This window comes from Peromyscus eremicus, chromosome 8a, assembly GCF_949786415.1.
Source record: "Peromyscus eremicus chromosome 8a, PerEre_H2_v1, whole genome shotgun sequence".
NCBI classification, from domain to species: Eukaryota; Metazoa; Chordata; class Mammalia; order Rodentia; family Cricetidae; genus Peromyscus; species Peromyscus eremicus.
In genome coordinates this window covers 81,300,112-81,426,892 of record NC_081423.1, presented here as the reverse complement: position 1 = coordinate 81,426,892, position 126,781 = coordinate 81,300,112, and the positions used below count along the sequence as shown (strand labels likewise).

At 50.7% G+C, this 126,781-nt stretch overlaps 6 protein-coding genes and 1 non-coding gene across 10 annotated transcripts in view; 3 read left to right on the top strand and 4 right to left on the bottom strand.

Annotated features, from left to right (window-relative positions):
- The first annotated feature begins 18,284 nt into the window (after positions 1–18,284).
- Positions 18,285–25,564, top strand: Nr1d1 (nuclear receptor subfamily 1 group D member 1). The gene is made up of 8 exons (XM_059271706.1): positions 18,285–18,861; positions 21,470–21,823; positions 22,113–22,201; positions 22,313–22,457; positions 22,795–23,441; positions 23,755–23,940; positions 24,391–24,601; positions 25,234–25,564. The coding sequence occupies exons 1-8, from the start codon at positions 18,831–18,833 to the stop codon at positions 25,431–25,433; spliced, it is 1,863 nt and encodes a 620-aa protein (XP_059127689.1). The 5' UTR covers positions 18,285–18,830; the 3' UTR covers positions 25,434–25,564.
- A 3,006-nt stretch (positions 25,565–28,570) lies between these two features.
- Positions 28,571–51,753, bottom strand: Thra (thyroid hormone receptor alpha). The gene is given in 10 exon segments (XM_059271707.1): positions 28,571–29,399; positions 30,120–30,378; positions 30,857–31,003; positions 31,800–32,005; positions 32,581–32,728; positions 35,915–35,971; positions 35,973–36,016; positions 36,751–36,818; positions 39,406–39,759; positions 51,602–51,753. Coding segments are annotated over 9 exon segments (1,233 nt in total). The 5' UTR covers positions 39,459–39,759; positions 51,602–51,753; the 3' UTR covers positions 28,571–29,148.
- An 11,874-nt stretch (positions 51,754–63,627) lies between these two features.
- On the top strand, positions 63,628–92,835 carry Med24 (mediator complex subunit 24). Of its 2 annotated transcripts, none has more exons than XM_059271705.1 (26): positions 63,628–63,708; positions 64,195–64,397; positions 64,485–64,567; positions 78,310–78,348; positions 78,667–78,740; positions 79,078–79,310; positions 80,809–80,920; positions 81,022–81,172; positions 81,473–81,586; positions 82,044–82,091; positions 82,674–82,756; positions 83,013–83,099; positions 83,875–83,980; positions 84,427–84,569; positions 85,539–85,576; positions 85,956–86,038; positions 86,390–86,568; positions 86,682–86,781; positions 87,086–87,261; positions 89,373–89,637; positions 89,851–90,032; positions 90,249–90,339; positions 90,672–90,771; positions 91,752–91,832; positions 92,112–92,260; positions 92,365–92,835. In XM_059271705.1, exons 2-26 carry the CDS (start codon positions 64,268–64,270, stop codon positions 92,479–92,481), a joined length of 2,964 nt encoding a protein of 987 aa, XP_059127688.1. In that variant the 5' UTR covers positions 63,628–63,708; positions 64,195–64,267; the 3' UTR covers positions 92,482–92,835. The 2 variants fall into 2 exon arrangements, with proteins under 2 accessions (XP_059127688.1, XP_059127687.1); XM_059271704.1 differs by lacking the exon at positions 63,628–63,708 and adding an exon at positions 63,797–63,905.
- LOC131918163 (small nucleolar RNA SNORD124) lies at positions 85,722–85,825 on the top strand. The gene has a single exon (XR_009380898.1). It is a non-coding gene; the product is annotated as a small nucleolar RNA SNORD124 (small nucleolar RNA).
- Positions 92,836–94,402: 1,567 nt separating the features above from the next.
- Positions 94,403–95,830, bottom strand: Csf3 (colony stimulating factor 3). The gene is made up of 5 exons (XM_059269670.1): positions 95,791–95,830; positions 95,532–95,704; positions 95,082–95,189; positions 94,812–94,958; positions 94,403–94,561 (listed from the first exon to the last, which is right to left on the bottom strand). Exons 1-5 carry the CDS (start codon positions 95,828–95,830, stop codon positions 94,403–94,405), a joined length of 627 nt encoding a protein of 208 aa, XP_059125653.1.
- A 7,077-nt stretch (positions 95,831–102,907) lies between these two features.
- Positions 102,908–121,874, bottom strand: Psmd3 (proteasome 26S subunit, non-ATPase 3). The gene is made up of 12 exons (XM_059271703.1): positions 121,495–121,874; positions 118,423–118,613; positions 118,007–118,144; positions 115,591–115,727; positions 113,401–113,591; positions 112,596–112,699; positions 105,298–105,412; positions 105,096–105,215; positions 104,873–104,976; positions 104,468–104,623; positions 103,469–103,519; positions 102,908–103,365 (listed from the first exon to the last, which is right to left on the bottom strand). The coding sequence occupies exons 1-12, from the start codon at positions 121,700–121,702 to the stop codon at positions 103,288–103,290; spliced, it is 1,593 nt and encodes a 530-aa protein (XP_059127686.1). The 5' UTR covers positions 121,703–121,874; the 3' UTR covers positions 102,908–103,287.
- A 4,758-nt stretch (positions 121,875–126,632) lies between these two features.
- The window catches only part of Gsdma (gasdermin A), a 10,128-nt gene continuing 9,979 nt past the window's right edge, over positions 126,633–126,781 (bottom strand). For all 3 annotated transcript variants that reach the window (XM_059269667.1, XM_059269668.1, XM_059269669.1), the window contains one exon: positions 126,633–126,781. This exon is cut by the window's right edge and continues 137 nt beyond it. In XM_059269667.1, the coding sequence (XP_059125650.1) occupies positions 126,676–126,781 (106 nt within the window). In that variant the 3' untranslated portion in view covers positions 126,633–126,675.

Genomic DNA, 126,781 nt, shown 5'->3' with positions numbered 1-126,781 from the left:
TTTTACCGATTGTTTTAATTATAGAATGCTTGTAATTAGTCTCTCAGCTTCCACCTTTGCCTAAGTCTGCCCTGGGCATCTACAGTGATCCTGATAGGTCATAGTCATTCACTGTTCTAAAGTCTCGTGGCTTCCTGTCTCACTTGGAGTAAAAGCAGTCTTGGAATGGCCTGAAGAATCTGGCCCTTCACATGTGGACTTGAGAGCTCCTGCTGCTGCCCTTCACTCCTGCGCAGTCGCCTCCTGTCTGTCTGCTCAGGTCCCTGCATTTGCTGCTCCCTCTGCATGGACTCTTCATCAGCCGTCCACGTGACTTCCTCACTTCCTTTGGCTCTTGACTAAATGCCATCTTTTAATGCTTTTTTTTTTTTTTTTTGCTGACCTTCATTTCTTCTGCAGAATTTCTCACCACCCACTACGTCATTTTTCCTGCATTATCCTCAACTACTAACATGTGAATTCCATAGATTGTTAGCTACGTGTATCTAGACATATACCTGCTAAGAGTAGGCTCTTAATGTGAGCCAGCTTGAAAACTGTTAGTTCAGGTGTGAGATGGTGAGTAATTCATCTAGGGTTCCAGAGGTATAGGGATATGTAGAGAAACTACCAGTAGAGTGTGAGCAGAGTGCCAGGCCTGTCTCAAAGGCCAGTGATCCCAGCTAGTTCGTGAGACTTAGGACTATCCCAAGTTCAAGACTTCCGAGGTCACGGAGTGACAGGTCTGTGCTGTGGTTCAGTGGCAGAGTGCTCTTTGCTTACCTAGCATCCACAGAGTACTAGCTTCAGCCTTCAGTGTCATATAAGAAGAGCAGGACTAGTGAGGAGGCTCACAGGGTCAAGGGAATTGCCACCAAGCCTGAGGATCCCGGGGACTCAAACAATGGAAGGAGATAAACAAGTTGTCTTCTGACCTCCACTTTCACAGTGAGGGGACCCATGCCAAAAACACAAATAAATGTAAAAGAGAAGACGCCAAGGCTGTAGCATGAAACTACAGAAATCTCAGGGCTGGCGAGCTGGTTCAGCAGGCACAGCCTGGCCCCCTGAGGTAAATTCCAGGATGTGTAAAGGTGAGAGGGAAGCGACTCCACAAAGTTATCCCGACTTCCACAGAATGCTGTGACATTCCTCCACGTGCAAACACAATAAACCCAAGCCAGCCTCCTCATTGAAACCGTGGATGTGCAAATGACCTAGTCCCGCCCTACACCTGATGATTCAGAAGCTCTGGTTTGGGGTTTTGTTTGAGACAGGGTCTTTAGACCAAACTGGCTTCCTGCTGCCACGTCCGTCCGGGTGCTGGGATTACAGGCACACACCATCCTGCTAGGCTAACCCTACTTACCTACTCTTTTTTTTTTCCTTTTTTTCTTTTTTGGTTTTTCGAGACAGGGTTTCTCTGTGCAGCTTTGCGCCTTTCCTGGAACTCACTTGGTAGTCCAGGCTGGCCTCGAACTCACAGAGATCCGCCTGGCTCTGCCTCCCGAGTGCTGGGATTAAAGGCGTGCACCACCACCGCCCGGCTACTTAACCTACTCTTAAAGGGCCAGACAGTAACTATTTTAGGCTTGGCTGACTATAAGGCTTTTTTTTTTAACCTTCAGTTCTACTATTGTAGTGCAAAAGCAGCCCCAATTCATGATATGAATGTGGTCATTTTCCAATATAACTTTATTACATGATATTTGTATTCCTGATAATTTTGCTTGGAATATATATATATATATATATATATATATATATATATATATATATATATATGTATATATATACTATGTGTATATATATATATGGATATATATACATATATATCCATCCCAAGTAGCCTCTAATTACTGTGTAACTGACAAGGACCTTGAACTTTTTATTGTCCTGCCTCTACCTACTGAGTGCTGGATTATAGGCATTGACTATTGTATGCATTCACCACAGGCCAAGTGTATTCAGTACTGGAGGTTTTACCCGGGGCTTCACATTGCTGGGCAAGTACTCTACCAACTGAGCTAGACCCCTAGCCTTATTTCTAATCATCTTAATTTACAATCTCATTTTAAAATTTGTAACTATGCTGGGCAGTGGTGGCACACATCTTTAATCCCACCACTTGGGAGGCAGAGCCAGGCGGATCTCTGTGAGTTTGAGGCCAGCCGGGTCTACAGAGCAAGATCCAGGACAGGCACCAAAGCTACACAGAGAAACCTTGTCTCGAAGAGAGAGAAAAAAAAAAATGCAACTATTACACATTCTTGGTTTGGTTGGTTTGTGGTAGGGTCTCACTATATAGCCCAGGCTGGCCTGGAACTCATGTTGATGGGCCTGCCTCTGCCTCCAGAGTACTGGAAACAATTCTTAGTGTGTGAGGCATACCAAATGGTGTTAGGTCGCCAGGCCTGAAAGTACTTACCTGTAATCCTAACTACTAACATGAGATATGGAAGCAAGAAGATATAAGTTAGAGGCCAGCTAGGGTACCTACAAGAGCCTGTTCATATAAAAAAAAAATTCAAGTGCTGAGTTGGTTCTCTTCTGGCTGCCCACCCCTGATCTGGGGGCACACAGACCGAACTGGAGTCAGTCTAGGATGAATTGTGGGTGGGAGCACTGTCTAGTGCCCAGGTGCCAGGTATGTGGGAGCAGTTTCTAATGGAGATCAGCTCTTTGGTGTTTGCTAAGAAGTACCAGACAGTGAGTCTAGGACTTCATGAGTGCTTGGCAAGCGGTCTACTACCGAGCTGTATGTCCAGCCTGATTTTAACTCATTGAGACAGGCTCACCAAATTACCCAGGCTGACCTTGAACTGTGAACTTCAATCCACCGGCCTAAAATATACTTTCTTTTGTGAAATGAACGATGTCAGTAAACTAATCGATGGTAGTACTTTTAAAATATCTTTACCAGCAGACAAATTATCAGCTGGTAATCCTACATCAGTCCTCAACTTTATTTTTCCTGGAAGCTTCTCAGCTCTAAAGTCCAAAGTCTACAATTTCACTGCATCAAATTAGGTAAACACACTTTTTCCCCAAAGGCAAGACTGGAATCTTTGGATTGGCGGTCTGATTGTAGCTTAACTCCAAGGAATAAACCACCAGAAACCTAGAAAGGTCTTTCTGGACTTTTTTTTTTTTTTTCCCTTTTTTGAGGCGGGGTGTCATTCTGTAGCCCAGACTGACCTCCAACTCTTTATGACCTTCCACTAACCCCCACCAAAGTGCTGAGATTCCTACAGGTGTGAGCCTCCAGGCCAGGCAGAGAATTACTTTCATTAGAAATCTTGCTTCTAAACCATTAAGCCTTAAGCTTCGGTGACCCCTGATTAAACACATAAGGAAGTGGGGTTTCATAGTGTAAAGGCCAGGAGAGGTGTGGTGGGGCGCACCTGTAATCCCAGCCCTGCAAGGAGGAGGCTGAGGCCAGAGGATTTTGAGTTCAGCTTGTACATAATGAATTCCAGGCCAGCCTGGGCTACAATATGAGAGAAACCCTGTCCTGAAACTAAAAGCGGAGTCAGCTGCGAGGGAACCCAAGAGAAGCAGTGCTTAATACCCACAAATCAGTCCCTCAACTATTTTATCTCCCGTGGGATCACAACCACTTTGCCTAGTGGCTGCAAGTCTGGAGAGAGTTCCTAGCAAGTCTTTCACCCTCCTACTCAGGTTTAAGGAACTGCAGAGTTCCAGTCCTATGATCTCCATTCTTTGGAGGGCATCCCTGTGGTGTGAAGAGCATTGGCAAGCCATTTGACCTGTCCGGGTCTTGGTTTTCCCAGACACCACACCGACCTCCACCACAGCCCCTAAAGAAGGAAGACTGGAGTAGCTCATCTTGCCAGTCTCTTCCATTTTTGACAATGAGGCTGCTGACAGGGGGCAGAACTTGCTAGTGAGAAAGCGAACGTTTGTCTTGGCTTCTCTCCAGGGAGAGGATTCTCCTGGGCGGCTTTCCGAGGCGCTCAGGAAGGTAAATAAAAACTGGAGTTGCGTGGCTGACATTAGCTCAGTCCCCCACGACTCGGGGGGAGACCACGGCCCCGATCGCCACCTCTCCCGTCTCGATGCAGGCTAGGAAACCAAGCAGCCGGGACGGAGCCAGAAGCTTCCCTGGACGGTCTGCAGGGCTCAGGGCGCTCGCTGCCAGCAGCCCTGCCCTGCGTTCCAGCGGGCCTGCGGGTGGGTGTGCCCCGTCCCTGGGTCCTCCCCAAGGACGGGGTGCACCCGCCCGCTTCTTCAATTCCCTTCCCAATCAGACCAGAACTCGAATTTGGGTGGTTTTTTTGTTTGTTTGTTTGTTTCCCCCTATCGGCCAGCCCCGCCAAAACTTCCAGAGTGTCCCGCCCACTCCACGTGGACCTCCCTTCCCTGTCCCAGCAACCCCTGCGAGAACCACCCCTAACACGTGGTCAATTGTTATGTTTCCTTCCTCAGGCTCCCTTAGAGCTGGCATTAGCCAGCCACTGAACAAAAGTGCCCTCTTCAGGGTGACTTTGGGGCGGCAGCCTGGGCTAGGGCTAGTTATGGCGAGGTCACTGACTATAGGGTAATGTGGCTGCTTCAGCCGAAGATGACTTTATTTATACCCACATAGTTCTCTGGTTGAAGACGAAGGGTTGGGGCCCGACGTTGTGGAGCAGGCAGGGGATCTTTGAGTTCGAGACCAGCCTGGTGTGCATAGCGAGTTCCAGACCAGCCAAAACTACACAGTGAGACTCTGTCAAACAAAACCAAAAATAACTTGAAGGGTACACAGAAGATGTAATCCGGGCTTATGGGGAGGTTGAAGAGAGTAGCCACATACAGACCAGTCTGGGCTATTTTAGCCACACCCTGTTTCCAAATAGTAAAAGGGTTGAGAATGTAGCTCAGTGGTAACATTGCAGAATGGTAGGGTGCAGGAGCTGGAGCCTCTACATTCAACCCCCCAGTGCCCTCTTTAGAGACAAGAGAGAGTTACCATCAATGAAATTGTCTTGGTGTGGAGTTAGTAAAGTTTGGTTACCTTTATTCCAACACCTTCAGACTTCATAGCGTTGATGAAGAGCTGAGAGAGGAGCATTCCCTGATTATGAACTGGGTTATGGGTGCAGTGCCTCTCTGAACTGGGTGGACGGTTCCTAAAGGTCTTCCCCAACAACACTCTAAGTAGTTCTCTATACGAGCTCAGTCAGACTGGTCAAGCTAACAGGTTTCTAAAACAGTATCTCCCTGTCAGCATTAGGAGCACTAGCTTTGAAAGGAAAGAGCCCCAGGAGATGGTGCTGGAAGGAGGAGGAGGAGGAGGAGGCACGCAGTGAACACCCCTCCCCCATGGTGGCCCATGCTTTTAATCATAGTACTGAAGAGACAGCCAGATCTCTGTGAGTTTGAGGCCAGCCTAGTCTACATAGCAAGTTCCAGGACTACACAGAGAGAACCTGTCTCCAATAAATATAAATAAATAAATAAATAAATAAATAAATAAATAAATAAATAAATAAACAACCAAATAAATAAATAAATAATAATAAAGAGGTGGATGGGATTCTTGTGCTCATTTATCCTGATTTGAGGTCTCTGTCTTCTCAACACTCTGGTTCTCAACTTATTTGGGGGAAAATACCTTGAGCAAAATACAACAGCAAGAATCTCCCCTTTCCTGTTCTGGAAATAAAAGAGTTGGATGGGGAATTGGGGTTGCAGAATTGGGGAGGGGGTGGATCGTGGACAACGTTCACAAAAAGATGGGGCTGAGTGGTGTGGGAAAGAAAGGGTAAATTTAATAGGCTGGCATGGTGGTGCGAGCCTGTGGTCCCAGCACTAGAGAGGCCAAGGCAGGCAGACTGGGGCCAGAGGGGATGGAGAGATGGCTCATTGGTCTTCCAGAGGAAGAGTCCCAGCACACAGGGCTGCTCACAACCACCTGTGACTCCAGCTCCAGGGGATCCAGTGCCCTCTTCTGGCCTCTGCAGGTATCAGCAAGCTGTCTCCACAGCCCCAGTTTAAAAACAGAAGAAATAAATAAAAATAAAATGGGAATCATGGTGGGCCTATCTGTGGTTCCAAGGTCACAGAAGTCATAGCCCAAGAGCTACAAGCCTGGAAGCCCAAGGAAAGGGACCCTATTGTGGCCAAGAAACACATACGACAGGGACACGTTAAGGAATGAAGTGAGGAAATGTGGGGAAAAACGGGTTGAGTCCCGAGACCCCACCATACCCGACCACAACCCTCCCCTTTTCCTCGTGTCACTATTAGCTCAGACCAGCCTTGAACTCGCAGTCTTCCTGCCCTGACCACTCAAGTGCTGGGAGTATAGGTATGGACTGTCACGCTTGGCCTGGAGCACCTACTTTTAAGGGAAAGAGTCCCAAAGTCAGAAGACTGGCTGGGCCATTTGCTCTCCTATAACTCAGCATCTGTCAACGCTCCCATTACCAGGTGCTATTTCCAGAGTCCCGGGCTTAGGCTGAGGAAAAGGGAGGGGCAGAGACATCTAGGCAAAGGGAGACCCACAGAGCGCCTCCCCCAACCCCTGTCCAGCTGCAGTTCCCGCTTTTAGCCACTCGGGGGCGCCCAAGCTCAACCAGAGTAAGTGGGAGAGAAAACACGGGAACTGAAGTAGCTTGCAGAGGACAACTTGGGACGTCAGGGATGACCCTGAGCGGAGAGCTGACACAAGGACCCTCTGCTCTGAGGCTGCAGACCCCTGGCATAGCCGCCGGAAAGCATCCAATCTCACCTTCGCTAAAAGGGGCTCGTGACGCTGCAGGTTATATCTCCACCTTTCACCCTCACCTTGCACACTACGGGGGGTCACTTCTTCACTGCCTTGTTTCCTTCCCCTCCCCCCTCCTCCTGTGGGAACCGTCCCACACAGCCGGTCAGAAGGTTGAGGAATGCTCTGCCTTGGCTAGGTGCCAAGCTGTGGACTTCCTGGGCTTTGGGGTGGGGCTTGGCAAGGGGAAGCCCTTTGGACACAGAGCCACTCAGTCTTGCAAGCCTGTCTCCCCTCCCCCCACCCCCTCTCTCCGCTAAGTGAAAGGCTCTGAAGTCACTCTTTGTGACCACAGTCTGATTTCCTTCCCCCACCCCAGTAGGATTTCCTAGCCCGTGCAAAAACATCCACAGTCTGGGAGCGGGTGGTCACCCTGAGCACTGTGGCTCACAATAGGGCGGGGAGGCACCTATTTCAGGGTCTGCTTTCCCTGTCTGGAAGGAGGGATTCGGTTGTCAGGGTCTTGGGCCATCGGTTATTAATGGCAATTCACCCTCTCCAGTTCCTTCGCAGAACCTTGGGTCTAAAGTCTCTATATGATTAAACCTAGGAGTAAGCTGATTTCTGAGTACCTGACCTTGACTCAGCCTCCATTTTCCCTGAAACAAATCAGCTGAAATCTGAACTGCAGCTCAAGACCAAGGAAATCTTTGCAGCCCGATGCAGCTGACTGGGATGCGTTTATCGAGAACAAAGAGACTCAAAACAAAACAAAACAACAACAACAAAAAACAACCCACTTTCAGATCCCTGACAGGGACCTCTCTGTCCTACTGAAGGGGCTCACTGCTCAAAACTTCTTTGGCATTTGTGGGAGGAGAATCTTCTGATCTGCCCACCAAGGCCCTGATAGGAAAAAGGAGAATTCAGTCTGGTGGCCGCCCCCTGCCTCACAGATCCCCAGTGCCACTTTTGCTACCCGTCTGCCTGCCGTCAACATCTACAGACCTGTGCCAGATTCCCAAGCTGCTATCTGGAAACTTCAGCCCCCACAGCCCAGGCCTAGGGGAGAGCCGATGTAGGTCACTGCAGCTGAGCCTGCAGGGCTCTCTGCTCGGGGCCCAGAGCCTTTCAGGCCCAGAGGAAGTCTTGCAGAGAAGCAAAAGGAAAGAGCTCCATGAGATTCAGACAAAAATCTATTGCTCAGAACAGAAATCAGGGAGAGTGAAGGAGTCCGTCACTGGGGCCTGAGCCTGCAACCAGGCCCCCACCCCCACCCCCCCGTGCTGGAGGGAAAGCCCGAGAGGCCTGGGCACGCTCCCGGTCCTGATGCCCCCCTTCTTGCTTTCTTTGCCTATGTAAGGAGACTCCGCTTCTGGTGGCTATCCTCCACTCTCCAGTCACATTCCAGGCTCAGCTTTCATTCTCGGGAACCTTTGTGATTTACCTTTGAGACCCTCTGGCCACAGCTTTGGGGTCTTGGAATAGGCCAGTGACATCCCCTCCCTCTCCTATTGAAAACCTTTTCCTGCCCGTTATCTGCTAAACTCATTTGACCCGGGGAACTTCCAACCCTCTCATCCCTTCTCCTGGCTCTTCCTACCCTTACCCTGCAGAGATCTAAGCAATATGAGTTCGGGCAAATGTGTGCTCATGCATTAGCTTCACACAGAGCAGTCAAGGGGCTAAACCTAGCTCAAGATCCCCAGGCCCGACCAAAACAGGACCCATCATCCACAATCATCTGTAACTCAGTTTTAGGAGACCCAATGCTCTCCTGGCCTCTACAGACACCAGCCATGCACGCAGTACACAGACAGGCCAAACCCTCCTACACATAAAATAAAATAATAAAAAGAAACGAGAGAGGGTGATGGCGCACACCTTTAATCCCAGCAGAGGCAGAGGCAGGCAGATCTCTGTGAATTCAAGGTGAGCCTGGTCTACAGAGTGAGTTCCAGAACGGCCAGAAATACTCAGAGAAATCTTCTCTCTAAAAAAAAACAAAACAAAACAAAACAGCTAGGTGATGGTGGCCCACGCCTTTAATCCCAGAGTTCGAGGCCAGCCTGGTCTACAGAGCGAGATCCAGGACAGGCACCAAAACAGAGAAACTCTGTCTCACAAAACAAAACAAAAACCAACAACAACAACAACAAAAACCAACACTACCATAAAAATAAATAAGGGGAAAAAGTCTACCTCTAGCCTCAAAAAAAAAGAAAAGAAAAAGAAAAATTACAAATTACAATAATGGGCTTTCTTTTTGTGGGAGGGGGCACTGACTTGTTCTTCGTTAGCTTGCTTTTGAGAAAGGGTCCCACTGTGTAGAGTAGGCTGGGATCCACCTGCCCTTGCAAACTCCGAGTGCAGGGACTAAAGGTGCGAAGGTCCGGGGTCTGCCGCCTCATGGTCTCAGTGCTGGGAAGTGAAGCCAGAGCTGCGGCTTCAGCCTTCTAATCAGTTGTTTCAACAGGAAACTCGGAACGCAGGTGTGGGGGGGAAGGGAGGGAAAATGGAGGATCTGCTCTTCTGGTTGCTGCGTTCTTCCTCCAGTACATTCTCCCCCCCTTTGAGAACCCAGCAACTCACTACCCCGCTACTGTTGTGCCATTTGCCCTCATTACCAGAATCCTGGCACACAGGAGGCACTCGATAAATGGGTTTTGTACAGAGTCAAACTAAATCTGACTATGCTTTCTGGCTGAACTCTGAGATGTTGCCCCACATTGGAGAAAGGTAAAAATATCCCCAGATCATGGCTGTATCTCCTGGAGAGAACTCAGACCTAGAGCTGTGTTTCCCTCTGACAATAAATCCCCTGGTGGGCGTCCTAAACCAGATTCCTGAGCTGTCCCCAGCGTTTCAGAGTCAGCGAGCCTCTGGTGGACCTAAGAATGTGCATTTCTCACAGGGTTCCAGGTAAGGCTAATAATCTCCACATTACTGATCTGAGAATCATTGCCTCGGTGAATCCCAGCCCCTCACCTCAATATTCACCACAAAGACCTGGTCGGTCCCAATTTTATATAGGAGGAGGGAAGCGGGGAGCATCGTGAGCACCTCACTTTTGCACAGACCCCCCCCCACACACACCCGACGCGGTAAGGGCAGGCATGCCAATCTAGAACTTGATCGTCCGTGCTCTTTTTATTTAGTCCGTTGACTCTATCCTTATTGAAAGTCACTTCCCCCAAAACATGTTTTGCTACAGCGAGGGAGCACTAGGAATTTCCTGTGGCTAGGCAGCCCAGTGTCTGCAGGGGTGGAGGCAGCGCCGAGCAATCCAGTCCTTCCCTTGGCTCGGGCAGGGCCACGTGCCCCACCCCCTCGCTCGCACATGTCTCCGCCGCCACCGCCGCAGCAGCCAGGCTGTTTATGAGCGAGTTGTTGTGGTAGAAATGGAGCAGGCTGCACATGCCCGGGCCATGTGACCCGGGCAGCCCGCGTGAGCTTCAAGACGGCACAAACACACTCGGCCCTGTCCTCCAGTGGCCGGGGAAGCAGGAGGGATAGACCGGGGAAGGAGTGAAAGGCCACTGGGCCGCCTTGTTGTCTGCTGCCCTGTATTCTGCTCGCTCGTGTCCTTTTTTTCCTCTCTCTCTTCTGAGCCACGGGGAGCGCAGTCATCAGCGAGGCAGCTTGGTCACCTCCCCAACAGCCCCTCGGCATTTACAGTCCTCAGAGCCCAGATTCCCCCAAATAACACAGGGCCTCTCCAGGTCAAGAGCCCAGCATCTCTCACCCCAGCCTCCTTATGATGTGGGGTCCTGGCCTCCAAGCTGAGATCTGCTTTCCCGGCAGCCTGGGCTCCCCAAAACAGGCTTCCCTGTCCCCTCTTTCTAGGAAGGCGGATGTCACACATTCGTGTGGCTAGTGTTCACTCCAGGATTAGAACAAGGAGAATCAGGGATTTGTGAGTCGGGAACTGGAAGCTAAGAACATGTCTGCAGCACGGGTCTATGGAGACCGTGGATTGGAAGGGGAAGTCCCTTTGGTAGTCCGTGGTTAGGAGGAGCTGGAGACCTAGAAAGGCTGTCACACCGACTCCTGTCCAGAACAAGCAACCGGGCAAAAGACGAGTTGAGCTTTCATCCTCACTGAAGCGTCCCCTCCCCCGCTCGCAGGCCTTGTAACCCCAGAGCCCCTACTTCCAGCCCACGGCTTCTGCCCCAGCCCACTGGTGACCCTGTTTCTGCACCGCAGTGCCTCTTGCTGCGAGGTGAGGCTGTGCTGGAGTCAGGCGGACAGTAGGTTAGCAGGAACAAGCAAATGAAATGAGAACGACCCACATTTCCTCGCACACCCAAAACTTTGCAGATCCTGCATTGCAGAGCTGGCGCTTTTTATTTTTTTTTTTAATCTCTCCTCTGGGCCCCTTACACACGTCTGCATTTTTGCAACCAGCACAGATTTTTTTTTTTCTTCCAAGGGTGCAAACTGCGCATTCTAATGAGCCAAAGCTCCTTCCTGCCGCATTGAAAATCCCATCAAATTGCCAGCGCTCCCCCCCCTCCATTTAGAAGAGGGGGAAGGATCCTAAATTTGTGAAGTAGCATCTTCTCCCTCCTTCCCCTGCCTCCCCCCCCCCCCCATCATCCTGCAGCCCTTCCAACCAACAGCTGCAGCCAGTGGAGAAGGGCGGGGGGGAGGGACAGAACGTGAGCCCTTATTCCTTCTTTCCACACAGGCTGAGCTGGCGGGGCGGGGGTTGCTTGCTTTCTTTTTCTGGAAAGCCTATGCACCCTCCTTTCCCTCCTCAGCCCAGCCAGTGTTTATGTAAGCCTCCCAGAAGCTACACAGGGCCCCCGATGCCTGCCCAGGCCCCAGTTCCTCCCAAGTCCATCCTTCTCACGAGGACGGTCATGAGCCTCTGGCTTCCCTAGACAGCTGCACTGAGATCCGCAAAGGCCCAAAGAATAGGAGAAGCTGCTGGATCAGGAGAGGGTTTGACATGCAGCTTAGAGGAGATACAGCAGGCACAGAAGCACCCTGCCTTCTCTCACACACGCACACCCTACACTTCTCTGCAGCTCCGTCCTCAGAGGCTCAACTCGAGGACAGCCAGTGTGCAGGTACAGGAGCCCGGAAGATGGTTTTCACCAGTGGCCTACAGCAGTGGTACAGCAAAGAATGGACGGGAGACATCAACACGACATGTTGGATACTATTGTCCCCCTTGCTAGGAAGGTGGACTCTTTACCAGATAAAGGGTCACCTTGGGCTTATCTTGTACTGCTAAGGACAGTCCATGCCACCTCTAGGATCCTGTGATGTGACTAAGATCCTGAGCTCAGAGAAGGGGACTCTCCTCTGAGTTCCCAAAGCATTGAAGTATCATTGATCTTGGATGGTGGCTTTAAAGGTACACATATCTCAGGCAGATAAATAGGAAAGCCAGATTGTCTTTCCTTAGGGTCATGTCACAACTTACATCTGTCCTTGATGGCCTTCCAGACTTTCAGCAAACCCAGCTCATTCATTCATTCATTCATTCATTCATTCATTGAGACAGAGTCTCACTGGCTGACCTAGAACTCACTGTACAGACCAGGATAGCCTGGAACTCACAGAACTCTGCCTACCTCTACCTCCCAAGCTAGGAGCAAAGGTGTAAGGCACCACCACGCTTGGATGAACCCAGTTTTAATACATCCCTTGAAGGAAGCACCAAGGGGCTCTGAGGGCCCTGGCCTATCAGCCCTTCCCTATCCATCCATCACCAGCTGGGGACTTGAGTGGAGACCTGAGCTCAGATGTCTGCTTGAGTCCCTCACCTCCGCAGGAGCCCATGTGGAAGTTTGGTGGGTTTTTTTTTGTTTTGTTTTGTTTTTTGTTTTTTTTTTTTCTTTAATTGGCTGGTTGGTTTGGTTTTTGCATCCTGTTCTGATTTGTTCCTACCCTGTACAACCAGACAACGGGAATGTAGGATGGAGAAAGAGTTTAGGGGAAGAGGAAATGCTGGAGTTGAAGGAGAGGTTCTGGGAACCTGAGGTTCTTATGTGGGAGGGATCAGAAGCTTCTCTCCTTGATGCTACACCGCCCTTCCCAGTACCGCCATTGCTTGGGAAACAGGGCTCAGAGGCACCCCCTGCAGGACCCATTTTCTCTGGGAGGGGAAGTCTTGCTAGTTGAATTTCTTCTTCAGGTCTGGCACTGAAGCCCCAACATTGCCATGCTTATTGACAGTGACATATAGTGGCTGTTCCAAGAACAGATAGGGAGCTTTACGCTTCCAGTAATCTCTATGACCTATCATTCTTTGATAGTTTTCTGTAAACACAGCTTCAAGACAAATCCTAGTCCCTTCTGGCATCCTGGCCAGGTTAACAAACATCTTTAAGCCTCAGTTTCCTGATCTCCAAAATATAAAATGCGATCTACAGCCGGGTAGTGGCCCACGCCTTTAATCCCAGCACTTGGGAGACGGAGGCAGGTGGATTTCTGTGAGTTCGAGGCCAGCCTGGTCTACAAAGCGAGTTCCAGGATAGCCAGAGCTGTTACACAGAGAAACTCCATCTCAGAAAAACAAAACAAAACAGCCAAAACACCTGATCTACAGCACTGAATTGCTATGAAAACCAAAGGAAATAATGTTTATAAGGTCCTTAGCACAGTGCCTGGTATACAGCTGGTAGTTAATATGAAATTTGTTGTCTGGTTTCTGTTGAAAGAATTGTAGTGGGAAAAGGGTGGAAAAACAGAACCACTGAACCCCGTCAGCCCTGGCTCCTGCCTTATCTTTTCTCAAGTTTTCATAATAAATTAACTCAGACTTTGTCCCTCTGGTCTCGAGGTCCCCCACGAATGGTAGGATTTTGGATGGGGTAGAGAAAACTAGCTGGCCTTTTAGAAACCAGGAAAATGATCCAGGAAGGCAGGGAATGAACCTCTTTCAGGTAAATGTCTGGTTCCCTGATTCAGGGGCATCCCTGAGTTTCTATTCCAGGTTTGCATCACCAGGGCCAACAGGTTCTTACCCTGGACAATGGGTCCCTGGTGAGAAAGGAGGGGGATGGGAAGGCACCTAACTAAAGTCTGACCTATTTTCAGTAGGGACCCACCCTCAGTCAGTCAGTCAGTCTGCCCAAGATTTAGGCCACTCAAGATTTGCATAGGGCGTTGCCCTGTTACCCAGAACAACCAACTGTTAAGGAGACTAGATCAAACCCCCACCCACTTCTGTACTCACTGCACACATGTACACATGTAAAGGTGCTGTTTACATTCCTAATCATGGCCCCCAGCCCCCTAAGAGCATTCCAAGGAGCGCTGACCAGAGCTTACAGCCCTTGATCTCTCTCTCTCCTTTTTCTATTTCTTTCTTTTCAAAGATTTTTAAAAAATGTTTTTATTTTGTGTATGTGTGTTTTGTCTGCATGTACGGATGTGTACTAAAGGCATGTCTGGTGCGTGAGGAGAACAGAAGACATCAGATCCCCAGGACCTGCAGTTACACCCAGTTGGGAGCCACCACGAGTGCTGGGAACTGAACCCAGGTCCTTTGCAAGAGCAGCTAGTGTTCTTTTTTTTTTTTTTTTTTTTTTTTGGTTTTTCGAGACAGGGTTTCCCTGTGTAGCTTTGCGCCTTTCCTGGATCTCGCTCTGTAGACCAGGCTGGCCTCAAGCTCACAGAGATCTACCTGCCTCTGCCTCCCGAGTGCTGGGATTAAAGGCGTGCGCCACCACCACCTGGCATCAGCTAGTGTTCTTAATTGTTGAGCCATCTCTCCATCCTGTTTTTCTATTTCTGATGTCGTCCCCCGTTCCAAGAATCCTGGGAAAACTAAAGACATAGTTGAAAACACAAACACAGAGGATCTAACAAAGCCTCCAAATAGTGAGGTTACACCTCAGAATCCCAGACTTCAAAGAAGACAAGTGGAAGTGCATACCATATGGATCCAGGGCTGTACTTTATTGAGTGCTCTTCATTGAGTCTGGCTCTAGGGAGCTAAAATTAGCTCTATATGTATTATGTGAGTGCGTGGTGTGTGTGTGTGTGTGTGTGTGTGTGTGTGTGTAGTAAGCTAGAATGTCTGGCTGGTGGGAGCTTGAAGGGTATTGTGGTTGTTTTGTTTTGGTAAGGTTTTTTTTTTTTTAAAGATTTATTTATTTATTATGAATACAATGTTCTCTTTGCATGTATCCCTGCAGGCCAGAAGAGGGAGCCAGATCTCATTACAGATGATTGTGAGCCACCATGTGGGTGCTGGGAATCAAACTCAGGACCTCTGGAAGAACAGCCAGTGTTCTTAACCTCAGAGCCATCTCTCCAGCCCTTGGTAAGGTTTTTTTTTATTGATTGATTGATTGAGATAGGTGTTCTATTGTAGTCAAGAATCAGTGGCCTGAAACTCTAAGTAGCCCAGGCTCACTTTGAACTCACAGTAATCCTCCTGCCTTAGCTTCTAAACTCCTTGGATTATAGGCATGATCAGCCACCGTACAATAGATTGTATTGAACGATATCTGTTGTCTTTTTTCCTAAACTTAATTTCTATTTTATCGATATGGGTATTTTGCCTGCATGTATTTGTTGTGTGCCTGGAACCCATTGAGGCCAGAAGAGTATGCTAGATTCTCTGTAGCTGGAGTTACAGGTGGTTGGGAGCTGCCATGTTGGGCGTTGGGAATTGAACCCTTGTCCTTTGAAAGAGCAGCAATTGCTCTTAACCACTAAACCATCGCTCTCTAGCCCCTACACCTGTTGTCCTAAGCCAAGGTTTAGGTCAAAGAGAGGCCACCCGTCTACTCTAGTCCCCCGTTGAGTGAGATAGCACGTTCCATTGGTGGCCCTGGTTCCTTGGTTCCTCTGCCCTTCTTCCAGAAGCTCCTGATAAACAGAAAGAGCACAGTTTATATATTAGAATTTTCTAGAACCAAGCAAAAGCCCTACCTTTCATTTTATTACCTTGAATCTAACAAAAGAGATAGAGAGTGGAAAGTGGGCTTATATCCTCAAACCCACTGCAAGGACTCTTCAGAGTCACTTCTCTGACTTGGGGGTATGAGTAACATCTGTAACCCCCAGCACGTGGAAGGCAGAAGCAGGAAGATTAAAAATGTAAGGCCATCCTACAGAACTAGACTCTGTCTCAAAAAAAAAAAAAAAGAAAAAAAAAAGAAAAGAAAAAGCTCTTTGTCAGGGAGAAAAGTGTAGAGGAAACAGGGTCAGAGGTAATGGGCCTCCTTCCCTTCCTCCCAGCCTCTGCCTTCATACCTCACACACACTGCAAAACAACCTTGCTTCTTGCCAAGAGCAGGGATAGGCTGACTGAATTGCAGCTCTGGTTCCCTCTGCCTTCTCACTGGCTGCAAACTCCAGGAGAGAGTCTTGATCTCTGGCCCTTCCTTGATATGGAAACATGCTCATCAAGAGGATGTGGGCAGGACCACCACAGCTATAAACAGAGCAGAGGGCCTTGGGGCGACCCAGAGCAACTAAGGGGAGTGTGCTGTGTGGGGTGGGGTGGAGGGTCTAAGAGCGCCACGGGTCCCATTTGGGATTTGGAGCAGCCCTGGCAGATACCTGGGTGGGGTCCCTGGGCTCGGACCCAGTCAGGAAGGTCACAAAGAGCAGGCAGCCAGGGACAGAGCAGCTCACCTCCCAGCTCTCCTTCCACACAGTCTAGGAGGAGGAGGGAGAGGGAGTGGAGGGTGAGTTCAAAACCAAGTTTTCCTGGAAAGTCTCTTTCCTTGTTTGACCTAGCTCCTCCCAGTTCCTCCCATGGTGCTCTGCAGCAGCTTCCTAGCTCTGGGCCCAAGGGACAGGGCGTGCCAGAGAAAAGACTGCTTCCCCGTCTGTCCCACTGTTGTTAGGTGTGAGGGAACAAAGCTGAAGCCTAGCCTTCAGATGAGCCGTGGCCGAGCCTGCTGCCCAGTCAACATCACTGGCCTTAACTCTCGGCTTACTTTTCCCTCGGTGCCCTCACTCTAATTTTGAGGGGGTGGGGGTGGGGGTCTCATATTGTTTAAGTCTCAAACCCCTGGGCTCAAGTGGTCCTCCTGGCTCAGTTTCCCAAGTAGCCTAGGGCAAACCACCATGCTGCCTATATGCTTTTCTCTGCTACCTAGGTGGCTGCCCTGAGTCCCAGGATTCCATTATTTCTTTCTCTGGAGCTGCCTAAAAGCAAGTGGAAAAAAGGCTTCAGGTAAAAAAAAAAAAAGAAAGAAAGAAAGAAAACCATCCCGGAAGCACTTCAGGGGACTTGGAGAGAGAAGCAGGTGGCTTAGCTCACGTGGCTGCTTGTGGATGCTTCTCTCTGTCCAACCCAAGCCCTTCTCCAGACCCGTGTTCGACTCCTGACTCAACTGCTGCTCTGAAAGAGAGATGCTAATTGTTTCTTAAGTCCCGTTCAGTGTTTCTTCTGCCCATCTACCCACGATCTCTGTGATGTTCATAAATGAGCATGGCCGAGTGGTGATGGCACACATCTTTAATCCCAGCATTCGGGAGGCACAGACAGACGGATCTCTGTGGGTGTGAGACCAGCCTGGTCTATAGAATGAGTTCCAGGACTGGTAGGGTAGTTACACTGAGAAACTCGGGTGTCAAAACAAAACACGCAAAAACAAGCAGTGGATGTTTGACCTTGGGCCAGTCCCTTCTTTTCTTTAGTAAGAGGAGGGAAGATCCCCCCACCCCCACCCCACCAGCGTCCTGCCTCAGCCTCTCAAGTATGATTACAGGCATGAGCCACCACACTCTGCCAATGGAAGGGGGGATTAAAATGATCCTCATGTCCTCTCGGGTAACCTGTGAACTCCTTCTGCTCCCGTGAAGCACTGCAGGGAGCAGACCCCTCCACATTAGCACTTCAAAGCTCTTTCACCATGCTGTCCTTTTTATTTCCCAGATAAAGGGAAATGACTCACCCCAAAGTCAGTTGAGTGGGCAGTGTGGTGTCGTAAAAACAAACAGGGAGTCCCCAGGGATATCCCCACCGTATCTATGTCGTTCCTTTCCCGTGGGTATTCTTCCTAGGGGCGTGGGGGTGAGGGGGGACATAAGGGAAAGGGGATCACACTGTCTATCCGGCCTTGTCGCCATAGCAAAAACCAGCTTAAATTCTTGACTCCAGGGAAATCTCCTTCCCCAGCTTGGTGTCCCGTGTCCCATGTCCCATGCTCCCCCATTCCTCCCCACTCCAATAACCTCAGGGTGAGGTCAGTTCTGCAATCACGTGAAGGTCTCACGTTTGCTAGGTTTGCAAAAAGGGCCTTTTAGCTTTGATCTTCCACGGAGCAGTAAAGCTTGCCAGGCCCTCCCCAGGAATTCACATGCCCTTGCCATACAAGGCTTTCCAAACACGCCACCCTGACTCTTCAGAAAACTCCACCCCAGTCCACTTTCAGCTCCTCCCCGCTGCCAGCAAGCACTTTTGCTTAGCAGAAAAGGGGACTGGACGCACTCCGCCTACTTTGTCAGTAGACTACAAATCCCAACCATCTTGGCGGTGCGCAGACGCATAGAGCTCAACGTGCCGGCGGCTGGAAAAGTGTGTCACTGGGGCACGAGGCGCTCCCTGGAATCACATGGTACCTGCTCCAGTGCCGCGTGCGGCCCGGGAACCCTAGGCTGCTGGCGCCTGCGCAGAGCCTTCTGTCCCAGGGAAAGGCTCGGGCAAAAGGCGGTTGAGATTGGCAGAGTGAAATATTACTGCTGAGGGATCGTAGCAGGGCACACGTCTCTCTTTGCGTCTGGGTGCCTCGTTTCTCCATCACCTACTTACTTCCTGGTTGCAGCTTCTCTCCCTTTGGGACTTTTGCACCCGGAGCTCCAGATTCGCTACCCTGCAGCGCTGCGGAGCCTTCAGGAGTGGCATCCGGTGTACTGCAGAGACCCGACCCTCCTTGCTACCTAACAGCCAGATCTGCTGCAGGCTGATTCCTCACACACATTCTCTCTGCTCTTCCCATGCAAATCAGACCTCGGTTGCCTCAGCGTCCTACCCTTCTGCAGGGCTGCAGTCCGGCCACCCCAGAACCTTACTGCTCGGTGCCTGGAATCCTGATTTTGAGCCGCGGGCTCCACTTGTCTCCCTCAGCCATTGCCCAGGGGGCGAGAGAGACCATCGCAACCTCCAGTTTGTGTCAAGGTCCAGTTTGAATGACCGCTCTCAGCTGGTGAAGACATGACGACTCTGGACTCCAACAACAACACAGGTACTGAGATTCTTATCATCCTCCTTGCTCTGTCACTGTCTCCATTTCCATCCACGGCTTATGAGAGGAACTTTGTAAGGGATTGGGGATTCCCTCTGGCCGGTGTTTGCTACTGTGCTGAGAGGGTCACTAGGTAGGATTTCCAGAGCCTGTTACTCTGGCTGGGAATGCGCCTAAAGCATATCATTACTACTACCCCTCTGAATTCCCCTGAGCCCGAGGAACTTGAATCTTGGGCAGGTGAAATGGAAGGTGGATCCTAGTGGCGAGTGGAAGAGTTTAGGGAGACTGAGCACTCTGAAGCAGTGTCTGGAAAGGTCCCCATCTGTTCACCCTTTGCAGCTGTAGGTATACCTGTCACTTTTCCCTTTCCTCCAGTTCTAGCCTACTTCCAAGGAGTCTGGGAAGCTGTGGGATTGGAGGGTCTGAAGGAATGGGTCAGATCTTGCAGGGGAATCCTCAGTGGCAGTAGGGAGCTCCACTTGAGGAGTCGGGTGCTCGGGGCTCATCTCCAGGCAGGGCACCCACAGCGCCTGAGCCTGGGGAGGGCTCACATGGCTGCAGAGCCGGGCCCACGTGCTGCATTTGTTTTCATTCAGTAGAAGCCGTGGCCACCATCCCATTGGTCATTGCTTCCCGGCCTCGTTACATAATGAGCTCCGCCCCTCAAGTTGCCTGAGCAACGCGTGTTCCCTTCTCTCCTCCCTTCTGATGTCCCGGCCCAGCTTGGTTTTAGGGCCCAGCCTTCGACCCAGGACGCCGCCGGAGGGGCGGGGCGAGGGCGGGTTTCTGCTTTCGACAGTAGGGAAGAGAAGAAGGCGGTGCTTCGAGTTCCGGGGTTCCTCGTTGGGGAGCCACGTGCGAGGGGCACACGTGGAGCGGGGACGTGAGGCCAGCTGAGGGCCAGGCTCCCGCCCCGCCCTTCTCCACCTAGATCTGGGTGAAGCTGGGCTGACTCACCGCCCCCGCCTGCCTGCCTTTCCTCTCCGCTGCCTGGCCCTCTTACCCTCCATGACCGAGACTTGAGTAAGATGGGGCCACCCCGGTGACTTCTTCTGGCCTCGAGTTTATGCGTCCCAGCGAGACCTCACACTGGATCATCCTTACTCCCCTTAATCCGAATCGTACCAACATCATTTTATTGCTTTTAGACCCAGCTTTTCCATATTCGTTCCCAAAGTCTTACTGTTCCCCACGTAGCTCTTTGCCTGCCGTGAATGTCTTCTCCGCCAAAACATGAACATCTTAGAATCAAAGCAGAAATCCTCCTTCTTTTCATCATAGTGTTTTTGTCCTCACAGAGAGGAAAACAGACCAAAAGAGAAAGAGTTGATTTCTTCTAGGTTGGAAAGCAAATTGGTAGTGATACAGCTCTAGATTTAGAACTATGGTGTTTTAAGCAGCGCCCCTCAGTTCAAAGTTGGAAGACGTTTTGAATGACTTTCTCATGCCCTCTTTCAGGATGGGTAAACTAGGTCAAGTTCATTTGGGTCCACGTAAATATCCCATCCCCCACCCCAGCCGTGAAACTGTAGCCGCTTAGCCATTCTGCGACTATTTTACGGGCAGCTGGGTTCACCCTGACCAACCTTGAGCTATTTTAAGGCTGCCCTGCCTAGTTTAGTGTGTGTCAGTGGGTGAGCAAGACATGTGCTTCTGCAGACACGGTGGCATGGCATGTGTCAGCACACACACGTGTCTGGGGATCCTCCCTTTCCCCACTCCACCCATGGCAGGCCAAGCAGAGTGCCTGGCAGAGGTGTGGCGGGCACGTCACCCTTCTCTTCTGCAGATACACAGGAGCAGGGCCACCTGGTTGGCCATGTAACCAGAGAGACAAAGTCCTTGAGTGGCCCTAGAGCCAAAGTCATCATCTGCCTGAGACCCGAAAGCGGGACCACCTAAATCCCCAAGCTGGACAATTTATACCTCCCTTCCATCTCCTGCAGCTCGTATCTCTTAAGTCTCTCTGGGACTCAGAGTCATTGTGACTCATCGACTGGAGGCCAGGGGAACCAGGCTGAACAGAGTCCTTCCCTGCAGTACTCTTTGAGACTGGGTCTTTGGGTTTGAAGCGAAGATGACTGTCTTACCTTTGTATGACCTCTATCCTGTTAACTCTTGGCTAGCCGCCATCACGGTCCATCACTGGATAGGTCGTAGCGTAGAACTGGCAGCTTGGTTTGTGAATGGCTGTCAGCTACCCATCCTGTCCCCAAGTCTGCCCCTTATAACTAAGTTACTAGCTACAGTTGCTATGTCCCCCAAGAAAATATCTAGGGCAGGGGTTCCCATGTATGAGATGCCCAGTGGGGTTATGCCTCACAGTCAAAGCAGAAGTTGAATGTATTGTGCAAATAAGTGGCCATGGGTGTTTCCTGTGACTAGGTCGACTAATCTATGTAGCATGTGATGGAGACTTTCTTAGAGTGACTAGGTTGACCTCGTCACGCCTAGTGTGTGTGGGAGAATTGCTTATTACTTCAAGGTTAGGGGTTCTACATGAATAACTCCTAAGAGGAACAGTATTTTGGTGATGGATCAGGTGGTGCCCTTGACCCACAGACACGATGCTTGATACCCTCCTCTTGCATTCTCTTATTATTAGGTGGTGTTATCACCTACATTGGCTCCAGTGGCTCGTCTCCCAGCCGGACCAGCCCGGAGTCCCTCTACAGTGACAGTTCCAATGGCAGCTTCCAGTCCCTGACTCAAGGGTGTCCCACATACTTCCCACCATCACCCACCGGCTCCCTCACCCAGGACCCTGCCCGCTCTTTTGGAAGTGTACCACCCAGCCTCAGTGATGATAGCTCCCCTTCTTCGGCATCCTCCTCCTCCTCCTCCTCCTCCTCCTCCTCCTCCTCCTCCTTCTATAATGGGAGCCCCCCAGGAAGTCTACAAGTGGCCATGGAAGACAGCAGCCGAGTGTCTCCCAGCAAGGGCACCAGCAACATTACCAGTGAGTAAATGCCCAACTGATTTAGGGGAAAGGAAGTGAGCCAGGATTTGGTTGATAGTTGGTTTCCATCCATCTGGAGACAGTTACTCTCCGGGTCTATGTCTGGGCCTTTGGGATTTCTCTTAGAGTTGTACGAGCTCCTGTCCAGTCCAGTCCAGTCCAGTCTGGTCACCTGAGTGTTCCTAGACATGGGAGCTCCTCCTTAGCTTTTCCCTCCTAGAATCTTCAACCCGGAAAGCCTCTATATCTCAGGCCTCTCTGCTTACCCTCTGCCTGTCTCTTCCTACAGAGCTGAATGGCATGGTGCTACTGTGTAAAGTATGTGGGGACGTGGCCTCAGGCTTCCACTACGGCGTGCATGCCTGTGAGGGCTGCAAGGTGAGGCGGGTTGGGGTTGAGGACCCAGGCAGGTGATTGCGCACCCCCCCCCCCCAAGATGCACAGCCTCAGCTTAGATGAAGATGTTCACTAGTCGCCCCTGCCTTCCAGGGCTTTTTCCGTCGGAGCATCCAACAGAATATCCAGTACAAACGGTGTCTGAAAAACGAGAACTGCTCCATCGTCCGCATCAATCGGAACCGCTGCCAGCAATGTCGCTTCAAGAAGTGTCTCTCCGTTGGCATGTCCAGAGATGGTAAGGCGGCATCCCCATGCCACCTCCTTGCCCCATTTCCTTCCGCCTTATTTCTGCCTTAATCCTTCCGTTTAAAAAAGAGCCTTAAGTTGAGACGTGGTACTGTGAGTGTCATCTGCATGGAGGACGCTCATGTGTTAACCTCTTGGGCAAGCACACTCGTCTCCCAGTCATCCCCCCCTGGTCACCTACTATCAGACCCTTGGGTGTGGCCTTGCTGGTTTCAGTTCTGAAGTGGAACCCCAGCTCTCAGGGTCTTGCCCTTTCAGGAGGAAGGAAGGAAGAGGGGCACATGAGTATGTGAGAACTTCCTGACACTGCTCTCGTCCTGTTGCAGCTGTGCGTTTTGGGCGCATCCCCAAGAGAGAGAAGCAGCGGATGCTCGCTGAGATGCAGAGCGCCATGAACTTGGCCAACAACCAACTGAGCAGCCTGTGCCCTCTGGAGACCTCACCTACCCCGCACCCCACCTCAGGCTCCGTAGGCCCCTCGACACCTCCTGCGCCAGCCCCCACGCCTTTGGTGGGCTTCTCTCAGTTCCCACAACAGTTGACACCGCCCAGATCCCCTAGCCCTGAGCCCACCGTGGAGGATGTGATATCCCAGGTGGCTCGGGCCCATCGAGAAATCTTCACCTACGCCCATGACAAGTTAGGCACCTCACCTGGCAACTTCAATGCCAATCATGCATCATCAAGTAGCCCTTCAGCTACTACCCCACACCGCTGGGAGAGTCAGGGATGCCCACCTACCCCTAATGACAATAACATCTTGGCGGCTCAGCGTCATAATGAAGCACTGAATGGTCTATGCCAAGGCCCCTCCTCCTACCCTCCTACCTGGCCCTCTGGCTCTGCCCACCACAGCTGCCACCAACCCAACAGCAATGGGCACCGTCTATGCCCCACCCACGTCTACTCGGCCTCAGAAGGCGAGGCACCTGCCAACAGTCTACGGCAAGGCAACACCAAGAATGTTCTGCTGGTGAGGGCACGGAGCCAGTGTGGGGAGAGGGGGAGGGGGGCTCAAAGGTTGGACCCAGAGTGAGGCAGCTAGTGTTCCTGGAGGCTGACAGTGGGGATACCCTCTGCCCAGGAAATGACATTCTACCCTGAAGCCTGGGTTCTGCCTGGAAACTCTTAAATCATCAATTGGCACCTGAATGCTATTTTAGGTGAGAGACCCATCCTCAGGGGCCGTAGCTCTGAACCCAGGCAGAATGTGGAAAAAAGAGTCCAGCTGAGGGAGCCCAGCCCCCCTGGCTGACATCTCCTCCTCAACTCCGTTTTCCCCATAGGCATGTCCCATGAACATGTATCCCCACGGACGCAGTGGCCGGACCGTGCAAGAGATTTGGGAAGACTTCTCGATGAGCTTCACGCCTGCTGTGCGGGAAGTGGTAGAATTTGCCAAGCACATCCCCGGCTTCCGTGACCTTTCTCAGCACGACCAGGTGACCCTGCTTAAGGCTGGCACCTTTGAGGTGAGCAATACTTTCTGTTGCCTGCTCTTGACTATGGGAAGGACCCAGTTAGAATAGCTTGGGGACTAGGGTGGGAAGGGGTTCACAGAGACCTTGGAACGGTATTATCTCTGACGGAGGAGGGGAACCCCCACCACTGTCGCCCACCTCTGGGTATGAGGGACTTCCATCCTCTAAGCCGGTGTGTACTCCAATCTCCTGTATCAGAGTAACACCTAGGGCACATTGCTCCCCTCTCTAGACAGGAGCCGACGGATGGTCTTTGGTTAAATGTGCATTCCAGAACTGATGGGTGCTTCCACTTGGGTCCCCCCCTATTGATCACTCCGAGGTCTTCCCCCTTACTGGCAATCTAAGGCAACAAAGGCAACCCCCATGACGTTTTGGGCAAACTGTAGGGGTCAAAGGCTTCTCCTCCCACCTCCCTCAAGATGACTGTCCTCACTTCAGGTGTTGATGGTGCGTTTTGCATCATTGTTCAACGTGAAGGACCAGACAGTGATGTTCCTGAGCCGCACAACCTACAGTCTGCAGGAGCTCGGTGCCATGGGCATGGGCGACCTGCTCAATGCCATGTTTGACTTCAGCGAGAAGCTCAACTCCCTGGCGCTTACGGAGGAGGAGCTGGGCCTTTTCACCGCTGTGGTGCTTGTCTCTGCAGGTAGGCCAAGCTCTCGCCTGACCCTGGAGGAGGCACACGCAGTTCAGTTTAACATACCTTTTATGGAGTACCTACTCTAGGCCAGGCCCTGCACTGGGCACTGGGGTACAGACATGATTTCAGACACAGTCTAGCTTGGGAAACAAGACTCATGCCCGACTAATTATAAAACAGTGAGATAAGTGTCACAGTAGAAGCATGAACTGGGGGAAAGCACAGACAACTATTTCTGCCTGGGAGAGCTGGGGAAGGAGGTGACACTTGAGTAGCCTCAAAGGGACGAGATATTGCCAGGCATTGACGGGGAAGGGCATCCCAGGCAGGGGGAACTACAGAGCACATAGCGAGGGAGCTTGGCCATGTGTGGCCTGCTCAGGGTAGGAAGGTGGTCTGGAGGAGTGGGAGGTGGCCAGCCTGTGGCCTTGCTCCCAGCGTGGTGTGGGCATGCCCTGCTCTGGGGCAGAGGCCGGGGGGAGGAGGAGCACCCTCCTTTTCCTCCCCCATCACCCTCCAAGGGGCCTCAGGGCGAGGCTGCCTTGCCTGCCAGATCCTCGGGGACCTCCGGGTCCTCGTCGGAGGAGGAGGAGGAGCAGCTCGGGGAGCCTGCCTCACCGCTGTCTTCTTCCCCACAGACCGCTCGGGAATGGAGAATTCCGCTTCGGTGGAGCAGCTCCAGGAGACGCTGCTGCGGGCTCTGCGGGCTCTGGTGCTGAAGAACCGGCCCTCGGAGACGTCCCGCTTCACCAAGCTGCTGCTCAAGCTGCCGGACCTGCGGACCCTGAACAACATGCATTCCGAGAAGCTGCTGTCCTTCCGGGTGGACGCCCAGTGACCCGCCCGGCCGGCCTTCTGCCGCTGCCCCCTTGTACAGAATCGAACTCTGCACTTCTCTCTCCTTTACGAGACGAAAAGGAAAAGCAAACCAGAATCTTATTTATATTGTTATAAAATATTCCAAGATGAGCCTCTGGCCCCCTGAGCCTTCTTGTAAATAACTTCCCCCACCCCCATCACCAATGCCTCCCGTCCTCCCCTATTTAAACCATTCTTGCTCCCCCGCCCTCCTCTGGCCCCCCCCCCCCCCGACTTGTTCTGTTCCTGTCTCAAATCCAATAGTTCACAGCTGAGTTGGCTTCTGTGGTGTGTGCTCGTTTGGGGGCTGGGGGTGGAGGGAACTACTGCCAAGGCTGGGGGGGGGGGCGGGCACCTCTCCATCTGGTCAGCTTGTGGGGTGGGTACTCTGCCAGCAGATGGGAGAATATGGGGAAACAGCACACAAGTCTAAAGGGGGGGGTGCCCACGGGGGTTATTTTCATCATATATTTATTACATAAATATGTAGTAAAATAGACGAGCAACAATTACCATAAAAATATCTTTCTTTAAAATCCTGACCCAAAACACAATGGGGTGAAAAATCGCACATAACAGACATACTGATTGTCAACTGTGGGGCAGGAGTAGGAACCCCTCAAGTCACCCCTACCGGTCCCACCCGTCTCTGGGGAAGGGACCTATCTCCTTCCCTGTTTTCTAGCCATAAACCCCCTCCCCCCACCCCAGCACCAGCTTCTCATACATTCAGTAGCGCCTCTGGGTAGTGTCCCCCCCCCTCCTCCACCCAGGAGTTCCTAGGGCAGGAAGTACATTTCCCCCTAATGGACGGTGTCTATGTCACACCCCCTGCCCTGCCCTCTCCCAGCCCTGCAGACCCACCACCCGGGGAAGGGGTAGGGGCTCCTCCTCCCCCACCCTCCCCAAGTCTGAGCAGGGAGGAGGCTGGATGAGGTATGTGTGTTATAAGTGATGGGAGGGGGGAATACTGAGATGGAGAGGCAGTGGTAGGGGCAGGTAGTGGTCATGGCTCTGGCACCCCCCTTGTCCTGGCCTGGCCCCCCCAACCTTCTCCCAGCAACCCATTCTCCCATCAATACTGCACCCCGCTGCCCCACCCGGCCTGCCCTAGTGCCCCGGGCCAACACTGGGGGAAGGCATGCTAAGCACCCATGCCAAGTCCATCCCCCCCATTAGCACCAATGGCCCCCAGGAGAGGGCCCTGTCCCCCCACTTCCACAGCAGGGACTGGGACAGCTGCCTCTCTAGAGCAGGTGCGTGGCACTCCTGAGTCTCTCTGGCTCCTTCCCACAACGTGTACTCACTCATACATTCACACACAGGAACACACACATACACTCCACGTCACTGAGGGGGAGGGGGAGGGCTGAGGGGGAAGGGGCTCACAGCTCATACGATTTGGGGGAGGGGAGGGGATTCCCAAGTGCCTGTAAGAGGCCGTGCCCATGGCTGAGACTGGGAATGGACAGGGAAGAGTGGAGCCAGGGGAAGGCGGGAGACAGCAGGCAGGGTCAGGAACTCCACTGGGCCCCCAGGTCACGGGGGAAGGTATGAGAAGGTTTACCCATGGGACTGGAGGAATACGGAAAGCAGTACCCCAGGAGAGAGAAAGAGGGTAGAGACAAAAGAGAGCACAAGGCGGGCCCGGAGGCCCCAAGGGGTGGGGCAGGCACATGCACAGGTGACTGGAGATGTTCCTCCAGGCCCTCTGCCCAGTTGGAACACCTGGACAGTGGCGGAGGACACTGCCCTGGGGACAGTGAAGCATTGCCTTCCTCTGTGTGCGTGTGTGTGCGCGTGTGTGTGTGTGTGTGTGTGTGTGTGTGTGTGTGTGTGTGTAGAGGGGCTGTGGCAGGCTGAGGGTCAGAGTGGGGTGGCAGGTTCCCCACCGCTTAAGACATTTTTGCCCCAATAGTGCAAAGCGCAGGAAGCCCTGGCACCCCGCCCCCGCCCCCCCTGCCCCATTCCCCATGGCTTCCGGGGGGCATCTATGTCCACCCATCCATCCCTGCCGACATGCAGCCCTGAGCCCAGGGCCACTGGTCTGCTCTGTTTCTCCCTCTCCTCCCTTCCCTCCCACTCAGGGGAGGGCCGCCGCCTCCTCCCTCCCTCTCTGCAGAGGAGTGGGCTGTAGTCAAAGGGAGGAGGAGGAGGAGGTGGAGGAGGGGGAGGGAGGACTGGGAGGGCAGCTCACCCAAGTGCAGACCAACAGAGCACACTCCTCACCAGAGGGTGGGAGCTGGCTCAAGCCAAAGTCCCTGAATTAGAAAAGGAGAGGGGAGAAGGGGTCCCAGGGGCGGAGGGGTGGCTGGCCTAAAGAGCGAGCGAGCGAGCCTCAAAGAAAACAGGAGGAGTGCCAACTGCCTCCTCCCCGGGGCCCCTAAGTGCCACTGATAGAAACACTCCCACTGCATGCCAGCCTGCCCTACGTCTGGGTTAGCGCATCAAGTGGGAGTCAGTAAGGAGGGCCAAGGGAGCCCAGAAAACAGACAGGAAACAAGAGTCCCACAGGGGCGGAGGTTCTGGGAGACACACATGTCCACCCCGCCCCCCCATGCAGCAGCATCTGGATTGTAGCTAATACTGCAGGATATGAGGAGGGAAGGAGTCTGGGCCGCAGTTTTTCCTGTGTGTGGGTGCCAAGGTATAGGAGGAGGGGGAACAGGAGGCCCCTGGGGCTGGGCACTTGAAAGGGGAGCTGTGTGGGCAACAGGGCAGGCTGGTGAGGGGCCAGCTGGCATCCAGCGTGAGAGGTAGATGGAACTCAGCGGGCACGAGTGGCAGAGAGCAGAGGAAGTACTGGGGTGCGGTGCCAAAGGGGCACGGGGGGGGGGAAGGGGCAAGGCAAGGGGGGGCGCCAGGACCCTGTTGTGTTAGCTCACAGCTCTAATCAGCAGCCCTACCCTTGTAGGTCTGCTGGGGGCATCTCTCTCTGGGGGTCAGAAGGGCAGTTCTCAAAGTGCATGGGGGTGGGAAGGGGGGGGGTCCTTCCCCTTGGACCAGCCTCAGCTAATAACTTAATATCATCTCTCTCTCTCTCTCTCTCTCTCTCTCTAACGCTCTCTTTTTTTTTTGTTTTGTTTTTTTTTTGTTTGTTTTTTTTTGTGTTTTGTTTTTTGTCTGTCTAGGTTTTCTTCATTTATAGTCTCCCCTTACTTGCTTTCCAAAGTGCAGTTAGGATGACTGCCATTTTTAGCCTCCAGGGGAGGATCTAAGCCAAGCCAAGCTGTCCTTTACAGCCAGGACCCAGGTTTTTGGGGAAGTAGAGACCTGTGGCCTGAAGGGGAATCCAGGCCAAGGAACTTGGCAGGGCTCTCCTGTGTGTATAGGGATGAGTGAGGGCATCTGCCCCTATTCCTCATTCCTCCTGACCCTACAATCAGGATGGCTTGCCCCTCTTAGTTCTTCCTCCCTTTCCCTACTTTCTTAGAGGTTGGGGGTTCCCGGGAACTCTAGGACTTAGGTCCCCGCCTCCCATACTGTCTTTCATAGCAAGTTCATTTGTTGCCCTGTGTGAGGGCTGGAGGTTCTGAGGGGGACTGGGCAGTGCAGGGGTATATGGGAGCTGCATCTATCCAAGCATGGGAGGAAGGAGAGAAGAGGTGGGGGGGTTCTCCCTCAGCCCCCAGCTCTGTCCCTTCTCTCCAGGCTCCTCCCCACCAGCTCCGCACACCCTCTGGCCGCCTGAGGCTTTAGACTTCCTGATCCTCAAAGACCTCCAGGAAGAGAGGGGGAAAGAGTTCGGTGGGGCACTCGACTTTCATGTGGAGGAAGCGGCTGGCGTGGCAGGCCCCGATCATGCGGAGGTCAGTCACCTTCATCAGCAGCTTGGGCCAGAAGTGTGGAATGTTGTGTTTGCGGTGGTTGACGTAGTGCTCAAAGGCCAGCAGGTACGCCTCCTGACTCTTCTCAATCTTGTCCACACACAGCAGGCCGGAGCGGTCTGCAGGGAGGAGGGAATGAGTGCTGAGGGCTGAGAACAATACAGGAGAAAACATGCGGGAGGGCATGGAGGGACACTGAGGCAGAGAGCCCAGGAGAGACCAGGGGAAGAAAATAGCACTGAGAGGCTGGGTGGTGGTAGTGCACGCCTTTAATCCCAGTGCTCAGGAGGCAGACACAGGCGGATGTCTGTGAGTTTGAGGCCAGCCTGGTCCATGGAGGGAGTTCTAGGACAGCCAGGACCACAAAACCCTGTCTCAAAAAACCAAAACAAACAAACAAACAAACAAACAAAAAGCACCGAGGGGCATGGGTAGGAGCAGCACCCTAGCAGGACTAGGTGACTGGGGCTCAGGGAGATGCATGGAGAGCCAGGGGATATGAAGCCATCCATCAGGAGGAGAAACAGAGAGATGGCGTTAAGAGAGGAAAAGCTGGAGACAGAGGAGGAACAGAGGCAGAGAGAAGGTTGGGGGTCAAAGGCAATAAAAAGTCTGGAGACCAAACGTGAGGAGGAAAAATTCATTAAAAAATAAAATAATAGAGCATGGTCTAGGGGACAGAGGCTGGACTGGGTTACAGAGAAGGAGCTGGGGAGTGAAAGCAGAGTGCCTATGTAAGACTAACCTAAGGAAGAGGGCAAGCAGGAAGCCTAGGGTGGGGATAAACGCTAGAGCCCCTGAGAGCTTCTGGGACCCCTCAGCCACATGTGGCCAGATACCTGTTGACATTAGCAGCACAGCCTGCAGCAGAGCCACTTCTGTGTCGTCCAGGTTAAAGGCAGAGAGTGACTTGCCCAGTTCAAAGATGGCGTCAGAGACTACACCCAGGCCGCCATTCTTGAGCTGCTCCCGCTTCACCGCCATCTCCCCACTCAGCGTCAGGGTATCGCTCTCAGGGTCATAGCGGACAGCTGCCCGCAGGGACATGATCTCCATGCAGCACCCCTTCAGGAGGATGATCTGGTCTTCGCAAGGCAGCTGTGGAACAGTAGGGCCACAGACCACTCAGTACATCCTCCCCATGCCCCACGATCTCCCCGATCTCTTTGCTGGGCCATGCCCACCTATGCACTACTGCACTTAAACCTCACAGTTATGCCCAAGAGTGAGGTCCCCTCACTCTTCCAGTCCTCTTCAAAAAACTGTAGTGCAGGGCACTTAGGTAACTTGGCCAAGGTTCCACAGCTAGTGCAGCAGCCTATTTCCAGTCAGTGCTACGCAGAATGAAGAGATGAGTCATGCTGCCTGGAGGTACAATGGTCACTCTAGGACCGTGCGTGCGTGTGTGTGTGTGTGTGTGTGTGTGTGTGTGTGTACACACGTGTGTATACACTCATGTGCTAAATATCTGCTGGTCTACAAGAATCATTCCCTCTGTCCAGAGAACATCGGAGGACTACCCAGTGAGGCTGTGTGACCCAGTGGGGAGTGACCCAAGGTTCCATTTGCTACTCACCTCGGAGAACATGGGCAGTTTTTTGGCAAAGTCCACCACACGGGTGATGGCCGGGGTGATGATCTTGGTAAACTCGCTGAAGGCCTCTAGGTCTACCTTGTCTCCATCCGGCATGGAGACAATGGGTGACTGGCCAATGTCATCCGGCTAGAGGGAGAGATTGAGGGTCAGCTGGGGCTGCAGACCCCTTTCAACCACTCACTGAGACTCCCTGCCCACCAGGGGGAGCTCCAAGGCAGCTTGGGGAAAAGTCCCAGACCTGACTGTTCCAGCCTCAAGGTTTCAACTTTGGGAGAGCCCAGGGAGAGCATTTGAAATTTGCTAATACTGATAGTAGTGAGAATAGTAGTTAATAAATTGTACTAAAAATGCGGCCATCATGACTGAAAACATGACACTCGGCTGTAGGCTGGCCACCTGTTCTACACAGCTCCTTTTAGCCCTTACCACAAGTCTGTACGGAAGGCAGAGTCACCAGCACTTCAGAGACAGAAGCCTAGCACAACTAATTAGGACGAGCAGAGTCACAGGACCAGACCATTACAAAAACATCTGCCTGGCACTGGGGAAATTCTCCTAGTGCATTTTCCATTCCCTGGCAAACTCAATCAGGGAGCCAGGCCCCAGTGGTCCATCTCCTTCCAATCTGACCACCCACTTGGCAGTCAGTTCTGTGAGGGTTCAGCACAACACCTGGATCCCTGCAGGTGCCCCCAAACACTGTTATGTTGACTATGTCCTCAGTCGCTGTGGGGACTGCCTTGGAATTCAGAGGAAGAGAAGGCCCGGTTCTCACAGAGCATCCCATTGGATGGAACAGACAGGCTCCAGAAAGCACAGGCATGTGGATACAGGTACAGAGCACCAGCTTTGGGTTGGGTTAAATCAAGAAGGGTTCCAGGGGAGGCAAGCCTTTGTGCTCTCAACGGGCATGCTTTCTTACCAGGAATTTTCGCCTCTGCTTCCAATGGCTGCCCTGGGCATTGGTGCTGCGGTGGGCCTCCGTGGCAACGTGGATCAGATCCCACTCTTCAGGAGTGGGCTCTGGTCGCTGCTGTAACGATCGGATCATCTCTTCCTTTCGTCTCCGCTCCCGGTTCTGCTCGATCAGCTTGCGTTTGGCCACCCGCTTCGAATCGTCTAGAACCACTGTTGACAGACAAAAGACATTTTGCATGGCAACCCCCCCCCCCCACACACACACACACAATGCTCAGAAATTTCTGGTCCTAGTACAAAGGTTAAGTGACTTCCCAAATCACTTAGTAATAGGGTGGCACAATAAGAACCATGTTTAATCACTGGAACCAAGTCAACTCTAGGCAGGCTGGCCCGAGGAATAATGTTCTGGTTTGAGCTGTTTGAGGAGTTCTAGCTGACCCTGCTACCTAACCCACAGTTGAGGAAAGAGCTCCTCTTCATTTAGATGTGCCTTCCTGGGGAACAGGAACCCTGCTAGGTTGGGGACACCCAACACCCAAGTTTTTACTCAACAACTCCCTCCCTAAGGTCCTCAAATGGCAAGAAGCATCAAGCCTACCCAGGAATTCCACTTCCTTTGGGATGAGGGCACCAGACCCCAAATCTGAGATCAAGACTTTACAATCAGCCTGACCTGCACTGGCTACCACTCTGCCCTGAGGGGACTCAGGAAGGAATCTGCTACCCTTGTACTCAGCCCCACCACAGCTGCCTGACTCCACTGCCCCATGGGTGCCCCTTACAGTCCATGGCCATGCCCACGGCGATGCACTTCTTAAAGCGGCACAGCTGGCACTGATTCCGGGTGATCTTGTCAATGACGCAGCAGCTGTCATATTTGCAGGAATAGGTGGGATGGAGGTTCTTCTGGATTGTGCGGCGGAAGAAGCCCTAGGGTGGGGGGCACAGGGAGCAGGTTTTCACCCTTACGACTTTCTCTCCTGAGCCAACCAGAGAGTTCACCAAGTAGGGGCGGGGCAAGGGGAGCAAGTGTCACCTGGTACCCACATGCCACTGTAGGCCCAGGATTTCTGGATCCTACCCAGCCAAAGGATCTGAGAAACACATGCCCTTACCACCAGGCTGCCGAGGGATGAGGGGTGTCTGTGGTGGCAGAACAGTGAGTGTCGTTGGCAGCACTGGGCCTTGGTCTGGTGTGGGTGCTCTAAGGGCCTTGGAAATCTACTTTAAATAATTTTTAAGACAGAGTCTCATGTAGCCTAGGCTGGTCTCAAACTCACTATGTAGCCAAGCATGACCTTGAACTTCTGGCCTCTGGAGTGCTAGGATTACAGGCACGTGCCATCACAGCTGGCTTCTGTGGTGCTAGGATGGAACCCAGGGATTCTGCATACTAAGCAAGCACTCAACCAAAAGAGTTCCATTGCCAGCCCTAGAAAGTCCAATTAATATCTTGCCTGGCAGCCGGGCGGTGGTGGCGCACACCTTTAATCCCAGCACTCGGGAGGCAGAGCCAGGTGAATTTCTGTGAGTTCGAGGCCAGCCTGGGCTACCAAGTGAGTTCCAGGAAAGGTGCAAAGCTACACAGAGAAACCCTGTCTCGAAAAACCAAAAAAAAGAAAAGAAATATCTTGCCTGGCTTGCTGAATGACTCTAAAAGCAACACTGACCCCCAAAGCATTCCCATATACAATATATTGCCTATTATCTGTGCAGACAGGATTTATAAAATAGGAAGGTCAATATTCGAGAACATGCACTGAGTGTGAACATTAATAGCTTGTAAATTTTTAAAAACTTGTTGCTTTAGTCTTTGGTTTAAAGGAAAAACCTGAAGAATCGGGATGATAGCAACATGAAGTGTTGATTCCTGATGAACTCACTATGTGATGTGCACTTGGCATGTGCCTTTCATGCATGTTACTTTTAACCTCGAAGCCAGAACTGGGCCTTCTCTAGAAGACACTAAGATCTGAGAGTCCAGACCTAGAGTGAATTAAAATTACCGCACCAAGATACAGACTCCTGGGCCTCATTCTAGACCTACAAAACCAAACTCTAGAAGTGGAGACAAGGTACCTCTGTCTTTGGGGGATGTTCCCCTGGGACTCAGATGTCCTTGGAGCTAAGGACCCTTTCTCTTGGCTTTGTTGTTACTATTATTTCCAGGAACACTGCTTTGAAACGTGGAATCTCAACTGGTTTTGGTCTGGCTGACAGTAAGAGAGAGAAACTTCAAGCTTCTGCATTGTGTATGTATATACCTTTGTGTGTTAGTTTGAGAGAGGGTCTTGTTTTGTTTGGTTTTTCAAGACAGGATTTTTCTGTGTAGCTCTTGCTATCCTGGAACTCACTCTGTAGACCAGGCTGGCCTCGAACTCAGAGATCCACCTGCCTCTGCCTCCCGAGTGCTGGGATTAAAGGCGTGAACCACCACCACCACCACCACCACCACCACCACCACCACCACCCAGCTTGAGAGAGGGTCTTATGCAGCCCAGGCTAGCCTCAAACTCACTATTTGGCTAAGGATGACCTTGAACTTGACTCTTTTACTTCTGTCTCCTGAATATGGGACTGTAGGCATGCACCACCATGCCTGGCCTCACTTACTTCTAAATGATCTCTTTCTGGAAAGACCCGCATTTGCAGGAGGTGGTGGTCCTGGAAAAGCCATACAGGTTGAAACTGGTTGAATTTAACAGGCTTTTCCAAGTCTGTGGCCTTTGACCCTCTGCTAGAAAGAATGTTTGGTCATCTTTTCTTCTATGTTCCCATCATGACCCTTCAGCATGGGTTCTCACCTTTTCAGGTACATTGGGATCACCTGGGGCACTTGTTAAAAGCAGATTCCTGGAATCCATCACAATAAGGTTTGGACTAAGTAGGAGGCATATGTAGTCTGGGAATCTGCATTACAGTTAGTGTTGTAGGTCACCCAGGAATCATACTGCGCCCCCGCCCCCGTGTGTGTGTGTGTGTGTGTGTGTGTGTGTGTGTGTGTGTACATGTGGTGGACAGAGCTCAACATCTAGTGTGCTCTTCAATCACTCCTCACCCTTTCGGTCTCGTGTTGTATTTGACACAGGGTCTCACTATGGAGTTTACCGACCAGCTATACTGGCTAGCCAGCAGGCCCCAAAGACCTTCCTGTCTTTGCCTCACAGTTCTGGAGTACAGACAGATATGCGGCCATCCCTGGCTTTTTATGTGGGAGCTGGGGATCTGAACTCACACCCTCAGGCTCTTGCGGCAAAGCGCTTTTCCCACAGGGCCATCTCGCCAAACCTCTATGAGCCAGATTTTGAAAGACACTGATTTCTGTTTGCAGATTGCTTCTTGGGTAGACTGCAAGTAGCTTCAGGGTAGGACACATACTGTATCCCTCCTGCTTTTTGTTTTTTTGACACAGGGTCTCACTGTGTAGCCCTGGCTGCTCTGGTATTCACTAGGTAGATCAGACTGGCTTCAACTCATAGGCATCAGGTAGCCTGTGCCTCCAGGGCGCTGGGGTTATGGGCATGCACTACTGTGCAACAAATTCTTTTTTTTGAGACAGGGTCTTCCTATGTAGCTGAGGCTGGCCTAGAACTTTATATATATCCCAGGGTGGCCTTGAACTCATGATCTTCATGCCTCAGTTTCCCAAGTGCTGGAATTACAGGTGTACACTACCACTCTTGGCTTCTCAGCCCCTTATTCCTAACACACTGCAAGGATGGATGATGCCTGGCCTTTACTAAATGTTTGTATGTGCTTGGCGTTATTTTAAAGACTATCACAGTCCTAATTCTTACGTCTGCCATACTCTTTTTTCCACCCCTCTGCAGTTACTTAAAGCAGCGCCAGGTAAATGATCTAGTTTAATTTGCTTATTAACTCTATGATAAAGGTAGCATAATTTCCCCCATTTTATAAATGAAGAAACTGAGGCTCACAGAAGTCAGGCAAATGGCATGTGAGAGGATTATGAACAAACAAGTGAATAAATGAGAAGAAAATGACATAACAGGCAGGCTTTAGGTCACACGTTTACAGAGACTGACTGTCATGCCGGGTATGGGGACTCGAAGGGGTCGGGCTCTGGGGAAGGGACAGGAGACGGCTCGTCCATACCTTGCAGCCCTCACAAGTGATACAGCGGTAGTGATAACCGGTTGCCTTGTCCCCACACAACGACACACTGCTCGTCTTTGTCCAGGTAACTAGGGATATACCCTGGGAAGGGGGAAAGGGTGGAGGCAGTGGGCATGGTGTGGAGCCCGGCAGAGGAGCTCCTAGACGGTGCCCACCCAACTCTGCCTTTCTCATTCTTCTCCCAGCTCAGCCTCACTGAAAGGTTCTTTATCTCAAAGTAGAAAGAAGTCCTGGGACGTAGAGGGGGTGAGGGGATTGCTCACCCTTTTCCCTTCAAATATATGGACCCTTCATTCTTCCGACTGCCCATTCAGTGGCCCTCCCCCACCCCCTCCTTCCATGCCTTTATTTATTCTTAAGGCTGGGTCTTACTATGTTGCCCAGGCTGGTCTTGAACCCTGGGTTCAGGTGACCCTTCTATGTCAGTATCCTAAAGGGCTATAACTGCAGGTAGGTGCCATTACACTTGGCCTGGCTAGGGCTTTTTTTTTTTTAAATGTTACATCTAAGTGACAGAATAGCACAGGGAATTGGGAGAAGAAACACCCCACCTTAGGAGAACAGACACCCCGAGGCTGGTGGATCCTTCAATGAGGAGGTTCTGGGAGGGTGAAAGAGACCCTTCCTGACCTAGTTCCTCCTTAAAGGCCAAGATAGGTTTTAAATCACCAGTCTCACCCCCATACAGATCCCACCCGTGTGCTGTAGGCTGTTCCCTCTAGAGACATAGGAGCTCCAGGCCCAGCCTTCCAGGAGCCTGTGTGCTCTGGAGGGGTGAGGTAGGGAGAGGGGCATGCATGCGGAGCTAGGCTCACCTGACATGCTGGTTTTCAGGGAACATTGGCCGTTCTTTCTTTTTCGCTTTCCATCTGGTGACCTGGTACTGCAGGGTCAAAGTGGGAAGAATCACAGAGCAGCCTCTGGCCAGTCCCTTCTCACCTAAGAGGCTTCCCGAACCCCCGACGCCTGGCTCCCCCCCACGCCTGGCTCCCTCCCACGCCTGGCTCCCCCCCACGCCTGGCTCCCCCCCACACCTGGCTCCCCCCCCACACCTGGCTCCCCCCCCCACGCCTGGCTCCCCCCCCCCCACGCCTGGCTCCCTCCGTCTTAGGTCCCTAGTCCACCTCCCACCTACATCAGCTGACAAAGCTGAAGAGGGTCTGTCTATCTGGTAGCTGCATGGGAGAGATAAGGGGCTTACTTGGGACCAAAACCATGTTTAGGGCCCCAACACATTCACACAGACAAGTATGGCTATGAGACTCCAAAATGCATACATGTCTCACACATAAGCAGTGTTCCAAAGTCCCCCACCACACACACATACATACATACACACACACACACACACATTTCACCCACAATCTATAGAACATTCACATAGTTAAGCCTTCAGTGTATGCCAAAAGGAGCTGAAATGCTCCTTGGAATATTCTTAAAGCTATGTAACCTTTAGAATGTGTGTGTATGTGTGTGTGTGTGTGTGTGTGTGTGTGTATATATATGCAATATGACACCTACGCATGTGAATAACTATGCAGCCTTCAGTATAAACCCAAGTATGGTAATAAGCTTTAGGATCTACAAATTCGTTCAATCTTCAGGGCATTCTCAAATGTATTAAACGACTTCTAGGATGTGTCCATGTGTTGTAGAACCCCCTGGGCAGGCACCCATTAGTGCCATCCTCCCTCCCATGTGAACATGTTGATTAATTTCTAGGTCATGCACACATGCTAAATAACCCATGCGGACTGAAAATATTAGGGCCACCCTGTTCATGGCCTCCATATAACAAATCAGAAACTTAAGGTGCCATTTGGGCACTGTGACACCAAGCACTGGAACCGGCCAGGAAAAGGACTCTGAGCTGCTCCATGCAAGGTATTATTAGCAACTGTCAGCCACAGCACATATATGTTGCCAGGTTTTCCACATATGTGTTACGTAACCTCAGCACACGCAGGTTACATAAGCCTCTACGCATGCAGGGATTGTATAACCTTCCACACCCACCCTGTGTGTGACATGTTGCAGAGCCCCTCCTACAGCCTGGTGCAGCTCCCAACACACTGACACAGTGACCTTGGACAGGGTCACGGTCACAGACAGCCTTGTGCTTCACACACCCTGGGGATTACCCCTGTCTGGTTTCTACAAGGCTGGAAGGTCAGGCTTGCCTCCAGCCTTCTGTGTGTGTGTGAGTGTGCGAGTGCAGGCGAACTCAGGCCACCTAGGTCCCAGCTGAACAGACAGACGGCTTCGGAGATCACCAGGCTCAGAGCCTCTGGGTGCAGTTCCACACACAGCCACAAGGTGGTACATATGCATGGGGGAGGGGAGGGGGAGGAAGAGAGGTGTCTCAATTCTGAGGGACTAGGAACCTTTATACATTTCTACCTCTATCCAAGACCTTAGAGCAGGCTCCCCCAGAAGCCTTGGCAGGGAAATACTGGAGATGCCAGGGATAGCTACATGGTGACAGTCTGTCTCAGAGTCTAAGCATGGGACTTTGGGGGAAGGGGCTTACCCAGTGCCCTACCTACACGATCACAAACTCCATCCACTATTTCTGCCCCTCCAAAGAACCAGTCTTGAACACAAGGGCTTTGCCTGGCCAAACTTCCGGCCTTCTGGCTCAGGACCTGATCTCCTAGACAACAGCTAGCTACACTGCTCCCCAGAGCACCCCACCCCCACTATTTCCCTGGCCATAGGCACAGGCTGTACCCAGCTCCTGGGACACCATGCCAAATGGGACAGAGCTCTGTGCCACTTGGAGCGCCCGAGAAGGCAGGGACCCTCTGAACTGATCTAGGGCAGGCAGATGAGAGGCGGCCCCTCCCTAGTTGTGCGTACAGGGTGACGCCTCATCCATGTCTAAGTAAAACCTTCATAGTTGATGCACACTTCCACTTCCTGGGAGGAGCACCATCGCAGTGCCCGCCTTTGACCATGAACAACGGAGAGTGTGTGGGCTTTCCAACAGATTCCAAAAAGAAGTGTGGGCTCTGACCGACAGTTGTTGGTGCCTGTACCCGGAAATGTTATGTTATATGCACGGCTTGTGGACGAACATGCTTGTTTGTGGTCAGATGGTCAGATGGTGAACAGATTGGTAGGAGAAGAAACTGGTAAGGCCACTGGGATCACAGACGCTCAAGTGAGGGGAACAATGGGAGAGGGGACAATGGGGGCATTTGAGACTGCCAGCACTACCAAGGAAGGGGCCACATGTCTGTTGCCTGTGACGACTCTGTTTCCTATCACTTTCCCCTTCAAAGTAAGCATCTCTCAAGCTTAGTGCCTAATTCTCTGAGACATAGGAACATGCCCTCAGCCCCTGGCCTGCTGGCTTCATGTCCATCTTCAGGGGTACTTAAAAGAGACCAGCTCTCTTAAGCCCAGAGAGCTATCCATGTCTGTTGCTATGAGTAGGTACTACCAGGCTTGCTAGACCCATTCATTACCTGTTCTCCTCTGGGTCCGACCCACACTCCACCTTGCTTGGCTTCTGTTCCATTCACTTCAATTCCATCCAGGATGCCCTCCAGCACGCCAAGAGACTGGGGTGGGCACACTGCCCCCCCCCCACGCCCACAGGCCACCCACCCCCCACCACCCAGGCCCTAGGGCACAGCACCCATGGTACCCGTCTCAGTATTCAGCCTTTCACACCATGCCCTGCGCCCCAAAGGGGTGAGGGCGGGTGGTGGGAGGGGCCAGGGAGCGGCAGGTGGGAGAGCTAGGGGCAAGCTGGGCTGGTGAATGGTACTGGGTTAGGGGCTGGGAGGTCTTCAGAGGCGTGTCCTGTCGGGAGATATCTGTGGAGAGAAGAGAGAGGCAGGGGTAAGAAGGTGCCATAGGGTGGGTCAGTGAGCAGGAGTTAGTAGAAATATTTAGTAGCTTCCTGGGGCCTGTAGCAAAATGGCAGTGGGCATGGCGGGAAGGTACAGGAATAGGACCAGAATAACCTTCTGTCACAGGTACAGTTGGAGAGCTAAACACAGGCCCCAGACACAGGGAGGGATGAGGGGGAAGAATGAGGTCATCTATGCAGCAGGTAACTAGTCTCAATGCTCACATTCAAACAGACGCCTGGCCTTTTATGAGTGCCTATTAAATATTAGCTATTGTTACCACCCTTTACCCAAGATTTTTTTTTTAGGATTTATCAGTGTTATAAGGCAAGAGGGGATCAGAGATAAGTAGTTTGAAGCACAGGCATGGGGCTGGGGTCCCCCCACAAAGGCAGGGTGGGGCAGAAGGATAGCATATAGGGATTATGAATGTCCCAGGGCCTTGTGTATGCTGAGTACTCTACCGCTGGCTTATGTTCCTAGCCCACGCCACCCCCACCCCCACCCCGAGACAGGGTTTCTCTGTGTAGTTTTGGTGCCTGTCCTGGATCTCACTCTGTAGACCAGGCTGGCCTCGAACTCACAGAGATCTGCCTGGCTCTGCCTGCCGAGTGCTGGGATTAAAGGTGTGCACCACCACTGCCCGGCCCTAGCCCACTCTTAAAGGAGAGAGAGACAACAAAAACAAAGGAGAATGGACTCTCTCAGCTTCCAGTGCATTAGCGAAACTTCAACTCTTGCCCCTCAAGGATATTCTTTTTCTTTTTCTGAGACCAGAACTCACTATGTACACCAGGCTGTCTTAGAACTTGCAGAAATCCATCTGTCTCTGCTCTGGACTGCTGGGAGTAAGAGTATGCCCTACCATGCCTGGCCCCTTTAAGGGTTTCTAAATCCCTCACACCAAGTCCCAAACCCCAGTGTCCAGTGTAAGGATGAGAATTAGCTGATTTAGCTGACTGGCTGCCATCCATCAGGGCGGGAAAAGGAAGGAAGCGAACATGTGTTGATGTCCACTGAACAGATAGGATGCGCCTTCTGAAGGGGGCTCGAGAACTTTGCAGATGGAAGAGGCCGGCGTGTATGTCATCCCAGCACTTGGGAGCTAGAGGCAGGAGAATTAGACATTCAAGGTTGGCTGGGTGGTGGTGGCACATGCCTTTAATTCTAGCACTCAAGAGGCAGAGGCAGGTGGATCTTTGTGAGTTTGAGAGGCCAGCCTGGTCTACAGAGTGAGTTTCAGGAAGTTCCAGGATAGTCAGGGCTACACATAGAAAAATTCTGTCTCAAAAAAAAAAAAAAAAAAAAAAAAAGAAGAAGAAGTTGTTCAAGGTTATCTTCAGTCACAGAGTGAGTTTAAGACCAGTCTGTGCTAGAGACCCTGTCTTAAAAAAAAGAAAAAAAAAATTTCCCAGATGTATTGATGATGTATGCCTATAGTTCAAGTACTCAGGAGGCTGAGGCAGAAGGATTGTCACAAATCTAAGGAAAGCCTGGGCTATACAGTGAACTCTATATCAAAAACAAAAGAGTATAACATTAAAAAATAAAATAAAATAAAATGAACTTTCCAGGTGGGGAAACCAAGTCTCAGAAAGCTTGGTGAGTCCCTCAAGTTCATGCAGCTAGGAAGCTGGTAGCTCAGGGGTTACAGCGTCACAGCCTGGCTCTAGTGCTAGCCTTACTCTGCTACTTGGAGGAAAGAGAGTGCTAGACCAGACTTCCACCTCCAGTTCCTCTGAGCTGCCCACTGTGACCCTGGCTGCAGGCCTACGGTGTCCTGTCTGCATGCACAAGCAGGTGTGGGCATATGGGAGGGGCAAAGGGTGCAGCTCCCCACATACGACTCCATCACGTGGCTGCTGCAGCAGAGACCTTGCTTAGGCCCCCTGCTCCACCCCCATGAGCTGATAAAGAGTCAGGGTGAGAGGAGGGGGCAGAGATAAAGCAGGGCATTGGGCAGGGGCAGGGCAGCAGGACAGGGCCTCTGGACTCATGCAAGCCCCTGGGGTGGGAAAAACAGGAGTTACCCAGAAAAGGGGCTCAGTCTGTCTCTGACACCCCCAGGCCAGGACTGGGCACTGGGGGCTGGACAGGAGTCTGGGGGGGCAGTGAGTGGGGAGACTTAGCCCAGGGAGCCATCAAGAAAGTAGGTCAAGTTTTTCTTGGCTTGTGGAGAAATTCCTGTTATAAATTTATAATGGCGTAGCCAGCCCTAAGGGGTGGAGGTGGGGGAGGAGGAGAAGTGGGTGGGGATGCCCAGGGCTGGGCACTGGGGCCTACTGCTCTCTTAGCTAGAATAGGGGGGCAGCAGTGAGGAGCATGATGGGTGCTGGACAATAGAGACCATTCTGTCCCCACTGCTGGCTGTGCCCAGCAAGGCTTCAGTCAGTCAGTCTGTCTGTCTGTCGGTCTGAATCTCTCTTTCTCTTTCTTTCTCTCTCTCTTTGGGTCTGGGTGTCTCCCTCCCCGTCCCCCCCCCCCGTTCCCCTGTCGTCCCCCCCCCCCACCGCCCCGACTAGGCCTCGGTGCTTGGCACACCCTGGCTGCGGTGTTGCCCCCGCCTGTCTCCTGCCCGCCTGGCACACTGCCACCACTTGTTTACAGAAGCTGGAAAAATCCACTCGCCAGCCGGAGGCCCAAGCGCCCCCAGGGAAGGGAGGAGGCAGACCCAGGAGTGGGCAAGCAGAGAGGGGCAGCCCTGGGGAACAGGCCTTGGGGGCAGGCAAAGAAGGCCAGGGTGTGTAGGAATGGGTATTAGCAGCTGTGGGCAGGGCCTGGCAGGGAACCTCAGCAGGAGCCAGTGGCATAGGAAGCTCCTGCCTCAGGCCAGAGCTCTGGAGGTGCCCTTCCCCCCAGCATCCCACCACTACCAGTTGCTACAAGGCAGACGTGGGACAGTGCCAATCTAAGCTACCCTGTTTATTTCCCCTCTCTCCTCCCTGGCCCAGCCTTAACTCCAAATGTGTCTGGGCACTGCCAAAGGCTTGCACGTGCCCACAGCGGGAGGGGCACGGTCCTTGTCTGCCTTACCTCTGTGCTGAGCTGAATGTGCCCTGGTGCCAGGTGGTGTAGCCCAAGTTACCGTTATCCCCTAGCAGTGGAAGAGGGTCAAGGTGCTAGCCTCACTTCTTAGAGCATTTTTGCCTGGCGCCTAGCAAGAGTCTGGAACCCCTGGGGACACCTGAAAACCTCTCCAAGGACATATATGGGCCTACACAGAACCCAGACAGAGGCCCAGCATGCAGGAAGGCACAAACCATGTGAGCCCATGTCAGCTCCAGGCAGGAAAAGGTCAGTGGGGAAGGGGTATTACGTCAAGGATAACCACCCTGAAGGGCAGCCTCTCTCCTCTCTTCTTGGAGTTGGCTTAATAGTCCCCAGCTCCTTCCTAGCACAGCCTTTGTGGCGGGGAAGGGGGCTCAGACCCAAAGAGACAAAAGAGGGTGGAGCTATGGGGTCCAGGCTCTCATTTGGACAGCAGGACTGCAAGACCCACCTGTCCAACGGCCTGGCCACCCACTCCTTCTTTGTCAGACAAGAGCTGTTGGGTAGCAGCATGGGCAAGTTGCCCATAGAGGGGGAAGCATTTCATTAAGCTTAAGTGATTCTGCAATGGGGGACAGGGACACGAAGCCGATGCGGCATCCATGGGCACCATGCCAGGTTCCCACTGCTGCCTGTCCTACTCTGCAGTTCCGTGGATCCCTGGGATACGCCCAAAGGACTCCTGAGGCTGCCGGCAGGGACTCTGCCCCTAACCATCTAGTAGCAAGTAGTGTGCACGCTTCTGAGGCTCTGCACCGGGCTATGGCTCTACCTTTCCGGGGCCCCTGAACTTTGTCCTTAAATGCTTTGAAGAAAGCCTAGCCATCCTTCACACACACACACACACACACACACACACACACACACACACATGCACATAAACTGGGGAGCTGTAAAGAGGGGAGAAAAAGAAGGAAGAGACAGGTAAAGGGAATGATGGGAAAAGAGGGAAAGAAAAATATAGAGGGAAGGACAAAGAGATGAGGTAGAGATGTGGGCAGAGCTAGCTAGGGGTGTCAAGGAAGTGGGGGGAAAGGAAGAAGGGAGCGATGGGAAAGAGGATGGGAGAGGAAAGGGTGAGATGGGAAGGACAGATAAAGGGAGGAGAGGCAGATGAAAGAGAGAGACAAAGGGAGAGAGGGAAGTAACAAAGCAAGATGGGGGGGTGCTTCTGCCCTGCCTAAGTCCCACCCCATGGAGGCTGGGGGAGGGGGAGTAGAAATGGTTTCCACGGTGACAGCTGGTTCTTGGTGGCCTGGCATGTGGGCTATTAATAGTGCTGTGGGTAGGTTCACACCTCCCTCTCCCCTTCCCCTCTGCTTGCTACTAGGATGGGGGGAAGAGTCCCCCACCCCAACTCCCAGTCATCCTGCATAGATGTCCTGATTCCACACTATGGAAACATCAAGGGTAATGTGGAGAGGCCAGGGCAGCCACTGTAGCCCAAACACACACGGGCATGCACAGGCAAACAGGCATCTATGTGCAGGCGTGCCCGGTGCCAACGTGGGTTCCCACAAGTAGCACCGACCCAACTGTGGCTAGGTAGGGGGCATCTATGGCCATTGAGGACCTGTGGTAGCAACACATACTCTATGTTTCGGGACAGAAGCCTCCCCCAGGACTGGGGCTTCTCCCTCCTTCCCCAGACCCATACCCTGTTCTGTTCTCAGGTGTGGATTGGGCAGGATTGCCCCACCCAATTCTCTGCTATCCCAGTGCCAGGAAAGAGAGAAGGCGGGAAGGCAGGGACTATTTGGCAGGTGTGATGTGGCAGAGAAGTACACACACAGAGACTTAGGTGCAGTTTATAGGTGCGGGGGTGGGGACCGAGAGGCGCAGCACCTCTGGGTGGGATCTTGCTTGAGCACTCTGGAACTTAAGAGCAGTGACCCAGAAGTCAGATTTCCTAGCTATGGTAGGCCTTAAAACTAGGGAATGGGAGATTCGGTGGGGGAATGTGCACTACAGGGAGACTGGTTGCTTAAACAAAGGATCCTCCCTGTCCGCCCCCCTCCCTCCAACCACCACAAAGACTATAACAGGAAATCCCCCCCCCCCTGCAGGTCAAAGACAGAAAGACATAAACAGTAGCTCTGTCTTGGGCCACATGCCCAGTATTAACATCAAAGACTGTGTTCCCAACCCACTCCCCCATAGCCTTACCCACCTGCTTCTTCTTCTCCCTTCCCCTAGTCCAGGCTAATTCCATAAAGCATCGAGGGTGCTAGGTCTAGAGGTCACCACCTCCCTGGTCATGCCCAGCCTCCACACTTAGTGATGGATGGCTGTCCACCCATCCCTCACAGAATTTCAGGTCCCCTTTCCCAATTCCCTTCAGAAAAACCAGCAAGAAATCTAAGTCGCCAAGAAGTCAGAATTAGGCGCATCCCCCCCCCCTTCAAAAAAAAAAAAAACCTGGGCATAGTGTATTCTCCCCACCCCACCCCCAGCCGACGGGGTAATTGGAGCTGGGAGCTGGGGCAGCTGAATGCTGGAGGCATGAATGTCATGGGGCCAAGGCACTGGCACCAGATGGCATCATGGGCACAAGGCTTGGGGGTACCCCTCTGCACTCCCTCTTTCTAAGGCAGGAGTTGCTTGCCAGCTACAGGAAGCATCACCTGGGAAGGGAAGGAATGGTGTAGGGGAAAGAAAGACAGGATGTTCTCCTAGGCACCCCAGGGAGGCAAGAGCTAGCCCCCACCCAGTCAGAACTGGCAGAGGCAGAGGGAGGGAGGCTGAGAGCTGGAGAGGAGACAGAGAGGGAGAGAGGGAGGGGAAGAATAGAAAAGGAAGGAAGGAGAGAATGGAATTGGAGAGATTAAGAGTGTGTGTGTGTGTGTGTGTGTGTGTGTGTGAGAGAGAGAGAGAGAGAGAGAGAACAGAGCAAATGCAGCTGAGTCTCAGGCACACACATGGACACGTGCAGACTCACACATTCATCCCGCATGCGCAGAACTACAGGGCTCCAGTACCCGTTCCAGGAGATATTCAGAGCCCTACCCAGCCCACACATGCACAAAACACTCTCACATGGATGCATGCACAACACACCCACTCACTGATGTGTATGAAAAGGTTGATAGTTACCAAAGCGTGTCCCCTCCTCCTCCCCATGCCTGGTAAAAGAGAAAATGAAACAGGCAGCCAGGGCTTCAGAGCCAGGAGCCCATCTCTTCTTTACAAGGGAAAGGGGAGGAGGAGGAAGAAGAGAACGTGGGTGGCCGCTTTGCCCAAAACACCACCACTCTTTGCCACTGTTGAGTGGGTGTGGCTGTGGCTCTGGCGCTAACCTGTGAACCCTAACTCCCTCTCTTCAGGTCAATGCCCACCTCCAAAGCAAAGCAGCAGGGCAGTATTTCCGGGTACAATAATATCCATTTTGTCTCCCTGTCTACCTGTGAACTTCTGACCCCTCTGAACAAACAGGAAGGCGGTCCCTACTGGTACCCCATCTCTTGCCTGTCAGGCAAAAGAACACGACACGTGTGCCACTGCACGAGAGCCACAGATGTCTCGGTGAGAGACGGAACTGTCTCTGGTTCCTGGTGGCACGTGCATCCTCAGCCTGGTATGTGCCAGCCTGGGGAGGAGAGAGGAAGCCACAGGAACAGCTTACCATGCCAGGCAGCAATACAGACTGAGCATGCTACCATCTTGCCTTAAGTGTCTTGTCTTTTTCTTTTCTTTTCTTTTCTTTTTTTTTTTTTTTTTTTTTTGCAGTGCTGGGGATCAAACATAGAACCTCACGCATGCAAGTATTCTCCTACTGAGCCATAGCCCTACGCCCACTTTATGTTCTTCACCCTTACCCTAAGTGGGTAATATATAATAAAAAGCCAGGCCCCGAGTTATACAACTGGTGAATGGCAAAAACCCAGTCCCCAACTCCCAGCCAGTATTCTTTCCACACACCACACCTGCCTCCCCTCAAGAGGCTCCAAAGTTCCCTAAGCACCTCTGCAGCCATGAGAACTGGAATTGAGACTGTCTCTCACACCAAAGACTCCAAGTCCCTCCACTAACCGACACGACCCATTCATTGTCCTTACTTCACCTTGAAGAGCAGGGGCTGAATAAATGGGGCTTGTGGGAAAGAGGATCCTGATTCTTAGAGTCCTGGCCAACTAAGGGACACCAAGACAGACCCAGGACCTCCAGGTGCTATGTGCTGGCCCTTGCTTGGTACGATTCCTCCCTGCCACCACCTTTTACTAAATGGGCACTGTGTGCCAGGGGCCTCTGACATCTGTGAGGCAGGACTAGGTCCTGGTAGGTAGCTGGGGTGAAGGAGGAGGAAGGACGCTGCCCTCCTTCCTGGCTCCTAGGCTTGTGGAGATGACCCTGCTTTTGCTCAGGCATGTGCTCTCTCTCTCTCTCTCTTTCTCTCTGTCCCTCTCATTGCCAACACTCAGACTTGTCCCAAGAGAGACCTGGTGACACCCAGGCATTCACGCGCATGTGCCATTAGCTGAGGAGGTATGTCCCAGGCTGAGATGCCAAGGACTCCTTTTAAATTAAAAGGTGAGGGTCGGAAGAGCAGGGGCAGAGAGGTCTGCTGTGGGCTCTTAGTTCTTCTTAGAAACAAACAAACAAACAAACAAACAAAAAACTTGTGAGCAAGAGATGTTATGTGTGAATGGTGAGGAGGGTGGACATACATTGTTCCCCACTCACTTCCATTCCGACTCCTGTAACGTTTGGGAGACCCAAATCTCTCCTACACTCCTACCACACATCCTAGGGTCTCCATGCATGAACTAGGTGCATTTTGGGGGAGGAGTTGAGCTGGTCTCACTATGTGTCCAAGGCTGGCTTTGAACTCCTGGTCTTCCTTCCTCAGGCTTTCCAGCCACTGCTAGGAGACCAGGCTTGTGCCATTCACTATATCTCACTATGAACTGGGCACTTTTCTCCCCCCCCCCCCCCAGCTGAGGACCAAACCCAGGGCTTTGCGCTTGCTAGGCAAGTGCTCTACCACTGAGCTAAATCCCCAGCCCAGAACTGGACACTTTTAAAGCATTGTATATGTGTCTATCTGGTTGAGGCAATGTCTCATATAGCTCAGGCTTGCCTCCAACTCTCTATGTGGATGAAACTGGCCTTGATCCTCCTGCCTCAGCCTCCCAAGCATTTAATATATTTTAACAACTATAAATGTCAAAGCTAGATGAGATAGATATCATCATCTCCAGTTTCTAGATAAGGCAAGAAGGAAATTGAAGTCTTCTCAAGGTCACACAACTAGCAGGAGGCATTTAGGATTCAAACCTAGGCAGCTGAACTCCAGAGCAAACAACAAAAGCCCGCTTTTAACCATAACAACCTAAGACCTGCAATATGACTTGATAGAATAAGGATACCCTGTTCTTTCATCTGGCTATGTATCCCTTGTGACAAACCTCAGTTTACCTTTCTGTTGAAGTCTATGAGTACTCTATGATGGATGGTTACTAATATGTTCTCATCCAAGCAGGCCAAGGCTAGAGGGAGCACAGCATGTTTGTCGTGCCCTCCCCCCCCACCCCCCACTCCCCCCCACCCCACCCCACCCGCCCTCGAGGCTTTGGATCTCCTGTGCCAGTAGCCCCTGTTCAAATTCCCTCCTTGAAAGAGCTACCCTTTCTGTTTCTGTCCTCACATGTGGGTTCTAGCACCCCCTAAAATTGACACAGTTGTACCCTCAGAACCAATCCTGAAGCTGGGCAAGGAAGACACAGCTGTTGGGACATCTCTGAGGTGGGTCTCAGCTGCCAGGGGTGTGAAGAAAGGCCATCATGAGTCCTAATGTGGACCCAACTGGGTCCTGCCAACTCCTGACACTGTGCAAGGTGGGGGGGCATGGTTTTCCCGCCTGGGTCAGTTAGGGGAGGAGCCTCCTCACTGCCTCCTTAGAGAGTTGCAGCCTGAACCTAAAGTGTTCCCACTGAACTGGTGTTCCCTGGCTGGGCCTGCCAGCTTGAGGGGTCAGCACAGGCAGCAAAGCCTACTCCCCTCCCTTTCCCCATTCCCAGCCCCCAAAACTTGCTGGCCAGCCACAGCTGCAGCATCAAGGAAGCGCAGGATGTCCTGAGCCAGCGGAGCACCCCCACCCCCCACCCCAACCTCCTGCTGACCCCAGAGGCAGGCTGGGCGGGCCAGAGGGCCCGAATTTGAGCATTAACAACTGCAAAAGTATGAAGAATGTTGCTGCCAGCTCTGAGAAAAGAGGCCGTGGCAGAAACGGAGACGAGCACAGGGCAAGAGAGAGAGAGAGCTACAGACTGGCAGAGACACAAGGAGAGAGTCAGACACCCCAAGACAGCAACAGAAATACAGACAGAGTTAGAGAGAAATTCCAAGTCAAAAATACACCTCACTCACGCAGACACTCGCCAGCATACGGCCTCCCAAGGAAAGCTTCCAAGTTTGGACAGGAGGGCCAGAGGTGAGAAAGGGGGCAGATTCACAGTGGGAGGCAGGCACGCAGCTGGGGACAACAAAGGGTCCCCAGGAAAGGCCCAGCCAAATAACCCCTAGCAGGGGCAGCTAGGTCCCCACTGGCTTATAGGCTAGGGATGAGAGAGAGCCAGAGAGCCTCTCCCAACCCTTCCCCAGACACCCCTCCCCCAGCAACCAGGACAATCCCAGCTGCTAGAAGTCACTGGACACTGCTGCAGGCCCATGACTCGGCCGTCTGGAACCCCCTTGCCCCCACTTTGCTCTTGTTTCTCTGTCTCTCTAAAGGGGGGGCGGGGGGGGGGGAGCCCATTGCTACACAGTGGCTGAGCCTGGAAGATAGAAAGAAGCCAGAGGGAAGAGTCTGTGATTGTGTGCCTTGAAGCGCATCCCTGCCCCAGCTACAATGTGTCTATCTGCAGGGGTTATCTGGACACTGCCAGGTGGGAGCTGGGACTGCAGACCGGAGCCCCGGGCATGGCCCCTGCACCTGTGAGACGAGGCGTAAAGGAGTGCACCTGTGCCTGGAGTTCCCACAGTCAATCAATTAACAAGTGTTTACAGAGCACACACTGTGCTAGGCTCTGGGTGGGATCCAGGGCTCTTCTAGAGATTCTCCCATGTCTCAAGGACCTTGCCATCTAGTAACTGGGTGGTATGGCAACCGACAGTAATGAGACTATATTATCAGGAATGCATGCTTTGCACCACTATGCAGAAAAGTCTTTTCATACAGATGAATTTGATTTTCTCGGTAGTAGAGGTTTTATTGTCTACAGAACCTCAGCTCCACAGAAGAATCCAGGAAAATACTTGTTGCTAAGTTGTGTACACATGTATTGATGTGTAGCTATGTTTTTTGTTTGACTGAGTGACTGTCATGGCAAGCAATGACGACTACATGACTGGGCACATGTGAGAGCGTGTGTGCTTGTGAGTGACAGGGTCTTTTGTAATTGTGTGGTTGTGGGCAATTGCTGTGTGTGCACACGCGCACGCATGCATGCACGCACGCGATAGTGACAGCGACTCCTCCTTGCCCCTGTGTGTGACAGCATCTCCCTGTGACCCTGTGCGTGGGTATGTGCATAAGCCTTCTCTCTGCTCACGGTCTCCCGTGGGTGTGTCCAACCCTTCTGAGCTCCACCATGCAGCGGCAGCCTGCCTCTTCCCTTGTCCCCATGTGGGTGTGTCCAGAAGCTCCTGTCCTTGAATCTGCCTGGGTGTCCCTGGGTGTGCATGTGGCTGTCTGTGTGGGCATATCTGTGTCTGCATGTCACCTTTGCCTCCCCCTTCATCTTGGACAATGGCCCCCTTCATCCCCTCCCCCTCCTGGGTCCAGAGCCAGCATTCAGGGGCAGGCTCCCATCTCCCTGGCTTTCCTTCTGTGTGCCCCCCCTTCGGTCCCTGAAATGGGTGGCTCTCTCCATTGCTTTTGACATCTTCCCAGGCCTTCCTTTCACACTGGACAAGGGAGGGCCCTAGACAGAAAAGGGGCACCAGAGACACGTTGCAAAGGGAGGGAAACATGGGAAGCATGCACGCGCGCGCGCGCGCGCACACACACACACACAAACACACACACACACACACCCCGACACGCACACGCGCACACACACAAAACATGAGTCCATTCCTTCCTCTCTTCCCCACCACCGGCCAGCAGTTCTAATCATCCAGGGACCATCGAGCACACCCCCACTACTACACGCTCACATTCCCCCCACCCCACCCCACCCGCCGCGTTTTTGCAATTAGGAGTGTTGCAACCAGAAAGCCATGCTCAACTGGGAAGGCAGGGAGGGGAGGGGGACTCTCTCTCCCCCAGCCCATGCAAGCCCCCCCACCCTGCCGCACCCACATTGCCCTCCGAAGCTGGAGGCAGCTTTGCAAAGGCCATTCGGCCTCCTTGCCTGGGGGGTTGGGGGGGACACGACAGGCTTCTGGCACACCGTAAACAAACCGCGGCGCGGCGGGCGGGGGAGCCTCGGCAGGCAGCGGGGCCCAGCCCGGGAATGCGCAGCAGACCGGCCGGACAGAGGCCGGGCGGGCCCTCGAAGGGGAGGCCCAGACGCCATCTCCGCGGGCGAACCCCGGGGCCCACCGACCACTGAACAGCACCTCCCTTCCCCAGGGCGTAAGTCGCTGGCTCTCGGGCTGTGACAGGGTCACCCGGGCGCCCGGAAAGGCAGAGGTCGGCGGCGGGAACCCCCCGGGCGCCCCCAGCCCGCCTACGAGCTGGCCAGAGACCCGCGGCTTTGCATAATCAATCGTGATGCATTTGCATATTAATGCCCCCTCGCTCCCTCCTCCTTACCTTGGCTTGGCGCGCTGAACCGAGTTGGGCAACGACGCGGGGGTCTCAGCGCCCCGTGCCGGGGGCGTCCATGGGGGGCCGGTGGGGCCCGGGCCGCCCGCCTCCAGCGCCGGGGTGTGAGTGCGAGTGAGCGCGGGGGGGCGGGGGGCGAGTGTGGCGGCCCCGCGGCTCCTCCGGCAGAGGCGGCGGCCGCTCTGGCTCCTCCCTCCCCCGCCCCGCTCCGGCTGGGGCTCCGGCTCCGCGCGCCCGGCCGGCTCGCGGCTGCTCCCTGCAGGCCGCCTCGCAGCCGCCGGCCCCCGCCCCTCGTCCCCCCGCCGCGCCCCGGGACCCCGGCCGGCTGCCCCTCGATCGCCTTGGCCCCGACCAGGCTCAGACTCGCCCACCTTACCCCCTGAGGCTCGGTCGAGGAGCGATGCTCGGTGACACATTTTGAGAAAGATGTCATTTTTTTTTTTTTTTAAACAAAATAGCTTTCATTCGCTGGGAGAACTGGGGGTTTTCTGGTTTGCACCCTGGGGTAGAGGGGAAGTTTCAGGGAGCTCTCTGCACCTTATAAATCCGGGGAAAAGTCCAGATACCAAACGCTAGGGGTTGTTTGTTTCAGAGTTCGCGTCCCTTCTCTCCAAGCAACTCTCTGTGTGACCTTGAACAAATTCAGCTGCCAGGGTTAGAGCTTAAAATCGAAGTGTTGGACAGGTTACTTCTGAAATCCTCCTAACTCCAACAGTCCTATTTTCTAACCCTTTTGGAGGCTCATTCTACCTTATGCCTCCTCTCTCGTTTCTAACATTAATGCTGGATCCTTTGCCTCCTCTTGAAAACGTTTCTATTCTCCACAAAGGCTCTTTCTATTCACTGCCCACCAGCCATTCCCCAACAATATACAGCCCGTGCTAAGCTTGAGGAGCCGGGCGGGTAGGACTCGCTACTGCCCCTCATCCCCTGGTTTCACTGAGGTGGGATTTCCTCTCATGTTTGCACCATCGAAAACAAAAACAAAAAACAAAACCCAAATGGTTCCAGGGCTAACCTAAGGAGCAGGGTGGCTGCAAAGAGATGGACTCGTTTTCTCGAAGGAGAGGTCTCCATGCCAGTTCCGGACCCCTGCGCGCGCACGCGCACGAACGTGCGCCAACCACACACACACACACACACACACACACACACACACACACACACACGCGCACACACACCTCTGCATTCATGGACATAAAACCCTGTCAGTGACGCCAGAGCCCCTTTCATCTCGGGATCTACTACCGCCAGGCAGAGGTCTAATTACCCTAGCACCCCCCTCTGGCCCCGCCGGTTCCCCCGCTGTCATTAGCCCAGTTTTACCAGCGGGGGCCATAGACTTCCCACGGCTCCCAGGGCGGAGCCCTGCCTCCACAGCCTGCTCTTGGGGAGGAGCCAGTGAGTGTGTCAGGGGAGCTGCTCTTCTAACCGTTCAGTTTATGCTGGATAGAATCCTTTGCTGAGTGGGATGCTGACCAACAGTCTATCCAAGTTGGGCTGCCCTCGCTCATCTTGGTCTCAGCCACCTACACCCTGATCCACGGAGCCGCTTCTCTTCCAAGGGATTTTAAGGGTTCGCAATGCACGAGGGGAAGGGAGAATGCTTCTCTTGGGGCTCCTGATACAAAAGGGAAGAGAAAGAAAGCTGGGATGAGGGAAGAGTAAAGTTGAAGGCAACAGTTACTGGCGATGGGACGCGCGCGCGCACACACACACACACACACACACACTCACAAGCACACAGGTTGAAGGAAGCCTACACTGTACAGTGGGCAGCTGCAGTGGGGAACTGAGGCTGCAGCGTGCGGAGTCAGCATGCAGTAAATGAACCTGTTCAGCCCCAGCTCCCCGTGGACATGCAACAGCTGCAGCTGAGAGCAGGAGGCTGCAGTGTGCAGTCAGTGTACTGAGGGTGGCCGTCGGCCAACGGAGGCCACCTCAACAATAATCAGATTTGACCGAAACCCTGGGGAGCAAGGCAGTGTACAGGCTGAGAGTCCATGTGCAAGCCCAGATGGAAATAGTCTCTGGAGACTGGGGTACCAGAGGAGCTGAGAGATAATCCCAGGGTATGAGAAATACAGTTATATTCTGCCTGAGTGGTTCAGCACTGGTCTGGACCAGGATGAGGACTGAGAGAATCCAGATGGGAAGGTGGTATTCTTGTCCTCTCTGTGTTCTCCAGGGTTTTTTTGTTTGTTTATTTTATTTCACTTGCTGGTCTATTTGCTTGCTGGTTTTAAAGTCAGGGTCTTGCTACTAACTTACTATGTAGCTCTAACTGCCAGAATGATTGGAACCCATGAGCCTCCTGCCTCGGACTCCCAAGTGCTGAGTCCTGGGATTAAAGTCATGCTCCACCATGCTTAGGGATTCAGTCATCCTCCACTATATTTGTCTTGATAAAGGTTCCAAAGATGGAGCTGGGCGTGGTGGCGCACGCCTTTAATCCCAGCACTCGGGAGGCAGAGGCAGGCGGATCTCTGTGAGTTCGAGGCCAGCCTGGTCTCCAAAGCGAGTTCCAGGAAAGGCGCAAAACTACACAGAGAAACCCTGTCTCGAAAAACTAAAAAAAAAATTAAAAAAAAAAAAAAAGGTTCCAAAGATGGAGGATACCTCCATAAATCCTCAATATCCTGCCCCAAGTGAAATCCTACGTAACATCTAACAAATGAAACACCCTCAAGCGCACCTTCAACCAGCCCTGCCAGGGATAGAGTAGGGCACACTGAACTTAACAACAAAGGTTCACCATTCCCCCTCTCCCCTGAGTTCCCAATATGGGCTGATAACAGACCCAGGCAAGGGCAATGTGAAGGGCATGCTGCCTCCAGAGCTGGCATCTCACCAGATGCCAGGACCCAGTCCAGGTCTGGGCTTGTAGCCCCTGACCTGGTGTTGCCTCATCCCTCTTACCACCTGCTCATCCTGCCCACCTGTTTCCTGGAGCTGCTAGCTCTTCTCAGATTCAGTGTATCCCCAGCTCCCGTTCTTTTTCACGAACCACACCCCATCAGACCGTTCCCTCCTATCCCCTCATCTCTGCTTCAAGGCACTCCTTCACCTATGGGGAAAGCCAGAAGGTGGGGCATGAGTGAGATAGTTAAAGACCCTCCAAGGGGCTCTCTCTGCCAGCCCCTTCCCCTCCAGCTTTGGATTTTGGTTGCCAAGGAGGCAGGAGGAACAGCCTGTTCTCTGGGCTCCAGTGGGAGCAGACGTACCCAAGCCCCGCCCTTTCTCCTTTCCTCCTCTTCCTCCCTTCCTCCAAGGCTGTTGCTAGGAAGCACCCCAAGATTTCTTGAGGGTTCCACCCCCTCTGAACCAGGAGATATCTTTCTGCAGAGCTTTCTCCAAAAGCTTGGCAGCCAGAACCCACTCAGCATCCTTCACCTCTGCTAGGAAGCTTGTAGATCCCTAGCAATTTGAGGACCAAGGGAGTAGGCCTTTCTGCCAGTCAGCCCTGCAGCTAGCTAGTTCAGACCTCAGTAATTGTCCTCCGTATTTCATCTTTATTTGTCGTTTGGGGGTCAGACTCGGGCTGCAAAACATACGCACAGATTTTACCGCCAAGCTGCATGCATGCCCCTTGTCGCATTTCATCTGAGGCTTACAGACTGATGGAGCTTACTGAGTGATGTCAGCAAGTGGGAAGGTCTCCATCAGACCTCGGGCCTGCAGACAATGCCTCCTTTATTGGGGGTGCGATGAAAAGAAAGCTGAGGAAGTTCTAGTACCACCAGCTAAGAGAACCTAAACCCAAAAGCTTCTCCCCCTTAATGCTCTCCAACCTAAGAAGTGTCGGAAGTGACTGGGGAGATGACTCGTGGTTAAAAGCACTGATTGCCTGTGCAGAGGCCCTGGGTTTGGTTCCCAGCACCCACATGGTGGCTTAGAACCGTCCGTAATTCCAGGGGATCTAACACCATCTTCTGAACCTCTGAGAGCACCAGACACACATGTGGTGCACATTCATACAGACACGCAGGCAAAATGTTCATAACACATAAAATAAAATTGAATAAGCAAACAAGGCAAGAAATAGACATGGGTCAGTGACATGGATTGCAGGGTCTTGCTGCCAAACCTGCGAGCCTGAGTTCAGTCCCTGAGACTCACTTGGTGGAAGGAGAGCATTGATTCCTGTGTTGTCCTCTGGCCTCCCTGTGTCTCTGTGTGAATGTGGATACATATATTTCTTTTTAAAGAAAAAGGAGCCATGCATTTAATTCTAGCACACAAGAGGCAGAGGCAGGTAGATCTCTGAATTCAAGGCCAACTGGGTCTCCATAGCAAATTCCAGGTCAGCCAGGACTCCATAGTGAGGTCTTGTCTCAAATAATAAAAGACTAGTGGTTCCATATGCAGAGGCTTAAAAAAAAATGAAGGAAAAAAGGATGAGAAAGGGATAATATGTAGATCGGGGATTAGTGGCTGGAAGAGATGAGAAAATAGGAAATTAGGGTTCACCCTGCTAAAAGTTAAGAGGTCACTAATTTTCCCTCATCAATCACTTTTGTTGCATTATCAGATGGGTCATTGAAGAAGACCAGGAGAAGGACCAGGCCTGGTGAGCCTTGGTGTTGGCACTCAGGGGAGATATGAAAAAATAAACCAAGCCAGGAGGTGGCGGTGGTGCACACCTTAATCCCAGCACACTGGAGGCAGAGGTGGGCAGATCTCTGAGTTTGAGGCCAACCTGGTCTACAGAGCGAGTTCCAGGACAGCCAAGACTACATAGAGGAACCCTGTCTCTAAAAGCCAAAAATAAAACTAAAATAATAAAGAAATAAACCAATGCTTTCTCTGGGTTGTCTTTTGAGGTTTCTCCTACTTTTATCCATTCATTTGGTTTGCTTTCTTTCCTTTTTATTTTATTTTATTTTATTTGTGAGACAGGGTCTTGCTTGTAATCCCTCCTGGTTATCCTGAAACTCACTATATAGACCAGACTGACCTCGAACTCAGAGATCTGCTTGCCTCTGTTTCCTGAGTGTTGACTTCATTAAAAAAAAAATTATTATATTTATATGGGTGTTTTTACTTGTAATCATGTCTGTGCACCACGTTCATGCCTGGTGCCCGAAGAGGCCAGAAGAGAGCCTCACATCCCTTGGGGCAGGAGTTGGCTTTGGTTGTTAGCCATCATGTGGGTGCTGGGAATGAAACTAAGATCCTCTGTGTTGTAGATGACTATCCTCTGAGCCAAACAGCTGCCATCTTGGGGTGTTCAGGTGTCCCTCACTGCCAAAAGACCATGTCCGCTGGACTTGTTGTTTTGCCACCCCCTCAGGAGAAGTGTGGAGGGTCACAGGACCCTTCCCTGAGCATCCAGCTGTTCTCGACCGTCTGTTGCATGAAATGCTGCCTTGATTGCAAGCAGTCTCCTGCAAGGGCTAGAGTATACATGTGTGACTCGTGTCTTTAGCTCCATCTATTCAGTGATGGGGAAGCCCTCAACCCTGCTGGGTAAAGGCTTTGAGATGTGACCTGTGGGGAAGAAGCACCACACCCCGTAAGTAAATCCTTAATTGTGCTTTGTAAGGAAGTCCAGTAAACCCACTGGTTCCGCAGAGTGAACTTTGGTAGAACCGTGCTGCAGTCTGTCATTGAGACCTTAGGAGAAGGGATAGAAACTGCTCACATCTTCTTCTGGGAAGGCATTTTAGCAATAAACAGTCAGTGTTCTTAACCACTGAGCCATCTTTCCAGCCCCTCATTTGACTTTTAGAAAAAATATTTAATGTGTGCCAGGCATTGGATCCTCCAAATGTTCCCACCTTCTGGTTTCATTTTCCCAGAATCCCCTCATCCTGTTTTTGCCAACAGAAGAGAAAAGAATGGGGCGGAGGCCAGTATTTACCATCAGAGGGTAGGCTTGCCCCCCCCCCCAGCAGCCCTCCCCCTCCACTCAGAGGAGAGGACGGTAGTCTGCATGGAGGTCAAGAATATAAGGAGCAGAGGACTGAGGAAAGAGCTAAGTCAGCAAACTGCCAGCTTCGTAGTCATGACGCGCTCAGTCCCATCCCCAGAACCCACATGAAAAGCTGGGTGTCAGCTGGGTGTTATGGTGAGCATCTTCAATCCCAGCACTCGGGAGCAGAGGCCAGCAGATTTCAGAGAGTTCGAGACCAGCTAGGCCTCCATAGAGAGACTACGTTTAAGACAAACAAAACAAAACAATGACGACGAAGCTGGGTGTGGCCGCAGGAACTTGTCATCCTAGTGCTGGGGAGACAGAGCTGGGGAGATCCCTGGGGTTGCCTAGCCTCGCCTATATGGTGAATTCCAAGCCGATGAGAGACCCTAGCTCAAATAAATAAATACATACATAAATAAAGGAGCAGAACCTGAGGTATGACACACCAGGTTTGTCTTCCAGACAGACGGACATTCAAGTATACAGTGGCAGAGTGGTTTTTAGGGGCAAAACTGAAGGGAAAGGTACTACAAAGGAGATGGCAGCTGACCTCCCTTCCCTAAAGCTGGGGCTTTAGGGTCCCAGCACCTCCCTTCTCTTCTCCGGTTGTCATGAGTGTGGAGCGGGGAGAGATCCTTCAGGGTATTAGGAAACTTATAGGGATTGGCTCAGACTCCATCCTTTCATCTGGTATGTAGAAAGGCACACCTGTAATTCCAGTCAAGGAAGCAAAACCCAGAGGACAAGGAGTCCAGGTCCGGTGTCTTAGTAAATTCCAACCCAGCTTGGGACACATAGCAAGTTTCTGTCTCAAAAACAACAAAACCCAGGGGCTAGAGATACGGCTTTGTAGTTAAGAGCACTAGCTGCTCTTTCAGAAGACCCAGGTTCAGTTCTCAGCACCCGCATGGTAGCTTGCAACTGACTGTAACTCCGGTTCCATGGGCTCTGTCTCCCTCTTCTGGCCTCCATGGGCTCTGCACACATAAGGTACACATAACATATAAACATGACACTATACACATAAAATAAAAATAAATAAAGCCTTAAAAAAAAAAAAAAACAAAGAACCCCAAGCAAATTCTGCTTTTCACTTCTGGGTTAGCAGGATGATAGAGACAGAGTGTTGGGGACACGGACTGTCTGGAAAGTATAATCACCTATTGGCTTCTTTGCATTATTTCTTCCCCTACATAGACAGTGGTTTCTTTTTGTTGTTTTGTTGTTGTTTTTCTGAGACAGAGCTTCTCTGTGTAGCCCTAGCTATCCTGGAATTCACTGTATAGAGTAGGTTGGCCTTGAACTCAGAGATCCACCTGCCTGTGCCTACCCAGTGCTAAGATTAAAGGCGTGTGCCACCATGCCTGGCTTGAATAATCTTTTAATTATTTTATTAGTATGGGTGTTTTGGCAGTGTGTGTGTTTGTGCATCACTTGTATGCAGTGCCCTAGGAAGCCAGAAGAGAAAGTAGGATCCCCTGGACCTGGAGTTACAGACAGTTGTGAGCTGCCATGTGGATGCTGGGAATTGAACCCGGGTCCTCTGGAAGAGCAGCCAGTGCTCCTGACTGCTGTGCCATCTTTCCAGCCTTCAAAAGCAGGGGTTACAGTTTGGGAACTAGTTTGGAGTTATGTATATGAGCCTGTAGGAAAGACTTTCTTTCCTCACATAGCTGGTGCTCGTGAAGGAGGAGGCAGGCAAGGCCTCCACTCTGAGAAAAAGGGAACCTGAAGTTCTCTGGGCCTCATATGCTTCTAAATGATTTTACTGTTTCTGGATTTGGGGGTCTGGGCCCTTGGTACTTTTTCTTTTGTTTTTTTAATTTTTTTAAAGGTTTATTTATTTATTTTATGTATACGAGTGCTCTGTCTGCATGTATGTCTGCCTACCAGAAGAGGGTGTCCTGATCTCACTACAGATGGTTGTGAGCCACCCTGTGGTTGCTGGGAATTGAACTCAGGACCTCTGGAAGAGCAGCCAGTGCTCCTAATCAATGAGCCATATCTCCAGCCCTGGTACTTTTTCTTACCCACTTTTACTAGTTTAGATAAGGAATGTCCACTCCCCCTTGGGTACAAAACCCTGTTCCTGGGGCTGGAGAGCTGGCTCAGAAGTTCAGAGCACTGGTTGTTCTTCCAGAGGACCTGGGTTCAATTCCCAGCACCCACACAGCAACTCACAACTGTCTGTAACTCCAGTTGCAGGGGCTCTGACACTCATGAAATAAAATTAAATTAAATAAAAAAAACTGTTCCTTTTTCAAGCCTTTAAAAAAATTTTTTATAGGGCTGGAGAGATGGCTCAGAGGTTAAGAGCACTGGCTGTTCTTCCAGAGGACCTGAGTTCAATTCCCAGCAACCACATGGTGACTCACAACCATCAATAATGAGATCTGGTGCTCTTTTCTGGCATACAGGCATATTGTATACATAATAAATCTTAAAAAAAAAATTTTTTATAATATGTGCTTTGCCTACATGTATGTATGTATGTGCCTGCTGCTTTCGGAAGTCAGAAGAGGGACCACAGCCCCTGGAACAGGAGTTAAGGATGGTTGTGAGCCACTGTGTGGGTGCTGGGAAGTGAATCCAGGTTCTCTACAAGAGCAACAAGTCCAACCCTGTTTCTTGCAGCCTTTTTTTTTTTTTTTTTTAAAGATTTATTTACTGATTATGTATACAGTGTTCTGTTTGCATGTATCCCTGCAGGCCAGAAGAGGGAGCCAGATCTCATTACAGATAGTTGTGAGCCACCATATGGGTGCTGGGAATTGAACTCAGGACCTCTGGAAGAACAGCCAGTGTTCTTAACCTCTGAGCCATCTCTCCAGCCCTCTTGCAGCCTCTTACTCCAAGGCCAGGATGCTTTTCTCATTGGCTCTGGATGTTTCCATGTCATTCAGCCTGTTGGCTTGCTTCCACATGCCCCTCTTCTCCATCTAGACCTCTCCCTCAGCCGGACCGGCCAATATGGTGGAGATGTTAAGTGTGCTAGTACAAGCTTAGACTTCTAGCATCCAGGAAGCTGAAGCAAGAGGATGAGTTTGAAGCTAACCTTGGCTACATTGTGAGTTTCAGCCTAGCCTGAGACATACAGTGTTTCAAAAAAAATTTAAAAAGGGAAGGTAGGATGACTCAGTCAGTAGAGTGCTCAGCATGTAAACGTAAGGATGGACCTGAGTTTGGATCCTCAGTACCCAGGTGGAACAGCCCAGATCTATAATCCCAGTGCTGGGGGAGCAGTGGTAGTTGAAACAGATGGGTCCCTGGAGCTCACTGGCCAACTATCTAGCTAAAAGAATTGGGTGAGCTCCAGGTTCAGTAGCAGATTCTGTCTCAAAGAAATTTGGGGGAGAACAATTAGGGATCACACTGAGGTCAGTCTCATATACACACATACACACACACACCACACACATGAATAATAAATAAATGGTGCAGATCCCGGGGCTCAGAGCTAGAAGTGGGAGCCCAGCCTCTGAGGAGCAGTTTAAGACAATGGAATAAGGGGCTGGAGAGATGGCTCAGAGGTTAAGAGCACTGGCTGCTCTTCCAGAGGTCCTGAGTTCAATTCCCAGCAACCACATGATGGCTCACAACCGTCTGTAATGAGATCTGGTGCCCTCTCCTGGACTGCAGTCATACATGCTGTATACATAATAAATAAATAAATCTTTAAAAAAAAAAAAAAAAAAAAAAAAAAAAAAAAAAAAAAAGACAATGGAATAAGTAAAGGGGGTGTGTGAGGGGGAGCTTGAGAGGAGCTGGGGACATTTTCCATATACCCCAAAGGGAACGCGGCATCTTTTCTCTCATTCTTGGGAGCATTATCATGGAGTCTTCCCTGTGTGGTAAGTAATTCTGAGAGCTTAAGAGAGCTCCCAGGAGGAAGGAGGTGGGATACGGAAAAAGTAGAGAAGTCAATGATGGCCCTTGCCTAGAGCTGAGGAAGTCCTTGTACATACAGTTGAGTCCTTGGGGAAACCCTGCCAAGCCTAAAGAATGGGCTGCTGGTGAGGAGTAGGGGGCCAGGGAAGGCAGATGGCTCCATACCAAAAGCTGCCTCTCATCATTATGAAGTGTGGAGGAGGAACACCCTCCCTCTCAGAAATCTGCCAGGCTGCGCGCCAGAGGGAAGGATTTGAGCTCAGCTGAGTCTAACTACCCTCAGGCCCAAGTATCCCCGCCCCCTCCCATATGGGTTGGACCGAACACCCACTAACTCAATAAGGCCCACTCACGGAGTTGACAGCCTCTCTCCAAGAGGGGACATTTGGGCTATGAGGGGTAGGAAAAGAACAGCGGTATCCAGAAACAATTTATGGCGGTGGTAGGGGAGTATCAGGCTGTGTGACAGAAAGGAGTAGGGGGGTCACAACGGGTAAAGGTAGAGGGAAGACAGTTAGATGAGAGATTGGAGAGAAGAGGCAGCATCGGTGGAGCGCAGGTCTGTTTGGAGGGGGAGCCTGAAGGTTATGAGTCGGCAGTCTGAGTTCTCCCTCCTTCCTGCGTTGGAAGCACTGGCTGCACGTACTTGGCGGCTCTTTTGTGTAAACGCTCTGCTCCAGTAGTAGCCCTTGGGAAGGCACAAGGAGCAGAATAAGAAGGGGGGGGGGGGAGGGGACACTGCGGCGGGGGGGGGGGGGGTGTAGAGAAGGAGGAAGACCATAGCCAGTACCAGTCTCAGAAGGGTGTGATCTGGCCCTACTCCAACCATCCTCTCCCCGTTTATAGCATGTTCCAGGCATTCAGGCTCCTATCAGTCTCGTCTGTCTGAATGTCTACAAGGCCATCTTCAGTGCCTTCATGGTCTACTTTCTCAAGCTTTATCCTGATGGTCATTCAAAAGGTAGCTTGGGGGTAGGGACTATAGTTCAGTGGTAGAGTCCTGGCAGAGCTGTACAAAAAGGAGGGTGGGACTAAAGAGTTGTTGGGGAACCAGGGAGGCTATATCTACAGCAGGGGAGGACCCTAAGGTGACTGTGGTTTATAATAAGTTTTGGTTTTACTTAATTACTGGGCAAGCCTCAATCAAACATTTCACTATTAGGATAAGAATTTATACTGTATCAAGCTGATAATAGAAAAATAAGTAAATTAATTAAAAAAAAAAAAAGAGAGAGAGAGAGTTGTTGGGGACTATAAGTGGAATCCATCTCCTCAGGATCTGAGACTGAGGAGCGAAGAAAAAGAGGGATGATAAAACACTGGCTGGGGGCCTCCAAGTGTCTTTTACAGGATGGTCTCACCCACAGTACCACAGTACCTTTTGTTTCCCTAGGCCTTTTGGACAGTTTTGTTTTGTTATTTGTTTTTTGTTTTTTGTTTTTCCCCTGAGACAGAGTTTCTTTCTCTGTGTAGTTTTGATGCCTGTCCTGGATCTCACTCTGTAGACCAGGCTGGCCTTGAACTCACAGAGATCTGCCCGGCTCTGCCTCCCGAGTGCTGGGATTAAAGGTGTGCTCCACCACCGCCCAGCCCTCTTTTTTTTGTTTCCTCCTCCTTCTTCTCCCTTCTCCTCCCTGCCCCCCCCCCCCCCCCCCCCCCCCCGGCCCTGGACAGAGAGACAGAGTCTCTCTGTGTAGCCTTGGCTGTCTTGGAACTCTGTAGACCAGGTTGGCCTCAAACTCAAGAGATCTGCCTGCCTCTGCCTTCCAAGTGCTGGGATTAAAGGTGTGCAACACCACGCCCAGCTCTAGGTTTGTTTGTTTGTTTTTTTTTCCCCTTACTTCCCTTCAATTATAAACAGTATTCAGGATCAGGGGATTCTAGGAGCACTGTCCGATTTTGGGGTGAAATGGTGGTATGTGTGAAACTAGCCACACTTCAGTGTCCCTTTTGGAATAGAACGTGAAATGAGAACTCTAGTGGCAACAGGGGCTTTGGACAACAAAAACCAAAAACCCAACAGAAGTCATGTTAGAACACACTGCTGTACATAACACATAATACCCATGTTGTGCCTAGTTACTGGGGGATAACCAGGGTATCCAGAATGACTGAAGGTATAGATAGATGGCTAAGACATTGAGAGACAGAGGATTTCTTCCCCAGGTCTTGAGTCTCCTGGTACCAACTCTTTGGATAATCTCAGAGAAAAACCACCAGAACCAATTAGATTCTTTTGCTTGCTTGGCGGCATATACAAGTCCTAAGGAACTACAATTCCCAGAAGGTACTGTGGCAGGACTTGCCTCTTGCTACTTCTCTATTGGTCGATGTCTGTTACCGCGGACCAATAGTAAATGAGTTCCTTAATAGGTGCCAAGATGGCTCTGCCTACGACGTAGCAGTCGGCTTTCCGGTAGGCTTAAATTTGGGGAGGTGGTGAATGAAAGAAAAGGGAGAATTACAACTTCAGGGCTGAGGAAGGTAGAGGAAATGGGGGAATGGGTAGATCTGGGCAGGGGTGGTAGTGGTGAGGAACACAGCTAGAGCGAAGGGCATAATCGGGCAGCCGGAGAGGGCTTAACCCCTTCCTGCTCTCTTGAGGGCTTTGCACTGGCCCCTTGGACACACCTTCTGTCCCAGATCAGAAGGAGAGAGGGTGGCAGAATCTCTCCTTTGCCTCCTCCCTTCCTACTCTGTCTAGTTTTTCTGTCTTGCTTAAGTCTTCCCGAATTTCCCTTCTATTTATCTCTCCCTTGTTCTTTGCCCTCAGAAGCCCATCTCTCCTCTGGCTCCATTTTAAAGCTCCCACCTCGCCACCGGTCTCGCCTCCTTGGAGTGAAATCATGAAGGTGGTGAACCTGAGGCAAGCCATTTTGCAGGCCTGGAAGGAACGTTGGAGTGACTACCAATGGGCCATCAACATGAAGAAATTCTTTCCTAGGGGAGCCACCTGGGACATTCTCAACCTCGCAGGTCTCCAGTCACGTGGAGAAGGACGGGTGGGAGGGGAGAACCCAGGAAAGTTGTCACCACTCAGCCTTTTTTAAATTTCCCTTGCAGAAGCACTCCTGGAGCAGGCCATGATTGGACCTTCCCCTAATCCTCTCATCCTGTCCTACCTGAAGTACGCCATTAGTTCCCAGGTAAACATTCCCATCCCCTGGCTTTTGGAGGTAAAACACTTGGAGAACAGTTTTAGTTTAGGCTTCTTTTCTTTTCTTTCTTTTTTAAAATTTATTTTAACTTTATTTTACGTGCATTGGTGTGAAGGTGTCAGATCCCTGGGGACTGGAGTTACAGACAGTTGTGAGCTGCCATGTGAGTGCTGGGAATTGAACCCAGGTCCTCTGGAAGAGCAGCAGTGTTCTTAACCACTGAGCCATCTCTCCAGCCCTGGCTTATTTTCTTAATAAAGCTAACACTTTTTTTTTTTTTTTTCCCCTTCGGTTTTCGAGACAGGGTTTCTCCGTGTAGTTTTGGTGCCTGTCCTGGATCTCGCTCTGCAGACCAGGCTGGCCTTGAACTCACAGAGATCCTCCTGGCTCTGCCTTCCGAGTGCTGGGATTAAAGGCGTGTGCCACCACTGCCCGGCAACACTTCGTTTTTGTGATGAACATTACATTCATTTGCTCTCTCCATATATATTTACAATTAAAACTTTTAAAATTTATATAATTAGGGGGCTGGAGAGATGGCTCAGCGGCTAAGAGCATTAGCAGCTCTTCCAGAGGTCCTGAGTTCAGTTCCCAGCAACCACATGGTGGCTCACAACCATCTCTAATGAGATCTGGTGCCCTCTTCTGGCCTGCAGGCATACATGCAGGCAGAACACTGTATACATAATAAATAAATTAATAAAAAAAATTATATAATTATGGGGCGACGTGTATGCTGCAGAATGCATGTGAGGGTAAGACAGTTGTGTGGAGTCGTTTCTGTTCTTCCCACACCTTCATATAGATTCTCTGGGGATTTGAACCTTTACCTGCTGAGCCTTCTTGCCGGCCCCTTGTTTCTGTTTTTGAGACAATGTCTTATGTAGCCCAGGATGGACTTAAATTCCTAGGACCTGGACATGGTAGGCAAGTACTCCATGCTATAGCAAGTAGCTATAGCCCTACCCTAGTATTTCAGACAGTGGTAGGCCCTGGGAATTTGGTCCTAGAAGGTAATGCAGACTATCACTAATGGTTGATCGGATGGGTTTAAGATCTGGTTAGGACAGAATATGGAAACAATGGAAGGAGGACATGGACATGATACCTAGTCCTGTCTGAGCAACCAGGGAAGGTTTTCTAGAGGAAGTGATTTTTTAAAACAGATTTATTCATTTTATTACTTAATGTGCATGGGTGTTTTGTCTACATGTATGTCTGTGCAACCATGTTCAGACAGTGCCTGTGGAAGCCAGAAATGGACATTGGGACCCCTGGGACTGGAGTTACAGACAGTTGTGGGCTGCCATGTGGATGCTGGGAATCAAACCCAGGTCCTCTGGAAGAGCAGTCAAGTGCTCTTAACCCCTGAGCCATCTCTCCAGCCCCTAGGAAGTGATGTTTAAAACGAGGTCTCAGTGTTGAGTTGGTGTTAGCCACACAGATTAATGAGAGTGAAAAAGCAGAGAGGAAAGGTATACACAGGCTGGGAGGGAGAAATCACAGGACATTCATTGCTGAAAGTAAGGGCTGGAAATGTCCATTGGTAAAGCATTTGCCTAGCATGTACAAGGCCCTGGGTTTGATCCTGGGGGCCACAAAAGAATGGAAGTTAATGTGCCATTGCTGCAGCAGAGCTGGACTCTGCACAGAGGTTCTGTTTATGTGCACTGTACACATAATTGATATCTGGGATTAAAACAGAAATGTAAGGCACACTTGTCCAGAGGCAGGGATATGGCTAAGTTAGGAGAGTGCTTGCCCAGCATGGACAAGGTCCTGGGATTTTTGTTCTTTGAGACAGGGTCTCTCCATATAGCCCCCGGCTGGCCTCGAACTCACTATGTAAACTAGGCTGACCTTGAATGCATAGAAAATCTGACGAGCCTCTTCCTCAAGTTCTGAGATTAAAGGCATGACCCAAAGTCATGGCACAAATGTGCCTCTAATCCCAGCACTTTATAGGTAGAGGGAAGAAGGTCAGAAGTTGAAGTTTATCTGTGGATACATAATGAGTTTGAGGGCAGCCTCAGAGAGAGAGGTATACATTTTAAAATAACAGTAAAAAGCCAGACATACCTTTAATCCCAGCACCCAGGAGGCAGAGGCAAGTGAATCTCTGTGAGTCTGAGGCCAGCTTGCTCTACATAGTAAGTTCCAGGACAGCCAGGGCTCTATAGAGAAACTGTCTCAAAAAACAAAACAAAACAAAACAAAACAACCAAACAAAACCCCCCCAAAATGAAAAACAACAAACAAACAAAAAAACCTCAAAGCAAAAACAAAATTAAAAAGTAGTAATTGTGAAAATAACTGTATTTCCCAAACTAAAACTAATTAGGAAATCGGCATCATTTTAGTTTCGCAAATCTGTTTAACGTCTTACTTAAGACCACTAAATTCTCTCACGTGCTTCTGCAATCTTTGCCATTAGTCTGTCTTTCTTGACATATAACAAAAAATCTGAATTCATATAGCAAACATTTGATTTGAAAAGGAATATTTTTTTTTGGGGGGGGGGGTTATGGTTTCGGAGCTAGGGTTTCTCTATTTTGCCCTGGCTGTCCAGGAACTCACTCTGTAAACCAGGCTAGCCTCAAACTCAGAAATCTGCCTGCCTCTGCCTCCTGAGTGCTGGAATTAAAGACATGTATGGCCAATGCCCAACAAGGGAGAAATATTTTAAAAATAAATGTAACTTGTATTTACTAGTATTATTTGTGTATAGATGTGTGAGTGTGGGCATGCACGCCATCACACTGATGTAGCAGTCAGAAGGCAACCTTCAGGAATTCACTTTTTTTCCTTCTGCCATGAATTTTGGGGATGGAACTCAGGTTGGGTCATCAGGCATGTACCATAAGCACACATACTCACCAAACCATTCTACCAGCATGGGAGAGAAATTTTAGTAAGCTTTTTAGATTGTTGGATATTCTTTGTTACTTTTCTTTTCTCTCCCCCCCGCCCCCCCCAAGCTGAGGACCGAACCTAGGGCCTTGCACTTACTAGGCAAGCGCTCTACCACTGAGCTAAATCCCAAACCCCACTTTTTTTTTTTTTCAAGACAAGGTCTCTCCATGAAGCTCTGGCTGTCCTGAAACTTACTCTGTAGACCAGGTTGGCCTCAAATTAGAGATCCACCTGCCTCTGCTTTCCAAGTGCTGGGATTAAAGGCGTGCATCATCATGCCTGGGTTTATTCTTTGTTACTATACCTAACTTTAGCAGGTAATATGAGCCCATCATTGATGACTTTGTACAGAGTTGCATGCAAATCCTGTGGTCTCTCTTACACTTTTCTTCCTTGTGCTGGGGACCAAGCCCAGGAACTTACATGTACTAGGTGAGTGCTCTACCACCTGGATATACCCCCAATGGCCCTTTTGTACCTTGAGCTGACTTTTTACCAGTGCATAATTGTTTGTTTTGAGACAGTCTCCCCATGTAGTCCAGATTGGCCTCAAATTCCCAATCCTCTTGCCTCAGCTATCCAAGTGCTAGATTACAGGTGTCTACTGCAGTTATGGAGCATCGTGCATGATTTTCGCAACATCATGAAATCGTCCTTTTGAAACTGTGTAACTGAGTTATACAGATAATCTAGTTGTTGCCACATTTAACTATATTATATCATTACACATCATCAAATCTCTGGGACACTCTACTGCTCAGCTGTGAGGAAATGTGAGTGAAATTATACCTTAGTATTATTTTTTAAAAATTCTTTTACATTAATTGTGTGTGTGTGTGTGTGTGTGTGTGTGTGTGTGTACCATCATATACACATGGAAGTCAGAGGACAGCTTTTGGGAACTGATTATCTCCTTCAACCATGTGGGTCCTGGGTATCAAACCCGGGTTGTCAGACTTGGCAGCAGGTACCTTTACCTGCTGGGTCATCTTCTGGGCCTTATTTTAACCATAGCTGGGGCTTTCAGTCCCTCTAAAAAGGTGTTGGGGACCCTAAGTGTTCCTTGAATCATACCTTGAGATCTGCTGCCTAGGACTTCAAGGAGAGTGGTATATTTCAAAATTTGGGTTTTTGTTTGTTTGTTATTTGTTTGAGACAGGATCTCACTCATTAGTTCAGCCTGGCATTATACTCATGGCAATTCTTCTGCCTCAGCCTCCCAAATTTGAGGATCACAGGTGTAAGTCACTGTGACACCTGGTTTAGGAAAGTGGTTAGAGAAGCAGAGATCAGATAAAAAGGAACCCGTGATAATGTGAGGAGAATGGACTTTATCCCACAGTGGCTGGTCATCACTTACGGAGTTTTAGGAGGAGAAATAGTGTGATAAGATTTGTATTGGCAGAGAGAGTGCCCAGTGTGTAAAGATGTATGAGAACCTAAGTAAGTGCTGGGTGAGCATGGCAGCCTGCCTGTCATTCCAGTGCTTGGAAGGCAGAAATGGGACGTCCTGAGCTAATAATAGGCCAGCTAGTGGAGCCTTATCTGTGAGTTATGGTTCACTTGAAAGACCCGCATCAAGGAATAAGATGGTGAGCTGTCACCAGACCTCAACCTCAGGCCTTCACATGCATGTGCACGTGCATGCATGGATACGAGCACACATAGGAACACACATATGCATATGCACACACCATACACACATAAGGGAAACAATTTTGCATGTGTATAAATGTGTAAAATTAGGATAAAATATACAGATTCTGTGTATGTGTCTTAGGGTAGGCTCTGGGGATAGAACCCAGGGCCTTGTACACTTAAAAAAGCAGTCTACCGGGGCTGGAGAGATGGCTCAGAGGTTAAGAGCACTGCTTGTTCTTCCAAAGGTCCTGAGTTCAATTCCCAGCAACCACATGGTGGCTCACAACCATCTGTAATGAGATCTGGTGCCCTCTTCTGGCCTGCAGGGATATGTGCAGACAGAACACTGTATACATAATAAATAAATCTTAAAAAAAAAAAAAAAAAGCAGTCTACCATCAAGCCTCACCTCCAGCCCTAAAAAGCCCAGCTATTCAGTGATTATCTATCTATCTATCTATCTATCTATCTATCTATCTATCTATCTATCTATCTATCTATTAGCAATTCTATGTATTCATGTCATCAACGTCCAAAACAGCAGACAAGCAAGACATTTCCATCCTTCTGGAAATTCTGGAAATTTCCCCTGCACTTTGTGTTCTGTCTCCTTCCTTTCCCATAGCTACCAAGTAACTTCTGTCAACAAATGGTACCAGTATTTGGATTCCATGGAAATGTAACCGTATGGTATGGGATGGTGTTAGGAACGCAGAATGGGAGCAGGGTTCCTCAACTGGGGATGCCATTGTTGACGGGTGTCTTTCCCTGGCAGTCTATCTGTCTGCTGTCCTGTTAGCACATTTACTGTAGTTCCCCATCCCACTCTTTTAAACTGTGTGTAATGCTCCCTGTTTACTATAGTTTAAGTTGTTATCATTTGTTTTTACCACAGTAATCATTGGATCATAGGACATCCTTCTATACCTTTACCTGCATATCTGGGAAACTATCTCTAGGATACTTAAAAATGTAATTTCTGGCTGGATAGTGGGGGCACACGCTTTTAATCCCAATGCTCAGGAAGGAAGAGACAGGGGAATCTGTGTTTGAGGCCAGCCTTGTCTACAAGGTGAGTTCTAGGACAGCCAGGGCTATTACACAGAGAAACCCTGTTTCAAAAAACCACAAACAAAAAAAGACTATCGCTTTACACTCCCATAGTGTGTGTGTTGTTGTTCAGTGCTGGAGTTGAATCCTGGCCCTGCAGATGTTAGGCAGGCACTCACCAGTGAGCCATCCCCAGCCCTCTCCACTGTGCTTTAGTGTTTGTCCAGCCCCTGCCAGTGCTGCGTACAGTCTTTCACTTTTGGTCTTTCAAGACGTAGTTTTCTCTGTGTAGCCTTGGCTGTTAAGGAGCTCTGGGATTAAAGGGTGAGCAACCATGGCCCGGCCTCAGGTTTTTTTTTATTTATGTGTGTGTGTGTGTGTGTGTGTGTGTGTGTGTGAGAGAGAGAGAGAGAGAGAGAGAGAGAGAGAGAGAGAGAGAGAGAGAGAGAGAATGTATATTTGACCAATATGTGGGTGCCAGAAGAGGGCATTGGATCCCGTGAAGCTGGGCTTGTGAGCTGTCATATGGATATATGGATAGGGGGATCAAACCTAGACCACCTGGAGGGGCAGCTAGGACTCTTAACTGATGAGCCATCTCTCCAGTAATAATTATATACATTAATTTTTTTCTTTTGTTTTGATTTTCAAGACAGAGTTTCTCTTTGTAACAGCTCTAGAATTCCTGGAACTCTATAGACCAAGCTAGCCTCGAACTCACAGAGATCCATCTGTTTCTGCCTCCCAAGTGCTGGGGTTAAAGGCGTGTACCATCATAGCCCAGCACATTAAAATTTTTTTAACACTTGTTTTGTTTTTTATTGGGGGGGGGGGCAGAGTCTCACTATGTAGTAACCCAGGCTACCTGGAACTCTCCAAGATCCTCTTGCCTCATTCTCCCCAGTACTGGGATTATAGGTATGGGCTACTACACCTGACCTCTGCACTGTTTACTTATTATTTATTTTTGTTTTTTATTTGTTTTTATTTTGGGGGACACTCTCACAGAGCTGGGCCTGGTCTCAAACTCCCTGTGTAGCTGAGCCTGCTTCAGCTTCCTAAGGCCTGGGATTAAAGCATGCACCACCATGCCCAGCTCATTTCTGCCGACACTTGACTTTATTTTCTGTATTTCTTTTTATAAATCATTTAGGCTTATTCATTTTCTCAAGTAGATGAGCAGTTGTCCTAATCACCTTTATTGAATAGGCTATCCTTTGTCATGACTTCGCTTATAGACAAGGCCTGATATGTTTGTCCTTTTTGGCACACGTGCTTTGCTGTCTTACTGTTGTTTGGGGATCAAACCCCAGGCCTTGTACGTGTTAGCAAAGTGTCCTGTCCCTGACCACAGCCCAGCCCTAGCACCACCTACTGTTTTGATTAACATAGCTTGTTCTGTTGTCTTTCTTTTGTTTGTTTGGTTGGTTGGTTGGTTTTTGGGGTTTTTGTTTTGTTTTGAGACAAGGTTTCTCTGTGTAGTTCTGGCTGTCCTAGAACTCACTCTGTAGACCAGGCTGGCCTCAAACTCACAGAGATCTGCCTGCCTCTGCCTCCCGAGTGCTGGAATTAAATCATTGTGTGCCACCACTGCCTGACTTTTTGTTTTTGTTTTGTTGTTTTCTTTTTTCCCTCTTCTTTTTGTTAGATGGGTTACATGTGGCCCAGGCCTTGACCTTGCTGTGTTGCCCCTTACCTAAGTACTGAGGTTTCAGGCCTGAGCCCTTTTCCTCAGCTTTGTGAACTGGGGATTGAACCCAGGTCTTTATGCTCATTAGGTCAGCCCTGTGCCACCCAAGCTACATCCCAGCCCTAGGATTTTCATTTTTCAAAAGTTCATGAGACTGGAGACTGGAGAGTGGCTCGTCATTTATAAGAGTGCTTACAGCTCTTCCAAAGGACCCAAGTTTGGTTCCCAGCACCCTCGTCTGGTGGCACACACACACACACACACACACACACACACACACACATCGTTAAAAAAAAGTTCCTGGCTGTTTTCAGGCACGTCAGCTTACAAAGTTTAGGTTCAAATGTATGTATTAACTTTAGAAGACCGCTCTGGTTGCAGCTTGAAGGCCAAGTGGAAGGGAATCAAGACAGAAGGCAGGGAGGCCATTTCCTCCGATTGTGTCTGCCTGTTCTTGTAAAGGAATAGACAGTAACCATTTCAGTTTTGCAAGCCTCTTTGTGCTCTGATGCCACTGTTCTGTTTGTTTCTATAGCTTGAAAGCAGAGAGAGGCAGTATCTAAATGAGAGGCAGATTTGGTTCGTAAGATGTAGTTTTCCTGTCCCTGACTTAGGTGAGAAGTGAAACCAACATGAACTCAGGAAAAGCAGCAGACGCAGGATGAGTTCAAGAACAGTTCTCAACCTGTGGGTCGTGACCCCTCAGGGGTTGAGAGACCCTTTCACAGGGGTTGACTATCAGATATCTTGTATATCAGATATTTACATTATAATTCATAACTATCAAAATTACAGTTATGAAGTAATAATGAAATAATTTTATGGTTGGGGTTTACCACAACATGAGGAACTAACTATTTTGGGGTTTTAGCATTAGGAAGGTTGGGAACGGCTGGTTTAGGAGGTCATAGTGAGAGGATTTGCTGATGAACTGGATGAGGGGAGTGAGGGACGAGGTCAGAGGTGAGGCCTGGATTTCTGCTATGGACGCTCCATAGCTGATAGCATCGTGAGGAGAAAGAACCAGAGTGGTGTTGTCATTAGGGTTCGGATGTAAGTGAGGGCAGCAGACAGCCATCTGCAGCCTTGTTACGTGCATGGTGCCAGTGGGGACTGTCCGAGGAGACGGGAGGAGGTCGCATTGATGCCTAGAACTCAGGAGTGTAGATGTGAGCTGTTGGTTTAGGAATGTGTAGTCATTTCTGTTGTGACAAAATTCTGGAGACAAGCCACCTAAGGAAAGAAGGGTTGGTTTGGGCTGTGACTGGCCAGCTTTGTCATCTCTAGGCAGTGATGAGGCTGAAGAGCATGCTGGAAGGATGCACAGGAATAAAGTTGCTCACATCCTGGAGCTAGGAAGCAAAGAAAAGCAGAGGAGGGCTGGGGACAAGATACAGCCTCCCAAAATTGTGCCTCTCTTCCTCCAACGAGGCCCCACCTCTGGAAGTTTCCACACCCTCCCAGTAGTGCCGTCCGTTTGTGACTCCGTGTATCGATTAATCCAGTCAGCTCTCAGGGTTATCCTAGCTGGATATCCACTAGCTGGAAGCACATTCGTCTTTGGGGGACAAATCCTAACAAGTCGTCGGCCTCAGATGGTGATGGAGGATGTGCATGGATAGCATTGCTCAGGGAACATGGGTGAGAGAAGTGGTCCATGGCAAGTTCCTGAGAACCTAATCATATGTCAAGAGCACATGTAAGGAACAATCTGAAGAGAGTAGAGAAGAAACCACCAAGAGCATTTAAGGTAATAAGGAAAGGAAAGGGTGAAAGTCAAGGATGTGTTTGATGGCGTCACCTGCTGCCAGGAAGCTGGTCCCATCAAAAGTGAGAGCCCTGGGCTTAGCAGCACGAGTCGGTTGACGGCTGTGATGAAAAGATTCATGCAGGGGTCAGGACAGGGGTGATGACAGTGTGAAGAGAGTGCGGAGGGTACGGAGGGAGAGACTGTGAGAGGAGCGAACTCCGCGTCTGTGGAGAGAACAGAGAGGGTGGTTAAATGGAAATGTGGGGTCTGTGGGAAGCCCTCTCTAAAATAGAAGGCTCTTAAGATGTGTAATAAACACTGACGAGAAAGGCAAGAAGCAGAATGGCTGAAGAGAATGTATATGAAAGACTTTCATGGCCTGTTGAGTGCTATGCAAAATTAGTAATTTATTCTTCCTTCAGAGTTAAGAGGCTCTTTGGTCCAGTGCTGAGCCTGGAGAGGGCACTTAGGAGTGGTTGGGGGTGTTGAGTCTGAAGACGGGCAAGAGGATTAGACAGCTGCAAGGTCAGCCTGGGCTAGCCACGTGTGCGGCCGCTATGCCAGCCTCTAGCCTCGAGGTCTTGTGTCAGCTCCCAGCGTCTAGTTGGTAGAATTGTTAAGACTGGAACGGACTTAAGTCCTGCTGGGAGAAACAGGTCACCATGTGGTAAGTGCTTTTAGGTGTGTCTAGAGCAGCACTTAACTGATAAACTTAGAAAAAATGTGCAGAGTTCACCATCCGAAGGCCATTAATTCATTTTGACTAACAGCCTTCTAAGAGCATGCATGACATAGTTGGGGGTTTCCCTGCTTGGTGTGGGGTCCAGGGTTTTTGGTTTTTGTTTTTTTTTTGTTTTTTAAGTTGAAACACCTAGCTCCCCCTACAGGTTGGCATCCAGCAAGATTGAGTTCTTCTCCAAGCTCTCACTATGGGGACATCAGTTATAAATAAACAAACACTAGCCTGGAACGGCATGGTCATTCTGCCCAGGCAGGTTCCCAACTTTCTGATCACCGTCAGACACTCACTTTGGCTTCACAGTATGTCCTGCTGCTGATGGCTCTGCATGCTAATTGTCTGTATTTAAGCCCTGTTTGTATTTGTTCCTGTTCATCCACAAGTTCTGGTTTAAAATGTCTGACCCAGAGGCTGGAGAGATGGCTTAGTGGTTAAGAGCACTGACTGCTCTTCTAGAGGCCCCTGGTTCAATTCTCAGCACCCACATGGCAGCTCACAACTGTCTGTAACTCCAGTTCCTGAGACCCAACACCCATGGCAAAACACCAATGTACATGAAGTAAAAATAAATAAATTTAAAATATCTGTCCAGGTGATGGAGACATCGTATCTTAGCCACACTCTGCAAGCACATGGTTATTGTTCTTATTTGCACTGCTGAGGATTGAACTCGGGGCTGAATGCGTGCTAGTCTAGTGTTCAACCACTGAGCTACGTATACCTCAACTTACTGAGCTCAGAGTTTAAATTCACTCAGAACAAATGATTTCTTTCAAACTGGTTCTCTATGGTGATGAATGTATTTTACTAACAGAGATACGTTGCAAGGTACAAATTTTTCAAATTGCATCTCATTAATAGCATTCAGTTAACCTGAAGCAATGAAAACTTCCTGATGCTAGAGAAACAGACAGGAATTGAATGTTATCTCTGTCCTCAGGGAATGTACTGTCCAGGCGGGATTTCTACAAATGTGTTTTGGAAGCACTAGTTAAATGAGATCTCAGGATGAAACAACTTTGAAGGCTGTTGCTTGTGCACCTCTAGACAGGGGGATACATGTGCCAGGGTACGTTGTGTGTGTGTGTGTGTGTGTGTAGAGGGCAGACGACAAGTTGGTAGGAGTCAGTTCTTCCAGCTGTGGGTCTTGAGGATTGAACTGAGGTCATCAGGTTTGGCAGCAAGAGTCTTTATCTCTCAATGTTTATAAATACATTATGGCTTTTTAAAAATTACTTATTTTTTAAGTGCTTTCATGTCAGGTCCCCTGGAACTGGAGTTACAGACAGTTGTGAGCTGCCATGTGGGTGCTGGGAATTGAACGTGGGTCCTCTGGAAGAGCAGCCAGTGCCCTTAACCAATGAGCCATCTCTCCAGCCCCTACATGACGGTTTTGAGAAATCTTACAATGAGGATGTATGTATTTATGCATTTTGTTTGTTTGCTTTTTGAGACAGAGTTTCTCTGTGTAGCCCTGGCTATCCTGGAACTTGCTTTGTAGACCAGGCTGGCCTCAAACTCACAGAGATCCACCTGACTCTGCCTCCTGAGTGCTGGGCTTAAAGGCATGCACTATCACACTCGGCTGAATGTTTTTAAAATTTATATCATACAGGAAATGGTGTGAAAAACCATTTCCTGCTCCCTTTTTTATTTTTTTAATTTTTTAGTGCTGGGGTGGGAACCAGGACCATCAGCATTGTATCACATGCTCTCGTCACTGAGCACATCACCAGACCCTGTAACATTTCTTACTGTCTCGAAGCTTTGGAGCAACATGGTCTAAGGTGGTTTTCTACAGTAAAGTGGCCACCAGCACTTGAATTGAGGGTAGTATGACTGAGGAATTAAAAAATATTTGTGGGCCAGAAAGATGGCTCAGTGGTTAAAAACACAGGCGGGGCTGGAGCTGGAGAGATGGCTCAGTGGTTAAGAGCACTGACTGCTCTTCCAGAGGACCTACGTTCAAATCCCAGCACCCACATGGCAGCTCACAGCTGTCTCTGACTCCGAGATCTGACACCCTCACACAGACATGCAGGCAAAATGCCAATGCACATAAAATAAAAATAAATAAATGATTAAAAAAAAAAAAAAAACACAGGCGGGGCATGGTGTCAGACGCCTTTAATCCCAGTCCTTGGGAGGCAGAGGCAGGCAGATCTCTGTGAGTTTGAGGCCAGCCTGGTCTACAGAGAGAATTCTTGGACAATCAAGGCTGCACAGGAAAACCCTGTCTCAAAAAGAAGGAAAAAGAAATCCGGCTACTTCTCCAGTTCCGGAGGATCCCATCCCCCTTTTGATGTCCGGGTGCGGCCTGCTTGTGGCACAGACGTACAGGTCGGCAAACAGCCATACACATCAAATACACATTTAAAAATTAGTTTAGGGCGGTGGTGGCTCACACCTTTAATCCCAGCACTTGGGAGGCAGAGGCAGGTGGATCTCTGTGAGTTCCAGGCCAGTCTGGTCCACAGAGTGAGTTAGTTCCACGACTGTTTCACAGAGAAACCCTGTCTCGAAAAACAAACAAAAAGCATGTTTTTGCCGGGCGGTCGGGGTGCACGCCTTTAATCCCAGCACTCGGGAGGCAGAGGCAGGCGGATCTTTGTGAGTTGGAGGCCAGCCTGGTCTACAGAGCGAGCTCCAGGAAAGGCGCAAAGCTACACAGAGAAACCCTGTCTCGAAAAAAAAAAAAAAGAAAAAATTAGTTTAAAAACTCAGTTATGTGTGTCTTTTGCAATATTGGGATGAAACGAAGCCCTTGCACAGGTTAGACAAGTACTCCATCACTGACCTGCACACCCAGCACCAGGAACCGGAGTTCTCCGTTCATTTAGTTTGTTTCTGGTTTCTAAGCCTGGGTCTTACCGTGTAGCCCAGGCTGGCTCTGACCTTTGCAGCAGTCCTCCTGAGTGCTGGCTTTGCAGGTGCACGCCATTTTGTTTCCCTTCCGTTAGTGCAGCTTTGACAGCAACTCCGGGAAGTGCTAATTGAAGGGTATGTTTTAATTTACTTATTCTGCAAACATCAGGTTGTGGCGGTTTCTGAATAAAGTGACTCCCTGACTGGGAGAAGGCAGAAGCTTCTTCCTGTTCAGTGTTGGGGATATCTGTCACTTCTTGTCACATGCCCCTGTTTGTGTGATCTCAGGTTTTGCTATGATGTCCATCCAGACTGATCTCACTGCTCAGTGGTTCTCCAGTCTTAGCCTCCCAAGTAGCTGGGACTATGCGGCTGTCATTGTGTCCTTCAAGGTCACTGGTGTGTGTGTGTGTGTGTGTGTGTGTGTGTGTGTGTGTGTGTTTCTGGTGCGGGAGCTTGAACTAGGCCAGTGCTCACCTAGGCCAGTGCTCCGGGGCGCTTTACTGCTCAGCCATACCCTCAGTCTTCCTGACAGAAGAAGCAACAGGGCTAGTTAGTGCAGAGGCTCGGAAAAAGTCGACCTGCACACACACCACCTGTGCTTCGGATTGAGTTTAGGGCACATGCTAGGCCGGCACTGACCATTGCTGTGTGTGTGTCTTCAGTTGAGCAGAGTCACTCTTATCATCCCTGCTTCTCTGGCATGAAGCCGAGTTTGGTCCCTTCCCCCCCTTACACAGAAAGGTTATAGAAATAAAGCAACATTGCCTTCACCCTTGGTGGCTCTTCTGCCCACTAGTGGCCAACTAAACCTTGTTTATTTTTGGCAAGGAACACCATAAGAAGACAAAACAGTCCCTTTGAGTTCTTGAAAGTCTTCTCAGTCGGCTTATATGGAGAGCATTTGCAGTGTGTCTGATAGAAGCGGGAGTGAGGATGGCACACCGCATTCTTGTGTGTCTTCTAATGCGCTGAGGAAGCCTCTTGAAGGGGTTGGGGACTCAGAGCTGTGGCATTGAAGCATCGGTGTTTGCCCCTCTCAAGTAGATGCCTTGTCTGACTGCCCTGTCTCTCCCTTCTAGATGGTGTCCTACTCCTCTGTGCTCACAGCTATCAGTAAGGTATGACCATGGCCACTGAGGAGCTGCGGGAGGGAGGGAACAGAGGTCCCAGAGTGACAGACAAGACCCACCACCTTGGCCACTCCGGCCATGTGTCCCCTGAGGCTTGACAGGCAGCACCTGGAGCCTCTGCCTGGCCTGGCGGGCTCCCCTAGAGGGAGGAGGTCCTGGGAGTTAGGAACACATTTCCATCCGGAGAGGATGCCGCGTCTGCAGCCCAAGGCTGGAGGGAGGAGAGGGGACCTGCGCACAGAGCTGTTGCTCGTGAGACCCAGGGCTGACAGGCAGTGTTGTAGACTCTCCGTTGTTCTCCCCCAGTTTGATGACTTTTCCCGGGACCTGTGTGTCCAGGCTTTGCTGGACATCATGGACATGTTTTGTGACCGACTCAGGTAAGAGATGGATGAAGAAGCTCAGAGCATCCCATCATTCTTTGAGTGCTGAGGAAGCCTGGAGTTGAGACCAGCTGTGGGTTCCCACATCTCTTCTGCCCCCCTGCCCACCCTCAGCTTCTGTTCCCTTAAGACTAAGTGCCCCCTTCTCTTTTTGGAAGAGCAGGTTTAAAATCTTGTCTAGTGGAAGCTGGCTGCACTAGGTAGCTTGTGTAGGATCCTGCCAACTTTTCAACTCTATCCCCTAGTAGGGGTGTGCCAGAGACTCTGGGGAACATTGGTGTGGGTTGGATTTCAGCTTTTGGAATAGATACAAATTTTCATCCTTTCTGGGTAGTTGCCACGGCAAAGCAGAGGAATGCATCGGGCTGTGCCGAGCGCTTCTTAGCGCCCTCCACTGGCTGCTGCGTTGTACAGCAGCTTCTGCAGAGCGGCTCCAAGAAGGACTGGAGGCTGGCGCTCCAGCCACCGGAGAGAAGCAGCTTGCCTTGTGCCTGCAGTGCCTGGAAAAGACCCTTAGCAGCACCAAGAACCGAGCTCTACTGCACATCGCCAAACTAGAGGAGGCCTGTATGTCCCCTGACTCCCCTGCGCCCCGCCTGCTGCTGCTTCTGTGGCTGGTCCTTTGATTGAGAGGGGAGAGGCAGGATGCCATCCCACTTCTTTCTAGAAGGATCCAAAATCATCCCACTTCCTTTTTTCTCTCCTCATAAGCATTGCATACATCCCAGGGACTTGGGCAGGGTGGCACCCGAGCCAATCAACCAACAGGTATTTACTGAGTATTCTTGTGTGCCCAGCACTGTGCCAGGTGCTGGGGGTGGGGGAGGGGGGGCTACCAAAGGAGCATGTGGCAGGGCCCCTGCCCTCAGCAAACGTACACACTGGTGGGAAGTAAGTGCCGTGCACCTGGAGGAAATCCAAGACGAGAGAGGCACTGCGTCTGCTCTAAGCAGATGACTCAGGTGTGACCTGTAACATTCGGTGAAACTCAGTGCCTGTCTGTCAGGACTGTGTGCTCTTACCTCTTAACTCCAGTTCTGATGTGAAGTGTTAGAACCTTCCAGAGCCTAGAACAGGCAGATCTGTGGGAGGGAAGTCTTCCCGCAGCTGAGGCCTGAGGCCAGTCTTGCTTGAGCTCCAGTGGCTAGGGCCACCTAAGGGTCTCCTGTCTGCCTTTGACATGGATGTCACAGTGGGTGACACCCGCGTCTTCAGGGCTCGGTTGGAGAGCTTGTTAGGGGATTAGTCTCTATTTACTTCTCAATTGCTTCGTCTGGGAAAAGTCCAGAAAGAACGATTGCTGTGTCAAAATGGACTGCACCGACGTTTTTCTTCGTCTGTTTTCTTGTTAGTGTTGGCAGTCCCCTGCCCTCTTGCACACATGATGAATGTTTATTGGTAGAAAAGTAGATGAATACTTAATCTTAATGGATCTCGGGTCTTGGTTGTCTTTTCTTACTCCCGTGCTACATGGAGGTTAATTGGCTAGCTGGTGCCGTCATTCATCATTTGACCTTTGGAACTGTAGCTAGGATAAGTGACTAGTAATTAAGCACTGAGTATGTGCTGTGGGCCATGAGTGCGGGCATTTAAGAGAGAGGCCAGTGGACTAGACCAGTCGGGCAAGCAGTTAAGAGAGCAGAAACTCACGCTGTGTTGGCATGGTGTGTAGAGCTAGCTTCCTCAGAGTAGAAGTGATTGCGGCTGTGAGGCTGGCCTCGTGGGGCCGCTCCAGAAGTACCTCGTGGCCTTGGTCCCTGCCTGGCCGCTGGACTCTCCACCCACCCTGTGCTTCTCTCCTACTGCCGTGTGTCTCCAGTCAGTGAGGGTAGTTCCTGCAGTCAGGCCCGTGGTATGGTTTCTAGGGTGCTCCGTCCCATGTTGCCTGTTCCCCTTGTAGAAACAGTGCATGCCGCCCTCAGGACCCTGCCTCCACATCCTCCTCGGAGAAAGAAAGCCTTGCTGTGTGGTTTCATGGGCCCAGGGAGGGCCACAGTCGAGGAGTTTGGGGCCATGCCCTACTTCTCCTTCCCAGCATGTCTCTGCCTTACTTTTCCTCCACCAGCCTCCTGGACTGCCATCGAGCATTGTCTTTTAAAGCTCGGGGAGATCCTGGCCAATCTCAGCAACCCCCAGCTCCGGAGCCAGGCTGAGCAGTGTGGCACACTTATCAGGAGGTTAGGTTTCTGAAGGAGATGGGAGGATGGGGCATGTGGTCTATTCTTGGGCTGTCTCTTCAGTCCTTAAGCTGTCCCCATGTGTGTGTGTGTCTCCTCAGTATCCCCACCATGCTGTCCGTGCACTCAGAGCAATTGCACAAGACTGGCTTCCCCACCATCCACGCGCTGATCTTGCTTGAGGGCACCATGAACCTGACAGGGGAGATGCAGCCCCTGGTGGAGCAGCTGATGATGGTGAAGCGCATGCAGGTGGGTGTGGCCCATGCAGGTGGGTGTGGCCCATGCAGGTGGGTGTGGCCCATGCAAGGTGGATAGCCATTTAGGACAAGCAGGAGGAGCCTGGTACTTGAGAGGAATAGATTTCCTCTTGATTCCTTGGTGGAACATGGATGCCATTCGCACAGTTCTGCCATCTGACCTCATGATCCTGGTTCTAAGCACTGGAGCAGGAACCCTGTGTAGTCAAGAGACCCAGCCGGTCCCTGGAGCCTGTGGAAGGTGGCCAGGATCTGGGCACCCCCTCACACCTCCTTCTTGGACTCTCCACAGCATATCCCCACCCCCCTTTTTGTCCTGGAAATCTGGAAAGCCTGCTTTGTGGGACTCATTGAGTCCCCCGAGGGTACGCAGGAGCTGAAGTGGACGGCTTTCACCTATCTCAAGGTACTTGGTGACATGGGATCAACACAAAGAAGAGCAGCATGCTAGACCTTTGTCCCGTGTGTTCCCCTCCTGGCACTTAATGCAGCCCACTGAGTGTCCAGCGCAAGCTCCGGCTGGTCATTTTCTCTGAGTCTCGGCTGGTTTAGCTGCTTGGGGCTTTGCTGTTTGCCTAGCTCACCCTTAACCGATTAGTTCAGGGCAGCTGAGAGAGCCAGGGAAGTGGCCCTGATCCCCTCCGAACCGTGGTTCTTACCTTGTTGAGGTGGCGGAAGTGGGTGGCCCCTTGTCCTGTAGGCCAAGAAGTGTCACGTGCTTGGTACTCACGGGCTACCATGTATTCTAAGTACTGTCACCCTAGTGCCTCTACTTAGTGCCCGCAGCAGGGAACGGAGCGTCTTCTGTGGTGAGGGAGAGAGAAAGGACATTGATCTTCCTCTTTTCCTCCCTCATGCCCTAGATTCCACAGGTTTTGGTGAAGCTGAAGAAATATTTTCATGGGGAAAAGGTGAGTTAGAGACGGAGATGAGGGTTATGGGAACAGATAAGGATGAGCAAATACAAGGTGGATCCCTCTCTCTCTCTTTTTCCTTCTTGGTTTTTTCAAGACAAGATTTCTCTGTGTAGCCCTGGTTGTCCTGGAACTCGCTCTGTAGACCAGGCTGGCCTTGAACACACAGAGATCTGTCTGCCTTTGCCTCCCGAGTGCTGGGATTAAAAGTGTGCATCACCAGGGCCCAACTAAGGGTGGATCTTTTAGACTGCAGCTGAGTGGTAGTGTATTGTGCCCAGAGGAAGGCTGTGTGCACCTGTGAACACCTGTGTCCATCCTTGCACGTGCCTTAGACTCCTGTCATGGCTTAGGCTGGTTCCTTCCACCCCAACAAGCAGGATCACCTGCAGTGATTTGGCCAGGGTAATCCCATGGAGAATGTGGTGCCTCCACCCTCTCCCCACCTGGTTACTGGGGCCTAGTCGTGGTTACGGCCGGCTTTCTCTTTCACTGAGCAAGGGGTCCCTGTGGACCTGCCCTCAGGCTGTGGGGGCCTGGAGGACAGAGAACCCAGGTGGAAGTTTCTGACTTTTGTAGGACTTCACTGAGGATGTCAACTCCGCTTTTGAGTTCCTGCTGAAGCTCACGCCCTTGCTGGACAAAGCTGACCAGCGCTGCAAGTATGAGCCCCCCGCTCCCCTGCTCTCCTGGAAGGTGTCCCGAGTCCGTCCCTGCTCTCTCTGTCAGATGAGCTGCAGGGAGCGATCCTTCCGGCAGGGGTGGGAGGCAGCGGGCTCATAGTTACCAAGTCCCCAGAGCCCTCCCTTCTACCTTTGGGTGCTTGAGTTTTCTTCACCATGAAGGGGGGAGGAGACTGCACAGACACCCCTTGTTCCCAGCTCTCCGCTCACTTCCGTCTCTGGCTTTCCTTCACAGTTGTGACTGCACAAACTTCCTCCTCCAAGAGTGCAACAAGCAGGGACTTCTGTCCGAAGTCAATTTTGCCATCCTTGTGGGCAAGCGGTATGTTGTGAGTCCCCTTGGGCTACCTTAGGGGCCCCTTGATCTCCCTATCTCTTGCCAGACTGGTTTCTGGTGCCTTTGCCTTTCTCTTTGAAGTCTGAGGAGCAAGTGACTGAGACCATCCTCGGGTCCAGGGAGCAGGACCACCAGAGGAGAGTTTCCTACTCTGAGCTGATGCTCCCTGACTCACCTCGCTTGTGAGGCCTTAATCTCCCTTTTGTCTGAAATGAATTTTCAAAAGGGCCGTAGTGGTAATGACAACCAGAAATGGTTATGATATTGAGCACACTTTCGGTCATAAACTTCATCCCAACTTGAAAGCCTCTTTGGTTTTTTGCTGTGCTAAGGATTAACCCCAGAGCGCTGGGCACGTGAGGCAAATGCTGGGTGGCTGAGTTACACCTCCAGCCCCAGAGGTTCCTGTGTGCGTCCATCTCTTCTCTGCTTTTGTTTCTGGAGTTGGATTCGAGAGTTTCTTTCTTACAAGACAGAGTCTCACTATGTAGCTCTGGCTGGCTTCAAATGCAGAGGCCCACCTGCTTCAGCCACCTGAGTGGCTTGAGAGGAAGTGCAAGCCATCACACCCAGTGAATTAGAGAATGTATCAAGATGTTTTTCTTAGCCTTGTGTGGCAGCTCCCATCTGTAATCTTAGCATTGAGAGGCTGAAGCAGGAAGATTACCTTGAGGCCAGCTTGGGCTACAGTGTGAGCTCTGTCACCAGAAAAATGAGAATTCTCTTTGTTTCTGTTTTCTTCTCCCGGTTATGGCCACAGCACAGCAGATCGAGACCCCCAGCTGAAATCGTCAGAAAATGCCAACATCCAGCCTAACCCTGGGCTGATCCTCCGGGCAGAGCCCACTGTCACGAACATCCTCAAGGTAAGTGGGCCTGCCTGTGCTACCGTGGGCTCCCTCTCTTCTTTAGCTTTTCTCTGCAGCCGGGTAAACAAACTGGGCCCACAGACTTCTCTGCTCTCTGGCTTCCATGCTGAGCAGTTTAGGGAGTGGAAAAAGAGGGAGGCCACCGAAAGCTGACGTTAGATGAGGAGACAGAAGGGAAGCTCCCAGCCAGATCCTCACTCACACACACACACACACACACACACACACACACACACACACACACACCCCGCCCCCGCCCCCAGTGTAGTTAAGCACAAAGCTGGCAGAGTGAGGAGAGTGTTCAGCGTTCATCCTCCCGTTAGAGCCAGGAAGTGACAGATTACATTTGAAAGTACGCTGTACCAGTCAGTGGACACATGCAGAGAGGAGATGTGGCTGGGCTGGATCTGGGGGTCTTCACTGACTTTCTCTCCTTTCCCCAGACGATGGATGCAGACCACTCCAAGTCCCCGGAGGGGCTGCTGGGGGTCCTGGGCCACATGCTGTCTGGGAAGAGCCTGGACTTGCTGCTGGCTGCTGCTGCCGCCACTGGGAAGCTTAAATCCTTTGCCCGGAAATTCATCAAGTGAGGAGAGCCATAGCCTGATGTGGCATGGGAGGCTGTGTTCGAAGGGAGGAGGGGCCTGGGTATCGGTCCCCCTTGAGGTGCACAGGCCAGGGCAAAGCATCCTAGCTTGAACCCATGACAGAAGGTTCATTTGACTCAGAGAGCTCCTTTCTCTTCCGCTGAAGATGAACTAAAGATGGTTGATAAGATAATGGGCAGCGGTGGCACACGCCTTTAATCCCAGCACTCTGGAGACAGAGGCAGGCGGATCTCTGTGAGTTCAAGGCTAGCCTGGTCTACAGAGTGAGTTCCAGGACAGCCAGGACTATTACACAGAGAAACCCTGTCTCGAAAAACCAAAAAGAAGATAATGAGGCATCGGGTTGGAGAGATGGTTCAGTGATTAAGAGCACTGGCTGCTCTTCCAGAGGACCCGGGTTCAATTCCCAGCAACCACATGACGGCCCATAACTGTCTGTTGACTCCAGTCTCAGGGCATCCAACGTCCTCGTCTGGCCTCTGCAGAACCCCCTCCAAACACACACCCTTCCAAGACAAGGTTTCTCTGTGTAGCCCTGGCTGTCTTAGAACTCACTCTGTAGACCAGGCTGTCCTGGAACTCACAGAGATCCACCTGCCTGTGCCTACTGGGAATGCTGGGATTAAAGGCGTGCATTACCACCACCGCCCGGCTAATAAGGGGTTCTTAAATTCTGTTGCTTTGGCTGGAGTTTGACATTTGGTACATGGTTCCATTCTGGGAATCTTACAAATCTTTTGCAACAGGGTCTCACTGTGTAGCCCAAGCTGCCCTCAAGCGCTCCATGTTTTAGCCCCTTCAGTGTTGGGATTAGTCTTTTAATAGTAGTGCTAATTTCTCTGTAATGGTAACACTTTCCATAGTTAGGCTCTAGTGACCGCCTCCCCCCACTCCCACTGCTCAGCTCCTACCCTGGCTGATGCCACCTGTTTCTGTTCCTCCTGCAGTCTGAACGAGTTCACTACCCATGGCAGCGGAGAGAGCAGTAAGTTTGTGTCTCTCTGCACTGAGGAAGGGAGGGAGGGAGGGGCCGCCTTTGCTCATTCTGGGGAGGCAAAGTCTCATCCAGAACCACCCCCCACCTTTCTCTACCCGTACCATTTCAGACGGGTTTGGGTTCTGGAAATTTTGGATTCCAAGGAAGGGATGATGTTCTAAGTAAGACCCAAGAAAAGGATTCTGAGCCCCAGAGCTTTGAAGGACCCACTTGGTTCCTGACCTTCCATCGGGAATCCTGAGCTGGCATGTCGCCTCCATGCTGCCCACTGGGCATGAGGCCTTGGATCCCCAGCACCTCCTGATCTGTACAGGGCTTGGGGTCCCCGCCCTGGGCTGAGAGGTTGGTGTTCTTGCCTTTCCCACAGCGAAGACCGCCTCTGTCCGTGCCTTGCTCTTCGACATCTCCTTCCTGATGCTATGCCACGTGGCCCAGACCTATGGCTCCGAGGTGAGTGAGATGAGAGTTGGTGCCATTAAGAGGCACCAACCGAGTAGGACAAAGAGGAAGGAAAGGGCCGATAACTCCCTTACCTCAGCCCTTCCCCTGCCGCTCTCCTTAGCCAGCAGGTTCTGTTGGCCTGAAATCTGGCCTCCTGTGTCTATGGGAACCCAGCATCCCAAGTCCTCTGGTGTCACATTCATACTGACCACTAGGTGGCAGCACAGCTCCCTGTCTGCCTCTCCTGGACAGATTGGTCCTTGGAAAGGGAATGGTGATAGAGCAGGGAACTGAGGCCCTGGCTCAGCCCTGGCAGGTGCCACGCCCTCCTCTCTCAGCTGGTGTCTCTGTCCTATCCAGGTGATTCTCTCCGAGGCAAGCTCAGGAGAAGAAGTCCCCTTCTTTGAGACTTGGATGCAGACCTGCATGCCTGAGGAGGGCAAGATTTTGAACCCTGACCACCCTTGCTTCCGGCCTGACTCCACCAAAGTAGAGTCCTTGGTGGCCTTGCTCAACAACTCCTCAGAGATGAAACTAGTGTCAGTGGCCTAGGTCCTGACCTCGGGGTAGCGGTGGGGGCATTCCAAGACCCTCTCCCCACACCGTTTCCAGCCCCTTGTAGTGATGTTCCTCCTTCGCTTCCCCTCTCTAGACAGATGAAGTGGCATGAAGCCTGCCTGAGCATTTCAGCAGCCATTTTGGAGATCCTCAATGCCTGGGAGAATGGGGTTCTGGCCTTTGAGTCCATCCAGGTAGCTCCACCTCTACTTGAGCCCCCCCCTCTGCCTGAGACACAGACCAGTCATTGAGAGCTTGTTATTTTGCATACAAATAAATCCTCAAGCTGGAGATCATGTTTGGGTATTAGTCTTAGAATCCTTGTCTTAGCCACTTCCTCCTTCCCAGTTATCTTTGAGAAAATCAAATTCGTATTACAGAGGTGTGGAATGTACCTTGAGATTTTACATGTGACCCTCAGCTACCCCCAGAGGCCATGGGAGTGATGGCCAGGGGGAGGCAGAGAGTCCCTAGGTCATTCTCTTGTGCTCCCCACAGAAAATCACCGATAATATCAAGGGAAAGGTATGCAGTCTGGCAGTATGTGCTGTGGCTTGGCTTGTGGCCCATGTCCGGATGCTGGGGCTGGATGAGCGTGAGAAGTCCCTGCAGATGATCCGCCAGTTGGCAGGGCCCCTGTACAGTGAGAACACCCTGCAGTTCTACAATGAGAGGTCAGTGAGCTGCCCCGCCCCGCCCTTCCCTGCCCCTGCGCTGCAGGGACACGCATCCCACTCCAGTGCTCTCAGCCTCTACCTTCCCAGGTAGCCGCGCTAAGCCACTTCCTGTTCCGTCCGGGTTCTGACCAGCCCACCTTCTTAGCCACTGAGGGGGGTGCCCATTCAGGATAGCTGGACTGTCTCTCTGCCCGCTCTCCCTACCACTCCCTCACATTCTTGTTCACATATTCACTCAACTGGCTCAGCAGATATTTGGTGTGTGTCTCTGTATCGCAAGTGTTTTAATCCTGCACAACCGTGTTCGGGAAGTACAGAGCCCAAACAGCTTGACATCTGTCCTCAGAGGCTCCCAGTTCCAGAACACTAGCTGAGGTAGAAGAGCAAAGGGTTAGATGACTGTGTCACTGTCGAGGAACTCCGAGCCATCTGCACTTTCCATAGCTTCCCCCCCACCCTCAGCTGTCCTGGTGACCATTTCAAGTACTGGCTCTTCAGGGACTTCCGCTAGCTGAGTTCAGTCGGTTCATCCACTCAACTGGGAAGTTGTTTGGCTCTTGGTTTTTAAATGTGGCAAGAAGCACGTACTAGAAAGTCTACCGTTTAAGCTGGTTGATGTGTGTCCTTCAGTATACGGAATCTGTTGGAATTGTGAAACAGACCTCCAGACGTTCTTCATCTTGTGTCTCTGGGCCTTTTACCCAGTAAACACTGCTCACTGCCCTTCTCTCAGTTCCTGGAAACTCCACGCTATATTCTGTCCCTCTGATTTGGCTCCGTTAGATACTTCATATAACTAGAGTTACGTAATATCTGCCTTCTCATAACTTTACTCAGCATAATTTCCTCAAAATTCATTCATATTCTAGCATGTGACAGGATTTCCTCCCTTCCCTTTTTCTTGGCGGGGGTGGGGTGGGGGGGTGAGGTGTTTTTTTTTTTTTGTTTTTTTTGTTTTTTTTGCTTTTCGAGACAGAATTTCTCTGTGTAGTTTTGGTGCCTGTCCTGGATCTCACTCTGTAGACCAGGCTGGCCTCCGAACTCACAGAGATCCACCTGCCTCTGCCTCCCGAGTGTAGGGATTTTTTGGGATAGAGTTTCTCTGTGTAGCCCTGGCTGTCCTGGGACTCACTTTATAGACCACCCTGGCCTCGAACCCAGAGATCTGCCCGCCTCCTGAGTGCAGGGATCAAAGATATGTGCCACCACCTGGCTTATTTCCTCCCTTTTTAAGGCTGAGTGACATGGAATGTATGTGCCCTTCCTGGCTACCATCCTGCCCTCAAGGGGCACATGAGGAGCACTGCTCTGAAATGTGGGTGCTGAGGCCAGATCATAAGGCAGCTGCTTGGGTGTTTTCTGAGCAACATGTGGAAACCCAGCTGAAACCAAGTTTGAGGAGGGTCTGTAAGATCACATCTGCTTTCCCTTTGCCTGTGGAACATTTGCTTTGACATCCTCCATCTCAAGCATGTGTGCATGTGCACATGTGTACACACGCACACACACACACACACACACACACACATACACACCCCACACAGGCACAGTGGAAATCCAGGGCTCCCTTGTGCAGGTGACAGAGAGGCTCTGAAGGTAGCAACAGTGTCTCTGCGCTCCAGACATTTCAGACCCCAGCTGCCTCATAGCCCCAGATGTTCCTTTGAGGATTCCTGGCTGTGAACACTTTGCCCAGCTACCCAGGGCCGGGAAGAACCCCGGGGGCAGCCCAAGGCCCTCTCCTGGAAGTTACAGTTTACTTTGGGAGGAGGCCAAGGCTGGGCGGGGACCCCCCCCCCCCAAGTACTCAGCTCAGGGGGAAGTGATTGTATCTATGACCCTGATTTGGCAGAGCTCAGGCCTGGGGGATGGGAAAGTTGGAGGGGGAGAGGGAGGACTAGGAAATCTGAATAGATTGATGGAGCCTGTGAGAGAAGAGAAGCCCTGCCCTGTGCCTCTTCTAGGCTTCATGCCCAACAAATAGCCCCCGTCAGTGGTGGTTTGTACCGATGTGTCCTCCCCTAGCATACAGTGGGTCTAATTCCTCAGCCATGTTTCCGTAACCTGACGCAGGGGTAACGCCTGCGTGTGTCCTCTTTGGCCTGCAGGGTGGTGATTATGAACTCAATCTTGGAACACATGTGTGCGGACGTGCTTCAGCAGACAGCCACACAGATCAAGTTTCCGTCCACGGGCGTGGACACGATGCCCTACTGGAACCTGCTTCCTCCCAAGCGCCCCATCAAGGAGGTACTGACAGACATCTTTGCCAAGGTACTGGAGAGGGGCTGGGTGGACAGCCGCTCCATCCACATCCTTGACACCCTGCTGCACATGGGCGGCGTCTACTGGTTCTGCAACAACCTGGTTAAGGTACTTGGGCTGGGCTGGGTATGCACAGCCATGTGGACTGGGGCGTGGGTGTGCACAGCCGCAGTAGGCTGGGTTTCTTTGAGAGGTTGCTGGAAGCTGGGTGGTCTCCTGGGGAGACAGAGTTGGAGTTGGGGTTGGATAGCACCTTGGGCTGTAGAGGTGGCTGGGGTGTGAGAACCACAGTGTCTCAGCCGCTGCTTGCCCCCTGTCCAGGAGCTGCTGAAGGAGACTCGGAAGGAGCACACTCTGAGGGCGGTACAGCTCCTCTACTCCATCTTCTGCCTGGACATGCAGCAAGTGACCCTGGTCCTGCTGGGCCACATCCTGCCGGGCCTGCTTACTGACTCCTCCAAGTGGCACAGTCTGATGGACCCTCCTGGCACTGCATTAGCCAAGTAGGATTCTCTCCAGAGCCTTCCTGGGGTCCCCCTTGAGCCCCAAGCATGTAGCACCCAGATTCAGGCACCACAGCCCTGGGGCCACCTCAAGAAGCTGGGCTGTGGTTGGGGAGCCTGCTGAGTGGTGGTGGGTGGGAGGGGCTTGTTCAGCATGAATACATAGCTTCTTCTGGGACCTCTTACCTATGCCTTTTTCCTGGAACCCTTCACCAGACTAGCTGTGTGGTGTGCCCTGAGTTCTTACTCCTCCTACAAGGGACAGGCGTCCTCACGCCAGAAGAAGAGGCACAGGGAAGACATCGAGGTAGGCCCACTGCTGACCCGGTCATGTGTTTATTCAACAGACATTTTCTGATCACTCATAACAGAGAGCTGCCTTCCTAGGCAGAGGGCGGAGCTGAGGTCAGCTGTGATTGGTCAGGGTCTGGGGAGTGTCTGAGTGGGCCCCTGAGTATCCTTGATGAGGGTCCTTTCTGCTCACTAGGGCAGAGGTTGGGGTGTGGGAAGGGTCACTGCTGGGAATGCCAGGCAAGGACTAGGAAGCTCACTGCTCTCCACTCAGGTCTGACCTCCCGCCCTCTCCAGTCCTCGGAGACTTGGGAGGTTGGTGTGTTGATAGTGACTCCCTGCCCGCAGGACTATATCAGCCTCTTCCCCGTGGAAGACATGCAGCCTTCGAAGCTTATGAGACTGCTGAGCTCCAATGAGGATGACGCCAACATTCTGTCCAGTCCTAGTGAGCGTTGGGGAGGTCACGGGCTTGCTAGGACCCGCTCGTCCCAGGGACCTGCCTCGGTTCCCGCTGATAGCCGTCTTTGGCTCTCAGACAGTGTGTGTGTGTGGGGCGGGTGCTTGCACCTCTGTCCCCTAGTGGATGCTCTGCGGCCTGCTGGTGGCAACAGGGTTGACACTCTCCATAGGACCTGAAGCTCTCCTCCAAGCCCCCCAGTTAACCCTCTCCTGTCACCACTTAAAGGATGACAAGACACCCAGTGAGAGTTCACTGCCTCGGCACAGCTTGGGCATTGCCTTCCTTCTAACCCAGAGACATGCCCTGTGGCTGAGAAGAGGCTCCGCCAGGCTCTGACCTGGGGCTGGCCTGTCTTCCTTCCAGAGGGCAGCCCATGGCATCCTTTCCTTGCGGCCAGGTGTCCTTCGGACACAAGCTCTGTGTGTGACATCCTGTGTTTCCTGTTTCCAGAGATTTCTCCTGAACCTGGAAGTTTCTCTGTAGCCTGATAAGGACTAGGGAACCAGTCACATGCTTGTGCAAAGGAAAGATGCAGGGTTGACCACCTCTGACCTTAGCCAGGCCCTTAGTAAACAGATTGTGTATCTGTGAAATGGGCTTTGAGGGCCGGGCACATGTCTTTAATCCCAGCACTTGGGGGGCAGAGCCAGGAGGATCTCTGTGAGTTCGAGGCCAGCCTGGTCTACAGGTCGAGATCCAGGACAGGCACCAAAGCTACACAGAGAAACCCTGTGTAAAAAAAAAAGGGGGGGCAGGGGGACTTCGAGTGGGATAGGCAGCTTCAGCCACACAGAGTGCCAGGATTGGCCTCCGATGGTGCTCAGCAGGGCTAGTTCCTCACTCATCTGTTCTCCAGATTCAGGCTCTTCAGTTCCCCACATGTACCAGACTCCCCTGAAGGTAGGGGACAGGTAAGGCTCCCCTAGAGTCAGAGTTTACGAAGCACCCTCTCTGCCACTCCACAGCTGACCGCTCCATGAACAGCTCCCTCTCGGCTTCCCAGCTGCACACAGTCAACATGAGGGACCCTCTGAACCGAGTCCTGGGTGAGTCCTCGCAGCTGCACCTGTCTGCAGACTGAGCTAGAAGGAGCCCCCTCGTCAGAGGCAGGGCGTGTCTACCGGAAGGGATCGTCTGGGCCCCGACTTCCTGTGCCGCCCCCACGTGCCTTCCTGCTCCCTTCCTGCCCCTTTGCTCCTGTCTTTCTCCCGTGCCTGCTGTCCTGGGCCGTCCTGTAGGGCTCCTCTTGCTTCTTTGTTACCTCCTCAGTCCCTTCCCCGTCTGACTTGCTCTAGAGCTCTGCTGTCTTGTTCCCCTCTGCACAGCCAACCTGTTCCTGCTCATTTCCTCCATCCTGGGTTCGCGCACCGCAGGCCCCCACACCCAGTTTGTGCAGTGGTTCATGGAGGAGTGTGTAGACTGTCTGGAGCAGGACAGCAGGGGCAGCATTCTGCAGTTCATGCCCTTCACTACGGTGAGTGTCCCAGGCGGGTGCAGGGGTGACCCCAGAGAAGGGGGGGGGTCTTCCTCCGGGGATGTCCCACCCAGGAGCTACCTGTGTTCATCTGTCTGTGGCAGGTATCAGAACTGGTGAAGGTGTCTGCCATGTCCAGCCCCAAGGTAGTGCTGGCCATCACAGACCTCAGCCTGCCCCTGGGTCGGCAAGTGGCCGCCAAAGCCATTGCTGCACTCTGACGAGCCCAGAGTGCCTGGAGGCTCCCAGCCCAGCGTCCCAGCGGGGAGAGTGAAGATGAGCCCAGGCTGCCCCATCCAGTGGTGCAAGGATGTTTCCTCGGTCTGAGGCCCACCCCCACTCCTGCCTCTACTTACCGTGTCCTACCACCTCTCCCAGGTCCTTCTGTAATTTTCTGTCCTTTCGACCAGAACCCAAAGACTGAGCGGTCCCGATGGTTGCCCAATTCTAGCAATAGCTGAACTCAAAGGAGGGACTTTATAGGGCCACAGTGTGTATATAAGTTTATTTTTATAATTCTGAGGGGGAATCCCTCTTGGTTCATTTGTAAATAAAGACTCTTGTGGCTCTTGTGACCTTTGAGTGCTATTGGTGGCTTTGCTGTCAGTGGGGACAGTGTCTTTCCTGCAGTCTCTGGTGCTGTGGCAGGGAAGGGCACAGTCCTGTGGTGAGGGAGGCGGGTCTGGAAGGCCGGGCACATTGTTCACAGCCCCACTGGAACGATGAAGAGTCAGCAGCACTCGCGTTGAAAGCAGAAAGTTCTGGTGAAAGGCCCCTGCATTGTGCTGTGCAGGGCAGGATGTCTCGCTCTTTAGTTACACTCCCCACTCTGGCCCAGAGGTCACTGTGTGTGCCTTCTAGAAGACTGTTGGAGGGATGAGGTCCTCCATACTCTGCAAGTCTAGGGACATGGACCTGTGAGGCTGTGGGAAGGGAAATGGTGTGTGTGTGTTGGGGTGGGTAGGGCTTTGAGGAGCCAGTGGTGTGTTATAGAGGGCTGTGGAGGAAGGTGCCTAGGCAGGGAAGTGTTCCCAAGGATGATAGCAAAAAGACAGAGCTTGCTGAAGGAAAGCCAGCCAACCCAGAGCTAGAGTTCTGATCCCACGTCCTGCCTGTCAAAGCATGGTGTCATTCTACTGGATGATGGACAGCTTTGCTAGGCTCTTCATAGGTGCTGAAGGGACCAGTCCTGTGCACATGTTCAGTGTACCCCGGCTGCAGCTCATCTGCCCCCATCCCCACGCCCCCTCTCCCATTTTCACTGTGTCCCTCTCATAGCTCGGGATGTACCAAGTGGCACCCAGATCGGTCAGGGTAAGCTGGAATGTCCTTCCTCTCAGCACCTTCCTCTTCTCTATCTGGTTTCTCCCGCTATTCACCAGCCCCTGGCCAGGCATCGGCCAAACCCAAGAAGGAAGAAAGACATTTACTGGAAACAAACACTTTATTATCCTCAAGCTTGGTTACAGTGAGCAAGTGGGCCCTAGAGGGAGGTTGGACAGGGAGGCTTCCTCCTGTGCCGTACCCTCCCCATAGGGGTCTCCTCTGCCTTTTCCCTCTCACACTCCCAGTCCTCGCTCAGCAAGGCCCTAAAAAAGAACCCAGTAAATTCCAGGGCCAAACCTGGCTGCCTCTGCTTCTTCAGGGGCTTCATTCCTATGGGGACAGGGAAACCTACGACCTGGTTGACCAGAGCAAGGGATGCAAGGACCCAGTTTGGGAACACTGCTGTTTAAATATTAAACAGGGATGTCTAGTCTCCAAAAAGGGAGACCTCCTGATGCTGCCGGGCCCTGAGATAGGGTCTCAGGACAGTGGGGCTCACTGTGGCCTCTTCGTACAACCACAGAACTGGGTGCCTGGAGCAGCCTCAGGAATCAATACTTGGTATTTACCTATCTCCCTCCAGCCCTGGGGACAGGAGGACACAAGAGCTTCCCCTCACTGCTACAAGCAGGAGAACAAAGCTCTGAGTGGAGAGAAGGGCCTAGAAGCTTGGAGCTCCGTTCCCTCTTCTCCGTCTGTATTTATTTATTTTTCTTTATTAAGAAATCTTTTTCTTCTCCATCTTTAAATAGTGGGTTTAAATAAGCATAAATATTAAATAGAGATAAATAAACTGGAAAGGGCTTTGCTCGCAGCCTAGGCGAGGCGGTTCAGAGCGTGGTGAGCCGTCTCCAGGAAGCTCTGCAGGCGGGAAGTGGCCAGGACACCTCCCGCCCGGCGCTGGAAGGCAGAGGTGAAGGTTGGCATGGTGCTCTGGGTGGGCTGCCCAGCAGGGACCACCCCCAGGTTTTCCATCTGTGGGGAGGAGATCAGTCAGGGGTCAGTCCTCACTGCAGGTGAGGGGGTGCAGGGCGTTGGTAAGCTGGCTTGTGGGGCTCACTATTATTGTCCACAGTAATTCCTCCTCTCAGCCTGAAGGAAGCAGGGGCCTAGAGGTAGGGCCCCCCATACACGGGCCTCAGAGCGAGCGCCTCCAGGGTGCCCAGGTGTGCTGACCGTGATCCTCTCCTCACCCTCACTCCCCGCCCCTCCAGATGAAACTCACCTGCTGCCAGATGGTGGTGGCAAAGTTGGCAACATCAAGCTGCAGCATGTCCATGGTAGGGGCCAACTCCGGGGAAATGCCCGCTAGGGCCTGCAGGAAGCCTTGGTACAGGAACAGTCCGCGGTGGAGTTGGCTCAGGCACTTGGTCTGGCGATAGGAGGAGGGTTAGGCACTAGGAAGTGGGACACCCCCTCCCTTCAGGAGCCCAAATACCAGGGTGTAGTCCCTTCTCATCCTCCTCCTGGTCCCCCTTCCCCTCCAAATACTCACCAGCTGCAGGGCCTGGCCGGAGCAGTGGCTCAGAGGAGCCTGTGGGAGACCCAGAGAGTGGCCGAGCAGCACTAGCTCCTCTGGGTGGCACAGCTTGTAGGTAGCACACTGTAAATAGAAGGATGCTGAGGGCCACTCACCTGGGCCAGGCTGTTTCTCCCTCCCGAGTCCTCTCATCCCTGTCCGCCTGGCTTCCCAGCTCTCTACTGTTCCGGTGACCCTGAGTGCTGTCCCACCCAGAGGGTTCCACTGCTGCCTCCTCTCATTCTCTTCCATGTCCCCTTCATGTCCCATGTCGCCTTCCTCGGTGTTTTGTCAGGGTTCTGGGGGTGGAATCCAGGCCCTTGCGCACACTAGGCGAACACGGCCACCGTGGCGTCTCCCTCGCCTGCTTCCTTCCCATTTGCCCTCCCGTGCCCCTCCCTGCACACCCACCGCAGCCTAACTCACCAGCTGCTCCAGCAGCACCGAGGTCCTGGCCTGAATCTTCCTCGCTTGCTCCAAGGACTTAAGCAGGAAGCTCCGGGGCAAAGGCAGGGTTGGTGGCTGAGAGGTGACAGGAGCCAGGGGAATGGCCTCTTGTCCTGTCCAGAGTGCACTGTGCCACAGCAGCAGCTGGAGGGCTGGCAGCAGACAGACAGGTTTGAGACACGTGCCACTCCAGGCTCCCTCCTTTCCACGCCCAGGGCAGGTAGTCAGGATCACTCACCCATCAGCTTCACGCGGCTCTGGGCAGAAAGTTGAGCCATGGATTCTGGGTGATCTGGGCTGCAGCTCTGGGTTCTGCCAGGGCCTAGCTCCAGGGGGCCTTTATACATAACCCCATTGAGGCTGGGAGGAAATTACCTGGGGTTGGGGCAACTCAGGCTTAGTAATAACTTCCAGGATTTATGCAAATTTTCTGCTGTTGCCCAGGACAATGCAGGGGGTTGGGAAAAGCTGTTTTGCGAAAGTTTTGTGAAATCGGGGAATCTCTGCTCCTTCCTTGACGTCTTGTCCCCCTCAAACTCTCTTCCTCCAGCCACACCCAGGCCTGGATTGCTCCAGGGTGTTTGATCTGAATAGTCCAACAAGGCTGAGGTTCTGGTGAAGCCCTGGAGGCTACAGCCGGGAGCTCAGTCGGACCTTGGGGAAGAATCAGGCCCTCAGGTCAAGGCTGCTTCTGTCTCTCCACCCTCTGCTAGACATGCTTGGGGTGCCCCCTCTGCCCCTTCTCCTGTGAGTCTCAAGATACCTATACCTGGGGCGAACATTCTGAGAGAGACGGAAGAACCCGCTGTTCTCATTTTGTACCCATAAGCTCCCAGGCGGCTGCTTCCTGCAGTACCAGAAGCCCTGGTCAGCACCCTAGGGTATTGCTGTCTGTGCCCACTCCACATTTGGATAGAAACAAAATGATCTAGCATTCAGGCTGTCCTGTCCCAGGCTGATTAGCTGGGAACTCCCCAATACCCCTCCTATGACTCATTCCTTTAAGCCCCTGGATCCCGGCAGAGAGGCCAGAGGAAACCGGATGTCTGTCCTGAATGAATCAAGACCCTTTGGGGCTCCTTGCTCACCTGACCTGCCTTTCTGTTTCCCTGCACAACTGTCCTGGCATATTACCCTACTGTAGCAGAGTCTGGAGGATCTGGAGTCAAGGGGCTGGGACACACAGGGTCCTGATGATCTCTACTCCACTGAAACAAGTGAGGAGACGTGAATGGATGCAGGCTGGGGTGAGAAAGGAGACATTGCATCTCCAATCCTAGAACTCTGTCCGGTATTAGCTCTGGAAGAGATCTTGAGTTTTCAACCCTGTGAACTGGGCCAGAGAGGGAAATGCCTTGCCCAGTCATGGGTAGTAGAGTTGAAGGAACATCCCAGCCTCTGTCTCAGTTCCGACAGGGTTTTACTGGCTAAAGAGGAGAGGCACACTTGTCTGGTTGATCACATCTCAAGCCGTCACTTTCTGAGCCCTTTTACTTCCACCTTTTGGACCAAGGAACAGACATATTTTGATGCTAAGGCTTAGCTGAATGGGCGGGGCCGTTCCTGGGGCTAGGGTGCCCTCTGGTGGCCACAGATGTCCTGGACATCATCTACCTGTCCTCTTTGCTTGGGAGGGCAGAGCAGGAGATTCCTATTCTTAAACATGCTGACTGGCAACAACTGGCTTACCTCACATGTCAGAAACTCCTCATTGTGCATAGGTCAGTGGTTCTCAACCTGTGGGTTGCGACCCCGGGGTCACATATCAGATATCCTGCATATCAGATATTTACATTACAATTCATAACAGTAGCAAAATTACAGTTAGGAATTATAAAGTAGCAATGAAATAATTTTATGGTCGGGGGGCACCACAACATGAAGAAAGTGCTACTGCTGGTAGTTGCTAACCAGAACTCAATGGTAAGACTCTGTTGCTGAAGACATCACAGGCTCTGGTCATAAGACACAGAGAAATCAAGCTGGAACTGACCTCAGAGCTTCCTCCCTGCTGGGTAGACCTCACAGTGCATGAAGGAGCTATGCAGGCTGCTGAGAGAATTGTCATCCACTGTCCTACTCAGCCATGGTCCCTGCATGTTGTACTCCTGACTGGCCAGGCACAATGTGAACCCAGGGCCTCTGGCACGCAATAGTGGCAAGTCTCTAAGAGCAACCAATGGCTTCCCGATTGGGTTGGAGGCTGGCTCCACAGGAGGGAATTCTCCCTAACGCTGTAATCATGGTCAGTGTCTATGACTGGGAAGTCATAGGACCCAGTAGGGAAACTACTGTTCTTGTTCTGATAAACAGACATGATGTGCTTGTCCAGGTGCCATCCAAATAATGATTTTTATGCCCACAGAGTGTCAGCCTAGGTCGGAGAAATTTCTTTTTGTAAGGTGCTGGTAGCCATGCCAGAGGAGCAGCAGGTGGCGATTGAAGTTCAGCGTGTCAGCCCACCGGGAGGAAACTCCCTGATGGGTGAATCTCAGATAGGCAAGACCCCGAGACCACAAACGCCAGAGTGTCTTTTGCTTCTGCTGTGCCTTTACATGTTTGCCGCTGCCATTTTCCTCGGGCATCCGGCACGGTGTGAATGTGTGTGGGGAGATCCCCACTGCCTGCAGTGTAGTGTGTTTATCTCATGGAAACATGCCATTCTCCTGGACATTTTCATGAAGATGATTTAATGTCAGTTTAGAGTTTTGATAATAAAAAATAAAACAAGGATGTGCCCACACAGTCAGAACACATGAGTTTCTCTTGGGGAGCCATATAGACTGTGGCTCAGGTTAATGTGGCCCAGATTAAGAAAAACAATTGAGTCCAAGTAGCTCAGCTAGCTTAAATTCTTTTAACCTTAATGTTGAGAGATGTGTTCACAGGTTTTGGAGTGCATTATAACTGAAACAAAGCTTTGAAAATAACTTAAAGCTAGATTAAGATGTTTTCATCAAAAAGCTTTGAGGTAAAAAAAAAAACCAAGAAGACAATCTAAAGTTTTAGAAAGGCACATAGTTGAATGAGGAACTCTTTAAGGTCAGGGAACAAGAACAAAGAAGCCATTGGGCTAATGTACTTTCCTGTACATCATTAGCTGATGTACTTTCTTGCTAGCATTGGTTGATGATCAAAGGTGACGATTAATTCCTTAGACCCCTTTCTGCCCTCAATCTCCTGATATAAAAAGGTATTGATGAGTGGGTATGCATCCTAAAGATTTAAAGTAGAGCTGACTGATTCTTTTTCACATATAAAAGTTTAGGTTTGTGATTTCTTTAAGATTTCTTATAAGATTACCTTTCAAGATAAATAATAAAATGATTGATTCTTTCTTTGTAACCACAATATGCAGCCTGCCAACAAAAGAGTTGCCTGAGAAAAAAATGTTCCTTGCTTATTCATGTTCTATTAATCTATAACAAGTTACTTAGATGTAAATGTGGATTATTGGGGTGACTTTGTTTTTAATCATTTAAGGGAGATGGAAAACATGTTTTTACCTGTATTCATTATAATCATTCACTTGAAAAATAGAATATAACCACATTGTGATTCCTGGATTGCCTGATTTTATGGGGTATGTAAGCTGTAGAAAAAAAGGTATACAGTAGCAAGAACATGGAAAGAACACAGAATAGAGAATAAAGAAGGAAAGCATCAAGAGAGTGTGTGAGTGTCTTTTTCCCGAACCCCCTCAGATAGAAAGGTCTTAGCACACACCGACAAAATGCTGAAGATTCCTTGAGCCCTGCGCTCCTGGAGGCTGGTCCTCCAGGCAGCAGTAGTAGGGGGCATTGGTAATTTGTCATAACTAGTCAAAGTGCTGTGAATAAGTGACTGCTGGATGCTTGGCCATTAGTATTGCCTACCCAAGGCCCAGGGATCATTGTGGAAGAGGGCAGACAGAATGTAGACTTGGGGGGAGGGGTTGTGTTGTAGAACACTTCTCAAAATGACATGGCCATGGCCACTGCACCTGAGCTTCCAGCTGTTTTTTTTTTTAAATTTATTATTTTTATTTTATGTGCATTGGTGTTTTGCCTGTATGTATGTCTGTGTGAGGGTGTTGGATCCCCTGGAACAGGAGTTACAGACAGTTGCGAGCTGCCATGTGGGTGCTGGGAATGGAACCCTGGTCCTCTGGAAGAGCAGCCAGCTCCTAACCACTGAGCAATCTCTCCAGTCCGTTTTATTTTTCAAGACAGAGTTTCTCTGTGTAGCCCTGGCTGTCCCGGAACTTGCTCTGTAGACCAGGCTGGCCTCAAACTCACAGAGATCCTCTGCCTGCCTCTGCCTCCTGAGTACTAGAATTAAAGGCGTGCACCACCACATCTGGCTGCTTACAGCTGTTGTAATGGTTACCTGCATGAGACAGGGCCTGGCATCCTATTAGGGAAAAGAAGGGGCTCACTGTCCCCCTCCCCAGGGGTTTATCTGCAGTTTATGGTTACTGGGGGAGGAAGAGATTTTTCTTCAGTTACCATGGCAAGGTGCCCATGCCTCTAACTTCTCTGAGTTATTGTAAGAACCCTAAGGTGGTGGAGGCAGGCAGATCTCTGAGTTTGAGGCCAGACTGATCTACAGGGTGAGTTCCAGGACAGCCAGGGATACACAGAGAAACCCTGTCACAAACCAACCAACCAACCAACCAACCAACCAACCAACCAAAGGAACCCTAAAGAAATTCACTGATCGCCAGGCGGTGGCACACGCCTTTAATCCCTGGACCTGAGAGGCAGAGCCAGGAGGATCTCTGTGAGTTCAAGGCCAGCCTGATCTACAGAGCGAGATCCAGGACAGGCACCAAAACTACACAGAGAAACCCTGTCTCGAAGGAAAAAAAAAAAAAATCACTGATCTCTCTCTCTCTCTCTCTCTCTCTCTCTCTCTCTCTCTCTCTCTCTCACACACACACACACACACACACACACACACACACACACACACGAGAGTAAAGTTGAACAGGAAGTAGTTGTGAGGAGGAAGGGGGGATAAGCAGGAAGGAAATAGGGTGTCACGAGGGCTAATATGGTCAAAATACAGTATATATACTCAGCAAATGTCAGTGAAGCCTATTGTTATGTACAGTTAATATATGCTAATAAAACAAAGAAGTTCAAGGTCAAACTTGCTAGGTAGCAAGTCTGAGGCTTGCCTGGGCTGTATGGCGTGGGAGGGGGGAGGATCAGAGAGCAGAGGCCTCTTTCCCCTGGAGAGTCACCCAGGGGCTGACAGAGCCAAACTGAGGCAGGCCAGAGGCCAGAGTGGTTCACGCAGGGTTGGCTGCAGCCCTGGCTGGCAACGCCTCTAAAGGCTCAGGCAGATTTTCATCCTTTTTTTTTTTTTCCAGGCCTGGGAATTGCATCCAGGGCCTGGGGCATGCCAAGAAAGCACTCTACCCTGAACTACATCCCTAGCTTAATTAAAAAAAATATTTATATATATTTAATGTGTATGAGTGTTTTGCCTTCACGTACATGTGTATATCCCGTTCAGTGTCAGTGAGGGCACTGGATCCCCTGGGACTGGAGTAACAGTTATGAGCCAGGTCCTTTGCAAGAGCAACAAGCTCTTGGCCGGTGAGCCATCTCTCCAACCCCAGTCTATGACCTTTAAATGTGCACTTTTGTATGTTTTGGTGTTATCATATAATCTGAGCCTGCCGCTTCCTTACCTGCTCAGCATCTGGTAATGCCCAGTACCACAGGCTCATGGTTACCACCTGATCCAAAGGAGACCCTCTCCTGGTTTGATGAGTTTAGGATTTTGAGTTTGTCGTTGTTAGACAGTCGGTCCATTTGCCAAGGTTTTCTGGCTCTCATTCTTCTTGAATCTGTGAGCCATTTTTTTCCTGTTACCCTCCTTGCTAGCTGAAAGTTTAGCCTGTTCTGGATAGCCAGCTCCCAGCCAAGCGAAGTACATTGTCTCAGAAAACAAAACTATAGAATATTTAAAGCATGAACACTTTGGACAAAGGGATAAGATCTGCAAAGACAGAGTGGAAAGCTGGAGGGAGTCCTATCTCATAGAAGCATTTTATGACAATGAGGTGGCATTAGCTTGAAGGATGTAGCGATGCCAGTCACTGTGACCAGGGCTGAGATCAGGAACCAAAGCAAAGACCAAAACATGTTGAGTGAATTGTGCTCCTGGCGAGGTGTGTCAGTGTGCATTCACCAATGAACAATACTTTAACCAGCCCAAATGTCATGCCAGCCACTAGGGTGGCCACTGAGGTTAGAAGCCCAGTCCTTGAGGAGCTCACAGACAGGCTGGCAAGACAAAGCTTTCCCACTGACCACCCTGTCAGAAAACATGACTAAAGTGGCCCCGAGCACGCAAGGTGCAAAGGTGACCCTGGAGAGCCAGAGGCAGACCCCGCCTGTGTGCAGAGCTCCAGGAACACAGGCCTGATTGGACTGCACCGATCCAGAGGCAGCCACCACTGTGTGCAGAGCCCCAGGAACAAGGCCTGACTGCACCGATCCAGAGGCAGCCACCACTGTGTGCAGTGATCCAGGAACACAGGCCTGACTGCACCGATCCAGAGGAAGCCACCACTGTGTGCAGTGATCCAGGAACACAGGCCTGACTGGACTGCACCGATCCAGAGGCAGCCACGGCCTGTGTGCAGAGCTCCAGGAACAAGGCCTGACTGCACCGATGATCCAGTGGGGGTACTGTCATCAGCCCTGGGACACTTGACAAAACCAGGTGGATGTCCCAAGCCATGTGTAGCTGGGGTTGGCTGGGGAGCTGAGGTGCCCCTTCCTGGCCCCCAATTCTTTGTTCAGTGAGCAACCTATCTCCCAATCCGCAGGGCCACTGGGCGAAACTGTTCCCACCCAGCCAGGCTTTGCTCTCTCTCGGGCATACCACAAGGCCAGCACTCATTCTTTCTTGACTTTTAAAGGCAGGGTCTCACACAGCTCAGTTAGCTCTTGAACCCAAGCCTAGGCTGGGTCACAGGTGTGCGCCATCATGCCTGGTTTGTGCAGTGCTGAAACTCAAACCAAGAGATTTTATGCATGCTAAGCAAGCACTCTGCCCACTGACTTCCATCTCTTGTTGTTCGACCCCTTTGAGCCTCTTGGAAGTTTAGGTTCTGATCTGAAGACCAGGAGGCAAAGTCTAGTCCTTCATTTGATGGCGGGTGCAGAGAAGCCTAGGACACTCATCCATCTGCCTGACATTTGAGAGCCCTAAACCTGGGCCTCCTGACCTCAGTTCCCCTACCTGTCGTCCTTCACTGCAGATCCGCTGGACCCTGATCACACTTGGGGCTAGGATGCCGATGAAAGAAAGCCACCTGGGTTTGTCAACATTGTAACTCACCAAGTGCAAGGAGCTTTGGAGAACTTTTTATTGTTTAAAAATCATAATTGAAGCTTCAAAAACATACAACCCAACATGTCCCAACTTCAGGCCCTAGTCCACACCCTAATCCACGGTTCTGCCCGTCCCCTCCTGCTGCCTACACCACCATTAGGCAGGACCCTGCCTCCAGGAGACTGTCACCTGTTCTGCCCACAGTGTATTGTCACCAGCTACAGAGAGGCATGGCAACAAGAGGGGGAGACTTGGCTCCCGGCATCCCTGACCCTCCCGCACAGCACATATGCAGTCTGAGCTGTGTGTGGGAAAAGGAGACCAGGTTCCCGGGCAGGGGACCCCTGAGGGAAAGACAAAAGCCAGTCTCCACTCAGCCCACCCCTCCCCAGGCCCCGGCTCAAGGGAAGCTGTCGTCATCATCCTCCGCCATCTCCTTGGCAAACTCCAAATCCTGCTGCTCCCGCTCACGCCGTTCCTGCAGAGAGAGGAGCTGCCGGCTTCACCCAAGGGAGGGGCTACCCTGCCCTCCTGCCTTCCCGGCTTCCCTCTGAAAAGGTCCACCCTTCACTCTTGCTCACCTCTGCCGACTCCAGGTCCTTGTTGTAGGATTTGGGAGGAAAGCGCATGGCCTGAAAACAGAAGGTAGAGAAAGAGAGAAGCAGGAGTCACTGGCATGCCCTTTGTCTACCCCAGACACCAAGGCCTGAACACGGTGGGCCATGGCCACCCGCCTGTCTAGGTGGGAAGTTACCTATGCATGTACGTATGTACATATGTACGTATGTATGTATCCATCCATCCATCCATCCATCCATCCATCCATCCATCCACCCACCCACCCACCCACCTATCTATTGGCAAGGTCTCTCTACATAGCCCTGGTGAGCCGGGAATTCACCGTGTAGACCAGGCTGGCCTCAAACTCATAGAGATCCACCTGCCTCTGTCTCCCGAGTGCTGAGATTAAAATGTGCACCATCACACCAGTTCAGAATTGAATTCTTATACTACCAGATGTTAAAGGTGAGGATAGAAATGACTTGATCACAAAGGGCCTCGCACGTTTACAGAGTGTACTTTGCCAGATTTTAAGGCAGGCAGCAATACCCTGGTTCCTGGGTAAAGAGGAAGACCAGGCCAGAGCAGGACCAAACTGTGTCTAGGCACAGAAGGGATTCGAACCTTCCGTGGAACTAAATGCCACCTCATGGTTTATAGAGGTGAGCCCGGCCAAGTGCTCCATGTGGAGTAACTGTCTTGGCATCCCTGAAGCAGGCCGGCCAGGCAGCAATTCACCATCTGTTTCACAAGACAAGGGCTCACAGAGGTGATCCCTTAACGCTGGGAGCCCTGCTGCTCCTGCCTGGTGACACCCCACAGGACAGAAGGCCCTTCAGTCCTGCTGCCAGGGCCAGGGAGCACTGGCTGAGTCCTCTGTCCCTACGGCCCCGATGCACATCAGTGATTTTTAGACATGGGCTAGGACATGGGCACTAACCAAGTCAGGCTTCCCTGAATGTTCTGGGGAGAGAAGACATAAATGCCAACGAGCCCAATCATAGCCAAGGGCGCCTCACCTTGACAGACATGTTGTGGATGTCCAGGCAGAAGGAAATGCGCTGGTGGAAGGCTAGCTGGGGTTCCCGGGTAGAGTAGATATCAATCATCTCTTTGGATTGAACGTAGCCCTTCTCATGATTGATGCTGGCCTCAATGACACCGTCCCGGATGGCCTGTGGGCTCCCAAAGGGAGGAAAGGTCACCGTCTGCCAGACTGTTGTGCTGCTCTGGTCCTCTGTCCTAACACTCATGCCCAGACTCATTCTCCTTCTTACAACCTCCTGGCTTGGCTACAGCTCCTGGCATTTTCTGACGGGACTGGGCTACTGCAGTACCCTCTGGCCAAGTCCCTCATACTCCTGCCCACTGGACCAGCAGGAAGGCCACATCCTTGGCCGCTGTGGCTCCCGAGCCAGCCCCACCTTGGCGACAATGAACTCTGCATCTTCTGGGCTATCCAGCTGCAGCTTCTGGGCAATGTCCGCCAGGGAGATACGGGAATAGGAGAGGCTGATCATGCGCACACCTGTGGGAGCAGCAGTGGACGGGCAGGTGGGCACAGATGGGTTACCACCCACCTACCCACGAGGCTGCCCGTCCCAGGAAGAAAGCCCATCCGCATCCTGTTCAGACCCAAATCCACACCTGTCTTAATCACATTGTGTCGCAGTCGGATAATTAGGGTGTAGGTCCCGTCTGTTTGAAACTTCTCCCCAAACTGATCCAGGACTTGGTTGAACTTGGCAAGATTTCCTGTCCTAACAGCTGTGAGGGCACAGGAGTGGCTTAGTTGATGTAATGGGTATACACACGGGCTCCAGGGCGGGCTCTGCGGGATGAGCCTTACCTTGGGTGAGGAGGAAGTAGGGCATGAGAGAGCGCTTGAGGGAGGGCTGCCGGAACTGCAGGCGGTCTGGGATCTCCCCCAGCAGGAGCTCCACCACAATCAGAAGCTTGTGCACCTGTGAAGGGTGACAGGCAGGGAGCACAGTGGGCAGGGAGCACAGTGGGCAGGGAGCTTGTACATGGGGAACATGAATGGGGCTCTGATCTCATCAGACACACAGAGGAAGAGGGAGGGCAGGATGGTGGCGTACACAGTCACGCAGGTAGACGGACATGTGTACACAGAAACTAAATCAAATGAATTTAAAAGGGAGCGAGGGATGCGGAGATGGCTCAGCAGATAAGCATGTTTGCGGCTCCGGCAGAGGACAGGCGTTTGGTTCCCAGCACACGCACACACACACACACACACACACACACACACACACACACACACACACACACGGTGGCTCACAACTGCCTGAAACTCCAGCTCTAGGGGATCTGATGTTGTCCTCTTCGGTCTCTGCGGGAACCCACAGACACACGGTGCACACTGACAGACATCCCACACACATTTAAATAAAAAGAAATCTTTAAGAAAAAAAGAGGGGCTGGGGATTTAGCTCAGTGGTAGAGCACTTTCCTAGCAAGCACAGGGCCCTGAGTTCGGTCCTCAGCTCTGAAAAAAAAAAAGACCAGGCGTGGTGGCACACACCTTTAATCCCAGCACTCAGGAGGCAGAGGCAGGAGGATTTCCGTGAATTTGAGACCAGCCTGGTCTACACAGTGAGTTCTAGGGCATCCAGGGCTATGTGGAGACTCTTAATACTCCCTCCCTCCCTTTCCCTCTCTCACACACACATCAAACAAACAAACAACCTACAGAGGATGAGAGGGAAGGAGAGGCTGGAATGACACAGTGCGGGGTTAGGACGCCCACCCACCCGTGCTTTGCTGCTGCCCAGTAAGACCTCCTGTCAGGCTTTAGCCTCAGAAGTGGAAGGGAGCAAATTTATGTCTGCCTTTTCAAAAGACAGGCTTTCCTTATACAGTTTAGGTTATAGCCTGGGTTAGCCCTGTACTCACCATAGAATTAGGAACAATACTCCTACCTCAACTTCCCAAGTCCTAGAATTTGACATGCACCAGGAAGCCTGGCCCAATATATCTGCTTTTTCTTACTTTATATATATATTAAAGATTTATTTATTTATTATGTATAAAGTGTTCTGTCTGCACATATCCCTGCAGGCCAGAAGAGGGCACCAGATCTCATTACAGATGGTTGTGAGCCACCATGTGGTTGCTGGGAATTGAACTCAGGACCTTTGGAAGAGCAGTCAGTGCTCTTAACCTCTGAGCCATCTCTCCAGGCCCCTACTTTATATTTTTATTCTTTGAAAATTTCCTAAAATGTATTTTGACCATATTCATCCCCTACTTCCTTCCCTAAATTTCTCCCAGACCTACTTCGAAAGTTTGTCTTTTAAGGTTTATGGTGGAGAGTGTTGGGATCCTGTACATGAGCAGCATCTTACATCATCAGCCGGGCGGTGGCGGTGCATGCCTTTAATCCCAGCACTTGGGAAACAAAGCCAGGAGGATCTTTGTGAGTTCGAGGCAGCCTGGTCTACAGAGCAAGATCCAGGACAGGCACCAAAAGTACACAGAGAAACCCTGTCTCAAAAAATCAAAAAAAAAAAAAAAAAAACAAAAAAAAAAAAAACCAAAAAAAAAAAAAAAAAAAAAAAAAAAAGCCAGGTGTGGACCCCCACCCCTCTCTTTCTGTGTTTCCTCTCTGCTCTGCCCCCCCCCCCAGGCCTGGCTCCTCTCCTATTCCCTCCTTCTTTCTAATAAAGCTCTTTCTAACTCTGGTAGTTATGGCTGTGAACGTGACTTTTCCACCAGTAACCAGCCCCATTTTACTATCATTTGGTACCGTGAACTTGGACAGGAAATTCTGCGCACTCAGCATCCAGTGCTGAATGTCAGAAGCCTAGCCGAGGACCTGCGACTGCCAGATCTCCTTTTTTCATTTTCCCAGCTGCTGGACCCACACACCACACCCACCACCTCCGCATCTCCACCACACATGCGATTGGTGAATCCTGTTTCCTGCGGCTGCAGCCTGACTTATATTCCTCATGCCGGACCTCCCGGGGTCCTCGGGCTGTGCTGGCAACAACACATTCTCTCCCTTGATGAAGGGGTCAATGCTGTTGGATCTCCGGGGGGTCCACATACTGTGTACACTCCCAGCCCTTATTCCTCTCTTGACAAAGGTGGGAATAACTTGTGCTGATTCATAGATTCTTCTCTTTGCCTCAGGGACGCTTGAGGTAGGAGCCTGGGATCCTGGTTTGTTATTTTAATTTTTTATTTTTCCTCTCTCGGCTGCAGCCATGGGACATAGGGGCGGATACCAGTAAAGTTGGTGGATACCAGTAAATTTGGCCACATAACAGCTTCATGGGAATTTCTGCGAGCGAACGGGTAAATGAAAAGAGTTACCTTATCCCCAAGCTTTCTACTGAAGCTCTGAACCCTGCTCTCTCCCCCTACGGTCCCCTGCCATGCTCAACCACTTCTGTCTATCTGACTTCCACCTTCCGCTCTCCAGCAGTGGGTGGGCTGCTTCTGCTGACTCTCACCCTAACTCACCTTTAACTCCTCTCACTCATTCTCAAGCTGTCGTGAGAGGCACGGACGGGTCTGGAAGTAGACTAGATCCATGCAAATAAGTTTACGATCAAAACCCACATGGGAGGCCGGGCGGTGGTGGCGCACGCCTTTAATCCCAGCACTCGGGAGGCAGAGCCAGGCAGATCTCTGTGAGTTCGAGGCCAGCCTGGGCTACCAAGTGAGTTGCAGGAAAGGCACAAAAGCTACACAGAGAAACCCTGTCTCGAAAAACCAAAAAAACAAAAAACAAAAACAAACAAACAAAACAAACAAACAAAAAAAAAAACCCCACATGGGGATCACAGTAGTAAGAATGGCTCTTTAGCCAGAGATCAGTTTATAGCCTGCCTCCTGGAAGGTCTACCTCCCCGACATGGGACTAAAAATTAAGCATCTGGAGAGCGAGGCTCCTGACCCCACAGGAGAAAGTTCCATCTGTGGCATTCAAGGTATACCAGGGGAGAGATAAAAAAAAAAAAAAAAAAAAAAAAAAGCCCGAAAACAAAATTGCTGGCACACGCTGGCTCCTGAAAGCCGTTGGGTCCCTGTTTTAAGTCAAAAAAAAAAAAAAAAAAAGGGCCCACGCGGGCTAGTGCATGCCCTGCCAGGCCATCAACTGAGCCTTGTTCAAAGTGCCGCCTAGAAAGACAACCAGTCAGCTGACTGTACCCAGGCACCAAGATGGCATGGGAACATCAAGCTAAGACCTCCAGCAGACCTAGGCTTGGCCACAGGCTCACAGGGAACCCAGAATGCAGCATGGAAGTGATCCGTTTCTTTCCTTCTGGACACCAGAACCACTGGCCCAGTCCTGGGAGTTTTGGGGTGTCATCTCTCCTTGTTTCCCTATTGTCAGGGTAGGGAGGACAGCCTTACCCACCTCACCAGATTTAATTGCACTTTCAGGGTTACTTAATGAAAAAAAAAATTTCCAGCTAAGGGAGGAGCTTTCATTTCATTGCTCCCTCCACGTGCCTCACTCCAGACCTGTCAGAAGCGCTTCTCCTCCTCATGCACACAGACAGGTCCCTGATCCCTGCCTTGTCCCTAATTTGAAAGAAATAAGTTCTCATGCATCACAAGCTTTTCTCTTCCCAGTTCCTCTCCTAACTCACTGCTCAGCTAATGGTACAGGACAACCACAGAACTGGAGTCCAGAGATCATCAAGTAAGAAACTGTAACAGCTAAAAGGTATTTACACCCCCAGACCCAAAAGCGTCTGGGCTCTGCGAAAACAGACTTTAATGTAACCATCTATTACTGTTAAATGCTCTCAACAATTGGTCACCTGTGTCTCCTAAATGCTCAACTAGTAAAGGAAACAGGTGCCTTAAAATAATCTGTCTCTGATAAAGCTTAAAAACATGTTCCAATCTCTCTGTCTCTCCATTAACACTAACCAATACAAGCAGAGTACTAAACACTACAATGGTCACTAATTTTCTCACGGTGCTTCTTAATTTTTTTTTTGTTTTTTGTTTTTTGTTTTTTGGTTTTTTTCGAGACAGGGTTTCTTTGTGTAGCTTTGCGCCTTTCCTGGATCTCGCTCTGTAGACCAGGCTGGCCTTGAACTCACAGATATCCGCCTGGCTCTGCCTCCCGAGTGCTGGGATTAAAGGCGTGCGCCACCATCGCCCGGCCGGTGCTTCTTAATTTGTTCGCAAATTTTCCCAAGTTCCAGAAACCAGCTTAAATCCATCTGGACAGGTTGGATCTACTTCAGGCTTTTCCTGTCTCACCAGCATCCTGTCAGACACCAAAGTGGCCAGGGTGCCAAGCCAAGAGGGATGGATGGCTCCAGGGCAGCAGGACAGCCCACCATCCCAAGATGCCTGTCTACCTCGAAGGCCCCCTTTCTTACCCCTCCCCTAAGAGCCAACTGACACCCACCAAGTTAGCTGGAAGCAGTTTTTCCAGGAGAGATGACGCCCCTATTCCTATTCACTCGCCTTTTTTGTTTGTTTGTTTGTTTTTTCGAGACAGGGTTTCTCTGTGTAGCTTTGCGCCTTTCCTGGATCTTGCTTTGTAGCGCAGGCTGGCCTCGAACTCACAGAGATCCTCCTGCCTCTGCCTCCTGAGTGCTGGGATTAAAGGCATGCGCCACCACCGCCCGGCTCACTCGCTTTTTTTATAACAAGCAAAAAGTCTGGAATGTTAAGATCCTGCCTTCAATCTACAGGGTCTGGCGTCTTACATCATCAGTGGGTGCTGGCAACTACGTACCCGCCGCATGGTAATCCCCAACTTAAAAAGTGGGACACGGGTTCGGTCCTCAGCTACGGGGGTGGGGGTGGGGGTGGGGGTGGGTGGGTGGGACACAGACCCCCACCCTTCTCTTTCTGTGTTTCCTCTCTGCTCTGCTCCCCCCCACCCTCCCCGCCTTTCCCTTCTAATAAAGCTCTTTCTAACTCTGGTAGTCATGGCTGTGGACAGTGACTTCTGTGCAGGTAACCAGCGCCGTTTTACTATCAGAGAGGCTAATGGATGCTGAATGGCATCCCCAAAGAAAATGAATCAGGGCTGGAGAGATGGCTCAGAGGTTAAGAGCACTAGCTGCTCTTCCAGAGGTCCTGAGTTCAATTCCCAGCAACCACATGGTGGCTCTCAACCATCCGTAATGAGATCTGGTGCCCTATTCTGGTTTGCAGACATACATGTAGGCAGAACACTATATACCTAATAAATAAATTAAAAAAAAAAAAAAGAAAGTGAATCAGTCTCACGTTTACCAGCAGCACTGGTACCTGAGAAACAGTTCAAATGTAGACTCTGGGGCATAGTGGCATCCATCTTTAATCAGCATTTGGGTGGCAGAGGCTAGCTTGTCTACACAGTGAGTTCCAGGCCAGCCAGGGCTAAATAGTGAGACTCTGTTGAGAAAAAGCTCATGTGCACATATGTGTGTGAGAGAGAGTACGAGAGAGACACAGAGAGAGACAGAGAGAGAGAGAGAGAGAGAGAGAGAGAGAGAGAATGAACTCTATTTCTTTGTAAACAGCGTCTTGCTACACAGTCCCGGTTGGCCTCAAACTTGCAATGCTAATGCTCTTGCCTGTGCTTCCTGAGTGTACAGCTGTGCCCCTCTATGCCCAGCTGCAACATATATTTTAAAAAGTTGTGAAAGGGGTGGAGCAGGGGATAGGCTCTCTCCTTAAACACACACACATATTCTTTTTCCATTGTCCTAGGCTTCCTCATCTACTGAACAGTGGCCAAAGATTCCAGCCCAACTCTCTCGGCTCCATCCTGGCCCGGATGCTACTGTAAGGAGCCATGAATCCTTACATCTTGTTTGAGATACCAGACTACTTACCCATGGGGCTACACCAGCACGTGACATACTATTTCATTATCTGTATGTGTGGTGATTTTTGTTGTTTGAGGCAGGGTCTTACACTATGTAGTCCAGGCTGCCCTTGAACCTGCCACCTTCCTGTGTCAGCCTCCTAACTACCTGGATTATTGTCTGCCACCATACCTCCCTTTTAGTGAATTTTTTTTTTTTTTCAAGACAAGGTTTCTTTGTGTAGCTTTTGGTGCCTGTCTTGGAACTTGCTCTGTAGACCAGGCTGGCCTAGAACTCACAGAGATCCCCCTGCCTCTGCCTCCTGAGTTCTGGGATTAAAAGCATGTGCCACTACTGCCCAGCCCTTTTAGTGATTTTTTTAAAAGAAACTTAAGTGTGTGACTTATAGTGTAAGAATCTTCCAGGCTGCTCATGTGTCCTATGTGTCTGGAAATTCCTTTGTGTGAAAATTCTACTAGTATTCCAAATTTAAGATTTTTGATTTTTTTGTTGTTGTTGTTTGTTTGTTTGTTTTTTGAGACAGGGTTTCTCCTTGTAGTCTTGGTGCCTGTCCTGGGTCTCGCTCTGTAGACCAAGCTGGCCTTGAACTCACAAAGATCTGCCTAGCTCTGCTTCCCAAGTGCTGGGATTAAAGTATGTAACATCGTCGCCCGGCCTAAGATTTCTTATTCTTTAAAACTAAGTTGGCCCAGTCTGAATTGAACACCATGCTTCCCAGCACACTGACCCATCACTGTCCATGCTCACCCACACTGACAAGGGAAGAATGGAGGCTGGTGCCATGCTGAGGCAGGAACACAGGCCTATAGCTGGAAGACTGGGTCCCAAACCGGGCTCTGATACTTTACATAGGCCCACGGTCCCTGAAGGCCTAATTCTTTCTCTCTTTGAAACACCACCGAGAGACGCCCTCTCTATCCTTTCCTGTCACTCACGGTGACCAACACCAGAGTCTGAAGGCTCTGAAGTGGCCAAGGTTTATGTGCACAGGAGCCCCTCAGCTTTGTGAATCATGAGACTGTCTGGATTTCCTGAACAGACAACACTCATCAAGACTGGCACGTAAGGGACCAAGTAGAAGCCTGGGCTCATCAACGTAAGCCAGGCCATGCCTGGGATACCTGCTCAGAGTGCTGGGGAATGAGGAACATTTCAAACTCATCTGAACGTAAGCTGGCAGAGGAGCCGAGGTGCTGCTGGCTGCCCCAGCACTCACAGTAGGGCAGCGGCAGGGAGGGAGGGGGTCAAGAAGCTCGGGCTCCAGCACGGGAAGCAGACCCAAAGGAGCATCAGATAAGCAGGACGGGGAGGGCAGAACTCGGCTCACCGTCTGTTTGAAGCCGACAGCTGTGTGCTGTGGGGCCTTGCGCAGGGCATTGGTCATCGTTCTCCGGGCCTCAGAGTACTCCAGCTGGATAGCTTTGATTCGGCCTGGGGGACACGAGAGGAGAGTGGGTCAAAAGAGTGGTGTTGGCGGGCTGGAGAGATGGCTCAGCGGTTAAGAGCACTGGCTGCTCTTCCAGAGGTCCTGAGTTCAATTCCCAGCAACCACATGGTGGCTGACAACTACCTGTAATGAGAAGAATGTGCCCTCTTCTGGCCTGCAGGCATACATGCAGGCAGAACACTGTATACATAATAAATAAATAAATTAAAAAAAAAAAAAAAACTCTAAAGCAAAGTTGGCATTTAAAAAAAAAGAGTGGTGTTGGCCAGGCAGTGGTGGCGCACGCCTTTGATCCCAGCACTAGGGAGGCGGATCTCTGTGAGCTCGATGCTAGCCTGATATACAACGCAAGTTCCAGGACAGCCAGGGCTGTTACACAGAGAAACCCTGTCTCAAAAAACAAACAAACAAACAAACAAACAAACAAACAAACAAACAAAAATGGTGTTATTCCCCACAACCACCACTACCCCCTCTGTTGGCAAACACCTTGGCTTTAGAATATTCTGGCCTCTTGCTTGCCTGATGATTTGAGAATATCCCATGTGTGGGCCTGGACTGTGCTAATCAGCTCAAGCTGATGACCTGGTCCCTCCCGTATCTATCTGGGATGAGTGCTGTCTGCACCAAACGGGCCAACCCCGAAAAGTCTGCATCAGCTTTGTGGGTGGGGACCCCTGCTTACCTGTGTAGTAGAGGTACCTGGCCCACTCATTGTTGTTAGCCTGTTCGGGGAAGACAGACTTGGATACTAGTTTCTCAGCCTGGTCGTACAAGCTGTAGTGTAGGTAATTCCGAAGCAAGAGGTTCAATAAGGTAGCCTGTCCGTCTGCATCATGCCGGAGGGTGGCTGTCCGGAGCCGGGCATGCAGGAAACTGAGAAGGAAAGCAAAGGGATGTCAAACTCTCAAACCATGTCAGGTTTGGTAGCTAACATCTCTAATCCCAGCACTGGGAGGCAGAGGTAAGTGGGCTTCTGTGAGTTTGAGGCCAGCCTGGTCTACTTGTCTAGTTCCACGACAGCCAGGGCTACACAGAGCCCTGTCTCAAAACACAACCCTGACTTGCCTGATTTACCATTCACCATTCTAGAAAGGACAACACTTGGGCTTATGATAAGAGTGTGGTTTACCCAGCAGGACAGAAGGTGGCAGAAGCTAAGCAGAAACCAGGGGAAGAGCAAGAGGGACACAGGAGGCATGAGCGGGCTGGCTCCTTTCCTTCGGTCCTTAGGTTGTGAGCCTGAGCCTTCACAGCCGAGTTATCTCTCAGCCCCAGTGTTTCATTTCACAGTACGTCTATGTGTGTGCACTTGAGGGTCACAGTGTGTGTGCAAGGTCAGAGGACAACTTACAGGGGTTGCTCCTCTCAGTCCATCATCTGGGTCCTGGGGATCAAATTCAGGTCCTCAAGCTTGGCAGTAGGTGTCTTTACCGACTGAACCATCAACAGTCCCGGGACTTAATTTTTATTTATTTATTCATTTATTCATTTATTCATCTATCTATCTATCTATCTATCTATCTATCTATCTACTTACTTACTTACTTATTTATTTATTTATTGGTTTTTTTCGAGACAGGGTTTCTCTGTGTAGTTTTGGTGACTGTCCTGGATGGATCTCACTCTGTAGACCAGGCTGGCCTCGAACTCACAGAGATTTGCCTGGCTCTGCCTCCCGAGTGCTGGGATTAAAGGCGTGCGCCACCACCGCCTGGCTAATTTTTTAAAATTTTTATTTATTACATTAACAATTGTGTATGGGTGATGTGCAATAGCACAGATATGGAGGTCAGAGGACAACTTTAGGGAACTGGCTTTACCCTCTTATGATGTGGATCTCAGGGATGAACTCAGGCTGTTGGACTTTTACACAGCCCGGTCGGTCACACAGGACTGAGATGGTTACAGGGAAGGATGGACTTGAAGGAGGTGGGGAGAGAGAGGGTTCTGGGCAAAGGAGAGCCCAAAGGCTCTGAGGAGGGACTTCTGCTATGCCCGAGGAAGAAGAGGAGGCTAGTGTGCTGGCAGAGAGGACAGGGAGCCAAGGAAGAAAGAGGAGTCGGTCAGCTCAGTTCTCAGAAACCACCACGAGGACTCTGGCTTTTCTAAAGGGCTCCGGCTGGGGTGGCTGGAGCAGGTTTTGAACAGAAAGCCAAAGTATTTCTAGTATGTCCTTTCACCTCTACCTCACCCACCAATCCTCCCCAGCTGTGGGGTGACCGGAAGGGAAGTTCATTAAAGTCCAGAGGTTATCCCCATTGCTTACCCAGGATTACCATCCCCACAGCTCAGGGTATGTTAGCGATTACCCATTACCTGCTGGGTATCTGTGTTGGTTTGAACAAGATGGCCCCCACAGGCACATATTTGAATGCTTAGTCACCAAGGAGCAGCATTATTGGAAAGACTCAGAAGGGTCAGGAGGTGTGGCCTTGTTGGAGTAGGTGTGGTCTTGCTAGAGGAAGTGTGTCACTGAGGTTTCAAAAGCTCAAGCATCCACATACTCAAGAGGCAGAGGCAGGAGGATCTCTGCATTTGAGGCCAGACTAATCTACGGAGCGAGTTCCAGGACAGCCAGGGCTACACAGAGAAACCCTGTCTCAACTGCCCGCCCCCAAAAGCTCAAGGCAGCCCTCCATTCCCCTCAGACAAGGATGTTGCTCTCAGCTACTGTTCCAGAGCCATGCATGCTGCCATGATGACAATGGACCAAACCTTCTGAGTTGCCTTGGTCATGGTGTCTCTTCACATCAACAGAACAGTGACTGAGACAGACCTTCACACCCACTCGTTCCTCATTCTCTCCAGGCCCACAACTCTGTAGTAGTGATGACCATGGCTCTGATCCCATGGAGACCTTGACTACTCATACCTGCGCACCACATCCAGCTTGTCCAGGAACTCATAGACTCGGGCGTGATAATAATAACACTTTGCAGCTACAAGGTCCAGGGCTCGGCGGTTCTGAGTGCTGATCTTCTGCATCAGGTCATCAGAGATTTTCTGGGCCTGGAAAGGGGTTTAGGGGAGTAAAAGAGAACTAAGTAGTAATTCTCCAAAGGTCAAAGAGGAAGTATGATGAGCCAGCAATTCTGCTCCTAGGTGTATATCCAAGAGAACTGTAAAGAGCTACAGACAAAAGCTTATAGATAAATGCTAATATCTGCATCATTCAAAGTAACCCAAGAACATATAAAGAACCAAGTGTGATGCTGCATGCCTGTAACCCTGGTACTTGGGAGAGAGGAAGATCCAGTTTGAGGCTAGGCTGGGCTAGAGAAACAAAACTAAACAAAAATAGTAACAATAAACAAAGGAAGGCATATTCATTAGACTAATAGCCAGCTGGGGGCTGGAGGGATGGCTCAATGGTTAAGAGCACACTGGCTGCTCTTCCAGAGGACCTCGGGTTCAATTCCCAGCACCCACATGGCGGCTCACAACAGTCTGCAGTTTCAGTTCCAGGGGTTCCAACACCCTTACACATGCAGGTAAAACACCAAACGAAGCCGGGGGGTGGTGGCGCACGCCTTTAATCCCAGCACTCGGGAGGCAGAGCCAGGCGGATCTCTGTGAGTTCAAGGCCAGCCTGGTCTACCAAGTGAGTTCCAGGAAAGGCGCAAAGCTACACAGAGAAACCCTGTCTCGAAAAACCAAAAAAAAAAAAAAAAAAAAAAAAACACCAAACGAAAGAGTATTAACCAGTCACAAACATGTGATTCCACCAGGAGGACTGCAGCAAGTCTCAGGCCAGCTTGAGTTATAGAGTAAACACTGAAGCAAAACACAGGGAAAACGAGAGGCTAGGGGACGGCTCAGAGGTACAGTGCTTGCCAGCACAAGCACACATGACATCCTCGCATCCATCTTCAGTTAAAACCACATAATGACGTACTCATTGACCTGTGCTATGCCATTACCCACTGCCTAATCTTTAGACTTTGTATTAACGCAGGAGGCCAGTCTTGCACACTCAGAAAGCACACAGGTGGTCTGTGGGTCGAGGGAAGGTGGCATTTGTGCTGGAACGGGGAACACGCCCTTGGGTTAGTGTGGATGGCAGTGCAGCCCTCTGTGTATACAGGAAACCACCCAACCATAGGCAGCAAAAGGATGGATTTTATCGAAAACAAAAACAAGCAAACAAAACGGTGACGTGAAAAAGAACAAAACAGAGCATGAAGAGTGACACCTGTCATTTCTGCATGTCCCGTGTAGCTACAACTGTCAAGCAAGATGACCCAACCTGGCAAGTGAGAGAACTGGAGTGCAGCTTGAATACCCAATTCCTTCCTGGAAATGCTTCAGGCCCAAAGCCAGAGTTCTTTATTACATGGATGAGTGTATGAGTGTTTTGCCTTAATGTATACTAGGTGCATTATATGCCTGCCTGGTGCTAAGCCAGAAGAAGATGTTGAATCTCCTGGAGCTGGAGTTATATATGGTTGTGAGCTGCCGTGTGGGTGCTGGGAATCAAACCTGGGTCCTCGTCATCAGTAACCAGCACTCTTTTTTTTTTTTTTTTTTTTTTTTTTTAAGATTTATTTATTTATTATGTATACAGAAGAGGGCGCCAGATCTCATTACAGATGGTTGTGAGCCGCCATGTGGTTGCTGGGAATTGAACTCAGGACCTTTGGAAGAGCAGTCGGTGCTCTTAACCTCTGAGCCATCTCTCCAGCCCAGTAACCAGCACTCTTAACAGCCGAACCACCTCTCCAGCCTAACAGAGTTGGCTTTTAAAAATATAATTTTTACAAATATGTACTTTTATTTGCATGTGCACATGCCGTGTATCAATCCTTCTGTCTCAGCCTCCTGAGTGCTGAGGTAATAGACAGGCACCATGCATGATTAGTTGCCATTTCTTTTTCTTTTTTTTTTTTTTTTCTGGTTTTTCCAGACAGGGTTTCTCTGTGTAGCCCTGGCTGTCCTGGAACTCACTATGTAGACCAGGCTAGCCTTGAACTCAGATATTTGCCTGCCTCTGCCTTCTGAGTGCTGGGATTGAAGGCATGTACCACCACTACTTGGCTACCATTTCTTAGATCTATGAAAGTTTATGCTGTGCAAATGTGAGACAGGGTCTCACTATGCAGCCCATGCTGGCCTTGAACTCCTCTTCTGTCTCAGCCTCTGAGCAATGGGATTGCAGGTGTGCACCGCCATGCCTAGCTTGGGGAGGTGGGAGGAGAGATAGCTTACAGTGATCTCCTCTACTTCTTCACTGGAGATCATCTCCCCCAGAGACCTGGGGCTGGCTAATTATTCCCACCGCATCCTGGTACCTCTTTGTAGCGTTTGCTGTTCATCAGGAAGATGACCATGAGCAGCTGGAGATAAGCTTCCACTTCAGGTAGAAGAGGTGCTGATGCAGCTTTTCCTGTACGTGGACGGAACTGTAGATCGGCTTCTGTGTCCATGGGCTAGGGGAGGACAGGGTTACCATGGAAAAGTGCAGCCAACCAATCAACATGCGTTTACTGGACACTCACTACGTGTTTTGACGCACATTTACTGAGTGCCTACTATGCACAAAGAATTTGCCAGGTGCTGAGGATACAAAATTAAAGGTAGTCCTTTCTTTGGAGTGTCAAGGAGGCTGGCAACAGGATATAATAAAGATTTCTGTAATCTCACAAAAGGCCACCACACCTGAGACACTGCAAATCCTATCAGACACCCTTGAACTAGCCCAACTCACTTCTTCTAGGAAGGGCAGCAGGAAGTCTCGAGTGGCATTATTGGAGGTGAAGAAGCCATGCACGGCCTTATAGAGAACATAGTGGTTGAGGCGGCGTGACGTGGACGGCAGCATCCGCAGCGCCCTCAGCACAAACCGAGGCTCCTTGCCCGAAACAGCTTTCTCTAGCTGTTTCACGTGCTCCTTGATATCTACAGAGGACCGGAGAAGAAAGAGAAGTCACTTCCTGTTGCTCCTGTCCCCCACCACTCTGGGGGAGCAGTTCCACGGAACACGTCTATTTACCCTTTCGGCCCAATAGTTAAGCAGTATTTATGGATGCAGTGCACCAATGTTCAGACATAACCGGATACAAGGAAACTATAACTGGGGCAGGGACAGGGCAGAGGAGAGCTGAAAGGCATAGAAACGAGGTGAGAAACAATAGAAGAAATACATGGAGATTTATCAGAGCTGAGACGAGGGAAAGACTTTGTAAACAGTGGAGCAATCTCAGAGACAGGCACATCGGACCGAGGAGTGTGACTACAAAAAAAGCCTTCTGAATAACCATGTCAACAAGAGAAAAATAAGCGCAACACATGGCCAGATTCACAGCTCATTTTACAAAGAACTTACATAACTGGCTAAGAGAAACTACTGGAGGCTGGAGAGATGGCTCAGCAATTAAGAGCACTGGCTGTTCTTCCAGAGGACCCAGGTTCAATTCCCAGTACTCAACTGTCTGTAATTCCAGTTCCAGGGAACCTGACACCCTCACACAGATATATATATATACATATATATGTATATATATATATATGTATATATATAGATGTATATATACATATATATAAAACACCAATGCACATAAATAAATAAATCTTTAAAAAAAAAGAGAGAGAAACTGCTGGCCATAACTTCAAAACAAAAGTGGACATTTGGACATAAGCAGAGGTTGGCAAACCAATAGAAGACATGAAGACTGTATTTTGGTAGTATCCAAATATCTGAAAAAGAAACATTTTTATATTACCAAATTAGTAATATTTTAAAATGGAATGGAAACAAAGAATAAAGGGAAAAGAACACTTATAATGTAAATGAGATTTTCAGGACAACATAAAAATCTTTAGAAATGGGGCCAAAGAAATGGTTCAGTGGTTGGGTACTTGCTGCTCTTCCAGAGGACCTGGGTTCTATTCCCAGCACCCCCATGGCTCACATCCGTCCATAACTATAGCTCCAGGGAATCAGATGTCCTCTTCTGGCCTTTGTGGGCACTGCACACAGGTGGTACACTTACAAACACACAGGTAAAACACTCATACACACAAACACAATTTAAATTTAGACATGTTTACCCTTTTTGATTTAGGCACAGAAATTCTAGGAAGCTATATTTAAATAGTTACAAAAGTAGATTAAAAACCTAGGAATATGGTGATTGCAAAACTACTTAAAAGAGCAAGAAACATGCAAAACTTTAAACGTGCAGCAATTACGAGAACGCAATCAACTGGCAGTTTCTTAGTCAGACTTCCCACTTAACAATGGTGCTTGTGATACCAATTATTACAAATAGCAACAGCTGCTATGAATAGAGGCCTTACCATGAACTTACTATGTATGTGCTAGGCACAGTTCATGCATTCTAACGTTCACAATAACCCAACAAAAGAGCTAATGCTATTAATAATCTCACTTATACAAACAGGGAAACTGATTCTGGACTTTACAGTCTCAATCACTACACTGAGTAGTCAATAAATGCTTCTCGAATAAATTGAACCTAATGTTCATGGACATGTTAAATGAAAAAAGACAAAAAAAATCTTTACATACTAATACCTTGATCCTAACTGTGTACTTCAATGATTCCAATTATAGAAGAGCTTGAAAATACACAGGAAAACATGTTAATCCTGGTTGAATTTTTCTCCCTGTTACTTTAGAATTCTCATGTTTCAAAATTTCTACAGTGAAAAACTACAATGAAATGTGTACACACACACACACACACTCAGGCAATGCTGAGTGACATCTCTACCACTGGCTACTTTTATTTCAGGTAAAAGACCTTTACTGTACATAGATCCTGTTGCCAAGTTTTTTTTGTCTTTGTTTTTGTTTTAAAGTGGGAGTTGATGCAGTCCATACATACACACACATCCTCAAAAGTACCACTCGGGGCATAACTTGGCTTATCTCCATGTTTTGAAGTAGTTTCTCATGTAGTTAAGCAAAGAGAGAGAGAAAAAATTCCAGTAAGGAGTCTGGTCCCACTTGCGCTAGAACTTGGAAAACTGCACAGAATCACAGTGAGAAGTCTCATCCCACCCACTTCAAACATGGACAGGATGGACTAAGTGGGAAAAGTAATACTGCAACTTAAGAGGGACAAGGAGACAACAGGAACCCGAGAACTGGCATCTGGAAGAAAGAAATGGTGGTGGCTTATAGGAGTTGAGGCCACAGGTAAGCGCTATAAACAAACAAACAACAACCAAAAGACAAACTGAGGAGTTAAAGTGTGTATGTGCTTGAACTCTTTAGAAACGAAGGAAGTAAGGACCTCAAGGGAGAGGAAAAGAGCAACGGGACAATTTATAGATACTTCAGTTACAGAAGTAAGGAAGCGACACAAGGTAGAAATAGCTCATCTAGGGAGTTCGCTAAAGGAAGCTAGAGCTACAGAACCCTTTATAAACCAAGGGGCCAGTGTAATGCTACCCTGGCTTCTTTAGACACAAATACAAACGCTGATTTCTAGAGCTCAATAACATTTCGGAGGCGCTAAAATCGGTTAGATAGGGTGTACATGGAGTAGATCAGTGGGGAGAACTGAAGAAAAGGCTCGATGAGACCAAGATGCAACCCCAGATGAGGAGAGCAGTCCGCAGCCTGGAGAACAGGTTCAGTCGCCGGCGGGGGTCGAGGGTGATAGGGCGGGCATTTCCGACCCCAGCCCCATGGACCGAACACAGGGAGCCGAGGTAGGCGGAGGCTGCGCAGAGGTCCCAGGGAGAACTCGCATCACCGTGGCCGCTGTCACCCGTGATCGCGGCATGTCCCGGACGCGGGCTCCCGTACCTTCCAAGGTGACAGTGTCCAGCTCTCGCTGGGAGTGCTCGGTCGCGGCTGCCTTGCCGTCTCCCTCCCCCGTTGAGCCGCTCCCTGCTGCTGCCTCCTCTTTCATCTCCACATCCTGGGGGGCGGGCGGCGGCGGTTCTTGTTCCCCTCCCGGCGGCGGCTTTGCCTTGTCGGCGCCTCGGCGCCGCGCCGAGCCCTCCTGCTTCATGGCGCCCGGGGTCGCGGCCTAGTCCGGGGACCGAGGCAGGGGCCTCGCCTAAACCCTCACACCAGAGACCAGGCACAGAGCCGGGCCTGCACACCAGCGCGGGCTCGCGTCGGGCCGCACGATGACCGAGCAGCTGCAAACTCCTTCCCGGCGCTGGGGCTTCTGGGAAATGCCAGGCCCGGCGAGCAGATGGCCGATTTCGAGGAGGAGAAAGAAATCAACAGCCGAGGTGCACGATGAAGGCGGATCTTCTAGGAAGGGGGAGGAGTCCGCAAGAATTTGTGGGGCTTAGGAGTGGTGATTTTATCTTCCTCTCGAGTGCGTATCTCTGAATGTCCGCGAGAGGTCCCCTTAGGCTCCAACCCGGGCTACCCCAGACTCTAACTACGTAATTAGGTAGGGCCTATCGGAGCGCAGATCCAGATGACATCACAAGTTGCCGGGCTTTTTTTTTTTCCTTCCCAGCCCCGCAAGCTCTCCCAGTTTGCGCAGGTCAGGTCCCTTGTGAAATCCATCAGGCTCGCGCTCTCAACGCCCGCCAGATACTTCCAGCACCGGGAAGAAAGGGAGCTTGTGTACTTGTAGCTAGGCTATTAAGTTGAACTGAGCTCAACCCCTGTGGCATCCGAACTTCCTTGTCAAATTTTTGTATAGTGCTGAATATAAGGCATACCATCTCTGCAGCCTGGGAGTGTGATGGGGAGGGTGTATTTGCGTAGAATTAGTCAAATTTAATAATAGGAGTCCGCGCTGTATACGGCTCAGGGTCAGTACACAGAGGATTGTTGCAAATCCCAGCTCAAGAATGTAATGTAGGGCCAGATGTGGCGCGCACACCTTTAATCTCAGCACTAGGGAGGCAGGTCTCTGTGTTTGAGGCCAGCCTGGTCTACATAGCAAATTCCAGAATAGCCAGAACTACATAGAAAGACTGTCTCAAAATAATAGTAATAGTAATAGTAATAATAATAATGTGGGCCGGCTAAATGGCTCAGGGGATAAAGGCACTTGCCACCAAGTGTGAAGATATGAGCTTGTTATTGGGTCCCATGAGAGGAGAGAAAAGAGTCCCATTGAGTCCCAGAAGTTGTTCTCTGACCTCCACAAGCATGCTGTGGCACACCCCCATAAAGAAATGCTTTAAAGAGAGAGAGAGAGAGAGAGAGAGAGAGAGAGAGAGAGAATAATGTACCCAGTCAGGCACTATGCTCCCCTCCAGTTAATCCCAGCACTTGGGAGACTGAGAAAATTGTCATTACTTGCAGGTTAGCCTGGGCTACATAGTTCCAGGAAAGCCTGGGCTGTAGTGTGGGAGTTTGCCACCTTCTCAAAAACTCAAAACAACCAGATAAATAAGGTGAGTTAGCAAATAAAGGCGTTGCTGCAAGCCTGAGGACTCATGAGTTCTGTTCGGGGGAAAGGTGGAATGAGGGAACTGACTCCACAGAGTTGTTCTCTGACCTCCACACAGGGGCTGTAGCATGGGACACATACACACACACACACACACACACACACACACACACACACACACACACACGTCACAGGGACCTTGACAAAAAGTTGACACTCTCTGTTCTGCTCTGGGATGCAGTGTGTTTGGGGATGGAAGGAAGAGGCTCTGGGGAGCAGTTTGCGGAGGCCTTTATACATCCGGACACCTGTGAATGGGGAGCAGAATGATGTCCTTTGTGGGGTACACAAATGGAAGAAAATTGGACTAGAAAGCCTTCCCATTCCTTCAGCACTAGTTTTGAAGATACGGGGGGGGGGGCAGTTTCTCAAAGCACAAACAAAACTCCAGCATGGAAACTTGATCTCCTCTGTGAACAGCCAGGACTGGCTCAGTACATGCTCTAACAAGGGTTCAGAAGACGCAGAATGTGTCCGGACAATATTCTCTTGTATTAAAGGCGTGCACCACCACCGCCCGGCCATCTCTTGTATTTCTAAATCCTCAGGACATTTGTGTTTGTTCGTTTGTTTGTTTGAAACAGTCTCCCTGTGTAGCCCTGGCTGGCCTGTAACTCACAGAGATTCACCCTCTGCCTCCAGAGCACTCGGATAAAAGGCAACTAGATCTTTATCTGCCCGACCACACCTGGCAACTGCATAGGATTTTAAAATTGCATTTATTTATTTAGTTGGCTGGGGGCCACTCTTCCCACAGTGTATGTGTGGAAGTCAGAGAACAACTTTCTGAAGTCCCTTCTCCTCACACCATGTGGGGCCTGACAGTTAAAGTCGGGTCACGAGGCCTGGCAGCAAGTGCTGCTGAGCCATCTTGCTGGTATCCCTACTTATCTTTTGTATTATTTTTATTCTATTGTGACAAATAATTCTCTGTATTAGGCAAGTCGCTTGTCAAACAGAATTGTGTGCCCCAGTTTTAGGGCACACACCTGGACCTGTTCTTCCAAGTTGTCCTTTCACCCTCCCTCCTCAGTGCTGGGGGACAGGGAACAGAGGTTTCCAATGAGCTCAGGGATAAACTTATTAAAGTACCCTCATGACACCCTGGACTGCAGGTGGGCGAGAATGGTAAAGGGAGAAAACAGACCAGCTTTGTTGTTCATCCTTTTGATTAAAGAAGTTACCGTGCTGGATAGTTGAGATGTTAGCTCACCTCTCTATTAAGTTTACATCACGAGGAAAGGATGAGCAAGTCAGCAGAGAACAATGCAGTAGAACCTGATGACTTCGGAAGATGCCAAGAATCAGGGAGAAAGGCTAAACATGAAGCTTTTGGCAGCTGGTCATGAGTTCTTGTTGTGTGGAGGAACTGACCTGGGCAAGGAGGTCGGTAAGAAGTGGGAGATTCTGACTCCGGGAGCTTGGAGATATATCCTACTCATAAAATGCTTTAAGCCGGGCGGTGGTGGCGCACGCCTTTAATCCCAGCACTCGGGAGGCAGAGCCAGGCAGATCTCTGTGAGTTTGAAGCCAGCCTGGGCTACCAAGTGAGTTCCAGGAAAGGCGCAAAGCTACACAGAGAAACTCTGTCTCGAAAAACCAAAAAAAAAAAAAAAAAAAAAAAAAAAGCTTTAAAAGAGATTGGTGTGTGTGTGTGGGGTGTGTGTGTGTGTCGAAGGATGCTGGAGAGATGATTCAGAGGTTAAGAGCACTAGCTGTTCTTCCAGAGGACCTGGAAGAGCCCAGCATCCACATGATGGTTCACAGCTGTCTATACTCCAGTTCCCTCCGGGGATCCAAACTTCTCTTCTGGCCTCTAAGAGCACCAGGCATGCAAGTGGTACATATATATACATGCAGGCAAAATACCCGTACATGTAAGAGGGAGGAGGAGATGGAGACACAGGTGGCCTGGTGAGACGGTTTTGCTCACTGCCTGCTGACTGACTTCAATCCCTGGATCCTGCATGATGGGAGGAGAGAACCAACTCCCAAAAGTTGTCCTCTGACCCATACAAGCATGGCATGGCACACACGCAACCCCCAATAAGTAAGTGCAAATAAATAAGACTGGTGACAGATGTTCAAAGCCTGCTTTAGGCAAAGGGTGATATGAACCTAGAAATTTGATGGGATTAAGATATACAGGCCAAGCCTATCTGTACTATTTCCTCCCACACCCATCCTGAATTGAGGGTTGAAAACAAAACAACAACAACAATAACAACAAAAAACAACAACAACAACAAAAAAACAAAAGAAAGTATCATTTAAAACAGTGCTTCTCAACCTTCTTAATGCTTCCACACTTCAGTACAGTTCCTCATGTTGTGGTGACCCTCAACCATAAAATTATTTTTGTTGCTACTTCATAACTGTAATTTTGCTATTGTTATGACTCATAATGTGAATATCTGTGTTTTCTGGTGGTCTTAGGCGACCCCTGTGAAAGGTCGATCAACCCTCAAAGAGTTCCTTCCCCTCTTCTTTTTTCTTTTCTTTCTTTTTTTTTTTTTAAAGATTTATTTATTTATTATGTATACAGTGTTCTGTCTGCATATACACCTGCAGGCCAGAAGAGGGCACCAGATCTCATTACGGATGGTTGTGAGCCACCATGTGGTTGCTGGGAATTGAACTCAGGACCTCTGGAAGAACAGCCAGTGCTCTTAACCGCTGAGCCATCTCTCCAGCCCCCCTCTTCCTTTTTCTTTGTTTTTTTTTTTTTTTTTGTTGTTATTGCTGTTTTTGTTTTTTTGTTTTTTGTTTTTTGTTTTTTCAAGACAAAGTTTCTCTGTGTAGTTTTGGTGCCTGTCCTGGATCTCTCTCTGTAGACCAGGCTCGCCTCGAACTCACAGAAATCCACCTGCTGGGATTAAAGACTTGTGCCACCACCACCCAGCCTCTTCCTCTTTCTTAATTTAAAAGAGTTTGACACAGGGTCTCACTATGATCACCTGCATTTTTTACTTAACGAACTTGAAAACTTTTCATTGTTGTTGTTTGGTTTGGGGCTTGTATCGTATACCTCTAGACCCTTCCCTCTCCCAAGCCCTCAACCAGGACCAGAGAACATGGGCTGTTGATGAACTCATGTTGTTTTGATGATCTTCTCAAGGTAGAGCGGACATTCTACATCCTAACCCTCTGGGTTCTCGGAGCATCTTCCAGCCAGCCTGAGGACAGTGTGAGCAGAATCCTGTACATGTGGATAATGTCTGTTTCTTTACCTGGCACAAATGAATGATTCCCTTTACAGAAAAAGAAGATAGCTTGTCTTAGTTTCGACATAATATTGAAGTGGGACGGATTCAACTAGGAAATTGATGTTTGTTTTTCTTAATGAAATGGCTCAAATTCGCAAAGATTTTTGAATGATTCTGTATCTTCAGGATTTAAGCATCAGGAGATGGGCTTAGTGGGTGGCCGAGGTAGAGCACAGAAGGGAACAGACTGTGAGCATGGCATTTCAGCCTGGAGGGTCTGTAGTGACCTGGAGTGTTACAGATAGGGCACAGTAAGGTTGGGAAGACATTAGGGAAGAGGGCAGAGAAGGTGCATTAGGAAGCCTTGCTCAGCAGCTGAAGGATGGAGAGACCAGCGTAGAGGGCACAGAGGCGTGGCAGAGTGTCCGGATCCCACATGTACTGGGGGCCGGATCTCTGG

Coding starts and splice junctions, on each gene's coding strand:
- Csf3 (XM_059269670.1), bottom strand. CDS start 95,830: ATGGCTCAACTTTCTGCCCAGAGCCGCGTGAAGCTGATGG. Junction 95,190..95,531: donor CGGTGCTGCTGGAGCAGCTG/GTGAGTTAGGCT, acceptor TTCTATTTACAG/TGTGCTACCTACAAGCTGTG. Junction 94,959..95,081: donor CCGGCCAGGCCCTGCAGCTG/GTGAGTATTTGG, acceptor TCCTATCGCCAG/ACCAAGTGCCTGAGCCAACT.
- Psmd3 (XM_059271703.1), bottom strand. CDS start 121,702: ATGAAGCAGGAGGGCTCGGCGCGGCGCCGAGGCGCCGACAAGGCAAAG. Junction 118,145..118,422: donor TGCTGCCCTTCCTAGAAGAA/GTGAGTTGGGCT, acceptor GTCCTCCCCTAG/CCCATGGACACAGAAGCCGA. Junction 103,366..103,468: donor AGGACCTGGAGTCGGCAGAG/GTGAGCAAGAGT, acceptor CTCTCTCTGCAG/GAACGGCGTGAGCGGGAGCA.
- Med24 (XM_059271705.1), top strand. CDS start 64,268: ATGAAGGTGGTGAACCTGAGGCAAGCCATTTTGCAGGCCTGGAAGGAA. Junction 64,568..78,309: donor AGTACGCCATTAGTTCCCAG/GTAAACATTCCC, acceptor TCTCCCTTCTAG/ATGGTGTCCTACTCCTCTGT. Junction 87,262..89,372: donor CTGCAGTTCTACAATGAGAG/GTCAGTGAGCTG, acceptor TTTGGCCTGCAG/GGTGGTGATTATGAACTCAA.
- Nr1d1 (XM_059271706.1), top strand. CDS start 18,831: ATGACGACTCTGGACTCCAACAACAACACAG. Junction 18,862..21,469: donor GGACTCCAACAACAACACAG/GTACTGAGATTC, acceptor TCTTATTATTAG/GTGGTGTTATCACCTACATT. Junction 22,202..22,312: donor ATGCCTGTGAGGGCTGCAAG/GTGAGGCGGGTT, acceptor CCTGCCTTCCAG/GGCTTTTTCCGTCGGAGCAT.